Source organism: Pseudoliparis swirei, chromosome 9 (assembly GCF_029220125.1).
Source record: "Pseudoliparis swirei isolate HS2019 ecotype Mariana Trench chromosome 9, NWPU_hadal_v1, whole genome shotgun sequence".
Taxonomy (NCBI): domain Eukaryota; kingdom Metazoa; phylum Chordata; class Actinopteri; order Perciformes; family Liparidae; genus Pseudoliparis; species Pseudoliparis swirei.
In genome coordinates, this window is record NC_079396.1 from 23766384 (window position 1) to 23889153 (window position 122770).

At 45.2% G+C, this 122770-nt stretch overlaps 8 protein-coding genes and 1 long non-coding RNA gene across 12 annotated transcripts in view; 4 read left to right on the forward strand and 5 right to left on the reverse strand.

Moving 5' to 3' along the window:
• LOC130200032 (dysbindin-like) overlaps window positions 1-6360 on the reverse strand; it is a 14918-nt gene extending 8558 nt beyond the window's left edge. Inside the window, exon 1 of the mRNA XM_056423978.1 lies at window positions 5911-6360. Within this exon, the coding sequence (XP_056279953.1) occupies window positions 5911-5956 (46 nt within the window). The 5' untranslated portion in view covers window positions 5957-6360. The remainder of the gene's footprint in view (window positions 1-5910) is intronic.
• A 13976-nt stretch (window positions 6361-20336) lies between these two features.
• zmp:0000000926 (ataxin-1-like) lies at window positions 20337-36988 on the forward strand. Its single transcript, XM_056424147.1, has 3 exons — window positions 20337-20466; window positions 33240-34947; window positions 35235-36988. The coding sequence occupies exons 2-3, from the start codon at window positions 33379-33381 to the stop codon at window positions 35745-35747; spliced, it is 2082 nt and encodes a 693-aa protein (XP_056280122.1). The 5' UTR covers window positions 20337-20466; window positions 33240-33378; the 3' UTR covers window positions 35748-36988.
• Window positions 36989-38381: 1393 nt separating this feature from the next.
• Window positions 38382-46094, reverse strand: irf10 (interferon regulatory factor 10). The gene is made up of 8 exons (XM_056423274.1): window positions 45751-46094; window positions 44098-44281; window positions 43916-43992; window positions 42354-42411; window positions 40109-40213; window positions 39624-40019; window positions 39351-39469; window positions 38382-38697 (listed from the first exon to the last, which is right to left on the reverse strand). The coding sequence occupies exons 1-8, from the start codon at window positions 45913-45915 to the stop codon at window positions 38608-38610; spliced, it is 1194 nt and encodes a 397-aa protein (XP_056279249.1). The 5' UTR covers window positions 45916-46094; the 3' UTR covers window positions 38382-38607.
• Window positions 46095-49195: 3101 nt separating this feature from the next.
• On the reverse strand, window positions 49196-75370 carry bmp7b (bone morphogenetic protein 7b). Its single transcript, XM_056423662.1, has 7 exons — window positions 74674-75370; window positions 59887-60079; window positions 58728-58876; window positions 53060-53263; window positions 51962-52038; window positions 50770-50880; window positions 49196-49736 (listed from the first exon to the last, which is right to left on the reverse strand). The coding sequence occupies exons 1-7, from the start codon at window positions 75071-75073 to the stop codon at window positions 49587-49589; spliced, it is 1284 nt and encodes a 427-aa protein (XP_056279637.1). The 5' UTR covers window positions 75074-75370; the 3' UTR covers window positions 49196-49586.
• Window positions 75371-82386: 7016 nt separating this feature from the next.
• Window positions 82387-89619, forward strand: spo11 (SPO11 initiator of meiotic double stranded breaks). Of its 2 annotated transcripts, none has more exons than XM_056423043.1 (13): window positions 82387-82658; window positions 83083-83196; window positions 84550-84638; window positions 84999-85065; window positions 85197-85305; window positions 85700-85786; window positions 85924-85960; window positions 86073-86182; window positions 86301-86400; window positions 87360-87397; window positions 87736-87812; window positions 88237-88348; window positions 89251-89619. In XM_056423043.1, the coding sequence occupies exons 1-13, from the start codon at window positions 82546-82548 to the stop codon at window positions 89368-89370; spliced, it is 1173 nt and encodes a 390-aa protein (XP_056279018.1). In that variant the 5' UTR covers window positions 82387-82545; the 3' UTR covers window positions 89371-89619. The 2 variants fall into 2 exon arrangements, with proteins under 2 accessions (XP_056279018.1, XP_056279019.1); XM_056423044.1 differs by having other exon boundaries at window positions 83086-83196.
• A 5347-nt stretch (window positions 89620-94966) lies between these two features.
• On the reverse strand, window positions 94967-98590 carry LOC130199050 (uncharacterized). 2 transcript variants are annotated; one of them, XM_056422235.1, is made up of 6 exons: window positions 98344-98590; window positions 96933-97059; window positions 96661-96853; window positions 95987-96134; window positions 95590-95794; window positions 94967-95427 (listed from the first exon to the last, which is right to left on the reverse strand). In XM_056422235.1, exons 2-6 carry the CDS (start codon window positions 97033-97035, stop codon window positions 95195-95197), a joined length of 882 nt encoding a protein of 293 aa, XP_056278210.1. In that variant the 5' UTR covers window positions 97036-97059; window positions 98344-98590; the 3' UTR covers window positions 94967-95194. The 2 variants fall into 2 exon arrangements, with proteins under 2 accessions (XP_056278210.1, XP_056278209.1); XM_056422234.1 differs by lacking the exon at window positions 98344-98590 and having other exon boundaries at window positions 96933-97487.
• Window positions 98591-100842: 2252 nt separating this feature from the next.
• LOC130199046 (5-aminolevulinate synthase, non-specific, mitochondrial-like) lies at window positions 100843-106300 on the forward strand. Of its 2 annotated transcripts, none has more exons than XM_056422229.1 (11): window positions 100843-100927; window positions 101930-102096; window positions 102184-102339; window positions 102449-102559; window positions 103017-103236; window positions 103575-103759; window positions 103909-104088; window positions 104625-104789; window positions 104870-105138; window positions 105216-105378; window positions 105906-106300. In XM_056422229.1, exons 2-11 carry the CDS (start codon window positions 101946-101948, stop codon window positions 106193-106195), a joined length of 1890 nt encoding a protein of 629 aa, XP_056278204.1. In that variant the 5' UTR covers window positions 100843-100927; window positions 101930-101945; the 3' UTR covers window positions 106196-106300. The 2 variants fall into 2 exon arrangements, with proteins under 2 accessions (XP_056278204.1, XP_056278205.1); XM_056422230.1 differs by having other exon boundaries at window positions 105940-106174.
• Window positions 106301-110532: 4232 nt separating this feature from the next.
• Window positions 110533-114083, reverse strand: LOC130199057 (uncharacterized). The gene is made up of 3 exons (XR_008832736.1): window positions 112093-114083; window positions 111791-111886; window positions 110533-111367 (listed from the first exon to the last, which is right to left on the reverse strand). It is a non-coding gene; the product is annotated as an uncharacterized LOC130199057 (long non-coding RNA).
• A 1983-nt stretch (window positions 114084-116066) lies between these two features.
• On the forward strand, window positions 116067-121542 carry LOC130199049 (dual specificity protein phosphatase 7-like). Its single transcript, XM_056422233.1, has 3 exons — window positions 116067-116941; window positions 117621-118049; window positions 120183-121542. The coding sequence occupies exons 1-3, from the start codon at window positions 116566-116568 to the stop codon at window positions 120491-120493; spliced, it is 1116 nt and encodes a 371-aa protein (XP_056278208.1). The 5' UTR covers window positions 116067-116565; the 3' UTR covers window positions 120494-121542.
• The last annotated feature ends 1228 nt before the right edge of the window (window positions 121543-122770 follow it).

A 122770-nucleotide genomic window follows, 5' to 3' on the forward strand; every position in this document is an offset into this window, starting at 1 on the left:
ATATGAGTGCAGAGGATTTTTTTTTTTTACAGCGTGGACTTTCACGGTGCTTTTGGCTGACTCGGCTATTCGTGCGGTGGGGTGATGCCGACAGAAACCGAATCAAAGTCTGCGTCGGCGGTTTTGTGTTGAGCGCTGTCCTGAGAGGGGGGTGCGTTACTACGCATGTCATTCCTCCACAATCTGACACCTTCTTCAGGAGCCCAGAGAGGAACTAGGAAAGATAACCAAGGCCAGCAGGGCTATTTTCTCTCAAAGGATTTCCAAAAGAAAAAAACTGATCATGAGAATAAAAAAAGCAATTGTTGCATAATGAATAACTGAAGGTTTGAACTATGATTGTACAAAACATGTTTGTGCAAGAGTTGGTGAGCACAACAAGGCCGCCCATTCATCTTCTAGAAAGCTGATAAGCTGAAATGCCCGGCTGACTGTCGCTTTGTGAGGCGAGTGTCGAACCTCAGAAGGCGAGACAGAGTTTATGGAAGAGGAAGATAAACAAGGCAAAGGAGACGAGAGGTACGGGGCTTTAAATCTGCTGATTTGCCAGATAGAAACAACATTAAATACACACCGTAGAAACAAGATGAGAAATCATAAAGTTCAGTAAGCATGAGCCCATTAAGTGTCCCTGGTGTCATGTTGCTGCCGATTACTCTGGTGACACACAGTTGAAATGTTGTTACTGTTAGGTTGTAATAGTTTATTTTGATAACATCTGCAGAAGTCTTATGTTTTAAATTAAAACATATAGAAAAATATTATAATAGAAAATATTAGGGAGAATATTGATATTGTTATTAATGTATTATGAAGCATAGGGGTAATGTTTACTCTATGCAAATGTAAATGTCAAGAATTAATGTGTATTGCATGAGTGACTGTATGTTCGTATTATAGATTGACGAGGCCGGTTGAATTCCGTCAAGTGACTTACAATAACAAGGGACTTTTATTGTGAAAGTGACTTTAATGCGGACAATAACAAGACGGGACTCTTATTGTGAAAATACTTGTTTAGGGACTTGACCGGAAGTGTCGTTTTGACCGGGGCCAGGGTATAAAACTCCGTGGATTAGAGAAATCGGGTCTCTTCCACAGGTATTCCCGACGCCGGAAGGAGGGCGGAGGAGCCGATGAAGATCACGATCGTGAGCCTTGAATGTTTGTTTTACCCTTCCTGCCATTAAATGTTGATAACTTAATTCACGCGCGTCCGGAAGCCTGTTTTCCATCATTTACGAAGTGCCCAGTTTCAGAATTACTTTACATTACCTTGTTACGCATAACACCATCAGGAACAATGTCAGCTCAGCTTCTACAACTACTTAAAATAAAACAAAGGCGTAGCCTGGGTTTCTGGCCGTACAACACACACAGAATTAAATTGAATAGAATAGTCTGAGCACTTAAGACATTTAAGTGCTGAGATTAGAGTGAAGTTGTACTATTATAATGAGAAGGTTATGATATGTGACAACTGGTTGGTAGTCAGCTAGTGTTTCGAGCTGTTATGTTCGCTACTTCGAAAACCATTATGAAAGCTGAGACTCCACATTCCAGTACGTCTGAATTCACCCAATTAGCAGCAGCCAAAGAAGAGAAGAACTACACTTCACTACATGCAGCAACTTGTGTCTTAGCGTTGCGGTTTCGTGATCAAAAGTTCCCTCCGAGGGCATATCAGCACTGCTAATGATCCCTCAGATGTCATCTTTGAGCACATTCCAGCCGCCTATATACATTTGCATATTGGATTTTCAGCCTACCAGGTGAATGTATACTTTATTTGCCTCCATCTGGTGGATGAATCATGGTACTGCACTCATCTTAAAGGCATTACGTTTCAATACAGACATGAGCTGGTCAAATAGACCAATGGTTTATGTATAGAGGTCTTTACCTTTGCAGAATGCGGAAGGTTATGTTTTGATCCCTGTGTATTTATTTATTTATTTATTGGTATGTGTGTTATTCGCATAACTCAAAAAGTATAAACCGAATCGCATGAAATTTGGTGGGATGATTGGTTATTATCCGGGGGCCATTTGATTAGATATTGCGATCGATCGGGTCAAAGGTCAAGGTCATGAAAAGGTACCAAAAAAGTGGCTGCGGCGAAGGTACGCGCTCTACCGAGTGCCCGTTCTAGTTAATTGATGTTTTAAAACGAACAATATAATGATATAATACCTACACTACGGTTCAAAAGTTTGGGGTCATCCAGACAATTTCGTGTCTTCCATGAAAACTCACTTTTATTTATCAAATGAATTGAAAATTGTATAGAAAATATAGTCAAGACATTGACAAGGTTAGAAATAATGATTCATATTTGAAGTATTAATTTTGTTCTTCAAACTTCAAGCTCAAAGGAAGGCCAGTTGTATAGCTTATATCACCAGCATAACTGTTTTCAGCTGTGCTAACATAATTGCACAAGGGTTTTCTAATCAGATATTAGTCTTCTAAGGCGATTAGCAAACACAATATACCATTAGAACACTGGAGTGATAGTTGATGGAAATGGGCCTCTATACACCTCTGGAGATATTTCATTAGAAACCAGACGTTTCCACCTAGAATAGTCATTTACCACATTAACAATGTATAGTGTGTATTTTTGATTAATGTTATCTTTCTTGAAAAAACTGTGCTTTTCTTTGAAAAATAAAGACATTTCTAAGTGACCCCAAACTTTTGAACGGTAGTGTATATAAACACCTAAGTGACATGTGAATGACATTAAATAGGTTTTACAGTTCCCTGAAAAAATGTGAAATGGCACAGATGGAAGCCAAATGTACCCAAATGGCCAATTTGAAGTTTCTGCCTTAACACACGTCCACCAACAACCTCTCAAACGTTCCTCTGCTTCCCGCTTACAAGCATCAGTCTGTGCACAGGTAATGTTCAGATGTTGTGGGTTGCAAGAGGTGTTCATTTAAACCTCCCACGTGTTACCTTTATTACGATCCCAAAGTTATTTCAATAGACCATGCAGTTGGAGAGGTATTCTGTATTGATTTTAATCGTGTCAGCCTGGAGCAAAGGCCTGAGCCAGAGGCCTCGGGTTGAGCAGAGAACTTTATGTCCAGAAGGCTTAATGGACCTTAAGCCTCAGAGAGACCAACGCTTAGAGAGGGTTTACTTAACTTAAGTTGGTAAATATGAGTGACGCAGTTCTGAAAAGAAATTCCACATGCTCATTGCTCTTTGCTCAGTGCTGACGTGCCATTGGAGGAGCAGAGGAGGCACACGAGACGTGTCGACCTGCTTCACATGATTGTTTTTTGAGATGCAATGTCACACAGCTGTCGGCGTCGAGGCTCTTGTTTGTTCGTCTCTAAAATACCTCCCCTCTGGACTGAGAAAAGAAAGACACATCTTTGTTGAGCTTAAGGCTCGACAGTGAACATGTTTGGTCTGTCACAAGACCAACAGCCGCCATACCCAGAAATCCCTGCTCCACCACCACCTACAATGGGCCATATTTACCTGGGGCTTAGGGTTACATAATGCCGGTGCAATCCTTGAGCTGCACACCCGAACAACACTACGCCGGCTGGATTTGTGCAAACTGCACGATTACGCAGTTTATTGCCTCGGCGGCGTTCACACGCAGCTCTGGGTTGGCTGAGTATGTAGAAAAGGAAGGAAGGTAGCAAGGAAGAAAAGGAAAGGAAAAAGGTGAGTGTCAAAGGAAGGAGAATGGGGTGTTATGCAACCTGAGCGTGCTGTCATTGTTCCCGGAATGAAGTCTCTGTGGTGTCAGTGATGTGAGGCAGAGAGCATTACAGCCGAGTCTCACACCGACACACACACACGAGGGTGCAGTTTGTTACGTGAGAAGGCAAACACGCGAAGAATCTGATTTATCTAATTCCTTCTCCTTCATGCATGTTCACTCTTGCATTGCTGTCTATCAGATCAGAAGCACTTCTATATATACTTGGGACTGGTGGCGGGAGGGAGGGAGGGGTGGGGTTGGGTGGGGTGGGGTGAGGACGTGATCCAGGGCCACGGGTGACAGCTGAGCTAAAGCACATGATTTTTTTTCTTCTCAATCCTTCTGATTATTACCCCCCCCCCTCCCCCCGGTCTGATCCTTCAGGCTCTTCCACTGCTCCGCCTACATTCCGATATCACAAAATACCAAATCACACAGCGGCCTTTCTCGCGTCGTTTCATTTGTGTCTCTCTCTGTGTGTGTGTGCGTGTTTGTGTGTGTGTGTGTGTGTGTGTGTCGTCTTTTCCTCGGCTCTGTGTCATTCTAATGCTGCAGTCACAGAGCAGGAGGCCTGGGAACGGCAAAGGACTCGGGGGGACGGGGGGGACACACACACAAATGTTCCCATTGAAGCAAGGGAGTCACATGGGGGAAGCATTCAGGCCCCTTGTGGCGAGAGGAAAAGAAGTCCCATGGTCATCTTTCTGTTTTGAGAGAGCTAAGAGAATGGGGGAGAGAGGGAGAGAGAGAGAGAGAGAGAGAGAGAGAGAGATAGAGAGAAAGAGAGAGAGCTCTAAGGTGGTAAGCCAGATTCATTTGACAGCCCATCCATCTCAAACTCCACCCCCTCCACTCTCCTGCAGCTCCTAATCTCCCCCCCCCCCCCCCCCCCCACCGGTGATGGTTTCAACCGAGTCTCCCAGCGGCATATGACATCCGCATAATTTTTTTTTTTTTTAAGGTACATTACTACTATTATTTACCGAGCCAATCGCACTCCTCCGCCGGCCTCGTGGTCCATCATCGAGCATGCATTATGTCTGAGTGAGATCACTGCACCACAACAGCCACCCCCCCCCCACACACACACACACACACACAGCGTGAAAGTGGAAAGTGAATCCAGACAGCTCGTTTATGACGCCGCGGCACCCACCCGTCCCACGACAACCCAGCTCTCATCTTCAGTTCGCTCCGATCCCCAGAGCTGCGACTGTGTCTCCAGCCTCGTCTGTGAGTGTGTGATCGGATGGTGTAATCCCAGAGCTATTCCCAGAGCAATTCCCAGAGCTATTCCCAGAGCCATTCCCAGAGCCATTCCCAGAGCCATTAAGGCACTTCGCTCAGGGCTAACTGCAAAGATGACCTCCAGCCGTGTACCACTGCTCCTGATGTAGGTCAGTCCTAGCAGGGCTTTCAGGAGAACTCTCAAGTCTGTACACACAAACACACACGAAACTCCATTGCAGCAGCAAGCAGATTATTCTCTCCCCCGCTTAAAAAACACAGCTCTTGGCGAGTTGTGTATTCAATTAGAAAGAAAAGGCAATCGCTCCTCTGGCAAGCAGCTGTTAGCCCGTCTTCACCCGTCTCTCTATATGAAAACCTTCTTCCTGCAGCTCAGACTCTTAAGTGGTGGTTATCTCTCCCGCTGTGATTAAACCACATCTGCAGCAGCAGTGTCGCACCGCCGTCGATGCTATAATTTAGTGAAGAAGGGATGAGACGATTACAATAACGACATAATGACAATTGTTACACGAGTCGCTAATGAGGTTTCGGTCGAAGGCGAACGGGCAAAACTGAACATGTGTAAATCAGCTTTTCGTGTGTGTGTGTATGTGTGAGTAATAATGTGATGCATCCTTTGAGAATATGATGTAACAGTTCATAAAGTCGATCCGTCATCCTGCAACGCTGAACTCCACTGCTTGCGTAATGAGCCGAGTTGTGTTGCATGCAGAGCTGGATCTGTGCATCAACTAGTAACCCAGGATACAACTTCCCCTCACTGGCCATATGCAGATCAAACAATACATATCCTGAAGGGCTGTCCCTTGTGTGGAAAGTGAATCCAGACAGCTCGTTTATGACGCTCAGAATGAAGAAAAAAAGAGCACATTGAGGACACTGAGTTATTTGACTCTGCTCACTACTCGTTCACTCGGTCGGTTACTCACACGCCAGGCGCTTGTTGTGGTTGGTTGACCCCGGAGACGACATCATCCCGTGGACGTGGGACCCCGTTGGTGGTTTTTTGCCTTTGAGAGTGTGTGTGTGTGGATTTTTTTCTTTCTCGTCCCCTCCTGTCAAGGCTCCAGGACAGGATGCTGGTGTGCGTTTAGTGGCTGTTCATCTATCGTCTTTACATCTTTCTGGCACCCGGACTACCAAAGGACACTTTATCTCCCTCCCCTCTTCTTCTTCTTCTTCTTCTTCTTCTTCTTCTTCTTCTTCTTCTTCTTCTTCTTCTTGTGTGTGTTGTTGTTGCTATGTTCGCTGCCTCCCTCCTCCCCCTTTTCCCAGATCGCCTTTGCTGTTCTTTCGAGGTTTCCCCTCTCGCCGCTTCACACTCTCATCTCGGCTGCCTCTCTGTGTGTCTCACACACACACACACACGCACATGCACAAACACGCACACACACGCTCTTGTTCTCCCTGTCAGGCTCTGTAAGGTTGTAGGGAACTGTGCAGCTTAGGAAGGGGAGGGGTGGGGAGGGGGCGGGGGGTGATGGTGGGCTACCATTGTGGCCTGTACCAACTGGGGACAACGAGGGGGTCAGCAGGATGAGGAAGCGTAGATGCAATTTTTCTTCTTCACATTAACCCTACATTACCCCCTCCGCTTTATATAATTTCATTTATTAATTCACTTTGAACCGTGACATGAGGGGGGGGGGGGGGCTGCATATTATTATATATAAATTAGAAAAATACAGGGAGGAATACATGTAAGAAAAGAAGACGATTGGCTCTTTCACCGTGCTTTATGTTGTATGTGATAACAACGATGTGATGCATATGTTATCATGTTATCTCATATGAAGTTAATTGTTTGTTTAATGCGTTAATTCTATTATTTATTTCCCTTTTCTCTTCATAGACCCACACAACTGCCCCTCTTAGGCACACACACACACACACACACACACACACACACTTACTGTAAATATTGTGTTGTTTTTTATTTGTAAATAGTGTGTACTTGTTGCCCTTGCACATTCCTGCTGAGCATTGCCACTTTCATTTCACTGCACACCCTGTGTGTGTATGTGACAAATAAAACATCTTGAATCTTGAATCTTGAATTTTCTTATTAGGTGATACAGTGTTAAATTATGAAAAGACTATTCGAGGAATTTATTATTGCACTTGAGGACCTCCCGTCAGATGTGCATACGTGTGTATGCACGTACATGCATTATTAATCTACGACTAGATTAAGTGAAACAAGATTATATTTTTACGTGTTTATGTTCACTTAGTTGTACTATTACGCTACTATTACCTAATTATACTATTATATTCAGTACACTTGAGGCTGATTTCATTTATTGGGCAGATTGCTTTGGCCTGGTTGTAATCAAAGATAAACCGTCAGGTTAACCACCAAGGTTTTTATAATTTTTGCTCTCGGGACATTGAATAGCAACATTTTACAGCCATCTGTTTAATATTAATAGGATGACAAAGTCAGTGTGATTCATCCTGAGGGGGAAATCTGGATGCAGCCCATAATTCAGCTTCTCCAGAGCCACAAAAGACATGTTACGACTCATTTATAGAGAAGCCGTTGAAAACGTAATGTGCTGGTGTAGATTATCCTCTTTCTATATCACGTTTTAATTCCACGGCGGGACCTGTCTAATAAAAAGAGCAACATGAGCATCCGCACAACTTGTTAACGTTTACGTCTGCAGACTTGTCAGATCATTAAAAGGTGAGGAAGCATTGCCCTCTTCTAATGACACGATAACCTTTGGACGTTGCATGTTGTGAGATAGTACGTCACTAACGATGTATTAATAGCGGCAAAAAGGTCGCGCCGATCTTTTGAGCTACTTGAGTACGCTCTCTGATGTTTGTGCTCGCGTATCTTTCGGAAAAATATACATTATTTGCCGCATGCGGATACAAAACTCTATTCTTCTTGTTGCTTTTGTTAAAGAGGCTTCTTAACGCAAGCGCAAACAACTGCCTGCATATGCATGTACGACTAACATGCAATTAAGCGCACACTCTCACACTCTCACACACACCTTGTTCCAAGAGAAATAAACACACATGCTGCACACGCACACATGGGGAGGGGGGAGGGGTGTGTGTGTGTGGGGGGGGGGGGGTAATAGGCACTTAGCAGCAGACTCCCCCCTTTCCGTAATAAGAGGCTTCAAACAAGCCAGCATGCATCCCATGTTGGGTTGGAGGAAGCCGCTAATGTGATGGAAAACTCGTCAAGGAGACGGACACACACAACACGGAATGATGCATGGCCTGGTCCCGCCTCCCTCTCTCAGACGATGATTGGCATTTGATGTGAGAGAAGAGGTTCGGCTGGATAGAGTCCGAAACGAGCGCATCTCAACCCTCATTGGTGAGTCCACGTCGCCATCTGCTGGAGGAGGAGGTGTATTACACCGTAGCGAAACTCAAGAAGCGCCTGCTGTGTGCTCTGTGAACCAGAATCGTGATTAACTCAACAAGTTGCAATACAAAAAAAAGAACTTTTTACCAGCTCAAGACATTTTCTTTTTCAGACGTATTGGAAGTCATCTCGACCAACAGCAGATCAAGCTTTTGATGAGCTGTGTCAACGAGAAAGAGAGAGTTATGTCAGGATTCAGACACTCCCAGGTTAAACTCATTCAAGTGAACAACAGGGGGTTTCCACAGTGTTATTGTGTGTGTGTGTGTGTGTGTGTGTGTGTGTGTGTGTGTGTGTGTTGTGCTTGTTGCTCTTTCAGCACTATCACTGCTAGCTTCCTCTTTGAAACTGTGTTGTCTCAATCTCCTGCAGCACAGTCTCTGTTGTGGCTTGTGAGTCATTCGGTGGTAAATATACACATTTGGCGCATGCACTCACACACTCACACACTCACACACACAGAAATGTGTATTCACATCTACGCACACACACTGTTCACAGGGCACCACAGTCAGTATTCCCTTTTGCCTTCACGCTACGCGTCGGTTGAGCAACACACACAGCGAGCGAGCTGCTGCTGACATAAGCTGCAGGATTCTCTCATGTTCTCTCAGCCTGCAGTGGCTGACCAGAAGAAGAAGAAGAAGAAGAAGTTCAAATCTTCACTTCTCATCTCTTCACAGTCGCACCAGACTGGTGAAGTCAAAAGAGCTCAAAAACTTCATTAAAAATATCACATTGTGTGTGTGTGTGTGTGTGTGCGTGCGGGGGTATGAAGGGTGGATATTCTGTCGGTCACCATGGCAACAGACATCCAGGTGCCAAACGCACGGGGAGAAAAGTGCACACCTCGCCTCCGCCAGCGTATATGCCTCTGAGCCGCAGCGTGGCGGACGGAGAGCCGCCGGTCCCAGAGAGAAGGGGGAGGACCTCCGTCAAGGTGTTAGTGAGCCAGCGAGGAACCGTGTCAGGAGTGAAGCTTCGCCTCAGACGCCCAGGTGCACACGACCTCCGCGTGTGAGACATGAGCTTCGCCTTTGAAGCGCTGCGAGTGGCATCGTCTTCGAAAAGTGTACAGCAAATATAACCAGGGAGTTCAATGCAGTCAACCTACCTGTTATGATAGGGAAAGTTTTCTGGCACCTCCCTCCCTCTCTCTGTCTCTCTCTAAGTCTCCCTCTCTCTCTCTCCCCCTCTCTCTGTCTCCCTCTCTGTCTCCCTCTCTCTCTCTCTCTCTGCTGTAGTTCACTCAGCAAGGCCTGGAATTTGAAATTGTCACAGCTTCTTCTTATTGTGTGTTACACGAGCCGTGAAAAGCGTGCACTCGGATTTGGGTTAACGTGATTGGTTTGTGATGTCAGTTTTTTATTTGTTTGCAAGTGTGTGTGTGTGTGTGTGTGTGTGTGTGTGTGTGTGTGTGTGTGTGTGTGTGTGTGTGTTTTCAGAGCATAAATGAGATCCAAGTGACTCATGTGGAGAAATAAAAACCGTCTGCTCGACAGTATCGGTTTGACTCGTCATGCTGAGCCGTGCCACTGACACGCGGCAGTGAACCCAGTGTTTACTTCTGGATAGTAGTCATTGTCAGATAAAAAGAAGAAAGACATGCAACAACAACAACAACAACAACAACAACAACAACAAACCGCACATGTGAATATAAAGGCCAGCTTTAATTTTGGTTTCTCATCCGTGAAGATGTATTCTCATGTGTGTGTGATATTATATGTTGTGAGTCAAATCAACAACAACAACAACAACAACAACAACAACAAAAACACAGCACAGTCCGATGTAGAAAGGCGTTTACGTTGCGCTTATGTAACGGGGACGCTAAACGCTGCCATGAGGCAATATCCTGAAAATAATGGAATCAATTCATCAGCGTACCCACGAGGACAGTAAGGGAGAGATTGTCAGGTGGGGCGGTAATAAAAAGATGAAAAGAAAAACATGTCTCTATTATTAATGTTTCCCTGTGGTGTGTGTGTGTGTGTGTGTGTGTGTGCGTCTTAGAGTTAATGATCTGAAAAAATGTAGTATTTGAATGTTGTTGTGTGTGCGAGTGTGTGTGTGTGTGTGTGTGTGTGTGTGTGTGTGTGTGTGTGTGTGTGTGTGTGTGTGTGAGTGAATATATGCATGACTATGTGAGTCACGCACCACTATCCAGCCCCCTGGGCTCGGAGTTCTGATGCCCATCTTTCAGCTCCTCTGCTGCACACTGAACCCAGCGAACCTTCTGCTGTTTACACCCCCCCTCCTCCTCTTCCTCCTCCTCCTCCTCCTGCTCGCTCCGTCTCTATTTATCACTCTCACGCACACTCTCATACTCATCTATTCTCCCTCCGTCTCTCACTTACTTTCTCCCCGCAGCTCCCTACAGTACGTCTCTCTCTCTCTCTCTCTCTCTCTCTGTTTCGTCTCTTTTATTCTCTCCCCCGCCTCCCTTTATAACTGTCAGCGTCTACCTCTGCAGATCAAGACTTAATCAGACTCAGACAGTCTCTAACTCTGCCACCCGGTTCAGACTCAGACACTCAGGCTCTCTCTCTCTCTCTCTCCGCGTTAAGAGGGGTTGTCTCTCTCTCTCTCTCTCTTGTCGTGTGGATGTGCGTGGCCGGAGAGAAAGAGACAGACGGCGGAGCGGAGGTGGAAAAAAGTAAAAAGGATGCCGGTGCCTTTCAGACGTTTAAGAGCGTTCACTTGCGTCGCAGCCGAGGACCGAGTCGCCGTATATATACCGGCCTCCTCCTCCTCCTCCTCCTCCTCACATGCCGTCTCCCTCCTCCTACATCCTCATCAACTCAGACGCCATTAACGGCCTTCCAGACAGACACAGAAAGTCGAGCTGCCCTCTTCAACTTTCTGCTAAACAATGTGGAGCTTTTCATCTGTTTGCGTGCACGTGTGTGTGTGTCTGCAAATCTCCTCTTCCATGAATGAGTGTGTGTCCCGAAGATAGTAGGAGAGGAAGGTATACATGGGGGGGGGGGGGCATGCCAGCTCTTCCAGGAAGTGTCGAGAGTTGTTTGGAGTCACAGGTGGATGTAACTTTACCTCCACACCCCCCGAGAAAAAGAAAAACACAAAAGAACAAAATCACCTTTGGCCCCAGAGCTCTGAATATTGCTTGGCTTGCACTTCTTTCATCATAATCCTGGTTACGTGTGAGTTGAGTGTGAATGAGTGAGTGCTGGACGCAGCCTGCAAAGTCCATTGAGCTGCGGTGAGCGGAATGTGCATCAATGTGTGTGTGTGTGTGTGTGTGTGTGTGTGTGAAGATGCTCACGGGAGTGCGAGATTGCTACGATGGGAATTCGGCACTCACCGTAGGCGTCGGGATTCATTTCCATGCGAACATCCCTCTCGTTGCTTGGGCACGCTGGTGAATTACGCTCGTCTTCGGTGGTCCTTGATGACGTCACTCATGAGTGGGATCGTCGTCGTCGTCGCCCCCCCCCCCCCCCCTCCAAAAAAAAAGAAGAAGAGCGGCCTCTTTTCTTCCCTCGGTGGAGCACGCCTTTTTGGGAACCACCGGATTCCCCGGTATACACTGTAAAAAAAAAAAATCTAATCGGGGGGGGGGTGTATCAAACCAGCGGAGGAGGAGAGATCGCCTCCGCCCCGTGTCTCGTTCATTATTCACAGGCCGCAAATGAAGTCGGTACAGTGGGAGCAATCAATTATAGATGAGGGGAGAGAGAGAGAGAGAGAGAGATGGAGGTGTATGTGTGGGGGGGGGGAGGGGGGTAGAGCGAGGCCTCTAGAAGCCTTTTGGTCGTCATGGCGTCCCAGGAGACAGAAGAAGAAGTCCAGAAAAGCAGCCTTGTTGACGAGCGTCTCCACATCTCTTCTGTGTTTGAGTCACATGACTTCAACGTAAACATACGATGCGCGTATCGGACCCGAACAGATATAGAAGCGATTCTAGGAATCGGGGAAACGACATCGAGCGTCGACAGGATACGCGGCGCCGGAGCTTTTCCGCTGCGATTTCATTTCATTACATCACACGTCGTTCAGCGGAGGCTTTTATCCCATGAGTACAAACAGAACTACAAGAATCCAGAGAGTCGCATTTCTTCAAGAAAGCCAAACTACATAAACACGATAAGTAAAAGTGCCATTAAGTGCTAATCTGTTTTTATTCAAGGTGTAGTCAGAATGATGGAATCCGCTCTTTTTGGAACTAAAAACGTTCCCCGACTGTATAGGCATTTACAAAAAAATCATTTAAATAACCTAATGACTGTTAATTCATCAGGTTTATGGGATTTCCATCATTCATCTTGGTTTTAAGATGAGAAAAGATGATTCTGTATCGGAGCCACGGCGGGGACTTCTGCAGTAACGCAGCAGCAGTCGTGCAACAACAAGAGGGATCATTAAAAATATCTAAAAAACTAATCAAGTATAATAAATACTAAGTAAGGGGAACAGCAAAGGTATATTGAATAACATTTAAACGTGTCTGTACTTTTGTATGATAAATAAACCTCCCCTTTTCCTCAATTTGATTGTTATTATTTCACTCTCCTTTTACCGAGCAAATGTTAAAACATGTCAAACAGAAAACAGTTTTTTCCTTTTTTGTGTTTCTAAAATAATTGAATGATGCAACCCTGGATGTTATTTAGATGTTCAACTTTAACCTTTCCAGAAAATAGAATTTCTCATTCAAGCCGGATGTTCATCTTCTGCTGTGCCAGTGAGACGTTCACATCTCCAACTCACTGTCTCTTTTACAGCCATTGACAGTCGTCCCATGCAATGCACCCCCCCAACCCCCACACACACACACACACACACACACACACACACACACACACACACTGCTGTGACTGGAAACTATGAAGATGTAAACTGTCGGTTGGAAAATTCATATCAGTCTCTCTGTCCCCTCACTATTCATTAAATGTCAGATTTTGACACCTGGAAACTGCTCTATTTGTGCCGTCTGTATTGGGTGTTAGCGTGTGTGTGTGTGTGTGTGTGTGTGTGTGTGTGTGTGTGTGTGTGTGTGTGTGTGTGTGTGTGTGGGCAGAGAGGCTGTTTGATGTGAGTCAGATACGAACCCAGGCTGGTTTCTCGCACATGTGTGTGGGACGCATCCAGATGGCTGCGCGGGACGGCACAAATGTCACTCTGATAATGAGACAACAGGTTCTGTTGCAACACAGGTATAGTGAGGCCGTGGCGCATGCTTTCACACACACACATGCACACACACACACACATGCACACACACACGCGCACACAGATTTAGAGCTGGGGAAAATAAGTACTTTATGTCCCGGGAGGCCGATTATCGACCTCGGCGAGGGTGACCTGCAGGAACTGATGAATGCAATAATATTCGCCCGCTGGCCTCGGCCTCCCGGGGGTCATCGCAGGTCGCCGCTCAGTAACCACGGCAACAGGAGACACGAAAAGGAAAATTCTCCTGAGCGCTAAACAGTGACACCTTTACGCCGTCTCCGCTTGAGTTGCACATCGAAGTGTGAAAGCGGGAGTGAGAAGTTGTTGTTTATTTAATTTTTTCTTTTCTTACGAGTGGCCTGTCAACCCCGCTCTGTTTTCACACTCTCTCTCTCTCTCTCTCTCTCTTTCTCTTTCCTTCTCCTGCATGAAAAGCCTCGTGGACATCGGGCTCGCACATATTTTTTTCCCGTTGTCTGCACCACTCCGCTCGGTATACACTTCTCTCACACAATATATTACTGTAAGAATTTCTTTGAAACAGTAGAGCACAGGTGTGTGTGTGTGTGTGTGTGTGTGTGTGTGTGTGTGTGTGTGTGTGTGTGAGTGAGATCTCCTAATGTAACTATTGCAGCTGCACGTGGTCGGCCTCACTGGGCTGCTGCACCTGTCGGTCCCACGCGCACGCAAACACACTTTATATATCGCAAAATACTAATCCACTGACACCATTATGGCATGTGTGTTTTCAGTGTGTGTTCCTGTGTGTGTGTGTGTGTGTGTGTGTGTGTGTGTGTGTGTGTGTGTGTGTGTGTTGTGTTTCAAACACTGTCCACTGCAAATTCCCTCCGAGGTGATCCGTTATATAGTGTCAGGGCGGCATGTATTTTTAGCCAGTGAGAAAGGACAAATAATGAAGCAGGAGAGACAGAGGGAGACAACAAGGGGACCGGGAGAGAGAGAGAGAGAGAGAGAAGAGAGGGAGAGAGAGAGAGAGATGGAGGGGGTGAATTCTGAGGTCAAACCAAAACCAGCTGGATGTTGCTGACTTGCTGCTCTTGTGTTTAGAGCACAGTCCATATACATCGTATTACACACCTCGTGGTCACACACACACACACACACACACTTAACTACAGGCACACACTGATGTCGGCAGTTCAGAAGGCTGCCAAAAATAGTCAGAGTGATTCCAGTTCATTAGCTGGCGTCATTTCGATAAAGAACGAGCTCCTCAACCAGAGTAATTGCCGAACGCCGAGAACGTAGAAAATTAAGCGTACCGAAAATAATCCCGCGTCGCACAGAACAAAAAGGGCGTCCAAGAGCGCTGGAGGTAAAACTAAAAAAACATGTCCGTGTTTCTCCAGCGCGAGAGCTTTTCCTTGGTCATTCGTGAGAGTATGCAGAGATTCAGTTCACTGAGTTTTGGACTGTTGGACACAGTCAGACATCTGAAGACGTCACTCTGGACTTCAGGGAGCTGTGCTTTCCCTAAACGTTGTATTTCATGCACGAAAATGATAAATCAAATCAAAGCCCTTTTTTATTTTAATTATTTTTTACAACTGAGAGTAGCTGGTGATTCAAATGTGTTTTCAAGGTGTGTTTGATGCCGTCGTCCGACTTGCTCGTGTCTCCTGTGACTTCTGTGAAGTCCCAGCACCGACGAAGCGTTTACTCAAAAGAGCAAATGAGGAGTGAAAGAATACAACTGACACAGAAAAGAGAGACTTCTTCTTTTTCTACTTCTCCTTTTTTCTCAATGGAATTCTCATAAGAGTGAGTTTCTTCTTCTTTTTTTTCATCACGCCAGCCGCGGCCTTGAATCGTGGTCGGGACACCTCGGGTTTGCACACGCGGGCCGAGAGGCCCGTGTGTAGCACAATGTCCTCTCTCTCTCTCTCTCTCTCTCTCGCTCTCTACCGCTCTCTCTCTCTCACTGGTTGTTCCCTGAGTCAGCACTCTGCCTCAGCTCCAGTTTCTCTACCCCTGCCACCACTATTAGGACATCACTGCGTGCGTGTGTGAGTGTGAGTGTGTGTGTGTGTGTGTGACTTTGTGGGAGCGAGCTACTGTTGCATTTACGTGGTCAGGTCCTTTCACCATCTTATGCAATCTGATATTTTTCACTTTGCGAGTAACCCTGGATATTTCTGTCTGCTCCATCGAATCAGCTATTGTACCAGTGCACAATGAAAGATGCACGTCTCTCTCTCTCTCTCCCAAAGGGCTTTGAGTGAGTGTGTGTGTGTGTGTGTGTGTGTGTGTGTGTGTGTGTGTGTGTGTGTGTGTGCTGGATACTACTAGTTCTGCTAAAATAGCCTGAAAATAGCAAACCGTAGAAGTGTGAAGTAAAAATGGAAAGGACACTTTAGTAGAGGAGTAACTGACACGGGGTGAGTCACTTTCACACACACAAACACACACACACACACAAACACACATACAGTGTATACAAAGGCACCGGGCTCCTGATTTAAGGGTCAGCGGGGTCAAGTGTCACTGTGAAAGCCCCTGACATCCTTCTCTGTGCATTACAAGCTTATGAGGCTGTGCTTGACTGCGTGACACACCCCGAACCGTGGACTGACATCACTTCCTGTTTACGTCGTCGCGAGTCCCTGATTGGTCGCTTTCGCGTCACGCCAGCCACACGTACACGCATGCTGTCATCGTTCAATGTGAATTGTTTCTGTTGATTTACTTCATATAAACATTGTGTTGTGTATTTTATTCAGTCAAATACAATACAATATTATTCTATATAATATACAAAAGAGAAAGACTGAAAAGGTAGAGGTAGAAGCAAAAAAATGCTTATATATTCCTATTCTAAATTAATATCAAATAAATCAGAAAATGAATATAAAATAAAGAAAAAATAACAAAGAAATTAAAAATAAAAACATTCTGCTCATAGATGTTACATCCTCTAGGGAAGAGAGTGAGGGAGGGAGAGGGGGGGGGGGGGGGGTCGTGTGCCTTTATCGTCCAAATTCGTTTGTCATAATGAGACACAGTCCTCCGTCCGGTGTCTTCCATCGGACCTTATTTGGTCCAAAAAATCATAAAAAGCACACAGACACACAACAATCGGTAACGAATACAAAGAAATTACGGTCCCGTTCCATTCAGGTGGGCCGGGTGTATTGTGCATGCTGGCTCTAACCCTGGCATGACTGAGTCATATTAAATAGCACGGGGGCCATAATTAATGTGATCATGAACACCTATTTTTACTCTGCTACGACGCGGCTGCTGGGAATCGGGCCTTTCGGGTGTGTCGTTTCTTCTATTTAAGTATTTCACCAGCCTTACACTTCCGACTTCGTACGACACGTGACTCCCTTGACGTGTAAAGTTATGTTTTTGAGCTGATTAACGTCGCATAATAATTCAATCGTGATCAAAAACACGTTGTCTAAGCGTACGTATTGTTTTTTCTGGAATAAGGTCCCGCGGTGGTCCTTCAGACTTTCTCCTTTTCCGCCTCACTGACTCAAACTTTTGGACACTTTTTTTTTTTTTTTTTTACTCAGCGAGCAGAGTAATGATTTTTTTTTTTAATTCTTCCCAGTTCTATTTACATCGGTGTTTATAGGATGTTGTAGTGTGAATGCAGAAGTGAGAAAGGGAGAGAGAGAGGAGAGAGGAAATGATACCGAGACATTCAGCCTGCACAGTGCCTAATGATCACAAGAGCAAAACACACACACACACACACACACACACACACACCATGTGATCTCTTGATTAGTGCCGTAGTCACACCCTCCCACTCTTTCTGGTTGTTTGATCACTATCTCCCGCCTACTCCTGGGCTCCAGTCAACAAGAAACTTTCAGAGAGATAATGCATGCATGCTTGACAAGAAATCCAGCGATGACCTTTGTGGAAATATAAAAATGAGAAGATATTCATGTGCGTACATTCATGTACTTCGGCTGACGGAACAAAAATGAATCTCTCGAAGCATAGCAAAAAGTATATATCGGTTGACGAGAGTCTAAAGATCAAATAGCTTACAATAGCTGTGACTATTACGAGGCTGATTAGAAGAGAACATGATCCATGCAGGTTATGAGGCCTTCATGAAGCGGCTATCTCTCTATCCATCCATCTTTATTTTAAGAGTTACCCCACTGAGCCCGATGATGCCTATCATAGCACAACACATCGTCGAATTCAGAAATAGAAAGATGTTTTAACCCATATTAGTGGATGGAACTTTTAAGTATTTACATTGTAGCACTTTTACCATCTAATCAATCTTTTTTTGCCTTTTTCGTAATAAAATAAAAAGTGTTTTTATTGTTTTTTTCGTGGTGCCTTCACTACATTCGGGTGAGTGTCGTAAACCAGTTTTAAAAGGCTTCAGTATCCACGCTTGTTATTGATTTATGGTCGAGTGTTAACTTAAAAGCGACCACGAGGAACTCTCATGTTGCGTTCGCTTTGGCGCCCCCTGAGGACAACAGTGGTATTGTTCCCCTTTAGAAAACCTCTAATTATTACCTTCGCATTCTGAGAATGCAGAAGGTTATGTTTTGATCGCTGTGTATTTATTACCTTCGCATTCTGAGAATGCGGAAGGTTATGTTTTGATCGCTGTGTATTCATTTATTTATTTATTTGTATGCGTGTTATTCGCATAACTCAAAAAGTATTAAACCGAATCGCATGACATTTGGTGGGATGATTGGTTATTATCCGGGGGCCATTTGATTAGATTTTGGGATCGATCGAGTCAAAGGTCAAGGTCATGAAAAGGTACCAAAAAAGTGCCTGCGGCGAAGGTATGCGCTTTACCAAGTGCCTGTTCTAGTTTTTACTGCAGCAGCCTCCAACAGTCTGACTAAATAGGTTAAAAAATACACCGATCTTTACTTATATTGGTCATATGGAGGCATGTGTATTACATTGAGGCTGTTTGATAACCAGCTAACTTTAAAATGTAGAAATATACAAAATAGTGAACCACTTGTATATGAGCTTGTGGGTCCAGCTGCTGCTTCATATGCCTATAAAGAAAAGCCACATTTTTAGGATAAAGTAATTATATATTTTAAATGCCCGGGGAACATTAAATATAAAGAGGATAATTGCTCACTCCAGCCGAGAGGCGCACATTCACAAGCAAACAGAGAGTCACACTTAATAACTAAGGTCATAGCTTCAAACTCCTTTCTTTAAATGCTTAACTGTATTATAAATCCCAACCATGCAAGCTCCAGTCTTGACTCTTCCGGCTCCTGGAGTCAGAACGGAAGTGAGAGCACTGGTGTGGCGTCAAAGTAAATATAATATCTGTCACGGCGCTATTAGAGTGGACCCAAAAGCACGACTCAGACAGGAGTAACAAAGAATACTGTCTTTGGTTGGAAACAGGCTGGGTCAAAACCGGGAGATCAGTCGAAGAAGCAAACAAGTCCAAAAAGGGGCGGGGCAGAGAATCAGAGGTCAGGGCAGGCAGGCAGGGTCAGAACAGGCAGGTCAGGAATATACTCTCATAACGCTGGAGAACTTGGCATGAAAACACAAGACAATCTGGCAGAGGACAAGTGGAAGTGAGGGAGCTAAATAGTGAGGGACTAATGAGGGGATGGGCTGCAGGTGAGAAGGGCGTGAGGACCAGGTGAAGGGAATGAGGGACTAACGAGGTGATCAGAGGCAGGTGAGGGGAGTTGGACTGACGAGATGGTGCGACAGGATGAAAACAACTATTACAAAAAGAAAGGCGTGGAGCTAAACTGTTACAATATCTGTGACACATATCAATAAAATGACAGCGCAGGTGAGTTCAAATGAGTTCAAATAATTGTTCCACAGGTAATGCTGGGTCACTTGTGATGCAAAGTGAGGATAGTACAGTGAAGAGAGCATATGACTTATTGCCACAAACACACACACACACACACACACACACACACGCATAGGGCAATCCCATAGCTCACTGTGGTTTCACAATAAAATGTGTGAGTGGTCTTTTGTGGTTTCAAGCACATGATGCCACCGCACGCAGATCACGACCGAGCGATTGACGCTAAAAGAGAAGCGACTCCTCGCGACTGACGCCGACTCGTCCACATGTCGACGCTCAGCGACGATGTTTAACTCCCTCACCGATACGACACCTGGCGCCCCCGGCCTCGGCGCACCTCGACCCCCCGACGCCCCGGCCCTGGGGCGTCCACGTGGACTGCGATTGGCCGCCGGGCTACGAAGAGGCTGAGGTTGTCGCAGCGAATGGCACGAGCCCCGCGGGCCGGCCCGCTCTGCAGCTCGGAGGGAGGTTAATGAGTGAAGCCGCCGGGCTATCAGCCAAACACGAGCGGCGATGCTAAGGCTCCCACAATGAGCCTGACTGTATTACCACCGAGCTCTGTCTAATTATACACTCCCAGAGAGGGGGGAGGGACGGAGGGAGGGAGGGAGGGAGCATATTAGGCAGGGGAGAAGGAAAAAAGTTATCAAGTGTCACCGTGTGTCAGAGAGACTTACTCAGAGGGATGAGTGTAGATTGAAGTTGTAAGGGGTGAGATAGAAGGTGCGTGTGTGAGTGTGTGTGTGTGTGTGCTTGTAAGTTAGAGCGGCGGCGAGAGAGGAGGGAGGGAGGGAGGGAGGGGGTTGGAGAGATCAAGCGAGCTGGGGAGAGAGAGAGAAAGAGAGAGAGTGCACTCGCGGGGGGGAGAGAGAGAGAGAGAGAGCAAAGAGGCGTTTAGAGAGTGAGAAGGAGGAGAGAGGCAGGAATAGGATGAAGGAAGGGGAGGCTGAGCGGTAGAGAGGAAGAAGAAGAGGCTCGCGGGCTCAAAACTGGATATTTCTACGTGCCATGCATGCTCGCTGGTCCAATGAGTAAACTCTCTGCTACGCGAAGGCACCCGGCGAGGTATGTGACCACACCGCTTCCTCCTGTGTGTGTGTGTGTGTGTGTGTGTGTGTGTGTGTGTGTGTGTAGATGAGAGGGAGTGCAGGTGTGTTGCCAACTTTGAATGAAGGGATAAACACACTGAGCTGTGTGTGTGTTTAAATGCTCTGAGGAAACAGGTTCAGGAGTGTCTGTGATCGGGTCATCTTAAGAGCGAGCCGGGTTAATTACAGACGGCAAAAACATATCTGTGTGTGTGTGTGTGTGTGTGTGCGTGAATGAGCGTATACCCTCATGTAAATCGGCACCTGTGAGTGGGAGTGTTTGTGCGTGTGTGGAAGGGCATAACAGAGAGTGTGTGAACGAGAGGGAGAGTGTGACAGATCCACAGCCGAGGAGTGTGTGTGAGGAGGACGAAGACAGGCAGAGAGAGAGAGAGAGAGAGAGAGAGAGGGGTGGAGGTTCATCACTCAGCATGACGGCAGATCAGGACTTTCAGAATTAGAGCAGTGGGTTTAAATAGCCCTGGTCCAGAGATAGCCAGGGGCCCTGGAGGAGCCCCCACACACTGGGGGGAACAGATATGAGATTGGTGAGGGTGGGGTTCGTCCAGCAGTCGAGGGTGTGTGTGGGTGTGTGTGTGTGTGTGTGGCGGGAGGCTGTGGATTCGGAAAGAGGTGGGAAATGAGGGAGGAGGAGGAGGAGGATGAGAGAGAAAATAGGAGGTGCCGATGTTGGGGGCGGGTCAAAAGAGAGGATGCGCCAGGTGTGCATCGGGCATCTGGAACGGACCGTGACTTCTCATCCCAGAGACTTCTCGCCGCAACTTTTTACGCCACACGGCCTCAAGGCGACATGTGTGCGTACCCTCTGCGGGGGGGGGGGGCGCCGCCGCCGCGTCTGAGGTTTCCGTTACCACGACCCCCTCCTCGTTTTCTCGCCATTCTCGCAAAAAAAACAGGAGAGACACAACGGCGACACGATTGCGATTTCCGCGTGTCTATTTCTGCCACAGCACGCCGCATGTCCTTCTGCTGCAGTGATATGCTGCACGTACAGGAACACCTCCTCGCAGGGTTCAAAGAGTCCCCCCAAAAGCCAGAAGATGACATTCGTCCCCGCCGACTTCATTCACTCGTCACAATCACAGAGGGCGGTCTGCGGCGGGGCGAGTGTGTGGCGAGGTGGTCGAGTTTTAATATGCGAGTCATAGTAACTCACTTAGATGAACCTGGAGCTTTTGTTTTATGACCCTGGTATTGTACCAGAGAGGTGTCCTCATGAATGGTGATGATTAAGAGAAACTGAATGTGTTTCTTTTTTTTTTTTACATCTCGTGGGAAAACAGTCCAACTGGTCTCTGTGGGCTGAATGGGAACAACAGCACGTCCTCCCATCCCGTGTTTCTTATACTGTCACCCTGAAGAGCAGAACGGGCTCGTGGGAGAAGGTTGAGTGGCCGCTGGCCCTTTAAGAGGTCTATTTTTACAGGGGCACACTCATGCATGGAGCGAGGAGGCAGCGGCACACACGGAGACTCTCCGCCTCACTTCTGTGACTCCACACAACGCATCCTGTAGGACCAGAACCTCGTGATGATGTCACCCCAAATGTACATCTCACTGGGTTTTTCTTTTCTTTTTTTCTTGCTTTGCAGTGACAGTATTATATCACGGTATATTTTTTAAATGACTCTTTTTGGTAATGTGAGGAAACATCTGTGGAAACAGATGTGTTTATCGGGTATAAATTAGAAGAAGAAAAAACGAGGCTACGTCCTACATGTGCTTTTGGAGTAGCGCGGTCCCGTTATATAAATGTATGATTCATTCAGATTTAAAAGCTAAAGTTGTTTTGATTTGTGAGTGTATCGTTGATAGGATTTTTTGTTTTCTTTTAATCTCTTTTCAACACAGCCAAAATGGAAATATTACATTAAAAAATCTATGAAGAAACCAAAACCAACATAATAAAAAATATATATGAAAAGCGGTAGAGGCCGTGACACGGCACAGATGTACACAGACAGCATGACCTGCGAGGGAGGGACTAGTTTATGACAAGTATGGAGCGTACCGGTTTCGGCAATGCGTGACACGGAACCGGTATGCTCCATACTCCCGATGGAGATTCTTAAAAGTTCTTCAGCCCATAGAGGAGCATATAAATACAATGTCAACATTTTTACATATTTTTAACACACTCCAAAATGGAAATATGACATTTAAAAAATCTATGAGCAAACTGAAACCAACATAACATTTAACGTATTTCATCGACAGATTTGCCGCGTATCGTCTATTTTTTTGTCAGCAAAAAAAAAACAGGGATCCAAAAATGAAAACCAGGAAGACTCTCTCATTAGATTCATAAACCGTTTCTGTGGCCCTTGACGTTTCTTTTTTCTTTTCTTTTTCTTTAGAAAAAAAAAGTTGTAGGAATTAGCAATAACTTACGATTTCTAAAACTCACTACTGGTTTCTGTTTGACTGTATTACCCTCCGACACCATTTTCACTTTTGTGTATACTTGAACTATGAATACTGTAATGTGCTTTTTGACAATTGAAGCAGTGAGATTTGTTTTGTTTGGGGGGGGGAATGAAAAATGACAAGTGCAATGTATAACTGCAGAGTACACAGTTACACATTGCACTTGTCATTTTTCATTTTCTCCCTGCTTTTGTACTCTGCTTTTGAGAATAAACACAATAAAAAAATGTTTTTAAAGCAGTAGAGGCCGTGACACGGCACATATGTACACAGACAGCATAACCTGCGAGGGAGGATCTAGTTTATTACAAGTATGGAGCATACCGGTTTTTATGTGTTATAAAAGTTCTTCAGCCCATAGAGGTGCATGTTTAAAGGAATAAATACAATTTCAGCATGTTCTCAAACACGGAAGAAAAAACCCACTAAATCTGAAAGTTACAAGCCGGAGGAGAGTCATCCCCTTTAAGTCTAAAAGTGATAATGAGTGGGAGCTCGCAATAAAGACACACTTGTGCACACTACGCACAAATGTGCCAACATTCCCACATACTTGTTTTGATATGCAGAAAGCTATGAAAGAAATCTGAAAACATTCATGCCCGCCCCACCTTACAAACACATAATACACTTAGTTTACGTACGCCCACACACTCCTTCCAGACACTGAAAGAACAACAAAAAAAGAGCACATTGCAGAACATTTTCACACAAACACACATCCTTGCACTTAGAGGTGCGCATAGTGCTGGACACACCCACGTGGAAAAAATATATAAGTTATACATCCTCAATATCTGGACCTAAAATAATCTCCTTCTTATGCAATCTGCATGTTATATAATGCATGGCCTGTCATTATCACAGTGCTCCTTTACACCCTGCTGTGCCTCGCTCTACCTACAGCACCACACACACACACACACACACACACACCTTGTGTCGACAGTCATATACTCCGGCACTCTCACCCACGTAGAGTGTGTGCTCTCAAACAGCCAGTTGAGTGAAAGGAAAAGACGGAGAGAGTGTGTGGGGGGGGGGGGGGGGCAGACAGAGAAGGAACACTTAGAGTGTACATTCACACAGACACTACACATTTGCGTGATCACACGGATTCGTGCACAGGTTTTTCAGGGTCGTATGATGTAATGTTTGCTCTGAGAAGATTGTCGTCTTTTCGCCCCTTTGAATCTATTTGAGACCCCCCCCATGTGACCTTTTCATTTATTCATCGTATTCTATATCGCCCTCTTCCTCTTCTCGCTCGCTGGGCCATCGGAGGATGTGTGATGGATGATGCCTCTCGCTGTCACTCGAAGTCGAGTTCGGCGACATTTTCTCGAAACTGCGCCGCCCTAACGAGCTCGTACTGTACTTCATTTAATTAATTTATAAGTGCAGCTAGCGACATGTTTGAATTATTAAGATAAACTGACAAACCAAGCAATATGTAATACAGCTGCTGTGTGTCAACAGAGTTGTATACGTGGCTCCGTATCCACAATTAACTTGGCTTCCCATTTAGGGAACAGTAGAGCAGCTCGGTGGTATCGCCAGAAGTCTATGTTTCATGTGTTAAAGCTGCATTATCTCTTCTGACCACCAGGGGGCGACTCCTCTGGTCGTATAGAAGTCTATGTTTCATGTGTTAAAGCTGCATTCTCTCTACTAACCACCAGGGGGCGACTCCTCTGGTTGTATAGAAGTCTATGTTTCATGTGTTAAAGTTGCATTCTCTCTACTAACCACCAGGGGGCGACTCCTCTGATCGTATAGAAGTCTATGTTTCATGTGTTAAAGCTGCATTCTCTCTACTAACCACCAGGGGGCGACTCCTGATCGTATAGAAGTCTATGTTTCATGTGTTAAAGCTGCATTCTCTCTTCTGACCACCAGGGGGTGACTCCTCTGGTCGTATAGAAGTCTATGTTTCATGTGTTAAAGCTGCATTCTCTCTACTAACCACCAGGGGGCGACTCCTCTGATCGTATAGAAGTCTATGTTTCACGTGTTAAAGCTGCATTCTCTCTACTAACCACCAGGGGGCGACTCCTCTGGTCGTATAGAAGTCTATGTTTCATGTGTTAAAGCTGCATTCTCTCTACTGACCACCAGGGAGCGACTCCTTTGGTTGTATAGAAGTCAATGCTGAATGTTTTAAAGCAGCATTCTCTCTCCTGACCACCAGGGGGTTGTATAGAAGTCTATAATGCATATGTTAAAGCTGCATTCTCTCTCCTGACCACCAGGGGGCCACTCCTCAGGTTGTATAGAAGTCTATGCTTCATGTGTTAAAGCTGCATTCTCTCTCCTGACCACCAGGGAGCGACTCCTTTGGTTGTATAGAAGTCAATCCTGAATGTTTTAAAGCAGCATTCTCTCTCCTGACCACCAGGGGGTTGTAAAGAAGTCTATGATGTATGTGTTAAAGCTGCATTCTCTCTCCTGACCACCAGGGGGCAACTCCTCTACTTCTCTCTTGATGTATGTCCCACGAGAGGGAGGTGCAAGAAAGTGGCATTTCACGGGGATGCATTTACGTTCAGACCCACACACACACGTGTGAAGTACTTTGCGGGCACGCAATGTAAACGTGCGATCCGTCAGTTAACAAACGTTGTCCTTCGCTATTTGTATTTGCTCACGGATTGTTTTTCTTCGGCCCCGACCCGCTCGCACTTGTGTGCGATGGAGCGGTATCTTCTCCTCCTCCTCCTACACTTCATCTTCAATAGGGGTCAACGACCTTTAAACGCCCCCACAGTATATATATATATATATATATATACGGAATATGTTTTCTTTTCAAACCAGGCCTGCCCAGCGGATCGGGAAATCTGCTCCCTGCGTACAGACAAAACGCAACAAATGGCCCGGTATCGGTTTTGGTATCACTGTACAGAAAGTGTATCATATGAGACATCCTGTGGCCTATAGCATCAATAGTGTCCTGGGAGACGGTCCGGAAGTTGCGTATTACCTTCCCTGCCCTTGCTTCTCGAGTACATTTTTTATTTTTTTAATCCTCTGCGACAAAAAAAATCAGTCAGCAAAAACATATTTTTCTAATTTAATTAGACTTTTTTTATTATCATTATTATTATTAAATATCTGCGTCTCCCTATTTTAATTTCCGAAAAAAGAAAAAAAAACGAGCATTAAACCCACTCAATCCTATTTAAATAGAATTTGCAGCAACCGTCCAGCACCAACAGCACAAGCCGTGTGTTGAGTGTGTTTGTTTGCGTGTGTGCGTGTGTGTGTGTGTGTGTGTGTTTGTTTGTGTGTGTCGGATCTGATGTGGGAGTGCGCAGCGATAATGGGCGAGTGTATAGCGATGTTGCCTTGAATACAGTTAATCCAGACGGCATCTTTGAAGCCGGTCTAGACGGTCTCTCTCAAAGTGAATGGCGGCCCTTGAGCCCCCCGCGCTCCTCTCGGGCTGGAGGCGGCGTGCAGAACTCGCTGACATTTTGCTGCTAAACAAGAGAAACAAACAGAGCAACGCACAGTTCCACTGTCAGTCGCCATGGGGACCGAGCCAAAAACAACCACATCTTTTTTGGAATGAAAAGTAATCCGGCCCCTTCTTCCACGCACACACACACACACACACACACACACACACACACACAAACAAACACTTTGTTCTCTCTCTTTTTCAAACTGTTTCTACACCCCATCAGACTTTGTCTCGCTCTCTCCGAGTCTCTCTCTCTTTCTCTCTCTCTCTCTCTCTAGCGTGTTGAGAAAGTAGGAAAAACTCATTTAGACGAAAACTCGTGAGAGCTGCGAGGATGGAAGCGTGACGGCGTCGGCGCACTGTGACATCACTGCTCGCCGACTGTTGCGTAAGAATGGCTGAGGCCTAACTTCACGGTGGCACGCTGGAAGACGTTTGTGTCAGGTTTGTTTGTTTTTTTAACTTTGTGATCCATACAGATTCATCTCTCTCTCTCTCTCTGCGGTTGAAGATGCTGCAAATGCAGCAGAGAGACAGTGAGTGGGAAAAGTGCAAAAATGAAACTCCCATCAGCAGACACTTAAATGTCAATGAATGACATCATGCGCCCGCCTGAGTCAATCACACCCACGAGGTTTGCATAATACCTGTTGGCTGTAGACACTGCAGCAGTCAGAGGAAGAGCGCTTTTCTTTTTTTGCTCCTGCTGACTGGCTGACCTGCATGTAATTAGTCGAGTCATATTTTTAACTGATATTGCGTAAAAGCCGGCTTAAGGAGCCGTAGCTGCCCTATTTATACCCAAAGGGCTGATGGTCTGTACCACTACACAGGGGAGGGGGCGGGGATTTCCTCCCAGAACTATACTAAGCCTTCCTTAGGCCGCACCAGTTGGGATTCACGTGGGATTAACCCAGTAACACATTACGGCCGTCGTCCTCTCGTCCCGCATCAGTCAGCTGGCTCCTTGCAATGTTTTGTTTTTTACGGGCGGTGAACGCATGTTTAAGGGGGTGGGGGGGGGCGCACACTTTGTCCTCCATCAGAACCCCCCCCCCCCCCCCCCCGGGCAAAGGGGTGTTCGTCTTTTCATGACTGAGCAGATTTTCCAGAAAAGGAGTCACTCCTAAATGGGGTCTTTGAGTTGCAGAGTTGCTGGCTCATCCAGTCGAAGGAGGAGCCGCCCCCCCCCCCCCCCCCCACACACACACACACACCGAGGGCCGACCTCGCCCTTCGCCCAATAAGCCATCGCCCCGTATCACCCTGTCCCTTTCATCAGCTTAGCCCTGCTCCTTGTGGAGTAAGCCACCACACACGGCCTAGTAGTACTCCCCTCCTCCCCTCCCCACGCCGACTCTCTCTCTCTCTCTCTCTCTGTCTCTCTCTCTCTCTGTCTGCGTCCTCTACCCACCGCCCCCCATCCCCCTCCCCTCTTTTCAGATCTGTTACATTCAGCAACAAATTTCTGCTGCATCAGACGTCCATCATAGATCCTCCGCTGGGCCTGAAACGTGAGCAGACACCCCATACCGGGCCATACGCACCAGAGGAAGGGGATGCAAAATGCGGTTTTTAAATGCAAAGAAAGGAGACGTGTTCAATACCGATCTGCGGAGGGGAGGATGTCACGGCCGACCTGTTGGAGACAACGTTGACCCCTTTGGTTACTCGACACGTCCACCGCCTTCGGTTTGCTGGGTGACTCGTCTGACCTCTCCTGTCTAGACCTGACCCTGTGTGTGTGTGTGTGTGTGTGTGTGTGTGTGTGTGTGTGTGTGTGTGTGTGTGTGTGTGTCAGTGGTGCACATAAAGGATTGACAGCACAGTGTGACTCCACTGTATTTGCTGGTGTTTTTTTGGCTGTGTTGATCTGTGTGTGTGTGTGTGTGTGTGTTGAATATGCTCCAGATCAAAGTGTGCATGCGTAAGTAGAACACAACAGTCATTTATATATCTCTATATCCATATCTCTATATCGTAGTAAACAATCTTTGATGAACACGGTGCTCTATTTTCTCCTCTTTCACTCTGACTGGACTATTTCGTCGAAATCTATTTCAAATGCTGGCATGATTTATGTTGAATTATTTTATTTGCTTTATGACACTGTATTATTTCCTATTTAATTACCGTTATATATTTTAATATATAAAGTATGATTATCATGAGTTTTAATATGTTGGTTCATTATATATATATCATGTGATGGACACTTTATTTTGAAAATCCCACTCCGTCACCTGAGTTATTGGTTTAATATACTCAGAGAAGAAATATTTGAGCGGCAACTTTATTTTTAGATGCTGTCAGCATTCAAATCAGCGAAGGTTTTTTAAATCTTTAAAATAAATTACAGTGAACATCAATTAGTTTGTAAACCAACTTTTAAGAAACCGTTAATTATTGGCCTTTTTGTTCCTTTATTTATTGCATGAACAGATTCTTTTCATTTAAATATATTTAAGATTTATAGACTAACAATACATATTGTGGTAACTTTTGTTGAGACATAATTCAAATTAAATTGCCATTTGGCATAACTTAACCCTGAACTATTAGAAACCCCAAAACACTCCAAAACAAACTCCCCAAAAATTAAAAAATCTCTCTACCCTTCTAATTTTGTAATAAACTTGTAATAAACCCACACGGAGACAGCAAATGCCAGAGCAGACGGCGCCGTGTGCCCACACAACCTCCGTGCACATCATTTCATTCTCTCCAAATGAAAGGAATCTCCTAAATGTCAGAGGAGACGTGCTCCTCGTCCCCTTCCACGTGTCGAACCCGATGAGCTTTATTGTTTCTCTCTCCGCTCTATCGAGGTTGAGAAGTTCGACGAGGTCGACCTCCATATCCAGAACGCTGTTGGATCCGAGTCTGCCCGAGTAAACATCGCTCCTCACAATCCGGCACCGGTAATCGCTTCATTAAATCCTATTTATCCCCCTTTTTTTTTAAATGGCATTTTTCTGCACCGATATTTAACGCGAGCATGTCTGAACTGAGGTTTTGGCCTCGTTCCTCTACCAGCGGGGGGGGGGGTAATAGACGTCAACCTTTCGCCCGTTTACCATTTTGTCGGTTTCTATACCGAAAGGATTTTTGATTTCTTGCCGTCGAATGAGCTCCAGCCCTGACACGAGCCATACCGACACACTTCACCTGCCCCTGAATCACGGAGGCAAATCATTCAGAGCCCTCCCGCTGCGCTCCTGTGTGTGCGTGTGTGTGCGTGTGTGTGTGTGTGTGCGTGTGTGTTTGTGAATATGAAGTGAAATCTAATGTATTCATAAAAAAAAGCTCTTTTAACAACAGGGTTGTCACAAAAGTGCTTTGGTGAGAACAAAGGACGCAAATTCAGAGGAAAACTACAGATAGACAAAAAAAGGAACGCGTGTGACGTGCGTGTGCATGTGTGCGTGTGCGTATGTGTGAGTGTGTGAGTGTGCGTGTTGATGGACGTGAGGTTTGGTTTTGAGTCAGAGGCAGCCGAAGAGTCTGAGAGAGTGTGTGTGTGTGTGTGTGTGTAGGATGATGAGCCTCCCCGTCTCTCATCAACTGTCTCTCTGCCCCCCCCCCCTCTCTTTTATGTGCCAACACGTCTTCACAAACATAGATGAACGATTACGCGATTGACTGAATTGATTACTGAGCGACTCTTTTTTTGTTGTTTTTGGTGTTCAAGGTTTGAAAAGGTTCATCTAACCCGGTGGAACTTGAGTGGAATGCGTACATTGCCTTTGAAGACGACACAAAGGAGGCTTAGAATCAACATATACCGTCCCTGTATATAATCTCCGTGTGTGCGTGTGTGTGTGTGTGTGTGTGTAGCCCTCACAGTGATTAAAGCAAGTGGGCGGCAGCAGCAACTGGTCTGCCTGTGTGGCTCTGCATAGCAGACATGTTTCTCGCTGCTCGATATTACTCATTTCCTCAGCCCTTTGCACACACACACACACACACACACACACAGACCGAGCGACGGATAGCAGGCTCTCAGTTCTTCCCCTCAGTTCGGTGGGCTCGCTGGTGTTATTTCGTGCACGTGGAGATCAGAGGCGGCGTGCAGCTGGAGGCGGCAGATATCTGAGGGTGTTGTAACTCGCGGCGGCGCCGTCGAGGAGCTCGAGGAGGAGCGGCTTGACCCCTCCGGGGGGAGGAACTGAAATATGAACGACGTCCGACGCCGGGACGTCTGCTCAGCCAGCGCTCAGGTCAGTCTCGCGGTCCCATCGCGACAACCCGGCTTGGAGAGAACTCCATGAACCCGCTCCCACGTCCTCCAGCTGCTCCGGTTCAGCACCTCGAAGCCATCAGTCGATGTTCTGTTTGATGGCAAACAAATGTGAAAACAAATATTCTCTGGTTCGGCTTTCTTTATTCTTTTGTGTGTGTGTGTGTGTGAGGTTGCAGAGTATACGGTGCATTTGACAAATGAGAAAAGGCGGGATGAGGTGGAGCGGCGCAGACGGATATGTCGAAATCGACAATTACTTGAGAGAAAGTTGAGGAATGTGAGCGTCTCACACAGGAAATACAAATGTTAGGAGCATTTAAGATGCATCGCATTTATATTATTTCTACTATGTTGCATGGCAATTCAAAAGGTTTTTTTCTTGGAAGGAGGGCGTAGCATGATTATGCCTGAGCTCTGTCTGAGTTGATATATTTAAATGTAGCTCCAGCTAAACTCCAGTGTAGGAGTTCATTCTGCAAACTCCTCCACATGCACAATTGTCTTCTTTGTTTTCTTCACTTTTCTTTTTTTTTTGGACAAGTTTATATGAGGTCTTTTCTTTCTCACAAGGGCTGTTGGGGGAAAAAATTGACGAGGGGTGTCGGCGCCGAAACTAGATTGTTGTCGTCAGAAATCTGGATTCTAGACAAAAAAACTAGATTCTGACCTTTTGATTCCTCTCTGGCACTTGAATGAAAAAACATATATTTTAAGATCTCAATTAAATGTGTTTTAAGCATCGTTACAGATTCTTCCTTTTTTAATTGGCTGAATTTAATTTGAATATGATTATCACGTTTTTTTTCTCCTTTTTATATAACCGAGCGGGTACTGATGTTATCCTTTTTATTATATAAAACATTTAATAGATTAATAAAATCATCATAATACTGATTATTCTGGGATTAAAGGATGGAGAGAGAGAGAGAAAGAAAAAAAGATGATGTGTGGGTATGTGAGGTGATGATTTCCAATTATTCAAATGCATTTCATCTCAAGCGTAGCAATAATTCATGAACCGCGGAGGTCAAGGGTCATCTCCAGCCCGCGTGAGGCCGTGTTGTCTTTCGGCTGAAGAAATACCAGCTAATTTGAATTTGACGCGGTTTAACATCATAAACATTCCCCGAGTTCGACTCCATCATGTGAGCAAGTGTCTGGGACAATTAATCCCCCCCCCACCCACACCCCCCTCTCTCGCCACCCAGTTTGCAGTTTTCCACTCAGATGCACAAACAGCTTGCTTCACTCCGACACTTATTCTGTTTTTGGACCGAGTCACTTGATGAGCAACAGTTTAATCTGCCTCTCCATGGAGTATCCCCATCTAACCTCTCTCTGGGCTGTGTGTGTGTGTGTGTGTGCGTGCGTGCGCGTGTGGGTATGTGGACGCAGTTGCCATGGTGACAGTGTGGCGGATGGTGAGACGGCAGGGAGTTGGTATAGGCTGTTGAGACAGACTTGCAGGGTGAGTGCGGGGCTGAGTGGCAGCACGGAGCGGTGGTGTTGTGGCGGGAGCGGCGGAGGAGGAGGAGGAGGAGGAGGGAGCAGCTGGGCTACCGGAGCTCATTTAAAACGTTTGTCGGAGAATAAGTCGAGCTCCCCCGCACTTCTCGCTGAATGAAACAAGACTGCGAAATCTCTGACACATTCGAGGACTCGAACACAAACACAAAACACACACACACACACACACACATGCACACACACACACACGCACACACACACATGGGGACCCAAACAAATAAACACATTCACACATTTCTCACGGGAAAACAACAAAAAGAAAAATGGAAAAAGAAACACGGCACACACAGAGACAATCACACACATTTCCACCCCCTTCTCACACACACACACACACACAACCTGCTGTGACACATAATTAATATGCAAAGACACATATCCTGTATCCACAAACAACTGGTGGTAATATCAACAGTGGCTCTGTCAGCTTTCGGGTGGGCGGTGACCAGCTTTGCCGTTCACTGGGGGAGTAAGTACAGCCGCCCGAGGGGAGTAGTTGTGTGTGTGTGTGTGTCTGCTGCGGTGGGGGGGGGGGGGGGGGCTGGTAGTAGTATACGCTTGTATGGAATACAGAGAACACCCGGGGGTGTCGTGGGGGTGGTTCATGAAAAAAAATCCTATCTACATATTCCAATCATCCCCCTGAGAGTCAGCGATGAAAACTCTCCTGCTGTGAGCGCTCTGTGAGTGTGTGTGTGTGTGTGTGTGTGTGTGACTCTGAACTTCATTGGCTGCAGAATGTATTTTTACTCCACATGTGGGAGTAATGTGTTTGAATGAAACGAGTAAAATGGGTAGTTTGAGTCCCGCCGCGGTGCACAGGAGGAAATGACTAATTAGCGGCAGCCGTCAGAATGCCTCTCTGACCTTTTCCACGTCGTTCATACATTCGAGAGTCGCCGGCTGATTTCTCGCCATCCGTCTGACGCAGACGGATGTTTGATTGCACGTCTTAACGACGCCGCTGGGTGCCGGCACCTTTTCCCGCGTTCACGCTAAATCTCTCCTTCTTCTGTCCCCGCCCCCCCCCCCCCCCCCCCCCCCGGTTTACCTCCCGGTCCTCCAGGTGAGCGGCGCTTCAGCGAGACGGACTCAACGGTGATGCTGCCGAGCGGCCGTCCCCTCTGTCTGCGGCCCGCGTTCTCCCGTGAGGCCCATGTGACCTAGCCTGGGCCCCCCGGGGGTGCCCGCTGCGTGATCCACCCATGAATCCCAGCCACGACCGCGGCAAAGAGTGCCTCCCTCCCAAGAAGAGGGAGTCTCGGCAAGGATCGGCGGAGCGCCGCGTCCCTCTGGACGAGTTCAAACCCCCGGTGCCGCTCCGGAGTCGGTCCTGCGGAGGAGGAGGAGGAGAAGGAGGAGGAGGGGACGGAGGCAGGGAGGCCGGTGAACGGGCTCTGCTTCACCCAAACCCCCATCTCCTCCATACTCCTCCACCCCTTCCGGCTCCAGGCCTCCCCCTGCCCCTGCCATGGCACGTCAGCTATTCTCCCTCCGTCTCCCTCCCCCTTTTCCCGGGGCAGGTCGCCGAGCGGAGGGTCTCCGGGTCTCCCGCCGCCTGGAGAGACGATCCCCTCCCCTCGCCCCTGCCCCACCACTCCAGGTGGCTCCGAGGGGAAGGGCCCCTCTCCTTGCCACCTTCCTCCTCCTGCGCCCCGTCCTCCTCCTTCAAGACTCCCTTCCCGGCCGATTCCCGAGAGATATGGTCCTACATTAACAGCGGCCGGCGGGACAACAGCTCCTCCCTCTTCTCCCCGTCGTACTTGTTCGGCCACCACTCCCTCTACGCTCAAGATCCGAGCTTTGCCGAAGCACACAGACACAGATACCTGGGCAAGAGGCCCAACGGCCTGGAGGGGCCCGGCAGCAGGACTGCCTCCGCCTCCAGGCCCCTGCTCACAGGAGAATATGGGAACGACAGGACCAGGCTGGACATCGGTCCACACAGCTCCCACACCAACGGTGGGCGGAGGCAGCAGGACGATCTAATATCCCGCGTCCACGCCGGAGGGCCATTTTTGCCAGACTCTCAAGCTCAGGAAGGCCCCGAGCCACATTCCTCACTGCAGGACAGACATTTGCATGGGATAGTTAAGGCCAGTCCCCATCCTCTGGGACCGGTCCCCAGGGCAGGCCGAGGGGGACTGTTGGACCCCCTCGGCGTCACACCAGCCGAAGCCCAGATCTACTACACCTTGGGATCGGTGTGCCAACCGTGCCCTCAGGTCCAGGCCTACCCGCTCTACAGCCCCTCAGGAACCGCTCTGTACAACCTGCACAGGGAGCCCGGACCCAGGCAGCACACTCTGAGGAACTTGCCGCACTCCCCCCTGGGTCTAGCCAACAGCCACGACAGGTCGCAAAGAGACCGGGACCGAGACCACGAGAGAGACAGAGAGAAACTCAGGGGGAAAGACAAAGAGAAGCCCCCGCAACAGGACAAAGACCCAGTGAGGGACGGCGAGCGCGAGAGACGACGGGAGAGAGACGGAGACGGAGGGAGGGAGCCGTCGCCGCCTCGTCTTCACGCCTCGCCGCCGGGCCTTCAGCCGCCTCCCCCCGAGCTCCTACCTCACTTCAGCAAGGGTTCTCTGATCGAGTTGGCCAGCGGTCGGTTGAAGCGGGTGGAGGAGCTGCGGACCGAGGACTTCCTGAGGAGCGCCGACACCTCCCCGGAGTTCCACCTCAGCACCTGCACCGTGCTGCTGATTTCCCCCGGCGGCGCGCAAGGCTTCAGCCACCTGCAGGTCCACCTCAAGGACCGCAACACTCAGGTCAGCTTTCTCTCTCTCGATATGCGCTCCAGCTTGCAGCTCGAGTGGCAGACATCTGCATTCGAGCATATGTCAGATGTAATTTAATGACTAAGTGCATGAGTGTGTGAATGGAAATGGGTCACACTTCAGGCCCGCTGTAGATGTTCTCAGGTGGAAGCGTCCGTTTGAATTCCTTTACACATGCTATTACACACCGAAGTCAAGGTTGTGGCGACGATGAGGGGAAAGCATGAGAGACCCCCCCCCCTCGGTTGAGTGTGTAACTGTGTTGTGGTTTTGTGCAGGAGCTCCTGAAGGTCTTGGTGGAGTACCCGTTCTTCGTGCAGGACCGAGGCTGGTCTTCTTGCTGCCCCCAGAGAACCACGCAGCTGTACGGCCTGCAATGCCGCCAGCTCATGGAGGGGGACGTCTGCCTGGCTCTCACCCCCGCCCCCACCCCCACCCCCGCCCAAACCCACCGGACACAAACGCGCGTCGGCCCCAGGGCCCAACGCACGCAACTCCTCCCCTCGCGGGCTGCGGGAGAGACCGGCAACTCGCACAGGGAGGAGATGCCGCCTCCTCCTCCTCCGCCCCCTCTTCCTCACCACCCACCTCCTGCCGCGCCGGCCCCTCCTCCTCTTCCTCCTCCTCCTCCTCCTCCTCCGCGTGCTCCGGCCGTCAAGCCTCCCGCCCCGGAGGAGCGGCCGCGTCCACGCAAACGGCGCTGGTCTGCCCCGGATACCCTCCCCTCAACTGGAACTGATGACAGCCTCCGGGATTTACCTCACGGCTGCAAGCTAATGAAGTGGCAGTAGAAATCTTTTGCAAATGCATACGTGTACATGCATATTTACACACACACACACACACACACACACACACACACACACCCTCCTTGTCTCTGATGCACCCACCAAGACAAACAATGGAGAGACCTCAAGGTAGGGTTGCAGGGAAGGATTTTTTTTTTAAACAATAGAAAAACGCAATTTACGGGTGTCCGCAAAATATGATTCTAGTCTGGCCCTAGTTGTATCCTCCTTTCCTTTCCTTCCTTCTCCTTTCCTTCCCTCAACCTTACTCAGAACAGCCCTGCGAGGAGCAGCCGCTGAAGGACCTCCGGACGGCTCCTCACAGACACACTGAAGACGTTTAGTGAGACAATCAAGCACCTGTCTGTGGTCACTCTGGGTTTTTTGTAACGTCGTCCCGCCCACTGACTGACGGTGTTTTCTGCAGGGTATCGAATTTCAATCAGTGTTATGAAAGTAAACGCTGTTGAAGAAGTGCAGATATATATGAACAAAAGTCAACTATATATATATATTACATTACAGATGTTATCTACAGTAAATATGCTAAACAGATCTAATGCAATCTCTCTGTCGATTCTTTCGCAAATGCATTTCTTTCTCTTTTTTTTATTGGATTTTTCTCTTGCTTCTGAGCCCAAGGTGAATGTATGAGCAACTCGTCGCCTTTTAAACAAGCGGATCGTTGGTCAAGGCATTACCCTCCAATGTGTTCTTAACATTATCTCGGAGAAAAGTGAGAACACTAATGAAAACTGAGCCGCGGCGCCTCGACACTTGCGGCGTTTTCTCCATTAAAAACTGAATGATGGAAAGAGTGGAAAAAAAAGAAGAAAAAGTGCAGCACGGCTGAGGAGTGATGGTGCTAATGACACGTTGGAACATGATGCTTTGTGAATACTCTTGACTTGACCCCCCCCCCCCCCCCTCGTGTACCGCACGCTTCTGTTCCCATATCGTTTATTTTTACGTACTGTATTTGTTTTGAAGGTGGGAAAAATGATGAAAGTATTTTAAACTCAGATACGGGTATCTCCTCTGATTCAGCACACAATCTCACTTTAGTTCTATGTGTTTATTTTGTTGTATTTTATTTTCAAAAAGACATGTACCTTTTACCTGTTGATTTTTTTTCTTTCTTTTTTTTAAAATGTTATAGCTAAAAAAAAATTATATTTTTAAAAAATTGTGAATCTGTTGATGTTCGCTAGAATTAAAAAGGAAAAAAAGCTTTATAGATTTAATTAGAGGTGTGAATTTCTCCTCGGGCATGTGTTGTAATGTACTATACTCCTCAAATATCATCCAATACAGGAGCTCCCAACAGCTTTATTATGACGTTTAGATATTAAAAACATATTTTAATATTCTAACTCACTATATACTCAAAAATAAAACTAATCAACTATACCCAACCACTTACTGTATACTTCTACTTTAAAAGTATACAGTGAGTTGGAAGATTAATGTGACCAGTCAGATTCATATATGACTCACAAAATATTTTTTTTAAATAGGATGCATTACTATTAATTTAAATAACTAATTATATTGGAAATGAACGCTCCCCCCTTAAACAGAAGTTGTCCCCTTTCACTCTTATTAGTTCATAGTTTTACTCCATTAAAAACAACCATTTCCGGTTGGAGAAAAGGTGAAAGGTGAATCCCCATATCACTTAATACGACCCCGGAGAGCCACACCCAAATCTGGAATTACAAATCGTCCTTCACGTCACTTAAACAGTGCTCTGTAAGAAAAGTAGAGCACTACTTTAAGCGGCGGAGGTATTTTGCAGGGCGGTAAAATTTGCGTTTTGTTATCAATTTCCAGTTGAGGAAATATAATCGTACACGGGAAGAAAGAACACAAGTAGCAGTTTACTCACGGCCACGCCGGTGAAATCCACTCGGGTCCGATGCTCCAGTTTACCCACCAGCCGTGTGAAGTATCCTGCAGCAGAGGGGAACTACGTTGTCAAGGTGCGGCGCAGGTGACACACTGAAAAACAGAAGAAGAAAAAAAACGGGGAAAAAACCTGCCAGTCCACTTGTAAAACCAGTCCATCAGAAACGTCTAGAAAGCTTCATATCTGCATCAAATTACCAAATATAAAAGGTTAAATAAATAGAAAGCAACCCGCAGAGTGCAGACGACTTCACAAACTCCCCGGTCGACGATGAGGAAGATGTCAAATTAAGCAGGTTTTTCATTTATTTCTCATGGTCTCCTGTCCATCAAGCACTTCTTCAATTAAATAAGAACACGAGGGAATGGACGCGAGGTTCACTGCGTTCTGTTTGGTATTATTAATTGAACCATTTTTTTTAAAGAAACCAGCCCAAAGTCAAAAGTATAGCCGATTAGGAAGGAACACTGTCCAGAAGCCAAGAGCCCACAAGCCCCGCCCCGCCCCCCACCTGAGCCCAGAAGCCCCGCCCCCCTGCTGCTAAACCAGATCGCTGTTGGCTTTGTTTATTATTCTAAGTTTATTCATTTTGAACGGCGTCCAAATTGCACCAAATCCGTCGAGGCCCGCCCTCGTGGGGGGGTCCCCGGCGACACACCACGAGGACCACCCTGCACACACACACACACACACACACACACGTTTTGGCCTGCACGCATACACAGACGAGACGTTTTCAGCATGTTTTATTGTTTTTTGGGAGTTATTTGCTTCCACAACAGATGATTGCCATTCTCGTTGCACGGTGGACGGAGGAAAAGCAATATGAGGGACAAGTAAATCCCATCATGCATTGCAATCAGGTCTAGGATGCGTTGCAGTCTTTCATGCCGATGGCACGGGGGAAGGGAGAAAGGCGTCAGTAATCCACTCGTGCATTGTTCCCCGTCCTCGCTACATCTTCTCTCCGCCTGTGTCGGTGGTGAGAACCGGCCGCTTCTCCTCGAGCCTCTGCAGCAGCTCCACCGCGAACAAGGGCACCACCTGGACACACGATCAAGCGTGATGACGAGGACCTCTGCTGGCGATTAAAGGCATTACAGTCACACGCACAGGGACAGAAAAACAGTGTGAAAAGGTCGGGATGCACCGGTACCGATACTTTGGGTATCCGCCGATACGAAGAACCGATCCGATACCAGAATTAAATGAATAAACTGGGATCACACTTTAAGTACGTGGAGTCATATGTATCTCAGATCAGCATCGGTGCGTCTCCAATTTAAAGAGTTTCGACACGCGGTGGAAATTCACATCGTGAATTTTTGTGAGTCCAAGGGAGTGAAGTCCATCAACCGTCAGACACATCACAACCCGAGAGCAGTTAGAATTCAGATGCAGGCATGAGCGAGCATGAAGGGAGGATATTAGGTTCATTATGTTCAAACACTGTCTGAATTTCATCAATTTGACTTCAGAATTTTGGAAATAGTTTGATGTGATGAGACAGAATTTCTTACAATTAGTCTACAGATTATTTCGAAGAAATGAAACTGAAAAAAATATTATTAATTTAACCAAAATCTGCACATATGGGTTTGAACCAAAATCTGCACATATGGGTTCGGGGTAAATAGAGGGGCGCCCCTCTGCAGATTTTGGTTAAATTAATAATATTTTTTAATATGGCGGGATACCTTTGCCATGATGAGCTTCCTGGTTTGAGGCACGTTGGGGTCCGGGTACTCCTCTCCGAAGCAGAGCTCAATCTCGTACGAAGGCGTCGGCGCCGTCCCCTGTAAACATCTCTGGAGCTCTGTACACAAACATTTCATATTGGAATATTCTGATTCCATCACCAGACATATTCCCTCTCTGCGTGGAGCAATAATGTGAGCAATAAAAGCTTCCCGAACAATAACCGGCCTCTCTTTGAAACCGATTTTTTTTTCTTTTCTTCGTCGCCTCACCGCTGAGAAACGTGGGCGCGTCGAGCAGTTTGACGGTCTTGTCTCGCTCCAGCTTGTTGGGCCGGTCGGCGTGCCGGGCCCCGGGGCCGCTCCAGTACACCCTGCCCCGGCAGAAGCGCTTGATGAACACCCCGTCCGGCGCCACCCACAGCAGCACGCCCCTCTCCAGGTGGCGCAGGAGGCGGTTCATCGCTTCGGCCATCCACGGCGGCAGGGACGCCGCGGGGGCGGAGCCCGGCGGCGGGAAGGAGAACCGCTGGGCGGAGCAGGGCCCGTAGATCCGCTCGCTCCCCAGGGGGACGCGGCCCTGCAGGATGAAGCACCCCTCGGGGCTCCGGGTGGTCGCCTTCATCACCCTCTGGCCCCGGTACAGCAAGACCACCTGCATACGGAAGTCTGCAAACAGCACACAAATAAAAGGTCGACTTCAAGGTCACGCAGAGCGAAGGCCGGCGGCATGTCGAGTTTTATTTTCTGAAGCTCACCTGATATCGTCAGAGTCGGGCTGAGGAAGAGGAGAGGAGCGCGGCTCTGATCCCGACTCGTGTTCCCCGTGAGCTCACAGTACATGTGCTCCCTCATCAGGACCTCTGAAGCAGAAGAGAGGCGTTGATGGAGCTATGTATTTTGTTGCTGTTGTTGTTGTTGTTGTTGTTGTTGTTGTGTATTGTATTCAGTCAATCATTGTAATACAATACAATATTATTCTATATAATATACAAAACAGAAAGACTGAAAAGGTATAGGTAGAAGTAAAACGTGGTTATATATTCCTATCCTAAATTATTATTATTATCAAATAAATCAGACTATTAATATAAAATAAAGAAAAAGAATAAAGAAAATAAAAACATGATATACATATATATATATATATATACTGTATATATATATACATCTTCCATATACATGTTTCAATCACACTTATATATATATATATGTAAATATATATATATATATATATACACATATATTTAAATACATCTTCCATAGACATACGTTTCAATCCTACTTATAACACTCAAAAATAGTTTTATAAATAATCATTTTGAAAACCAAAAACGAGTTGACCATTCTTACATCCTCTTTAACATTGTTCCATAATTGGACTCCGACAATAGAAACACGTCTTCTTTTAATCCCCATTTTTAGCTTTTTGTACAGTAAACTTACAAACATCTCTCAACTCATATTTACACTCATGTATTAAAAAACAACCTTTGCACACAGTCTGCAGTGACTTTGCTTTATTTTGCATTTTTGTAACACTTGTGAAATTATAAAGTAAAAAATAAATAAATTTGATATTAATTTGATATTAATTTAGGATAGGAATTTATAAGCATGTTTTGCTTCTACCTTTACCTTTTCAGTCTTTCTGTTTTGTATATTATATAGAATAATATTGTATTGTATTTGATTGATTGAATAAAAATACACAACAACAACCATAAAGGTTGTCTTGGTCGACCCCCACACTTCCACACAATAAGATAGTGTGACATCTGTATTTAGTTTTATTGTCAAGTAATATTGTTTAATCATTGCCTATTTAGGTTATATATTTTGATATGTTAGAGCTCATGTATTATGATAGTTTTAGTTTAGTTTAATACATTGCGATTGTTGTTTAAATATATTTAGTTAGTTAGTAGGTTATATGTTTTTGATATGTGAGAAGAGCTTTTTTCTTATGATAGTTTTAGTTGAATAGTTTGTTTGAATATATTTAGTTTTAGGATTGGTTCACTGATTGGGTATCACTGGGCACCTGTGGTTATAAGTAGGTGTGGGTAGCTTCAGGACCAGCATGCACTGGGGTGGCCCATGTTTTTTACCAGCACACGAGAGGCAGTGTCAACATTTTGTTTGTTCTTTTTGTTTGTTTAGGATATAAATTATAAGAACAATGGATTATGGGCGTTACTTTCTTTTGGCTGCGTCAACTCCTAAACCCCCACGGTGCGTCAGCGGCAACTAGATTTATAGTTTTATTTGATTTATTGGACAAACGGCCACTACAGGCGATGTTCAGTCAGAGCGAAGGCTGGATGGACACGGTCTGTTTCTAGGTCTCACGTGACCACCAAGGCATTTTAAGTGCTCTGGAGTTTTCTTCTCAAGAGCACCTTAATCCTCCTGTTACCTTCGGGTCAATTTGACCCCATTCAATGTTTAACCCTCCTGTTACCTTTATATTTACTGACATATTTTACCCTTGGGGTCAATTTGACCCCAGCAATTAAAACCTCCAGAAAATTATTAGAATTAATATTGTTTTCCAAGTTTAAGTGTGAGGTACTTTATGTTTGTTTGTTGACTACCTAAATAGCCCTTTAAATATATAAAAAAGTTGATATTTCTGATATGTTTGACTCAGTGAAAAACAGCCTGGGGTCAAATTGACCCCAAAGAACACCGACATTAAACATTGAATGGGGTCAAATTGACCCTAAGGTAACAGGAGGGTTAAACAAACTCCGTGGAGTCCGGGAGGTGCTCCGTCCCAAACCCTTTTTAAGCAGGGGATCATTGATGGAGGAGCGTGACTTTATCTGGGGGACAAGATGCGTGTCGGACTCGAACCCGCGGACGCTCTGAAATCCATCCGACCGGCATGGTGACCCTTTGAGGACTCGATGGTTTGGGGTTTCTTGATTCTTTGCTTCTTATTCTCTATATACATTCATCAGGATGTGTGTGTGTGTGTGTGTGTGTGTACACACTAACCAGGCAGCGGCTTTACTTCTTCTTTACTTCTGTGAAAAGATTCCTTTTGGCAACTGAGCTGCAAACGCACACACACAAAAAACACAGCATGGAGTTCGTAAAAGTGATCTTGGCTTTTCTTTTTTTACAAGATTAGACTTAGTGCAGGGGTGTCCAACTCATTTCCCCCGTGGGCCACATCAGCATCATGGCTGCCCTCTTAAAGCAACACTATGTAACTTTTCACTTTTGGCGCCCCCTTCAGGTTTTTAGGTATTTAGGTATCGATTTCAGTGTCGTAAATACCCAGTGACGATAGATGCAGCCTCGCATACACTTGTATTGAGTTGGGATCATGTGTTGTCCTGTATTATAATTAGAATTATTATTATTTGTACGTGTCACGGGTTATAAAAGGTGACGAGGGGGAGGTGACGCGAGGGTTTTTTTGTTTGGAGCGTGCTGACAGGCGGCGGACTCAGAACGGCAGCAACCGGCGACTTTCTATTTTGGATTCATACCAACGGGCGGGATCACTAATAGAAGACTGCGCAGGAACACTGTGAACTGGCCCAGCACCTACCGGACTAGGGTGAAGTAGCGCGGGGATTGAACGCGGCGCCTCGCCACGTCTCTGCCTGGTCGATCAGCTGTTTGCCGGCTTTTTTTGGGGGGGGGGGGGTGTGCGCGCATGCAGTCATTTCCTTTTGTTTTGGGGGACTGCAAATGTGGAGTACGTGTGATCGAATACAATATTGTTGACGACACCAAAAGCTACATAAAAGCTACCCTTATACTGTAGCTGCGAGCGTGGAGTGGCACTATATGACATTGCGTAATCACTGCCAGAAAGCAGGTCGAGTACATCCGCCGGATATACCGGGCGGCTCCAGAATCTTACATAGCGGAGTTATTTCCCCACAGACCCCCGATGGCAATAGCGGAGACGCAAATCGTCATATTAAAAGTCATTGTAGCGGCACAATTTTTTTCAAGCTGTTATTTTAAGGTCCAAAAGTTACATAGTGTTGCTTTAAAGGGCCGGTTGTATAAACTCCAGCCGAACATGTTGTTAAATAACTCTCTTTACATTTGATTATTGTTTATTTGAGTGTAGAAATATTGTACATAAGAACATTTCTCTCATATTATGACATAAATCCATTTAATTTGAAACCTTCAAAATAAAAGCACAGGATATTTTTCTCAAATTTCTAAGAAAAGGCGATCATGTGTCTTTGAAGCCGCCAGGGGGCCACATAAAATGACGTGGCGGGCCGCATTTGGCCCGCGGGCCTTGTGTTTGACACCTGTGACTTAGTGGTCAATCTTGATTTTCCTGCCACATCCCAAGTCTGAAGTCCTTTTCCCGATGTTGACGGATTGACCATCTAAACCTAATTATCCTTCCTGATTTCCACCTATTTCTAATCACTGATAATAATAAAAAAGACACAGAAATAATGAGCCTTATTTCTAAGAAACTGGAAGCCGTGTTTCTTATGTTACATCACTGTCGATGTTCAAGTATTCAGCAAGTTTGACGTCAGAGCATATTTTCCGGCTTTATGTTTTGAACTCACCTGCTGGACCGGAAAAGCAGGGTTCCTTGGAGACCCCAGAGTCTGGGTCACATGGTCCCCTTTTGTCAGGGGAGACTCTGAGGAGAGCAACAAGTGAGACCACAGATGAAAGCAAATAAAATAAACCCAAAAGATGGCATTTAATAGATAAAATAAGGCGTGTTTGTCTTCTTTTTTGTTACCTGCTGGCCTGTTGTGCTGGATAAGGTAGACTTTATATGGCTCAGCGATGTCCAGCTGGTTGCGTTCAGGGACCTCCTGGAAGTCTGTGCTCTTGTTGAGTGCACAGCGGAGGCGGGTCTTCCACATGGTGGGGTCGGCCCGATCCCTCCCCTCCTTGTGCTTGCCCTTGTATACGGCCCAGGCCTGAAATATCGACATAGTAGACAGAAAATATGATTTGTGGTTACACGCATATATTTCAACAAGTGCACACAATTTTGTTGCAGCAAATTGATTATTGAGTCATTTTCTTTATAGGGAATACATCCCAGAAATATATATTGCTCTGTTATTAGTTTTTTTTAAGTAAATCTCCATTCAGAGCAGCGTGGAAGCAGCTAACTGAATGTGCACTGTAATCAAATATAACATTTTAAATTAATCTAAATGAGTTTAGGGAACGATATGTTGTAAATGTATAGTCATTTTTACTTGATATAACTTTAAATAACGCTATTAAGTTCTGAAATAGATGTGATTCGGATGACCTCAAATGTGAGATATCATTTACTTTACTTGTATAAGATATAAAAGTGTATTCTACAGCACGGAATACCTTTAAGTGAATTAAACCAGCAGAATCATAAGTTATTTGACCACATTTGTCTTCATTATTTTATTCCTATGACTCATTATTACTAATTTTAAAGCTTCCGTAAACAGAAAAGTGCCAGTAAGTTTTCTTTTGACAGTGTTTCTTCCAACATGATTCTTGGACCATGTTTTCAAACGATTACGCAACACAGCCTTGGAAAAAAAACAGCATTGCAAGAAAGAGGTAACTCCCTTAAAAATAAAAAATATAAAAGACACTTTTCGTATAATAAGAACTTATTGTGAAATTTGATGTTCTCCAATTTTCAAGCCAACTGACTTCTCCAGTCAACCCACACAGTTCAACTGTAGCCTTTTGGAAAAAGAGCGAAATAATACATAATAACATGAATAATAATAAATAGATGCATCCATAAAACGAGTATGGATGGATGGCGAATACATTTTTGGTGGGGCACCGATTAAAAATAGTATAGCATTAAAAAAATTACTTGAAAAATAATAACTAAAGAAATAAAAGCACAAACAATTATTTATTTTTACGTTTTTAAGTTTAAGAAAAAATTAGAACATCTTAACAAGCCAACAGGCCAGAGTGTATACTTATTTATGTGCTATTATCCTAAACACCTGTTTCCAAAGTAAGTAGCTCAACTGGTATGATTTTTTTTATTTTATTTTTATTTTGTATCAGTCAATTTATGGACTTAAATAAATTAATATATTCATTCTTAATTATTATTATAATTTGTTATTTTGTTTTGCTTTTGTTATTTTTATTTATTTATCCTGTTTTCTTCTTTATAATTGTAATCTGATTGAAACATACACAAATACAAATTAATTGATAACTGTATATCATATTGTGCATTATCAATAAAGTATATATATATATATATATATATTTAAAAATAATAATAATAAAATAAATAAAAATAACTGCACCAAAAAAAAAGTTTAGTTTTATCCAACTGGGTACATTATCTTTCTCATAAAACATCAAATAAAAAACAAGCCTCACAAGTTGTATGTGACCCATAACCTGCCCGTTGTCCGACCTTAAAGAGAGCCGCGTCCTCGGTCTGCTTGTAGTCCTTCTTGGCGGCGTGCTTCCACGGGATCCGGAACATGCTCCGGCTGTCATCCTCCCAGCACAGACCCTCGTAGCCCCCGCTCTCTATCTGAGCCACCAGCCACTCTTTCATGTGCATTTTAGCTTCCATCCTAGTACATAAATCCAAAATCCCCCAAAAAAGGGTGCACGTGCAAAGTGTTTGTGAGAAGAAAAAAATACAAAAATCTATAGGCTATTCTATTCTGATGCTCAGCGGGGGATCGTCACAATTCCTGCAGAGTATAATAACGTAAAGCAGTTTAACACAAACTAAATATATAAATATAAGCCCACGACCCTCAGGCTACTGCGCATGGAGTCGGAACGAAAAGTGAAACGCGCGCGTGGAAGCGAAAGCGAAAGCGCGTGCATTATACTTTCAGTTTCCTTCTGCGAACTGGGTGGCCGCGAAAGTGTGTGCGTGTCTGTGTGTGTGTGTGTGTGTGTGTGTGCGCGTGTGTGTGCGTGTGTGTGAGGGAGACGCACAGGGTCGCGGAAGCACCGTAGTAACTAGTTATGTGTTTAAATCATTCATAACCAGGCTGCAGATGTTTGTCCCATAGAGGCTTGTGTTACTTCCCCAGAAGCAGGGATGGATTAACCAACGGGCCTACCGGGCCCAGGCCCAGGGGCCCATGAGCTCAGGGGGCCCCTGGGCCTGAGCCTCCGCGCGTGACGTCGCTGTGATTAACATTGTATTGATATGAATATGATGATATGACACGATGCGCCGTAGCCGGTATATGCTGGGCTTAAGTCCTTCATGTCAGTAACAGGGCCCCAATAGTCCTACTGAGGGATGGATTACCGAACGAGCCTACCGGCACCAGGGGCCCGTGAGCTCAGGGGGCCCATGAGCTCAGGGGGCCCATGAGCTCAGGGGCCCCGTGAGTTCAGGGGGCCCGTGAGTTCAGGGGGCCCGTGAGCTCAGGGGGCCCATGAGCTCGGGCCCGTGAGCTCAGGGGGCCCATGAGCTCAGGGGCCCGTGAGCCTGAGCCTCCTCGCGTGACGTCGCTGTGATTAACATTGTATTGATATGAATATGATGATATGACACGATGCGCCGTAGCCGGTATATGCGAGGCTTAAGTCATTCATGTCAGTAACAGGGCCCCAATAGTCCTACTGAGGGATGGATTTCCGAACGAGCCTACCGGCACCAGGGGCCCATGAGCTCAGGGGGCCCCTAATCCAGAGCCTCTGCGTGAAGTAGCTGTTATTAACTTTGTATTGATATGATGATATGACACGATGCGCCATAGCCGGTATATGCTAGGCTTAAGTCATTCATGTCATGGTCATATAATTCGCGTTATGTTGTCTGCTCAGCTCCGGTATCGTTGTTCCATACGGACTGTTTTGTTAGCGATGTAAAAAAAAAAAATTCTATTTTTGTTGTTGACTTTTTTTTTTTTTTTTTTTTTTGCGGGTGGGGGGGGGGCCCTTGACACGTCCAGGCCCAGGGGCCAGTGGTTTCTTAATCCGTCCATGCCCAGAAGGCACACTTTAAAGCATCATGCCTTTATAAGCTGCTGTTATATAACTCACTAACTAAATATGTCTTATAATAAAGGAAATACAATAGAAAGTTGACCTTCATAGCCCCACGACCTGCTAAATAAAAGGAAGTTGTGTTTTCTTATCGTTTGAAAAAAGTCTCTTTTAATTCCCCAGCATGAGAGCAACAGTCATCACCAGAGCATTCATCTCTCACACACCCACGCACACACACACACACACACACGCACACACGTGAGGCTGAGAGTGAGGCTACAGTCATATATACTCTCATACCGAAAATGAATGTGGGATTGTGGGTGTAAGGGATTTTTTTCCTTTTCCATAAAGTCCTCTTCAACCTTCCTCACATGTTCCGACTGAAGACTTCTTAAGACACTGAGCACGCGGACTATAAACAACTCCAAAGTTCAGATCGATAGAAATATCTTCTTCTTTTTTAAAGAAGGTTTTCGTCATGTGACATGTTGTGTAAGTACAGTTCCCGCCACCAGGGGGCAGTGTACACGAGTGTTGCTGGAGTGCTTTATAGGAGAGAGGAAACCCACATCCACATGCACACACATGAACACACGTGCACACACATGCACGTCTTTTAGCGAGACACTTAACCCCTAAAATTGCTGATGGGCTCCATTGTCATAGCTCCTCCCATCAGTGGGTGTGAATGATGTAATGTCGTGTTCAAGCAATTTGAGTTGTCAAAAGATGAGAAAGGTGCTATACAAGTACAGGTCCAGTTACACACACACACACACACACACACACACACAAAAGGTGTTCAGCCTTTGCCCAATGAAGCATGTTCTCAGACAGTTCTCAGGTCAGCGAGGTTAAACGAAGAAGCTGTAATAATCCAAACAAATATTTAAAAGTGCACGACCGGCATGTCAAATAGATTCTGCGTTCCATCAAACACCTCGAGGTGGCTCCGCTGCTTTTCTCCCACTTTATTGTTGCACCAGTTCAGCAGTAAAACACGGCAGAACACCGGAGCTCTCAATAAATACACCGTATTAAATATGACAGGTTGTTACAGCAGAGGAATATAACCTGAACATGTGGAGCACACTGCAGAACAAGAGTCTCTCTCTCTCTCTATCCATCTCTCTCTCCGTCTCCCCTCTGTCTTCTTCTCTCCCTCCCTCCCTCCATCTCCCTCTCTCTCTCCCTCCAACTCCCTCTCCCCTCTCTTAATCTCTCCCTCCCTCTCCCCTCTCTCTTCCTCTCTCCCTCCCTCTCTATCTATCTCTCCCTCCCTCTCCAACTCCCTCTCCCCTCTCTTCCTCTCTCCCTCACTCTCTCTTCCTCTCTCCCTCCCTCTCCCCTCTCTTCCTCTCTCCCTCCCTCTCCCCTCTCTCTTCCTCTCTCCCTCCCTCTCTATCCCTCTCTCCTCTCTCCCTCCCTCCCTCCCTCTCTAGCCCTCTCTCCCTCCCTCTCCCCTCTCTCTTCCTCTCTCCCTCTCTCTCCCTCCCTCTCTCTCCCTCCCTCCCTCTCCACTCTCTCTTCCTCTCTCCCTCCCTCTCTATCTATCTCTCTCTCCCCCTCTCCCTCCCTCTCTCTCCCACAGTTCAGCTGATTGTCGCCTGATGCAGCGTGCAGACATCAGATCGGGGTTGTGGTGAAGTTGCGAGGCAGAAGGAGGAGCGTCGTGTCAGGAGTTTTTCTTTCCTCCAGCTCTGCTCGCTCAGAGTCGTTTGAGCCGTTCTGTCGTGTGACAGACGACGGGGCGGCGCTACAAACGGGAGAGAACACGACCCCGAGGGACATCCTGGGAAATAAATACAGCAACCAAAAACAAAACAAAAGAAAGACAAAATATTTACACAGTATTGTACATGGAAGAAATTCAGAACATCCATCTGGGTCTCTCTCGGTCGTAAAAAATATATTTATATATATAATAAAATCTACAGTAAAAAGAATCAACTACAATAACAATTATTGAAATAAACAAAAAGATTGTTGACTGTGAATGAATATACAGTACAATCACTGCTTTTAATGTCTTGTATACACAGTAGAAAGCACAAACGTGAGTGTGTGTGTGTGTGCTTGTGTATGTGTGTATGTGTGTGTGTGTGTCCACTTGTGGTGGGGAGTTTTAAAACGATTTGAAATCCCTGTTCAGCCACACATGAGACATCGTGTTTACTTCAGGATTCCCGAGTAAACACGTACGAGAGCCTCTCCCACAGCAGGCTGAGCGTCCATTAGAATACATGCTACTACTCGTGTGTGTGTGTGTGTGTGTGTGTCAGTCTAGTGGCAGCCACATGCTCTGACCACCATGTTGCGGTATTTCTTGAGGATGACGTTGGAGCTGTCGTCGAAGTAGAGCACCGAGATGGCGTGGAGCTGCGTGGGCGCGCAGCAGGGCTTCGGCACCGTCTCCGGGTTGATAAAATGAACCTGGGAAGAGCGGGAAGATGGGGGGGTTAAACGTTAAAATCATCGTTACACCACGAACCAATGATGACAAACTAAGCAACGGCTGCCTCACACACACACTGACTAAGTACTGTGGGAATAAACCGCTTCAAACGGTCCTCCTGTCTCACATCGCCGATGACGGGTTACTCTCAAATACAATTTGCATCGGCTTAAATACAGTCGCTAAATACAGTCGTTGAATACAGTCGTTAAATACAGACGTTGAATACGGTCGTTGAATACAGTCGTTAAATACAGACGTTAAATACAGACGTTGAATACAGTTGTTGAATACAGTCGTTAAATACAGTCGTTAAATACGGTCGTTGAATACGGTCGTTGAATACGGTCGTTGAATACGGTCGTTAAATACAGTCGTTGAATACAGTCGTTGAATACAATCGTTAAATACAGTCGTTAAATACAGTCGTTGAATACAGTCGTTAAATACAGTCGTTGAATACAATCGTTAAATACAGTCGTTAAATACAGTCGTTGAATACAGTCGTTAAATACAGTCGTTGAATACAGTCGTTAAATACAGTCGTTAAATACAGTCGTTGAATACAGTCGTTGAATACAATCGTTAAATACAGTCGTTAAATACAGTCGTTGAAAACAGTCGTTAAATACAGTCGTTGAATACGGTCGTTGAAAACAGTCGTTAAATACAGTCGTTAAAAACAGTCGTTGAATACAATCGTTGAATACAGTCGTTAAATACAGTCGTTAAATACAGTCGTTGAATACAGTCGTTGAATACAATCGTTAAATACAGTCGTTAAATACAGTCGTTGAAAACAGTCGTTAAATACAGTCATTGAATACAGTCGTTGAATACGGTCGTTGAAAACAGTCGTTAAATACAGTCGTTAAAAACAGTCGTTGAATACAATCGTTGAATACAGTCGTTAAATACAGTCGTTGAATACAGTCGTTAAATAAAGTCGTTGAATACAGTCGTTGAATACAGTCGTTGAATACAGTCGCTCCGACTGGTCACATGACTCACTAGGGTTTGCACGATGGCGTGGTTTGTGGCGTTCATGTAGGAGTTCAGCGGGAAGGCGCACTCTCCCTCGCAGTAGTACGCCGCGTAACCTTCTGGAGCGATGATCCAGTCCTGAGAGGAAGAGGAGAAGAAGAAGAGGAATTCAGTTTGGAGAAGTGGTACTTTGTTTTTCATCCCTTGAGGTTTTTTATGTTGTAATTGCACCTTTACTATAAATTTATAAAACCAGCCCACATTGACAGCCGGTAATCAAATTATGAATTTACAACTACCACATACTTTCATCATTATTATTATTATTTTTAAATCTGCCCATTATTTTCATGATTAATAGTCGAAAGGAATGTCAGGAGATTGTGGACAAATTCTGAGGCTCAAGTTGAAATATTTCAGTTGCTTTTTCTGGCTGACCGAAAAATGTCTAAAAACATAAAGGTTTAGACCCTCAGAAGACAAAGAAACCGTTTGAGAAGATGGAACAAGAGGCATCTTTAAAGACTAATAGATCGTCATCATCGTTTATATTCGGCCCTGAGATGGGTTGACTGTTGTTTTCAATGCCGACTGGCCTCCATCTGCCTGATGGATCACGGAGGTCTGGACCGTGGTCCATGCCTACTGCCAACTATTCATACACGCTGTCATATTCATTGAATGTGTTTTTAACTCTAATGACTCCTTCTGGTCACATGACATCTATTGTTCTGTCCATCCTGGAGAGGGATCCTCCTCTGTTGCTCTCCTGAAGGTTTCTTCCCTTTTTTTCCCTGTGAAAGGATTTTTTGGGAGTTTTTCCTGATCCGATGTGAGGTCAAAGGTCAGGGATGTCTATGTGTACAGATTGTAAATCCCTCTGAGGCAAATTTGTAATTTGTGAGAATGGGCTGTACAAAATAAACTGAACTGAATTTCTTTCTTTTGGGTGAGAGCAGCCCGTATGGAGCTGTAAATACAAAAGAAAACTCCGGAGCGTATTGCTCTGAGAGAACAGTTATCCAACCAGCCGGACGGTCGGAGGACAAAGTTCAGAGAGACTTCAGTGAGCGCGTCCACACTTGGATTCGAGTATCGTGTGGACTGATTCCAGTCCAGACATTTCTCAGGATTCTCGGATACAGACTCGCAACCAGAAGTGTCCGATTGAGGTTTCCCGTTGCGTGGGCCCAGCTCACTCGAGGAGCGCTTTCCGTACCTGCCACCCCAAGTCTCTGAAGCTGACGTAGAGCTCGTGCTTCTTGCAGGCCTGCTTCTGGTCCGTACTGCTGTTCTCTGAGGACGAGGACAGAGGGAGACAGGTTTTGACTTCAACACGTGCGCTATTATTCCGTTCAGCTGCGAGAGTGATTATTCTGCGGTCAGAGCCCCAATTAGAGATGAGAAGGAACAGACCGGAAGGCGGCCAATATCCACACACTGAACATTAACATTTAAACAATGGCTGACGGAAACCACCTCCAGATACAGCAGCAGTTTGGTAATTGTTTCAAAGGAGCGGGCCACCCTGCGGAGAGGTCGCTCTGCTCTTGCTTTGAGTTTCCACGGGATGAAACAGATGTGCAGAGTGTGGACTCACCCTCTTTTTAAAAAAAAATGTGTTTTTGTTGTTGTCCTGAACTCAAGTCTTTACGTATTCTCCCTCCCTTCTCTTCTCCCGTTTCCACATTTCCTTTTCCCCCCTCTTCACCATATCCACGTGTCGGAAAAAAAAAGAACTAAAAAGAATCGTCTGTTTTCTATCTCCTGGTATCTCTCTCTCTCTCGCTCGCTCGCTTCCTCTGGTGACCTCTGGGGCTCTGCGCTACATTAGGTTCCCTGAGAGCGGCTCGCATTGGAAATGATCACGAGCAACTGGTTCTGATCATCCAGTTAAAAGACCGCTGGTATTCCGAGTTCCAAACACAGGCCCGTCTGGCCCATGTGCCGTGGCCCCGGTTGCCCTACAGCGCAACGCAGATGTGTTCTCGCCGTATAAAAAGGCCTGCGCTGCCTCACCCCCGCGCCGGGAACTTGGCCCCGACGGCTCGTGCAAATAAACAAGAGACGGCGGAGGGACTTTAGAAAAAAAGAAAAGAAAAAAGTAAGCTCAGGCATTAACGGTCTAATGTTTCAGCGCTTCACGTAAACACAGAACCTCTCACACCTCCAGAACAAAGCACGCATCACGTGTTTCACACCGGTTCCAAATGGCGTGCTTTCTTCGTGGATGCACGGTAAGTTCTCATCCTCACGTAGCCAAGAAAAGACGGCTGTAAATTTAACACACACACACACACACTTTGCGCGTGTTTACCTGCGACATTGGCCACCCTCAGTGCCTCCTGGTTCTTGGTCCCTTTGGAGCGGTTGGGGTTGCGCTGCTTGGACCCGCCCTGCGCCGAGCGGATGCTTCGCAGGTGCACCTCGGTGGCTTTGAAGAAGGCCACCATGAAGGGCTGCTTGTTCTGAGGCCCGTTGTGACCGATCAGGCCCGCCACGCGGGGATTGATGATATCTCCTGCAGGGGGAGACGGAGAGGGAAGTTCAACAGGTGCCGGCATCACGGACATCTTGATTGAAGTCACGCGTGGCGACGTGTGAGGAGAATTGCAGAATGCGCTTGAAATCGAATAAATGTGTGCCCGCTGTGTACTTTTTTGCATGTGTGTGATCTTTTTTACTCTTTTCTCCACCGAAACCACTTGTGTCTGTTTTACAAATGAGATTTTCCCTTTGACATTTTTTTCCTCATCCCTTCTCCTACCTCTGAAATGCCAAGGACGAAACGTAACAGCGAACATCAAAGCCTCTCTACTTTGTTGTTAGAGTGTGTGCGTGTTGTGCGGGTGTGCTTGTGCACGCTTGTGCACGCTCGTGCACGTGCTCTCCAGCCGTGTGTATCTACTCTTAAGAATGTGTGCCTGATTGCCCGTTATGTGTTAAATCAAGGCTTCTGGTCGCTGCCGGCGACGGGATGTCCCGTGTGCCTGTCTGTGCATGCTCACCCATAACCCTTCCTACACACACACACACACACTCGTGGATACAGCCTCTCAAGCACTCCAGTGTCTGTTTTCCTCACCTGACATGTAACATCCTGCCATCCAGCGAGAGATACTATTCTCAAACAGGCTCTCGTGCCTCACACGTCTGTTGATGAAGTTTTCCACTGACTTTATAAACCCTGTGATGACCAACTCCAGCTGAGATGTGATCCTCAGGATAACAGTGTGTGTTTTCTGAAAGCCTGCTAATGATGCTGAGGGTATGACGGATGAAGACGGGGGTGGGGGGGTGGGGGGGGGGGGTGAATGACGATGAGCAGGTTTTGATTTATCTCTGCCGAGTGCACACAAGGAGCGAATCAACGGATTCTTGCACTGATGTCAGTGCATGTTGTTTTGTAATGCGGACCTTCTGGTTTTGTTCAGACGTCAAACAACATCAACTCCACATTGAAGTGGTACATGTCGTTCTTTTTCATCTGTTTTATCCAAGTGACCATATTTGGACTCTACGGAGGAGGGACACTGTGGAAGAGATGCTGTAACATACAATCAGTCCGCCCCCTGGTGGTCATAAGCCCAAAAGGCTCATAGACTTCTATTCAATGCCCCCTGGTGGTCATAAGCCCAAAAGGCTCATAGACTTCTATTCAATGACCCTGGTGGTCATAAGAAAGACCAAAAGTCCCATAGACTTCTATTCAATGACCCCTGGTGGTCATAAGAAAGACCAAAAGTCCCATAGACTTCTATTCAATGCCCCCTGGTGGTCATTAGAAAGACCAAAAGTCCCATAGACTTCTATTCAATGCCCCCTGGTGGTCATAAGAAAGACCAAAAGTCCCATAGACTTCTATTCAATGCCCCCTGGTGGTCATTAGAAAGACCAAAAGTCCCATAGACTTCTATTCAATGCCCCCTGGTGGTCATAAGAAAGACCAAAAGTCCCATAGACTTCTATTCAATGACCCTGGTGGTCATAAGAAAGACCAAAAGTCCCATAGACTTCTATTCAATGCCCCCTGGTGGTCATAAGAAAGACCAAAAGTCCCATAGACTTCTATTCAATGCCCCCTGGTGGTCATAAGAAAGACCAAAAGTCCCATAGACTTCTATGCAATGCCCCCTGGTGGTCACAAGAAAGACCAAAAGTCCCATAGACTTCTATTCAATGCCCCCTGGGGGTCATTAGAAAGACCAAAAGTCCCATAGACTTCTATTCAATGCCCCCTGGTGGTCACAAGAAAGACCAAAAGTCCCATAGACTTCTATTCAATGCCCCCTGGTGGTCATTAGAAAGACCAAAAGTCCCATAGACTTCTATTCAATGCCCCCTGGTGGTCATAAGAAAGACCAAAAGTCCCATAGACTTCTATTCAATGCCCCCTGGTGGTCATTAGAAAGACCAAAAGTCCCATAGACTTCTATTCAATGCCCCCTGGTGGTCATTAGAAAGACCAAAAGTCCCATAGATTTCTATTCAATGCCCCCTGGTGGTCATAAGAAAGACCAAAAGTCCCATAGACTTCTATTCAATGCCCCCTGGTGGTCATTAGAAAGACCAAAAGTCCCATAGACTTCTATTCAATGCCCCCTGGTGGCCATAAGAAAGACCAAAAGTCCCATAGACTTCTATTCAATGCCCCCTGGTGGTCACAAGAAAGACCAAAACGACCATAGACTTCTATTCAATGCCCCCTGGTGGTCACAAGAAAGACCAAAAGTCCCATAGACTTCTATTCAATGACCCTGGTGGTCATAAGAAAGACCAAAAGGCCCATAGACTTCTATTCACTGCCCCCTGGTGGTCACAAGAAAGACCAAAAGTCCCATAGACTTCTATTCAATGACCCTGGTGGTCATAAGAAAGACCAAAAGACCCATAGACTTCTATTCAATGCCCCCTGGTGGTCATTAGAAAGACCAAAAGTCCCATAGACTTCTATTCAATGCCCCCTGGTGGTCACAAGAAAGACCAAAAGTCCCATAGACTTCTATTCAATGCCCCCTGGTGGTCATAAGAAAGACCAAAAGTCCCATAGACTTCTATTCAATGCCCCCTGGTGGTCATTAGAAAGACAAAAAGTCCCATAGACTTCTATTCAATGCCCCCTGGTGGTCATAAGAAAGACCAAAAGTCCCATAGACTTCTATTCAATGCCCCCTGGTGGTCACAAGAAAGACCAAAAGTCCCATAGACTTCTATTCAATGACCCTGGTGGTCATAAGAAAGACCAAAAGTCCCATAGACTTCTATTCAATGCCCCCTGGTGGTCATAAGAAAGACCAAAAGTCCCATAGACTTCTATTCAATGCCCCCTGGTGGTCACAAGAAAGACCAAAAGTCCCATAGACTTCTATTCAATGCCCCCTGGTGGTCATTAGAAAGACCAAAAGTCCCATAGACTTCTATTCAATGCCCCCTGGTGGTCACAAGAAAGACCAAAAGTCCCATAGACTTCTATTCAATGCCCCCTGGTGGTCATTAGAAAGACCAAAAGTCCCATAGACTTCTATTCAATGCCCCCTGGTGGTCACAAGAAAGACCAAAAGTCCCATAGACTTCTATTCAATGACCCTGGTGGTCATAAGAAAGACCAAAAGTCCCATAGACTTCTATTCAATGCCCCCTGGTGGTCACAAGAAAGACCCATAGACTTCTATTCAATGCCCCTGGTGGTCATTAAGACCAAAAGTCCCATAGACTTCTATTCAATGCCCCCTGGTGGTCATTAGAAAGACCAAAAGTCCCATAGACTTCTATTCAATGCCCCCTGGTGGTCATAAGAAAGACCAAAAGTCCCATAGACTTCTATTCAATGCCCCTGGTGGTCATAAGAAAGACCAAAAGTCCCATAGACTTCTATTCAATGCCCCCTGGTGGTCATTAGAAAGACCAAAAGTCCCATAGACTTCTATTCAATGCCCCCTGGTGGTCATAAGAAAGACCAAAAGTCCCATAGACTTCTATTCAATGCCCCCTGGTGGTCATTAGAAAGACAAAAAGTCCCATAGACTTCTATTCAATGCCCCCTGGTGGTCATAAGAAAGACCAAAAGTCCCATAGACTTCTATTCAATGCCCCCTGGTGGTCACAAGAAAGACCAAAAGTCCCATAGACTTCTATTCAATGCCCCCTGGTGGTCATAAGAAAGACCAAAAGTCCCATAGACTTCTATTCAATGCCCCCTGGTGGTCACAAGAAAGACCAAAAGTCCCATAGACTTCTATTCAATGCCCCCTGGTGGTCATAAGAAAGACCAAAAGTCCCATAGACTTCTATTCAATGCCCCCTGGTGGTCATTAGAAAGACCAAAAGTCCCATAGACTTCTATTCAATGCCCCCTGGTGGTCACAAGAAAGACCAAAGTCCCATAGACTTCTATTCAATGCCCCCTGGTGGTCATAAGAAAGACCAAAGTCCCCATAGACTTCTATTCAATGCCCCCTGGTGGTCATTAGAAAGACAAAAAGTCCCATAGACTTCTATTCAATGCCCCCTGGTGGTCATAAGAAAGACCAAAAGTCCCATAGACTTCTATTCAATGCCCCCTGGTGGTCACAAGAAAGACCAAAAGTCCCATAGACTTCTATTCAATGACCCTGGTGGTCATAAGAAAGACCAAAAGTCCCATAGACTTCTATTCAATGCCCCCTGGTGGTCATAAGAAAGACCAAAAGTCCCATAGACTTCTATTCAATGCCCCTGGTGGTCACAAGAAAGACCAAAGTCCCATAGACTTCTATTCAATGCCCCCTGGTGGTCATTAGAAAGACCAAAAGTCCCATAGACTTCTATTCAATGCCCCCTGGTGGTCACAAGAAAGACCAAAAGTCCCATAGACTTCTATTCAATGCCCCCTGGTGGTCATTAGAAAGACCAAAAGTCCCATAGACTTCTATTCAATGCCCCCTGGTGGTCACAAGAAAGACCAAAAGTCCCATAGACTTCTATTCAATGCCCCCTGGTGGTCATTAGAAAGACAAAAAGTCCCATAGACTTCTATTCAATGCCCCCTGGTGGTCATTAGAAAGACCAAAAGTCCCATAGACTTCTATTCAATGCCCCCTGGTGGTCATAAGAAAGACCAAAAGTCCCATAGACTTCTATTCAATGCCCCCTGGTGGTCATAACAAAGACCAAAAGTCCCATAGACTTCTATTCAATGCCCCCTGGTGGTCATAAGAAAGACAAAAAGTCCCATAGACTTCTATTCAATGCCCCCTGGTGGTCACAAGAAAGACCAAAAGTCCCATAGACTTCTATTCAATGCCCCCTGGTGGTCATAAGAAAGACCAAAAGTCCCATAGACTTCTATGCAATCGGACTTCTTTTTGAGACCGGAGGAGTCGCCCCCTGATGGCCATGAGAGAGAATGCAGGTCTAAGACACTTCAGCGTTGTCTTCACTTTTCTGAACCGGAGGTTGCTGCCTGGGCATAACTGGCCACTACTTTAACTACTTCGATTCACACCTACCATCCTCGAATTCTACCAAATACAACAACAGTGCAATAAACCATATCTTTATGAATCATATCATTCTTGTTTACACCATCAGAAGGGTGTAAATTCATCTTAATGATTGTTTCTTATCACCCGAGGAGGGTTAAAAGAGGAGATGTCACAGCTTCTTATCGCGGCATATCATCGCGGATCGACACACACTCACTAAGATCTGGTCCGGCGCACAATCCTTAACCTTAAGGATGATCCATGAGTAACACTGAGCTGGAAAAGTGTCACAGCAGCCTACTTTATAATTCAATCCTGCTTCCTATTTGAAAAACCTTTATTGCATATAAGCCACCAGCCATTCCAGCCTAAGTCCCGTCACGCCGACGCACCCAAAGGGCACCAGAGTGGACGCCATCTCTTCATTTCTAGCGCCATCTGCTGTAACGCCCCAACGTCGATCTCTGTGAGGAACAAGCCCCAAACAGACTTCTGCTGTTCTCTGATGGGACTGACACTCACCACGTGTGCTATCCAGGGTGAGCTGTAGACCCAGGTTCCTGCCAGGGTCCAGGACCCAGTGGTTACTGGTGGCCGTCACGTCGAACACCAACCAGCCCTCCTCTGCTGCCCAGATCACCCGAGAGTCCAGCAGAAGCAGGTCGGACTCCCTTGAGAAGGACACAGAAGAGGAGTTCGCTGTTAAAGTCGGGGACGAACAGAAAGCCAACGGGGATTATGTGCACGGTTACGAAAGATAAGGTCGGAGCCGTGTGGCGGAGCGTAAAGCTGTAAGTGACCGGAGCGAAAAAGAGCAAAGTAATGAGAGTGGAGAGAGGGAGTCGGAGGAGTGTGACGGAGTGAAACAAAGAGAGCGAGAGATGGAGTAAGAAAGAGACTAAGGGAGGACGAAGGGAGGGAGGGAGGGCTCCAGATGGTGAGGCCCAGGGGAACACTTCATTTTCTTAATTGACAATAATGGCTTTATAAACGACCGGTCCTTTCATACACACAGTCCATCATTGGCTGGAATTTTGCGGACGAGCTACAAAGCCAAAGAGAGAGAGAGAGAAGAAAAAAAACACAGCTGCGAAAGAACTGTGTGAAAAGTAGCGAGTGAAATAGTGCGTATCCAATTCAGTCCCATTGTCCGACACTGAACTCTGGATTTTCTACTCTTTTACCACCGGAGACTAAAATCCCTTGTTCTTTCATGTGGCCATTCATGTATCCCGACCTATTTTTTGCCGGGGGGCAGATAGTGTGTCACAGAGCTCCGGTTCATTCGTGGACCCAGGCCCGTCTCTCTGGCAAAAAAGGAATAAATGCCCGTGTTGTTCCCTCTGGACAACGGAGACCTTGAGGAGGCGTCGCGGAGAGGAGGACACGGGCCATTCCTGAGTCACCTACACCTCTCCTGCACGGCCCGGATTACTGACACGTGGAGATGGCGGAGGCTGAGACCTCCTTTCGGTTGGAGAAGCGTCCAGATAAGGGCTTAATTTTAAGTATTGATGAAAAAGTGTCGATTTTTTTTTTTTTAAACAAAAGTTTTAATTGTCTATAAATGATGTGAGGGGAAAAAAAAGAATCACAAATTCACAGATCCCAGGGGGATGTAGTTAAAACCCAAAGATTATCAATAGGCCTTTTTCACTAAGAAGTTTCGAGCCACGCTCACCTGTGAGAGTGTTCCTCCAACACCTGGTAGATGCTGATGCGGAAGGTCTCGTTGTCGAAGCGCTCGTGGATGAAGTCTTTGTACATACGGAACTCGGCGGCGGTGACCGCCTCGCCCTCCGGGATCCGCGATAGGTCGAACCTGAACTCTCTGTGATGTCGCCGCACGGGCAGGAACTCCTTTTCGTGCTCGACTGCAAAAAAAAAAAGGGAAAATAAAACCACATCAAAAATGAGACAAATTTGCATGTATGCAGAATAACTTCTCTCCACATGAGTGTTTTGCATCCCCCTCTTCACCAGAAGACATTCTAAATGTGCGCAGGGAGACCCAGAGGGGGTAAGGTTACCCCAAAAGAAGGGTTTCTGTGTAGCATCGAGCTGCATCTCTATTTGCAACACACACAAATGGACAATAACACATTTCCCTCTCACATTTTCTACACTTTATCCTCCCCGGTCTGTCAGCGCGGAGCGGACATAGCCCCAGATTAAAAACATCCATTAGATGTGCGGGACACATGTTGGCTTACGATTGAAACGTTCACGAGTACGGGCTCTCGCGGCTACGCATGTGGCGCACACTGAGCCCCGATAGAGATGCCGGCGGACTCTGACGGCTTTACGAGCCCCTTTCTTCTCGCTCTCTTCCTCTCGTTTGGCCCCAGAGAGTCATCCAGTCTGCCCTTCATCTGGTTCTCATGAGTTGAGGGGGCTCCGTGTTTTTTGGTGCACCCCATCCCCGTTCCACTCCTCTCTCTCTCTCTCTCTCTCTCTCTCCCCCCCCCCCCCCCCCCCTCTTGACGTGGCCTCCTTGACCCTGCTCCTCTCATGTCCCAGCAGGACATCCCAGGGGTCAGCGCCTTGTCTCTCAACATCACCTGGCTGTCCCTTCACCTCCCTCTTTATCAACTGTCAGACGGACTGCCCACAAATACACACAAATAAATCATTTATAAGCTCGTGAGAAACACAACACATAAAAACACGTCATCATCTTCCCAGACCATCAGTAGCATGCTGAGCTGTTTTTTCTCTTCCTCTTTTCTCGACTTCTATATGCTGTAAATTAGACTAGAAATTCCCTTCTTTCCTTATTTTTTGAGCAACAATCAAAACTAGATATCATAAAGTACGATGAAAAAGTACAGCGATCTAAATTGCATTATATAGAGTTTGGGGTATGGGCTGGTCATCTGATATTTTTTTATCTGACATCTATATATCCAAATGATCCACACTGGAAAAATGTAATGTCAGAATATATTTCAATGGAAAAACTCATCTCATCTATCATTTACAACACAACACCACTACATCTGGTCATCATTCACTATATTTTTACAAACATGACACCACTCATCTTATTGATTAGTTAATTCATCTTAATTTTTATTTATTTTCCTTGCCTGTGAACCAATTCAATTCCACGTACATGCATACGCTCATACATATACATCTGCCTTCATCTATGCATTTAGTTTCTTTAAATAAAAAATAAATTTAAAAAGCTTACACACACGCACACATGCATTTATTTTTATTTATTTTTCTCAATACTCTGACTTTATGATGTTTTGTCCACTTTTTTCTTATCATAAAAAAATCAATCATTTGGATATATATTTATTTTATTTTATATATTTTATTTTTTTATTATAAGAAAAAAGTGGACAAAACATCATAAAGTCTTATAAAGTCTTATAATAAAAATAAAAAATATATAAAAAATAAAATATATATATATATCCAAATGATTGATTACAAATATTTTTTTTCTTATAAGAAAAAAGTGGACAAAACATCATAAAGTCTTATAAAGTCTTATAATAAAAATTAAAAATATATAAAAAATAAAATATATATATATATCCAAATGATTGATTACATGATACAAGAAAATGAGTCTCCAGCCACAGTCTCTCTGTAGGCTGTAGACTGAGTGGTGAAATGAGCTAAAGGCTCAAAATACCAACACGCTGATGTTCAGAAGGAATATTGTTCAATAATGTTCAAGTAATTAACGCTGAGAGACTCGTCCGATGGGAATGTCTTTAGGTTTGCAGGTATTTAGTCATAAAGTAAAGACTAGCAGATTGAGGGATAGCCAAAACGTTTATTCATTTCCAATTATTGTGAACTACTGGAAAAAGAAAAGTCCAAAATTATTAGGATTAATCTGATGGAGACCACGAATGTTTGCACAATATTTCATAGCTGTTGCGAAGACTTCTGTCTGACAGCCGTCCCTAGAGCCGTGAGAATAATAGTTTACGGTCCTAATACAGTTAAGACGTTGACCTTGTGACCCTGCAGGGCTGAGTAGCTGGTGACAGAGGACATCGTTTTTATATCTGTCTATGTATCTGAACTTGGCAAGATCTTTGCCACGGACACACACACATTACACTTCCAAAGAATGCCTCACCACAGCAGCTGTTAGCAATAGAAGTGCGCAGTGATGTAGAAGTGATGCGTTGTCATTTCTTTCACTGCACACCACCTGCCTCTTTGTCTTCCTCGGACCCGTTTCCCCTCTTTACTCTTGTGTAGTTTTTCCCAGTCGGACCTCCTCCCCCCCCCCCCCCCATCATCCTTCCTACAAATATTTTTAGTGCAGCAAAAGAATGATATCGCTTATTTCTCTTGCCAAAAAGAGTATATAATAAATATATACAAAAAACTAAAATGAAACTTTATAGAACTTACAGAAATATAACCAGCCTCCTCCTGTAACTCCCTGTTCCCTCTCCCTCTCCCCCCCCCCCCCCCCTTTCATTTACCTCTCGATTAAACCCAGTTGCTGACGGACATTGTACATTACGAGATGATTGGCCGGAGCAGAAGTAAAGAAAGGATCTAATTACTCGTCAATGAGAGACAGCTCTTCGCTCTGTTGGCCATTCGTTTTGGGCTCAGTGCGTACTTCATCTGCCACGGGGGCACGTTGGACTGGTTTGAAAAGCTGAAAAACAGTCTGAAAGTCTGAAAACAATGGAGTCATACTTGTATTAATCTCTCTGTCAACACTGTGGACCAAATTGTATGCCCCGGACCACTTTCCACAAGCCCCGCCTCCCTGCGAAGGTCGCCCTTATTAACCACATCACCGAAGGCTACTCCACTACCCGGTCACAGAAAAATAAGATGGATGAAATATGACTTTTTGTAACAGTTTAGCTCCACACCTTCCTTTTTTATTAGTTGTTTTGATCCTGTCTCTAACTATCACGTCATTCCAGATCCTGCGTCCCATCTCGTCAGTCCAGCTCCCTTCACCTGCCTCTGATCACTCCCTCGTTAGTCCCTCATTACCTTCACCTGGTCTTCATGCCCATCTCACCTGTTGCCCATTCCCTCGTTAGTCCCCGTCTACTTAAGTTCCCTCTCTTGCCCTTGTCCTCTGCCAGATTGTCTTGTGTTCTTCTTGACCAAGCCCTCCAGCGTTACAAAGTGTATTTATCTGTTCCAGTCTGTTTTTTTCCTGCCGGTATTTGGAGTAACTGAGTCGTGCATTTGGGTCCACCCTAATACTCCCGTGACACTTTTAGGCGAACCTTTAGGGAGGTTGGTGACGGGTGAGTCAACATCGTTACAGAGACCGGATCGTGATCCCGGATCCAGCCGCCATGGCGGGGGTGGACCCCAGGACAGAGGAGGCGGACTCCGTGATGCTCAATGATGCTCGGGACTCAGACGCAGTCAAAGTTGACGGAAAATGTTTTCCTGACGCAGAATGTTCAATGTCATAATGTCGGCCATGTTATGTTTTCTGTGCTGCAAATAATTTTTTTTTTTTGTAATGTTTCGTTGTGTTTTTATTGCATTTTGTTGCACATCCAGCTCTCGCATAATGACAATAAATGATCCGATTATATCGATATACCAGTCCACTGGTTTGCAACCTTTTGGGACAAAATGTTCTCCATTCAAAAAGAAGAATATAACTATCTCATCCTCTGTCCAATTACTTCTCTGCTCCAGGGCCTGTGTCTTCTTCCACCGCCACACCAGGGAGCCCTCCCTCCTCCCGCAGCTGAGCGCAGGTGCACTCCCTCTGGGGAGAAAGCCAGACCTGCCGCCGCCCCTTCGCTGTAAAAGCTCTTTATTTGTTCCTTTGCGAGCCCACGGCTGGAGGCCGCGGTGCAACTCCCACAACAACTATTTCCCTCGCATCGCTTTTCCATTTCCACTCCTCGTCGTGTGAAGTTCATCTGTACAGTTTGAGAGAAAAGGAGAGCGTAGCCCACAGAGTGTGTATAGCCTCTCTCTCTTCTACAGGTCATTACAGCAGTGTGGCAGTCATTAGATGAGGAGGCACAGTCGAAGCCGAGCGGGCGCATTTATGACTTCCTCTGGGAGGAAGTGAGCAGCCATCGCCCCACCTGTGTCGCAAACATACGCACACCACAAACATGGTAAACACACCCTACTCGTGGCTTATGAACCCTTCATTCTGAGGAGGCGCCGTCCGGATCGGTTGCTGCTGCTCCACACACACACACACACACACTCCAATACACACAAGCATCTATCACAAAATGTTTCCTGTGAAGCGAGCGGCCCTGTGCGTCACAGCACACGGTAAGTCAATCATTATGGGTTTCTGTATTCCATAATTAAAGATGCAACACACACATGCAAAAGAGACAAACACACACACACACACGACCTCTGTGTCCTTTAAACCTCCAGTGCACCTGGTGACCAGAGGGCGATGCGGTGTGAACACTGCGTGAGCATCTTTCATGATTGATGCTCCACTCTCTGCCTGCTAACAACCAAAAGCTCCGATCTTTTTCCAGACACAAAACTATTTGAGGTTGCCATGATTTCTGAATTTTCTTTTGTTTAACTGTATATTATATACATTAAGTAGCATGTCTGTACTCTGTTTTGTGTTCATATATCATCCTTCCTACAAATATTTTTAGTGCAGCAAAAGAATGATATCGCTTATTTCTCTTGCCAAAAAGAGTATATATAAATATATAGAGTGAGTGACGTATTCCTTCGTTCCCATGATTATAGGCGCCGCAGAGCCATCCTAGTCTGAAGCTGAAAAGTCAAAATTACACTATTTAATTCTCATTTGTGGAGTGAAATCATCGAGCCTTTTACAAAAAAACTAAAATGAAACTTTATAGAACTTATAGAAATATAACCAGCCTCCTCCTGTAACTCCCTGTTCCCTCTCCACTTGTATCTCCTCCTCCTCCTCCTCCTCCCCCCCCATCTGCCGGGCCAGCAGACCCAAGACACTTCTCCGACACCTCGAGCTCCGGAGCTGCAGCGGCCAAATCTGACGGCTCGCATGAGCCCGAGCGTCTGTTGGCCACCCTCACACCTCTCAGTCCCGCCTCGCACGCTTCCGCTGCTCCGCGGGAGGGGGGTCTCACCCCTGGCACCACTCTCACTTCTCTCAGCCGACAGCTTAAGCTCCCCATCCCTCCCTCCCCTCATCCCACCTTCAGTTCTCTTGAGACAAATGTGCACCCATTATCTGCAGCTCATTCTGCGTCCCCGGAGAGCCCGTTAACTCTTAACGGCACACCTGATTCACAAACCAGAAACTAGAAAAAGGGCAATGAGTCAAACCGGGGGGGGGGGGGGCAGATTTCATACGGAAGTATATGAAGCGGAGCGTAACAGTCCTTAAAGTCATGCTGGATTGATTGATGCGCCGCAATGATCCGTCTTCCCTTTCGACGATGTTTTAAGCACTGCGTTGGGAACGAGTAAGTCATAGTTTCCAGAAGCTAAATGGAGAGAGGGGAAGAAAAACAGAGTGCAGGGAGAGGGCAGAGTGCTCGAGATGTTTATGCTTCAAAAAGAGTGCAGCGGGTTTTGATCTCCCGGGTACCGGGGCGACGACCCGCGGTCCTGCCCGACTGGCGACTGCTGATGACATCATGCCTGTGTGATGTATCTGTGCTGCTGCAGGGCCTCGACAGCGCTGGCTCCCTGGGAAAGGGTCAGCAGAGTTCCATGCTATAACTTACTGACACTCAACGATCATTAAACACACCGCAGTGTGCGTGTGTGTGTGTGTGTGTGTGTGTGTGTGTGTGTGTGTGCACGACCACGCGCCCGTGTGCAAGTAGAAGCAGTAACCACAGGAAGAAGAGTCTTTACATTTAAGACTTGCGGTCCGACCTTTCCGAGTTCGGAGATTAAACTCGGAGCAGCTTTCGGTGACCTCTCCCTCAGCCTCTCACAGCGGCCATCAAACACGCTTGCCCTCTGTCGTGCTGGGTTCCACCTCACGCTTCGCTGGGCATCACGGACCGGAGATTTATCCTGGATATGCAACAGCCTGGAACTCACAGGAATGTGTCCCGACTGTAAAGCCTCTGGCTCGCTCCGTTGCAGAGCGAGCAGCTGAGCTAAAGGTCCGCCAGAACCCCGGAAATCACAAATGGCCTTCCCTCGACTGGGACTCGAGCCACGCAGATCGTTTTGGTTTGAAAGAAAAGTTACATTTTGGGTTTTTACGGTCATTCGTTTTGTGGGAGAGAGTTACTGTCGATGAGAGCGATACCTCTCCCGACTGGTTAGCGTAGCTTAGCATAGACACTGGAAACAGGGGGGAAGAGCTAGCCTGGCTCTGTCAAAATGCGACAAAATGCGACAAAATCCCACCTCTAAAGCTGACCAATAAACAAGTAATATCTTGTTTGTTTCATCCGAACACAACCGTGTAAAAACTACAATTTGCAGGGGTCTTTGCGCCGGAGTATTTCTTGTCTTTTAGAAGTTGCAACCAGCGGAGACTACAAGAAAATCCCCTACAACGTAAACCCCCCAAACATTTACACATTTACACTTCTTTTGTCTTATACACATTATAATGAATGAAACATAACGTGCTGGCAAGCTCATTTAGTTTCCTACAGATCCTCTTTTTCCTTTAGTTTTCAGTCTTTTAAGCTAAGTTAGCTGGATGCTAGCTTTAGCTTCACATTTCCCAAAGAGACAAAAGAGTTTTCTCGAGAACCAAAAGTTAAACTCGAAGCTTCTTTGATACCATCGGTGGTACGTTTCTTTTTATGAATGGGAAGAACCTCTTCTTCACTGGAAGCCAGAGCGGTGACTCTGGAGAGCTACGCTGATTGAAGGCCCTGCAGGACAAATTGAGTCATCCCCGAAATTATACACGTCATCGTGTTCCTTCAGAGTCGCTTTGGCGAAAGGCAACGGTGACAACAAAGAAAACCACATCCTAAATCTTCAGCGGCCATTGCTCTGTGGCGTGACGGCATGTGTCGAGAGACAGGGATGAAGAAGGGCGCGGAGAGATCTGCGCCAAGCAGTGAGGGAACGCCACGGTAACCGTTCCTCTTAACTTCCTCTTAACTAGAATAAAACAACTCGTAGGCGTGGAACCGCAGACGTTCAGTTTCCCCCCTCTCGCTCTTTCTTTCCCTCATCCCCTTGTTTTTTTTATGTTTGTGTTATAAGCCACACCCTCCTCCACCAGCTAAGCCGCCTCTTATTATAGACCCCAACCATTTTTGATTCACATACAATACGCACATAGAGACACTCAGACTTTCCCGGTGTCGACATAACACACAACAAATAATTTCCTCCTGCTATAAATATACATTTATAGATATATATATAATTAATATATTATATATATATAATATAATACATATATATATTATATATATTATACATTATTAATATATAATATATATATTATATATATAAATAAAATATATAAATAAAATACAGCTGCCAATATGCCCGTCATGTATGGCATTTCTTTTTTAGCAGCTAGTTGTTTATTTTGTTTTATTACATTCATTCATTATTGCGTTGTTTTTTTTCTTCCTTTCATTCAATAAACAAAATCGCCGTGGAGAAAACACAGCTGTACGCTTGACTAAATAAACAGAAAACTGCCAAACGCAGTTCACATTGCACGCTGCACAGACGCACAATTCCATCGCTTTTTTAAAAAGCACTTGCATTTAGTTGTGGCATGGCTTTTACACGCTTTGATGTGGCTGTTGGGACCTGTTGAGTAATCTGACCGGTGTTACGGGCTTCCGCTAACGCAATCTTCCGCGAGAGGACAGCTAACACACATCGTACAGTGCAGCTGGTCAGTGGCTCGAAAACAGTGCTCTAGCATGCACGAGCGCACACATCAGGAACGCTCTGAAGCACATCACTTCCCCAATAAACTCAGAAATGCACTCGGTTTAATAGAAATGCACGCCACCCATTCCCGATCCACCTTTCCTCATCTCATCTCCTTCCCCCTCTCCCCTATACGCCCTTTCGGTGCCCCAATACCAAGCGAAAAGTTGGGTATTTGTTTTCGCAGCGGCGGAGCCGTTGGTCCCAGGATCTCTGGCTGCGCTCTGGCCCACATCTGGTCCTCTCGGCTTCACCGCTTGGTACCCGGCCGTCGGGGAAGTGCAGGGGAGTCTCGTGTGCTGCCGGTCACTGATAAGGCAAAGCCAAAGTAACCCAGATGAAAGAGAAGTGGCTAAACGGGTCGGAATATCATTCATTCTGTTACCCGCCGCACTTTTTTTTAATATCTCACAGCTCACTTTAATGTCTGACTTCTTCTCCTTCTTCCTATATGCGTGTTGCAGTGGTTCGCCTGTTGTCTAGCTACGTTTGGACGGAAACAAAATTTAAAAAAGTAACAGCAGGAGAGTGAATTCATTAGAAAAACTAAAGCCCAACATTCCTGGCAACGAAGGAGCGCCGTCCATCACGGAGCGAGAACGCCCACTGCTCAGTACATCTGGGCCCTTGGACCACTTGCCACATTGTCGAGTCCCACCCGCAGAGTGTTTCATCATCCCTCCCAGCAAGTGCCTCAGCCTGGCCAAGAGCACAGAGGCTCTGCTAGGTGCATCCAGATGTCACTCTGGACTCCCGGGTTCAACAGGTGAATTTGAAAGTCAATAAACGGGAGGGTTGGGGGGAGGAGGGGAGGAGGGGGGGGGGCAGCGTTTCCCCGGATCTGCCGGCAGCCCCGGAGCTTAATACAGTCTGCATCTGTCTCCATTTGTGTTATTTATTTCCACGCCAGACCTCAGCGTAATACATCAAACCGCGGAGAGCATTAAGAGAAACTACCTGACAGGAAGGCGATCTGTACCGACGGCTACATTCCTCTGCTTCTGCTCACTGCATGTCCAGCACAAGGCAACACAACATGCGCTCAAGAACACTAATTAGCTCCAGAAACATTCCTGTTGGGCCAAACAACAACAAAAAAAGAGTAAAGTGCGCCCGCTTCTCCCCCAACCCCCCCCCCCCCCCCCAAAAAAAACATATTTCGGGGAAGCAGCTCCGAGTGTGAGGACGAGTCCATCAGCTCAGCGATGGACAAAAAGAGTGTGCGAGTGGGTTTATTGGAGAGGGAAGGAGTGAGGAATGAAGTATAGAGAGGAAGGGAACGTTGTGTTTTTGGAGGGGTTCAGAGAAAGTGTGTGTGTGTGTGTGTGTGTGTGTGTGTGAGTGTGTATGTGTGAGAGAGGTGGGGAGTGGAAAAACACACAAAAGAACTTGAGAAAGTGTTGAAATGTTTTATGTCTGGAAGCACGGGAGGTTTAAACCCCTGGAGGCGGAGGGCCGGAGCGGGAGGTCGGAGACTAAACACCACACGACACCGCCGGGACCGCGCGGTAACCAACTCATTAAAACCGGGAGGCCGGCGCTGATAATCAATACTGTTTGTTCAGGAGGGCAGGGGAGAGACGTTTGGTATCGGGTGGTGCTGCGTGTCGGACGGAGTGGAGGCGGGGCCGGCCTGGGGATGGCGGAGGTCGAGACGAGGGGACTCGTTGGACTCTTTAGAAGATAGAGTTTCCCCCCTGCTCTGGCCTGCAGACAGAGGGAAACATCTGCATCAACCTCAGCACCGCGTGAAGAGGGAATGTGGGGGGGGGCTCTAATGCATCCCAACTGATCCACCAATCGGGGACATTTCGGGCTCAGGTCTCCGTCTCCGTCTCCCGTGCGGAGGAGGGCCGCGAATGGTGGAGGGGCCAGGTGGTGCGCTGTCCGGTCACCACGGTAACGCAGAGGATAATTACCCGCTAATTGCACTGACTCACTCGGCCAAGTCTGCTCTCCCATTACATTACATCACGTGCCGTTTAGCTGACGCTTTTATCCAAAGCGACTTACCGCCATGTTACATTCACACGCTGTAAAGACACAGGGAGCAAGTCAGAGTTAAGTGCCTTGCTCAAGGACACATCAACTAGGGCAGGGATTGAACCACCAACTCCTGATGGAAAGATGGACCTGTTAACCACTGACCCCGCAGTCATCCTCCGAGCTTTGTTTGCGTCCTGCTCCTCAACTCTGTTTAGTTAAAAGTATCACATCTGGTGGAGATTAACAGCAGCAACACAAGAGCAATTAAACGCGGCCGGGTTAGCGCTCTTTTTTTCACCGTTGTGATATTTTCTAATAATCCAATTGCACACTGTACGACACAGTTTAGAATCTTTAAAAAAAAGTAGAAGCCTGATGATATTATATGCTTTCTTTTAGTCAACAAACATTTTAAAACGAATTATTCAGGATCACAAACGTTGATGTTTGCACATAAAACTCATTTTGGTGCATTTTGACCAAATTTTAAAACAGAAATAGTGAAAATCCCACCAGAATATGATGAAAGGACATATCTATAAGAGTATGTTAAAATATGATATAATTATATTAGGGCTGTCAGCGTTAACGCGTTAATCTATGCGATTAATTTGGCCGCGTTAACGCACTAAAATATTTTTACGCAATTAACGCAACTTTGTTTACTTCCGGTGTTCGTTGAAGTTTTTACACTCAAACCGAGCGTCAAACCGCGGCAGTACGGTTTGACACTGTTTCCGTTTTTAAAACAATTATTTTTCCGCGAAAATAAGAAGCGGAAATCAGTTTAAACTCGTGGATGAATCAGTCGGGTTTCCTCCTCCGCTCCTTCCTCCCGTCTCCCCCTCTGATACACAGAGGAACGAAAGGGCGACGTGTCGGGTGACGCGGCGCGGAAAGAACTCGTCACACGAAACCTTCAACGTGATTGGTCAATCCGTTTGTCTGTCAACATTTTGGGAAAAAAACAACCAATGAACACTCAGTAAATCATAAAGGACCTCCCACCTCACGGCGAGGCTCTATAGCAGCCTGTCAGTCAGAGAGCAGAGAACACGGCACCAGGACAACTGAGCCTCATTGAATAGAGCTGAGATTGTTCTGGAATGGTTGATGTAGAACACGTGGGGGTATGTGTCATATGCAAACGCCTTTAAAAGGTGAATTTAAATTTTTTTGTAAAATGGAGAAAATGCCCCCAGCCTCCAGAGGGTGAACAGGACATATTTGAATGTCAGTCAGTTTACCAAGGCCACTGGTTCTGCTGTTGTTCAGCGTTAAAGATGACAGGACCAATGGGGTCTCAATATAGGCCTACTTCTTTTTTTTTACTAATCTGATGTTTCACTGAAGAAACAATTTATCATCCACAATATTAAATACCTCGCTGGCACTTTATAGGTAGGAGCCTCTTTGAAACACAGCTCTGTGTGAAGTTTGGTCTTTAAAAAGAATGAACTTTTAACTTTTAACTTTTAATTGCGATTAATCGCAATTAATCGCGATTAATCGCAATTTCAAAATGTGCGATTAATTAGTTAATTTTTTTTAATCGATTGACAGCCCTAAATTATATACATAATGTACGCGCAATATGTGCATCGTTGCTTTCTTAATCTTTAACTTATAACAATATCATGATAAGATCGTTGAAGATGAATAAACCATTACACCGAATTAATTGCCAGCCCAAAAAGGTACACACACACACACACACACAAACACACACACAAACCTTTCCTCACCCTCACCTCGGGCTACGTTAATCTTTGCCAGACGGCATGAGTGCAGACAAAATAAGGAAGCGGTGACTAACACATCTCATGCGAACATTTTACAGTAAAAGACGTCAAACCCCTCCACCCACGCAAACACAGGTGGTGATGCTGCTACCGTTTCAGTCCTCCAGGATGCAAATAGCGGACCAACAAGTCACAGAGCCCTTTTTCCTGTGGTCTGGGGGGGGGGGGGGGAATGGGAATTTCAGGTGTGGGACGCTGTGATTGTTTTCGCGGCCTGAGTGAGAGTTTGACTTGAACTGGACTGACCTGCAGTGCAGCACAGGCAACAAAAAAAGTAGCGGCCCAAAAACAAAAACAAAAAAACTTGGAAGCTGTGGTTTGTTAAAGAGGAAATGCCTTAATTCACAGTGGCTGAGGGTGAATGCTGCCAGACACCACTGGGACGACATTAAACAACAGTTACAAGAAGTGTGTGTGTGTGTGTGTGTGTGTGTGTGTGTGTGTGTGTGTGTGTGTGTGTGTGTGTGTGTGTGTGTGTGATTATGGATGTGCGTGTGTACACAGACTGAAGATATTATAATGGGCCCATTATAATTCGATTTACGCACCTTTCTGTGTGTGTCCCCTCCCCTTGAGAAACGGGTTCATGACGTGCGTGTTGCGTTCACTTGCTGGCGCGTCGTCGCGGCACACGCCCAGTGCCGCGGGTGACCTGTATTTCGTGTCGTACATTCTGAACGAATGCCGTAAGCCATTTACACAGCTGGGCTTTTAAAACCCCGGGGGTGACTCAGCGAGAGGACGTCGCTGGTCTGGGGTCTGTCCCAAAGTCTGCGGCGCTCGACGCGAGCCGACGGCAAAGTGCAGCAGTGGCGCTCGGGGGGGAAGCAAGTCAAATCTTTCCAAAGATATTCATAATAAGTGCGGTACTGATATATTCACAACGTGAAGCATCCTGCAGAGAAATCAGATGCATTCGTGTCATAGTATTCAACCGTGTATATATATATATATACAATTACAAGCCAGTGCATGAACGCGGGCCTCTCAGGAAGCATACGAAGTCTGACTAATGCACCTTGGCGCGCAAGTTATGGAGACGTGCAGAGCTTTGAGGGACAGCTTTTAAATAAAAGCCACACTCCTTTTGCTCACAGGCGACCTAAAGAAGAAAACAAAGCCGCAGGGAGCAAATGCGAATATGGAAGGAATTTTGGAGAGGAAATAGTCAATCCATTCGATAGCCATCGCTTACTTATCCGTCTCTCTCTCTCTCTCTCTGAAACAGAATATGATCTGCTGTTGCCTGGACACACATTTGATGGGACTCTGGGAGAAACCTCACAATGAACCCGACTCTGACTTGATGCAACACGTGGCAGATAGCACACACAATGCAACGAGAGGTGCCCACGTTGTCTCCAAATGAGTGACGCAGTCGGAAACACTGAGCATGTGCCACGGTGAGGAGGACTCATCCTGGACGAGTGCCAACCCGTCATTACATTATCGCACAAGAATCGACAGGTAAAAGCCGTGTGACTTTCTTTTCGTGATCCTCCAATATATTAAATTAAATGTCCTCTCCAGCTGACTCTCCGTCTGCTTTAAGCATCATCCCTTCAAAAAGAAATGGACCGAGTCCCGACCATCTGCCGTCTGTCTCTCTCTCTCTCTAAAGCTCCCTTCTTCCTTGTCGGCCCCTTGACTTTGCGAGTCTCTGTGGTCAAATCCATCTGTGTGTCGCAGCCTGTCAAAAATAGTCACAATGCAGCGGCTCCCACAGTAATTACACAGTGGAGTGGAGGAACCAGTGTCACCTCCCCTCCCTCCTGCCAAGAACTGCATTTGCCGTTTTTTTTCTCTGCCAAAATACAATTAAGATTAATTCACAAAAAAGAAAATAACAAAATAATCGCAGCTACTTATCTGGAACACGAGTGGGGCAACGATGTGTTTATCCGATCAGAAAATCGGACACCGCCTGCTAATGCTGGGATGATTTGCTCTTAACAACCTCTGATTGTTGATGACGGCAATAAAGTTAGATTTCAATAAGCATTCTGATGAGAGAAGCACATTGGTTTCTAGGAGAGAAAAAAACATTTAACAGCCAATAACGACACAGAAATACTCCATGTGAGTGACGCGCCTCCAACGACGCGACAGTGAGAACAACTGAAACCAACAGCAGTCGTTGACTTGCATTATTTTGGTGTTCCGAGTGTCTAAACTTTGGGACGTCTCCAGATTAGAGTGCAGGGAGGACCCAGTGCACTTTGAACCCACACCCGCTGTTGACTTACTCATTCTTTAGATAACACATGGCTGACATATTAGCTGCTGGCTGGCCGTCTGCAGCACCTGGACATTCACTGGTTGCACAGCTGTTTACCAGAGAGACGGACACTGGAATGTGATACTTCTGGTATTATTATTATTATTATGATGTCGTGAAGGTGGTGGTTGCGCTGGTCTCCTGTGTGTGCAAGTGGAAGTAACAAGATAACATCCACAACCGTCACCTTTGACTCACAGATAGCCTATTGGCAGAGCGATGGGTCCTAAAAAAACAGCAAGTGGGGAGCAATGCTTGCAGTAAACGGTGAATATATGGCCCGGACACAGATGTAGCAGATCATTTCACGACAGCTAGAGAATCCCTCAAACCAACCATGTGTAAAAACGGCGCGTGTCCATTCGAGAAGTATTCATATTTCTATTTTAGGGACCTCTGATATCAAAAATATTCACCTAATTCCACTGTATGGTATTTCTTTTTACAAGGCAAATATTATGATCAAAATGTTGTGATTGAGACCGAGTGTTGCATCATCGTGACTTTGGTCTATAAATCCTCTAAAGTCGTCTGTTCAACAGTGTTTTTTCTGAGAGAATAAGAAGCCTACCCAAGTTGACAAAGCTCATGACCATGTCTGCGTCGTTCAAGAAGTTGTTGTCCTGCACGCTGGCTATCGGCGGCCCGTGGGTGGTGAAGACGGGCTTGTAGGGGTAGGAGTATCTGTCCTCGTCCCTCTCCGTGGACATGGCGTTGTACAAGTCCAACATGAACATCGGGGCGGCGTTGTGCTTCCCGTGGAGGTGGGGTCGCGGCCGGTGCGGCAGCCCCAGGATCGACAGGATCTCCCGCTGCATCTCCCTGCGCTCCTGGCTCTTCAGCCGCCGGTGGATGAAACTGGAGTGGAACTCGTTGTCCAGCGTGAAGTTCGTGAACGCGGTGTCCGCCAGTACGCAGTAGCTCCAAACCAACAGCAAAGCGGGCGCACGTCGGTCCAAAACCGGCGCCATGGTATCACACTCGCCGTGCGTAATTGCGCTCAGTTCAGTTCGCCGAGAGAGAGAAGGAGAAAAGTGGATATTGGAACGTGCGGCTTGTGTTCGGTATCCAACGTCAGGTACGGACCCTCATGTTGAGGGCAGTGCTCCCAAAACGAAACATCGACTTCACTTTTTAAACCAGTCCCGTTTGTTGATCGGTTATCTGGGCCAGGAGAATGTGCTCGCGCGGACCTCTGTCCTCATCCAGCAGCCAACAGCGACCAACCGGAGAGCAGCGTGCAACTGCGGAGCGGAGGCTGCGGTGCAGACGCGCGCTTCACCGGGAGAGACACAAGGACGAGTCCTGAGGAGGCGGCTGTGAGCTGGGAGGAGCAGGGGAGAGGGGGTGGAGGAGGGGAGGGGGGGGGCGAGCGAGAGAGAGACAGAGTGTGAGAAAGAGAGAGAGTGAGAGAGAGAGTGTGAGAAAGAGAGAGAGAGAGAGTGAGAGTGTGTGTGTGTGTGTGTGTGTGTGTTGTGGTTGCTAATGGGGATAGCGCGAAGTTGGCTCGTGGCTGTGCAAATTTTTTTTTTTTTTAAAGAATTAGTATCCGATATGCTTCGGTTTACGATAAAGCACATTTGTTCATTCCTTTCTCGCAAACTCCCAGGTGCCCGATGCGTGTGTTGTGTCGGTTTCAAGAACAAAAGATGTGACAATGGACCTTTCGTGGCTACACGGAAAATAACAGACTTCATCACGAGAGAGTCGTTATTCGAGCCCGTGTGGGTGAATACTTCCACGCTGAGGGAGAGAGGTTGCGTCATGTGCGTTGTGCAGGTGCACTCTGCGGACGCCTCGGCTCGCAGTCAGGCGTCGGTCGTCTTCTGATGTCGTGGAGAGGCAGCATTACGGCCAGTTTTTATTTTGTTGCAGATATCAAAGCTTCCTATACTGCCGGAGCAGGAAGTTTGTGACAAAAGGTGGCGGTGCACAGACAGAGAGACAGAGAGACAGAGAGAGAGAAGAGAGAGAGAGAGAGCAGCGTGCAGATGTTTGGCAGCTGCTCCATCCCTCCATCCCTCCATCTGCCCCTCCTGGCCCCAGCACCTCTTAAACACCACACTTTAATGGAACGCTCCTGACCCCGTCGGGCGCTCTCTCTCTCTCTCTCTCTCTGTTTTTCAGATGCACTGCTTCATCGAGACAGACCTCCTAAAAGATTATTTTGTTTCACTGCACAGAGAGTGGAGTTTTAAAGGCTCAGCAGTTGAGATGTTTTAGGGCTGTACGGCCTGCCAGGTGATTTTTTACGACAGTCAAATTAGACTTCAATGGCACAGCGAGAGAGGCCTGCCAGACGACTCGAGCTGTGATTGCAAACAGGGGAAGGGAAAGGAGGCAGAGCGCGTCTCGGGGTCTTCTACACTCGGCCCACCTTCCTGAACATTTTAATGTGGTCGGTTCTCGTCTTCAAAGGCCTCGCACTCCTCTCTTCTTTTTTGTTCTTTCTTTTCCAATGACAATCCGACATTAAAGCCTGAGAGCTTACATAGCCCGCCACGTCTCGTTCTGTATATCTAATCCTCTATTTGCTTTTAAATGGCCTTTCAGTAGTAGCCTGTAACATATAAACATTTCTATCCGGTGCCTCAGATAGAATCAGCTAATGGCCGCAGGTGTTTACATTACAGCAGTTTCCAACGGAGGACTTGAAAAGGTCCTGGTTCCAGTTAGAACTATACATCTTCCCCTCTTTCTCTCTCTCTAACTCCCATTGTTTTACACTCATTCTCTTGCTCTCTTGCCCTTGCTGTAAGGTTGGTGAGGTCAAACCCCCACCACCACACACACACACACACACACACACTGGTGCTCCTGCAACAAGCCCTTGGCTCCATTTGTGCCCAGAGAGGGGCTGACGATCCCGGGCCAGAATAATAGGAACAGACCCTTCCTTTGTTTGGGCCTCCATGGGCCCGATGACAGTCACAGTAAACAGTGGGCACGGGCGGAGGAGGCCGGGCTGGGTCAGCTGCACCGAGGGGCCTTCGACAAGGAAAACTAAAAAGCAAAAGAATCTGAACAAATGCACCCGAAAGAACGGACACGATTTATCTGAAGTATTTCACGCTAAACTCAATATTTTTGTCTGAGATACAGACAACCACTGAGATATTTAGACATGCAGCGATACTCACTGTCCAGGCGATTAAGTACTCAAAGAAAAACACGATCAAACACAATAAAAGCAAATAAAGAGGGGTGGAACACACTTCTGCTTGCGGAGCCAGTCGAGTAAATCACTCGAGGGCAGAAACTGTGATGAAGTGAGACAGCTTTCCAACCATACGACTGAAGTTTTTACGTGTCATATTTACGACCGGCTGCTTCTTCCTGTCCTCTGTAGGCCTTTTTTTTATCTCAAATGTTTCTCAAATTCGACATTTTGCCCCCGGGGAAATTTTTAAGTGCACACAAACACTCTTCCCACAATGATCTAAGACAACCTGCACAAACACACACACACACACAGACACACACACACACACACCTCCCCACTCCGACAGGTCGGGGCACGACACTGAGCTCCACAGGAGACCACACAGCCGAGCGTGAAACGCCCTCTTCTAGTCCCCCGACGAGAGCGCGAGATGATACTTTTTCAAGAGTCGGTTCCTCCCCCCCCCCCCCCCCATCTGCCTGCTTATCTCTATTTAGGAGCTCAAAGCATGCGGTCAGAGGTCAGATTAATATTTATTTCATGTGTTGCCTCAGAGAGCAGCGGGCAGCAGTCCTTTGAAGGCCCGTGTACGCAGAAGGAGGGGGGGGGGATGAGGTTCGGGTGGAAGATACTGTAAAGCTCTTTTTTCAGGGTAAACTGACCCTCAAATGAAGCAGTGTGGGGTCGGGGTGCAGGGATAAGAGAGGAGGATGGAAGCACATTTTTTCCTCCCCCACCACCACCACCCTGTCTGCCTGTCCTGTCCGCCCTCGTCTACATTTTTGGTGCAGCCCCACCGTGGGCACCGCACAAAACCAGCGGCCTGTTAAAACAGCCGAACCAGGTGGAGCTGAGCCTTTGCAAAAGCCCCCCCCCCCCTCTCTCTGGTGTCTCACACTTCCAGAGGCCTCATGAACATATGAGACCCAGCTGTATGACCGGCAGAAGAAAGAGAGAGGGAGGGGGAGTGTGTGTGTGTGTGTGTGTGTGTGTGGGCGGGGGGGGGGGGGATATGAAACAGCTTCAAAATAGTGCACTTTGCGAATCCCATTTAGGCTTTGGAGTTTGAAAGCATTTTTTTCTTCTTCGCAACGTGGATCCATTATTGAATAATTGAATCCAAGTGCTCTCCCATGATCACATCTATTCAGTTTTGCCTTTATTCAAGTTACACATCACTTTATTTTCAAGAACTCAGAACTCTGCCAGATAGATTACATATTTTGAGCTTTCTGGCTGTTTGATCATGCTCAGTGCTCATAAAACAAAATATATATGTATACGTGTTACAATCTCAGCAATTACTAAGATTCAGAGCCAAATTGGAACCGGCAAATGCAACCCAATCCCTACTTTCTGCATCTTTATGTCAAACAGAGTCCACGGCATGCAGCGCCAAAATGACAAGCGGATATTTCCCACCGAGGAACACACGATGCTCTTATTTTAAATGTGGCACCTTGTAATCCTCCCCGCCATCACTCAGCGCCTACTTCCGCCCGCATCCGCTCCGTCCCGTCACACCTGCGTCTGTCTGCGGTCGGACGGGGCGCGATAGAGGAACACCGGAGGAGCTGGGATCTGATTCATAGCGCTCAGCAGTCCAGCCAGACCCATCGGTCAGAGCTGGTGTGACTGACAGTCAGAGATACCGTTTGAGCTAAGCCTACCAAAACGCCTGGCTTAGTCGAGCAGGATGTCATCACTCAAGGCGCTCTGTCACTTGTGTCATCGGCACAGAAATCCGGGCTTGACGCTGAGCCGGCGTCTTCGCCGAGCCACGCGCCTTATCAGCATCCATTACCGAGGTGTGAGGGCCTGATAAAGGTCCACGCGGCTCGAGGCAGAGGTCCCATTTAGATTTCCGTCTCTGCAGAGAGGGGGCCTGGCACCCTTTGGCTCTCGCCGCGCTGGCCCGTCAATCAGGGAGGGCCCTGGGTGATCAGTCAGCTCCTCTTTAGTGGATGCAGGTCTGAGGAGCCATTAGAGAGGAGACGGAATAGCCAGACGGGCCCAGGCCAAGAGCTGATGAGAAACAGAGGAGCAGGAGAGCCCGAGGAAGAAAGTGGACAGGGTGGGGAGGGGGGGTACTGGGGGGGGAGGTGCAGAGGAGCAGGAGGTGGATGTGCTGAACTATGTGGATTGTGAAGGGAGGGCAGCTCTGTTTTCTATTTGTGAGGATTAGGTTGACAGATCTGTATTTAGTTTCTTTGGGCCTCTAGCCGCAGCTAATCCCCCTCACCTGCAACGAGTGCCCCCGCTCTCCTTTCCTCTGACCCTGCAGCCCCCTCCTCCCCCCCCCCATGCCCCCCCCCGGCCCCCCCTCCGTCCCAGCACAAACACTCGTCCCGAGACAAGCACATGACTCGTTGCACTCTGTCTCCTCGGGTTAGGGCCTCACACTCGACACAAATCTCTCCCGGGCCAAAGGAACAGCGGGGGTCTCAGGCTTTTTCGGAACAGAAGAAGAATAAAAAAAAGGACCCCCACAACTTGTGGACTTCCACATGTTATGATTTTTTGTTCCTTTTTTTCAGCCTGGGTGAGGGGGTCATCCCTCATCGCTTAGAGATAGCAATTACTCAGAAATTAAGAGCCATTACTACGGAAGCAGCTTGTCAAAGTCACTCAGGGGAAAGGGGAACCTTTGGTAAAGCTGCACATTAGGAAATATTCCGGGTCAGGTCGGGGGCACGGACCTCTTCTCTTGAGATCCTGGCTCCCACACACTCCGACCAGGCCTTCACACTGCGAAAGAAAGACCGCGGTGCCTCCGCAGAACACACGCAGCATGCCTGCCAGCAATTCCTTGAAGGTGGAGACTCGGGATGACCTAATAGTTTTAGAATCTGAGAACGGTTCTCGGGTCTTAACAATAGATTTGACGTGACTGCAGCTCCCAATGCAACAAAGAGACTGGAACAGTTTTTTTTTTTTTAAAGGTTGTCGATGAAGCAACATGTGGGATTCCCTCAAGGCGTCGTATTCGTGTAATGTCAGTTTTATGTCTGGAGCTTAAAACCTCTGTCATTCGTAAATTACCGTCTGATAGAGTGAACTTAACTGCCACAGAATGAGCAACACGTACAACGTCTAGCGGACGCAGACGGACTCTTTACACGCAATCATCAAAAATAGATCGAAAAATTACTTCCACGTGGCCGACGGATACATTTTGTGTAACAGTTTAGCTCCACACCTTCCTTTTTGTATTAGTTGTTTTCATCCTGTCTCTAACTATCATGTCATTCCAGATCCTGCTTCCCATCTCGTCAGTCCAACTCCCTTCACCTGCCTCTGATCACTCCCTCGTTAGTCCTTCATTACCTTCACCTGGTCTTCATGCCCATCTCACCTGTTGCCCATTCCCTAATTAGTCTTTGTCTACTTAGGTTCCCTCACTTGCATTTGTCCTCTGCCAGATTGTCTTGTGTTTTTCCGACCGAGCCCTCGAGCGTTCCACAGTTTGATTATTCTGTCTGTTCCGTTCCTGACGACGCTCGCGGTAAAGAATCTTTATTTGAATTATCTGTCTCCTGAGTCGTGCATTTGGGTCCACCCTAATCCCACCGTGACAATTTTGTGCCTCTGAGACTCAAATCACTGTCAATTAACACACACACAAAGTAGCAGCAAGGTCACAAGGGTCTCAGTATTAAGTTCTTGAGAGGGTGCTAATGGGGATTGTTCTTCCACACCAATGAGGTACTAATCGGCCCACACACACACACACACGTGTGTCCTCTCAGTAATGGACGAAGGTTACACGTATGGCTGACCTTAAGCTGGAGGAGGAAGGCTGGCGGCTGCTTGCGGTCCTTTCCAGGTCGCCGTGTGCCTGTGACGTCATCAGTCGACCTAGAACCTCAACACACGTAAAGAAAACAACAAGCAAACTGCTTTAATTTAGAAATGGCAGAATTACGCGGATCACAATTGCAGAAAGTGCACATTTGCACCAATACCACCAGGTGAAAATGCTTTACTGCAAGTGTTGCATTCAATGTATACCGTATATAAGCCTATAGTATTTCATATACTGCTGCGTAGTATACAAGGAATTATCTATTTTTTAACTACCAGGTGGTGTAAGTGGTGTATATATATAAGCCCTGTACTTTGAGCCTTTCATGGAAGAAGTACTCGGATCCCTTCAGGCCCAGACTGGCCTGAAGGGCAGGGGAACGAGAGAAAGAGAGAGAAGGTGAAGCAGAGCACAATACAAGGAGAAAAGGCCTGAAGGAAAGTGCAGCTAACAGCTGCAACTTTACAGATTTGTTTGAGGTGTTTGAAGAAAATAAACATTACAAATGGTGAATATCACAACTAGAGTACCTGAGCTATTTCAATGTTTTAAAGATATGCCATCAACACTTCATTTGGCTATGAAAGCAACGTGTGCACGCGGCAATAAAATTGAAAATAAGGATCTGTGTAATCTTCTCTGCCAGGTGGAACGACCTGCAGTTACTCGGCTTCATGAGGATGCAGGACAAGGGCAGTCAAAGCTGAGGAAATACCAGGTGCAGAAGAAAAGACATTTCAAAAGAGAAAATAGTTATTTCTGTAGCCTAAATTGTGGAGGAACCCTTGAAACTGAAAACACAAAAGTCGAATTTTAACTATTTCTTTTGTGTTTTTTTAAGCTCCTTTGGGGTGGGATACAACTAAAAGACGTGTTGGTGGTATAACCAGTAAACAGCTAAATATAACTAAATGGTTATAATGTGGTCTCTTTTTTAATGTGTGGAGATTAGTTACCACTGGTTCTTACTTAGGGCCAAATAGATGTAAGTTAGTAATAACCAAATGCAAAAAAAATTCTGGTGTGCAAGTTTATTTTTTAAAGTGCATTTTCTCTGCAATTTAAGCTAGTTTAATAGATACTCAAGTAAAGTACGAGTACGTTAAAGCTATAGATAAGTACAGTTATTAAGCATTAACGTCACTTTCATCAGAGGTAGGCTACAAACAACTTGATATCTTCCTTTGAAACCCACTCAGAAATACAAAAATAAACTACATGTATGCATGTCATGTTGTGAATATCGTCTTACCATGTCTGATAAATATGGTGGAAGTGAAGTTATCATATTCTTTGTTCAGTTTCTTTCTCGTGTCCAAAACCATTTAACGACGTGAATCTTTCAAACTAATGAGTCAGCTGCGTGTACCGCAAGTCTCGCGAGATCTCCACAATATTCTTACGCGGGAATCCATACGAATATGATTTATGTACGTTCACTCGGCTCGTCTTCGGTAAAGTAAAAACATATAATCATGGCATCCCGTGTAGCGGAGACGTTTGCAGAAGTTGACAAGCTTCGTACTGAACTGCTGAACAATGTCGAACTCATGACAGATTGCCTGCGCGTTGAAGAAGAAATCAGCAAGTAAGTCCCGGTTGTTAGCTAACGCGACTCTAAACTAGCTAAGCTAACGTTAGCTAACTAGTTAGCGGTACATCCGGGTTCCCGGCAAGCTATCCGTAGTGTTATAATTTGCATAATGACGGATTCAACAGACACTAATTCCTCCAAAATTAAGATTGGAGTAATTTTGAATAATTAGTTAAAAATGAAGAAGAACGGAGAGCAAACGTTCCCCATCATATTCAGTAAATCCAACATATAAACAGTTTTTCAAAATAAAATACTTGACGCGTGATTGCTTGAACAGGTGGTTTCTCAGATTTTCCAGAAAATAAACTATACAGTATCACAATATTATCAAATATATATAATCAAAAACCGAAACTCCATCTGCTAGGTGGTTGCCAGCCTATCTTTAAAGCCTTGTATTTTTTTTTTTTTCCAGCAGGGAAATTTTGACCCGTATAGAAAACGTAATCCTCGGAATAGTGACGAGTCTTTCCAAAGACGAGGCCCCCGTCCTGGCACTGCCCAACAGATCCAGCTGGGCCAACATCAGGTAACTATTTACACAAGCTGTTGCGTGATAAAATAAATGTTGTACTCGCCCTGACGACTACACATCTGTCTAATAATTAGCCTTGTGACCTTTTAAAAGCGTAAACACATGCAGTCATGTTGTGTAAAGAAATAAACAAACATTTACCTGGAGGGTTTTCTGTTTTATTTGGGAAGGTCAGGCCACACAAGATGATCCGATTGCCGTTTAATACACACTTCAGCTTTGTGTAACGGGGTGTTGTAAGCAGACTGCACTGGGCAAAGCAGGCGGTAGACAAAAAAACAAATTAAACTTTGGATCAGAGAGATTGAAGTTGAAATAACCTCCTGCTGCTTTACAAAGATGACAGCGTGATAAGGGAGTGAAAAGCTCCGGCCTACACAAACACAGCATTTACAAAGGGCTTTAATGCGACTGGGCTGCGGAGGACCTGATGCTCAGAACAAAGCGGACTGTCTGGTCTTGTTTGGATCAAACCTCGCCGCAGCTTAAAGCACATTCTCAGCCCTTTTCAAATGCTCGGAAATCCCAGAGGTTTCCACAGAGGCCTCAGGACGGCGAGGTACGGGGGAGGCCTTCCCACAGGTAGCCCTCGGGGCTTCAGATGGCTCGCAGGTGGGGGAGCTGGTTTTCAAAGCTCTAAAAGTAAACATGGCAAACACAATTTTGTGTATAGTTCTTTGATGGCTTCTTTCAGGGTTCGTACGGTCATGGAAAACCTGGAAAAGTCATGGAATTTTAAAATGGTCATTTCCAGGCCTGGAGGAGTCATGGAAAAAACTTAAATCATAAAAGTTTTGGAAAAGTCATGGAAATTTGTTATAATTACATGTTCATTTACGCCGAGTTTGAAATAAGCTATTTTTTTTAAAAGAAAGACGCTCAAAATATAAGCCAGCGATAGCTCTCAATACGCAACATGTTCTACAGTTTTCATGTTTGGTCATGGAAATTTGGTTTAACCCTCCTGTTACCTTTATATTTACTAACATATTTTACCCTCGGGGTCAATTTGACCCCAGCAATTAAAACCTCCAGAAAATTATTAGAATTAATATTGTTTTCCAAGTTTAAGTGTGAGGTACTTTATGTTTGTTTGTTGACGACCTAAATAGCCCTTTAAATATATTTAAAAGTTGATATTTCTTATATGTTTGACACAGTGAAAAACAGCCTGGGGTCAATTTGACCCTAAAGGTAACAGGAGGGTTAAAGTCATGGAAAAGTCATGGAAATCCATTGGTCAAAATGTGTAAGAACCCTGTTCTTTTCTTCCCTTCTTTACCCCCCCCCCTTTCCACACATTTTCTTTCTTTCTATTTTTCTTCTGTCACGACTTTCCCACTTGAGCTTTGACAGCGCCGTCGGGCTTCAAATGAGCCCGGAGAGTTCCGTCACCACCGTTCGGAGCGACTGTCCGTCGTCCGCAACTAAATTTGGTGAGAAGCCACACGCACACCTCTCGTCGTTATGGTTACCTCTCGTCGTCTCTTTGGAACAACCGACATTCCTTTTTAGTCAAACCCGGCTTTACAGTTGTACGGTGCTTCACGTGGCTTTGATTTCTTTTCACTGTGAACACATTCCCAAGCCGCACCAACGGCAGTAAAAGTCAGACTTATAGTTTTCGGTGACAAATTGGCAGACGGGATATGTTGAAAGAGGCTTTTAGGGATCGGTTGACCACGTGGACGTCCTAATTAGGAACAGAATGTGTCCTTTTAAAAAAAAAGATGTGATAAGTGAATAATAAGTGTTCTTAGAGTCACTGATTTTGTTTGGTTTCTCTTGTTTTGAAGCGCAAATTCTCAAGATCTTCCAGGTCATCTACAAACTCGTGCAGAGCGACTCGTTTGCAACGAAAAGGTCTCATCGGTTTATTTGTCGTCCGCTCGCATTTTTTATACGATCGTCAAAGCGTGATTCAAATTCATGTTCTGCGCATGTGTTTTTTATATGCCTGAATTTTAAAGATTTCCATTTTCTTGTTTCCACAGAGACATCTATTACAACAACACACAGCTGTTTGGCTCTCAAAGGGCCGTCGATAGCATCGTGGATGATATTTCCTGCATGCTAAAGGTTACACGCAGATCGCTACATGTGGTAAGCGCGTGTGTGTCCGTGCGTGTGCGTGCGTGTGTGTGTGTGTTCTCGGTAATGTGAGAGACAGTGCGCCGTGTGAATGCATGGGAGGAGAAAAAAGAAGAAGAAAAAAAAACACACACACACACGCCTCAGACGTTAAGACCGTGTAACAAAATTCCTTTGGATATGCTTTTGGTTTTATTAGTTCAAGTCCCGCAGATGAAATCTGTTTAGCTCTTTGCTTTTTAAAAGCATTTTCTTCTGCTTCATATCTTGGGAAGCACCTGTGGAGGGGAAGAAAAAGAAAAAAAAGTCCATCTGATTAAACCGAGATGGAATTGAAGGGGGGCAGTGTTAATAACAGCATGCTTTAACTTTAGTGTGTGTGTGTGTGTGTGTTTTACGTCACCAGTTGGCCACGTCGAAGGGATTAATATCCGGTGACCTGTGTTACATGGAGGAGGACGGCACGAGGGTCGACTGCCGCTCCAGCTCGGCCGTAAGTCGCGCAGCTGAAACGCTCTTTGCATTGCGACGCTAAGGGGGGGGGGGCCTTCTGTTTCCTGCCAGAGCGATTAACGATATAATACCACGAGGCTCCCGACTGATGATTCTCATTGCGTCGTTTGGTTGCAGGCTGTTGCCGTTTCATCCAACATTCGTGGGATTAGAAGTATCCTTTTCACCTCCTGACAGCCTCACATTTATTCGGATCATGCGTCATAAGTACGTTTCGTAGCTGCCGGGGTCCCGGGTTGTTTTTCTTTCCTTCATCGTTTTTGCAGATATTGTGTCGTCCGCTAAATTCGTCCTGATCGTTGAGAAGGACGCGACGTTTCAGAGACTACTGGACGACGACTTCTGCACAAAGATGTCTCCTTGCATCATGATCACAGTGAGTTTCCTTTTCCAAAACTTGATTCACGGTTAACGTTTCTCACGCAGGCCATTATTCCTTATGTGTGTGTGTGTGTGTGTGTTGTATGCTCAACGGGTGCGTTTGTGTGCATCAGGGTAAAGGCATGCCGGACCTGAACAGCAGGCTGATGGTGAGAAAGCTCTGGGACGCGCTGCACGTCCCCGTCTTCGCCCTGGTGGACGCCGACCCTCACGGTACTCGCCGTCCCGTCTTCGAGTGCATTCCTGTTTCACCTCTCTCTCTCGCACATACACTACCGTTCAAAAGTTTGGGGTCACTTAGAAATGTCTTTATTTTTCAAAGAAAAGCACTGTTTTTTCAATAAAGATAACATTAATAAAAAATACACACTATACATTGTTAATGTGGTAAATGACTCTTCTAGGTGGAAACGTCTGGTTTCTAATGAAATATCTCCATAGATGTATAGAGGCCCATTTCCATCAACTATCACTCCAGTGTTCTAATGGTACATTGTGTTTGCTAATCGCCTTAGAAGACTAATGTCTGATTAGAAAACCCTTGTGCAATTATGTTAGCACAGCTGAAAACAGTTATGCTGGTGATATAAGCTATACAACTGGCCTTCCTTTGAGCTTGAAGTTTGAAGAACAAAATTAATACTTCAAATATTAATCATTATTTCTAACCTTGTCAATGTCTTGACTATATTTTCTATTCAATTTTCAATTAATTTGATAAATAAAAGTGAGTTTTCATGGAAGACACGAAATTGTCTGGATGACCCCAAACTTTTGAACGGTAGTGTACCTCGCGTATTTCCCCACGTTTAACAACACTGGGACTGCCCTTTCATCTTCGCACACACACACACACATACACACATACACACATGCACGCCCAGTGATGTGGAAGCGTCCCGCCGGGTCAGCTGATGTTGGCACCTGTCCGCTTCGTCACGGTGCTTCGTCTCACTGTTCTTCCCGTTGGCGTGCGCTCGTCCTGGCTGGACGGCTCTCTTCCCGTCGGTCTCTCCATACCTCCAACCCTTTCCCCATGGCATGGCGAGACACACATGTAATGCTTCGCTTTGTTCGAAGCTCTGTTACACATTTTCGGTGGATAATTGCCCTGGTATGCTGGTGATTGCAGCGTCTCTCTCTCTCTCTCTCTCTCTCTCTGGTTCTCCCAGGGATTGAGATCATGTGCATCTACAAGTACGGATCAGTGGTGAGTCCCGCCACGCCACTTATTCCTACACTGTGTATTATCCAACGCGGCCTGTTTACTGTCTCACTGTGAGCAATATGTAATTATGCCCGTCTTTTAAGTTTTTAAGTCAGAGAAAAGGCCCAATCATCCATCCCAGAATATTTAAACGGACATCGCACGGAGTGAAAACGTTGACTGATTGTGTGGCGATGTCTCTGTTGATCATCCTCGTGTTCATCGACTTCATTGTGAACATGTGTTGGGCGTGACCACGCGGTAGGTACAGTGCCGAGTAGTGTGTTTATGTGAGATGCATTGTGTGTGTGTGTGTGTGTGTGTGTGTGTGTGCTCCACAGTCCATGTCGTTTGAGGCCCGCAGTCTGACTGTCCCCAGCCTTATGTGGCTTGGCCTCCTCCCCACTGACCTCAAGAGGTTTGGACTCCACTTTCGCTACTTCCTACTTCCTCCTCCTGCCTCTAATTGGGATTATATTCTGGGGACATTTGGATTGTTTGTTTTGGTTTCTGTTGCCGTCGCCCTCACTTTTTTTCTCCTTTTCCTCTCGGAACTGCATCCGAGAGCGTATCGAGTTTTAAGTATACGTCCCCGTAAACAAATTTAGGCCAAAATTGCCTTTTTTTTCTTCTTTTTACATACATTTAATTATAGTCTGCATTTTTTTGTCTTCCCCTCCTATGTTTCTCCCTAAACATACACATAATAACTCAAAAGCGAGTCTGTCGAGAATGGGAGGATGTGTACCGAAAAAGGGCAAATGCCATTTTCACGACCTCAATTTGATTATTTATGTGTCGTAAAAATGAGAAATATATCCAATCTACGTCTCGTTCTTTAGGCTGCGGGTCCCAGAGGATTCCCTGATCCCCCTCACCCGGACAGACGAGAGCAAACTCTGCAGCCTCCTCAAAAGGCCGTACGTCACCGGCAAACCCGACTGGCAGAGAGAGGTGAGAGAGGAAACCGCTTCGGAGTTGACTTGAGTGCAATGTTTTCATCTAATTTGATCAAAACGGTATTTGAGTGTTATCTTATTACCTTCGCATTGAAAATGCGGAAGGTAATGTTTTGATCGCCGTGTATTTGTATGCGTGCGTGTTACTCGCATAAGTCAAAAAGTATTTAACCGAATCGCATAAAAGTTGGTGGCATGATTGGTTATCCGGGACCATTTGATTAGACAAAGGTCAAGGTCATGAAAGGTCAAAGAATCGCATAAAAGTTGGTGGCATGATTGGTTATTATCCGGGGACCATTTGATTAGATTTTGGGATTGATCGGGTCAAAGGTCAAGGTCATGAAAAGGTCAAAATCTTATTTTTACCATAGCACGATCAATTTTTATGTTTATAATTCAATGCCCAATCTTGTAATATGCGAAGGTATGCGCTCTACCGAGTGCCCATTCTAGTTTAGATATTATTCGCTTAGTTCTCATGTCTATATAAGTTAAATCTGACCAAAATCGTGACTTTTTATTCTTTAAGTTATCCTAAAAGACATGGTTGAGTGTGAACCTCTGCCACGTGATTCTGAATTCTCAATCATAATTTTTCCATTTCACACGACTTTCACCTCCCGCACACGAGTGTGAACCACGCTGCGTCTTTTCTTTTCTTTCTTCTTTTCAAGAGGAAACTTACGTGTTCTTTCCCAGAGGTTTACAGCGGCGGTAACGCGTGACACACGGCGCAGGAATGAGCCCGAGAGGACCGTCGGCCCGCTGGTACCGACGATGCGGAGGAGCCGCTCTGTGGCCGTTGGAGATAAACGCCTGATGATGATGATGATGATTTATGCGCCTCCTCCCTTTGCGCTCCTTTATATAAGCGCCCGTTCGCTCTCGCCCTAGATGGAGCTGATGCAGCAGAGTAAGGTGAAGGCGGAGATCCAGTCCCTCGCAGCCATAGCGCCAGATTTCCTCACCAGCGTCTACCTGCCCAACAAGCTGCGGTACGGGGGCTGGGTGTGAGCACTCTGCCGCCCCCTAGTGGCGTCGCAGGTGAACTGCTAAAATAAAAAGACGGGCGCTAAACTGAAGACGGATCTTTCCGTTTGACTTGTCGTGCCTCGCCCTGGTCGGACGGATTAAAACATATGAAGTTGGTTTGTAATGTTTGCTCTATTTAAATTTTTTTTCACGATTAACTGTTCTAATTGTGATTGATGATTGTCTCATCCTATCATTAAAAACCCTGTCTCCCCTTTTGACAAGTCGGAACTCGTTTGTGTTTTTCTCGGTTTTTTTTGCAATGCTCCCAAACACACACACACACACACACACACACACTATGTGGATCGGGTTCATACATGGAGTTAATTATTGTACACTTGTTTCAGCATTGTGTTGCGTGATTTACAGCCTCCGAACATCGCTGTGCGTGTCGGTGCAAAGATGACGTGATGCGAGGAGAAGGATGATTTACATTACATTACATGCCATTTAGCAGATGCTTTTATCCAAAGCGACTTACAATAAGTGGATGTGTGATTTAGTGAGTCAGGCGAGTTGTTTCATTGTTGGTGCACAACAGTCAAAAGCTCCCGCTACTGTTCTCTCCATGAAATCTGTCCTCCAGCAGGTGGAGGCAGTCTTCATTTAATCTATTATTTTTTCCTCTTAACATGTCTGATTTAACTATAACTGTTGCAGTGTATATATCCACATAAGGCTGAATCACAGTTATTAGTGATTAAAAATGGGTGCTGACATTTCTTTGCAGTTTGTTATGACGGCAAACGTTTTATTTTTGTGTACGAAACCTGAAACTTGCATCGTTAATCGCACGCGTCCTGAACTCAGCTAACAGCAACCGTCGTGGACTTACACATACCTGCAAACTTGTCACCTTTCGGTGAAATTCACTGTTTTGAACTAGAAATAGGTCATCCACGTGAATCGTGGAGATCCGAAGAGTTTTTGTTTTTGGAGGGGGGGGTCACCTGGCCCGCTGCCGTTGAGATTGCAGTGAGACGCGGAGAAAAGTGTGAAGTGGTGCTCTTCGCAATAAAACATCTTTGATGGGACGTGTCGAGTCTCGGCCAATCAGCGTTCAGATGTCGACATCGTTTGGGGGTTTAGGTTAGCTTGAATGTCAGCCCGCCACATCTGCTGCTGTCACGCTGCACGGTGTAGCGATCCTAACAAACCCCGTACGTAAAACACGATGTGATTTAGCATATTTTTAGTATCGATGCTTCATTAAGAGAGCGATCAGAGCGCACGCGCTGCTCCGTGTCGAGCTGTCTGCGCACACTGCGCTGCGCAGCTCACAGCGAGAGAAGTGGCGCAGCTTTAGAGACCGACTTCGGCTTAAAAAATAAAAAGATGCCAGAAGTGAAATGTTTCAGTCTGTAAAGTTGTGTAACTCTACAGCTGCTCATCCTGATGAATTGTGTATCATCTGGTCAGAGACTAAAGGCATCATAGTGTATAATCAATGCTATGATGGAACCATGTAGTTTCATTCATATCTGGCTGTATTAATACTAATATTACTGTCATTTGTTAAGTGTTGAAAAAGTTGGTAAAAAGTGAACCATACAGATGTTTTATTTATTACTATTATAGATAAATATACCATATTGTTTTTATGGTATTGTATTGAATTCTGGTATCGGGTATCATGATATTTATGGCAGGTATGTAATATGTAGAGAAGTTAAAATATGAGTATCGTGACAAACAGGTAGAGACAGAACAGATTCAGGGAGAAGTCCATGAGGACTGTTCAGGCAACAACAAAAAAGGAAGTTGGTTCATGAATGACTTTAACCATATTATATATAATGACAATGTATATTTGTTATTACTATCATTATAGGGCTGAGTCAGAGCGGAGGACCTTTTGTTCTTAAACTGTTTATTATCATTATTTAGATTTGTGGTCAGAACAATAAAATGACTAGTTGCGGACTTGCGGTTCTAAAAGCTTTGAGGCTTCAAACAACGTGGATGTGGTGTGGTGACAAAAAAAGAAAGAAAGTCACCTGCACCCCCCCCCCCCCCCCCCCCGTTGTCACCTTTCACCCCTCATGAGTTTGCAGGTATACTTACAAGAATGCATAGGCAACGGGGTCACTATACAGTTATTATGTTATTGCTGCACTTGATCTGTACTTTGATTAGTTGGTCTAAGCTGAGCTCATTTTAACTGATCTATGCATGTTTGGTTGGTTTAATATACATTGTGTTACATTTAATGTTTTAACTTGTGTTTTTAATTTATTTTTACACAAAGTCCTAATCTAGTTATAAGCAAAATAATAATTCAAGTAAAATGTTTGACGCTTTAATGTAATAAGGGAAGTACCTAGGTGGAAATATAATTACCATGGAAATACTTAATACATAACTGTACTTAAAAGTCCAGTAGCCTACTTGATTGAGTACATGTGGGCAAATATTCAACATTGTTAAAGAGGGGCGCAACACTGATCATATTGAAGAAGTGACGTTTTCAATCAGACAAAACATTTCACTTAAAAAACAACTAAACTTTTAAAAGTATTTCCTGTGTCCAGTTCAATGGACGTAGAGTGCTCTTTGTAATGGACGATCTTTGGCAGCATTACCTGACGGCCGGTAGATTGCAGTGAGACGCGGAGAAAAGTGTGAAGTGGTGCTCTTCGCAATAAAACATCTTTGATGGGACGTGTCGAGTCTCGGCCAATCAGCGTTCAGATGTCGACATCGTTTGGGGGTTTAGGTTAGCTTGAATGTCAGCCCGCCACATCTGCTGCTGTCACGCTGCACGGTGTAGCGATCCTAACAAAGTACCCGTACGTTAAACACGATGTGATTTAGCATATTTGTAGTATCGATGCTTCATTAAGGGAGCGATCAGAGCGCACGCGCTGCTCCGTGTCGAGCTGTCTGGTCCGTGTACGTAATGTTATTTCGTTTTTTCGTTTCATTCCAAATACGGAATACGGAAATCACGTGGTTTTTTCGTTTTCCGTTTGAAAACCAAAAACGGAAAGACGGAATACCACCCCCGTATTTCGTTTCTGTTGTCTGAAACCAAAAACCACAGAACGGAAGTGCTTAAAATGAAGTCAAAATAAAAGCCAGTGATACATATTCGTATTGACCTTAGAAGAATATTAATTAATCAATATAAAGAATAAATAATTAAACCGGGATATTTTAACGATGCAAACACATAGCAGGGTAACGTTAGAAGAATATAATTTAGTCAATATAAAGAATAAAGAATTAAACCTGGATATGTTAGCAACAGTGGTGACGACGGGAAGTTTAATATTCATGTACACAGCAAGAATCACCTTCTCACTTAATCGTTGCATTGTTTGATGCAACACAGTTCCTAATATAGATTAATCAAAGTAATGTTTCTGTGCAGAGACGATACGCAGAGTAAACGGTTCACCTTTATACCGCTAGATGGCAGTATACCTGTTATTGATACATATGTATTTAATGCCGTTTATTTCCTCTGATATTTATGTTCATGGTTAATTTCCAGCATAGTTGTATACATCATGTATTTACTTGTTTTATTTGGGTCATTTTGGAACTAAACATTCCCACATGGAAGAGTGAGGATATGATGACCACGAGGCAATACATATTGACAATTGAAAAATAAAGAGACAGTTGAGTTTTTCTTATTAAGCAGCGTTCAGTTAGCACCCAGTCACAGCACCACCTGTGCTTCACCTGTAACCTTCATTACTACATCATCATTACATCAACGGTTAATGGGGACACGTTTTTTGTTTTGTTTTTCGTTTTATGTTTATATGCATGTGTGTGTATGTATAGTGTGTGTGTTTATATGTATATATGTGTGTGTATATGTATGTATATGTATACGTATGTATGTGTGTATATATATATATATATATATATATGATTCTTTGAAATAAGTTTTTTCGAGAAATCATAGGTTAGGGCACTTATAAGCTCGTTAGCTTCAGCCTCGACCCTTTCGGTCAGCCACTTTCTTCTTTTGTTGAATTATGATTGTTGTATATTTTGCTGATCGAAATAAACTAAATCATCATAAACATGTAACCTGTTCTGTTGTGACTCTGCTGTCAGTGTCTTTACTCCTCTGACTACATCACATCATCATCATGTAGTCCTCTGGTCTCCAGAAGGATGGAGCTCTGTGTTGTGTGAACATGTTCTGAGGAGTTGACTCCATGAGTTATTGTATCAGACTGAAACATGGAGAGCACAGCTCCTCACATCTCTAAGATGTCTCACATAGTTTACAGTAGTGATTGGCGTTGTTGCCTGTGTTTAGCCGTAGGCCCCTATGGCTATATCTCTGCATGTACATTTAGATAAGCCATATTCAGCTCAGAGCCTTGTTTAGCTTATAGAGCAACAGGTCATGACCTTGTTTAGCTAATAGCAACAGGTTTAGCTCAGAGCAACAGGTCGTGGCCTTGTTTAGCTAAGAGCAACAGGTTTAGCTCAGAGCAACAGGTCGTGGCCTTGTTTAGCTCAGAGCAGCAAGTCATGACCTTGTTTAGCTAATAGTAGGCTAACAGGTTTAGCTCAGAGCAACAGGTCGTGGCCTTGTTTAGCTCAGAGCAACAGGTCGTGGCCTTGTTTAGCTCAGAGCAGCAAGTCATGACCTTGTTTAGCTAATAGTAGGCTAACAGGTTTAGCTCAGAGCAACAGGTCGTGGCCTTGTTTAGCTCAGAGCAGCAGCTCACATGTACTTATATCTGATCCAATGACATCTGCACACTTCTAGATTCGTAAAGAAAGACAATCTTTGGTATTTTCTAATTCTTTATGTCAAGCACAAGTTAACTACTCCCCTAAAAGAGGGAGCCTTCAGAATTAGTGGTAGCATTGCATTAGGATTACATTCTTATATTTGAATTGTATTGCTGGATCTCAATTCCTCTGATTCTTCCATCTGCAGCTAATCTGCTCTCATGATTTACATCATCAAAGTTTTGCCTTCCAAGAGCTGTTCCAAATGAAAAGTGAATGTCAGATGTATGAACCGTCCTGACTGAGCTTCCACTGAAGCTTTATACCTGCTACAAGCTCAGGTCAAAATGGTGTTTAGTATTATGTGATTTACTAGGTTGGCTCAGATTGTTTATCATTGATGTTTGTTCCTGCTGTTTGATTGTAGTGCTCAGACATCAGCTGTGTTCTTTGTGAAGCAATAGGTGTCAGATTGACATCCAAACTGAGGGTGTCAGGGTCCTTAAGCTGCCCTTCATAAACAAGCGAGGTTCCCAACCACATAGGGGTCCTCCTCCAGTGGGAAATCTTCACACTGGGTCCAAATCTGTGACATCCGGCTGTCGGGGAGACCGACTTATGAGCCTGAAACAAGTGATACAATGGCATGACTAATGTATGAAGTTATCATGGCTTCACCGCCCTAAACCGGCTGCAACCGTCTTGTGTGTGTATATTTTGGGGTGTAAGTTTGTTACCTAGGTCAGAGGTCACTGAACAAGCTATCTTCCAGTGCCTTACTCACACTGGCAGGGGGTCAACACACCGTGTCACTATCAATAGTTGGTGTTACAGGTCCAGACTTTCCCATTACAGATTAAAAATGAAATTCGTGCCAGACTTTGAAGACAACAGAAGTGTTTATTCAAAAAGAACATATTTCTCCCTTTAGACCCCCAACATTTGAAGAAAAGAAAAAAACATTCCGTCAGTTGAACCAATTAAAAAGCACAGACAAGAACAACTTAGACACACATAAAACATCAGCGTTGACAATTTCTCCTTGAGATGTCGATGAGGCCTTTGAGTCCATCTTTGAACGGTTGTGGCAGATTATTCACTGCATTGTCCAGCAGTACACTTGTATCAGGGCACTGCAGAGCAAATCCCTCACTGCAGCTTCCTGGTCCTGTAAACTTGGAAATGGGTTGGTGCCAAAGTCTGACACTCGTGTCAGTGAGCCCACTTCCTGGTCGTACCAGTCTGCAGCCACAGATGCATTTGGCAAAAGGTCTGTCGACAGCTTATTTGGGCATCCATCTCTGGCCAAGTAATTTGGGATCCCCCTCCCTGTAATAATAATTCAATGTGGCTGTCACAACCATGCCATGTATTGCAACATGCTCCTTCTAGTATTTGATTAAACATGTTTAAGAAACATTCAATAGTAAAACATTTTGAAAATAATTATTCACATTAAAAAAGGCTTGAAAGACCAACCCGAAGACATACCAGGAATCCTGTGTGCATTCCATGCTTGCACAGTTCGGTTAACACCGATCTGGGCCAACTGGCATGTCAAAGATGACACACAGAACCGAGTCATCTGGTCCTCCATGTCCAGCTCCTCCTGATCCACCAGTTGGACCAATGCAGCTTTCAACGGGTAGTTAACCCGGTTGTTGATTTCTGGCCAGATTCTCTCGATTCTGTGATTCTGTCATTGCAAAATAGACATTTTCAGATTCTTGATAAACAAATATTTTCCCCGCCCCCCCAGACTAACTTACTTTCACACATTTCAATATCTTCAGTTAACCATTCTGAATAATTAATGAAAGTGTGAAATAGTTATTTAATTACATGTTGATTAACTTTATAATCAGCAAAACCATTGTATGTTGATCACCTTTGTCGATGGTGTTTGGAGATATGGTGGCCTTTCAGTGTTGTGGAGGTGGCTGGCCAACTTCTCCTGCATGAAAAGAGTGAGGTAGAACTCCTTTCCATGATCCACTCTGACCTGGTCCCACATCCCATATTCCATTACTGCACTCCTGCAAGAAAACATAACATTGGCAGACAGCAGTATGGAGGGTAAGGCTAATGGTGTCAGATACATTTACAAAATGTGTAGTAGGTCTTGTGTTATCAGGTACTGATGAGGTGAGATGAGTTTTAACTTGCTGCTTAAAAAGGGTTTCTGTAGTTTTCAATAAGTTTAATTTAAGTCCTTTTTTAGACCAATATGAATGCAATTTAATACGTTGATTCAAATCCAAACTAAAAAAAATTATATTATGAAGGTTTTCACATGCGACTAATCCCACTTAAGTTGAGCATTTTCTTTTAATACATTAACAAGCCATATTGAATTTAAATCCACTTTTGAAAATGTGCGTCTCTTCCTAATCAAGTGCATTTTTCAGAGCTGACAAAATGGTCTTCAAGAAATTGTAAGATATTTAATTTTAAATGCATTTTTTTGTTTTTAAGGACCCACAGACACCTTGTTAAAACACCTCATAAAATGGGGATGATTTGTAATGTTTAGGGTACAAGGACAACAGTCTTTTCAATTACCTGTAAACGTCATTGTAGATGGTGAGGTTGTTCTTTACAGGCATCGTAGCTTGTCCAACAATTTTGCTGGAGAAGCCATCTATTGCCAGCACATGAGTCACGCCAAACATGACAATCTTCTCATTTTGGTCCATGTGGATTTTGTGACCCACATAGGCTGCATGGTAAGGAAGAGGGTTGAGGTTCCTTGCTCCTTTAAACACAGACAAAAAAGAACATCATGACCTTATTGAATAGCACAACATATTCTAATTTGAGAAAAAAAAACCAACCTGGCATCGTGCCTTGGTAAGGTGGGTGAATGTTGCGCAAAACAGCTCCAACACGACTCTCTGATGCGAAGACACCTGCAGCTGCAAGACTCCCAGTCATCATTTTCCTGCCATAGGTAGGACCACCCTGAAGATAAAGAAAGGAATACATGTTGCATTGTAATGTTAAGCCATGAAATGTCAACTTCAACTCCAATTAAATTACTATTAATTGTTAAGTGTTTTGAATTATAGATGATTATGAAAACTAGTTGCAGTTTAAACATGTTTTACTCGTTACATTTTCATAGTTGTAAGAGACAAATTTAATTAGCAGTAGGCTACATTATTTAGTTGGATTCAGATGTTGACCTTTAATCAGATCTGTGTCTAACTTTAATGTTAAAAGATGTCGTTATCATTTGTTATTGTAATAAATACAAGCAAGTTACAGAATGACGTCACATGGATCACACTTTACGGCAGGTATTTGCGGCTGGAGCTGCGTGGAGCTGCACAGTTTTCGGACCGTGTTACAATAACTATATAACTACTAAATACAATAGCTATTATGGAGTCCCCCCCCCCTCTTTGTAAATGTGGGACAGTCTTTCTTACCATCTGTTTGTATGAACCATCTATATCCTGCCTGTGTGCCCGGCCATCACCCCACGAGAACCACACTTTACAAATGTTTCTCATTTCCCGCCTAAATACACCTTTATTGGACATGGGACACTAAGGTAAGGCTTTCTTTCATGTCTCTCCTAATAAATATGGTGCTCTAGTACTTCTAATAGACTGGGTGACTGAGAGTGACACACACCCTGTTCAGGGCTCTCAAGTTTTGAAGACAGGCAAGAGTGACATTTCCATCAGCACCCATCAGCATAATTTATGAATATCAACACTATAAATGAACATAACTAAAGTTTACTTTCAATACAAATCCTTTATGACTCATTTGGCTTGATTTTTAGTGGGCGGGTCATTATGACACTGAACACAGGTGTCTCATCTCTATTTATCTACATCACCCCATGACATTTTTTGACTAAATGCTAATAAAATTTAGGAGAATATACATGTTATAGTAAACTAATGCAATTTAATTTAGATTTAGATTTTTTCAATGTACCTAAAAAATTGTTTGAACATGTATTTTTCATTAAATCTATGGAGGGGTGAATAACTCAATTCCACTAAAAACTGATTGGATTGTTCGTAATGGTGTTGGTGATGAGGTACAAACTATAGTTATTAGGATTTTTTTGTTTCTGACCACTTTTGGGTCAAACTGACCCGGGAGCATGACGGCTGTATGTAAGAAACGAACATAACAGGAGGGTTAAAGTATAACATACTAACCTTACACACACTTATAGTTTCGTTGTATGCATTATTTCGCGCAAATAAATTAACTGCACCCTACCTGTGTTATTGCATTGGAGACTGCAGCTTCAAGTTGTTGGTCCGTCACTCGCTGTCTTTTTAACCCGTGGTCTTTACAAAACTTCCGAATATTATTACGGACGCTCCTCTACGCAAGCCACATTCAAATATCAAGTGGTTTTTTATGTCCACATCACTACAGCCACTATGCATCATTTGTTGTACAATATCTAAGTAAGGTAACAGGCTGGAGTCCATCTTGCGTGCTTCAGTGCAAAAGAGTGTATATAGCAGTGGCAAACCTAAACACGTCTACTGCGGGAGATAAACACAGAATAAACTCAGTTACCCAAAATGCAACCCTTTGTAGTGTCAACTACATTTAACCCTCCTGTTATGTTGCGGGTCAAATTGACCATTTGTTTCTTTGTAAATGTGGGACAGTCTTTCTTGCTCCATCCAACCATATGTTTCAAAAAAACACACACACACACACACACACACACACACACACACACACACACACACACACACACACACACACACACACACACACACACACACACACACACACACACACACACACACATCTTCTCACTTTCCCCCTACTTTATAAGTATTGCTTATTAACCAACCAGGCAGTGTTGCCAGGTCCGCGGTTTTCCCGCGGAATTGGACTACTGAGTTTTGAAGCGGGTTGAATTTTTGTCCGCTGGTTCGGGTAGACCTATTTTGCATGCAAATTACATGAATATCTTGAAATAAAAATCCATATTTTAAATTAAATAATTTATTAATACCCTGCTATGTGTTTGCATCGTGAAAATATCCCCGTTTAATTCTTTATTCTTTATATTGATTAATTAATATTCTTCTAAGGTTAATACGAATATGTATCACTGGCTTTTATTTTGACTTCATTTTAAGCACTTCCGTTCTGTCGTTTTTGGTCTCAGACAGCAGAAACGAAATACGGAGGTGGTATTCCGTTTTTCCATTTTTGGTTTTCAAACGGAAAACGAAAAAACCACGTGATTTCCGTATTCCGTATTTGGAATGAAACGAAAAAACGAAATAACATTACGTACACGGACCCTGTCTGCGCACACTGCGCTGCGCAGCGCCCACAGAGAGAAGTGGCGCAGCTTTAGAGACCGACTTCGGCTTAAAAAATAAAAAGATGCCAGAAGTGAAATGTTTCAGTCTGTAAAGTTGTGTAACTCTACAGCTGCTCATCCTGATGAACTGTGTATCATCTGGTCAGAGACTAACGGCCTCATAGTGTATAATCAATGCTATGATGGAACCATGTAGTTTCATTCATATCTGGCTGTATTAATACTAATATTACTGTCATTTGTTAAGTGTTGAAAAAGTTGGTAAAAAGTGAACCATACAGATGTTTTATTTATTACTATTATAGATAAATATACCATATTGTTTTTATGGTATTGTATTGAATTCTGGTATCGGGTATCATGATATTTATGGCAGGTATGTAATATGTAGAGAAGTTAAAATATGAGTATCGTGACAAACAGGTAGAGACAGAACAGATTCAGGGAAAAGTCCATGAGGACTGTTCAGGCAACAACAAAAGGAAGTTGGTTCATGAATGACTTTAACCATATTATATATAATGACAATGTATATTTGTTATTACTATCATTATAGGGCTGAGTCAGAGCGGAGGACCATTTGTTCTTAAACTGTTTATTATCATTATTTAGATTTGTGGTCAGAACAATAAAATGACTAGTTGCGGACTTGCGGTTCTAAAAGCTTTGAGGCTTCAAACAACGTGGATGTGGTGTGGTGACAAAAAAAGAAAGAAAGTCACCTGCACCCCCCCCCCCCCCCCCCCCGTTGTCACCTTTCACCCCTCATGAGTTTGCAGGTATACTTACAAGAATGCATAGGCAACGGGGTCACTATACAGTTATTATGTTATTGCTGCACTTGATCTGTACTTTGATTAGTTGGTCTAAGCTGAGCTCATTTTAACTGATCTATGCATGTTTGGTTGGTTTAATATGCGACATTGTGTTACATTTAATGTTTTTAACTTGTGTTTTTTTAATTTATTTTTACACAAAGTCCTAATCTAGTTATAAGCAAAATAATAATTCAAGTAAAATGTTTGACGCTTTAATGTAATAAGGGAAGTACCTAGGTGGAAATATAATTACCATGGAAATACTTAATACATAACTGTACTTAAAAGTCCAGTAGCCTACTTGATTGAGTACATGTAAAAGTACAGTGGGCAAATATTCAACATTGTTAAAGAGGGGCGCAACACTGATCATATTGAAGAAGTGACGTTTTCAATCAGACAAAACATTTCACTTAAAAAAACAACTAAACTTTTAAAAGTATTTCCTGTGTCCAGTTCAATGGACGTAGAGTGCTTCCTCTTTGTAATGGACGATCTTTGGCAGCATTACCTGACGGCCGGTGGGCGTGGCTACACCCTTGCGCAACAGACTACAGCTACGTCACCGCAGTGACCGAAGTGTTATATTATCTGCAGAGTTTTCTCAAGGTAAAAAGAAGAAGATTCGTCTTTGGGAAAACTGCCAAGGAAGACGAGAGCTGCATTTAAATTGTAAAGAATAAGCCAGGTGGGTTATTTTAATAACTGCACGAGGGATGTCATGTGGTCCAGTCTGAAGATAGTGACTGCTTGCTCTGCCATCAATAAACTGATCAGCTTTTATTGATCGAAACAGATTCTTTTTTTAAAATCATTTAATTCCTCAATCTTTTTTTTCCTTCTTTTTTTTTGCGGCTGAGTGCCAATATTGACCAATTTGCCTCTGGAGAAAAGTATTTCACTTTTTTATTTTTAATAAAGCACCTGGATACTGTGAGATCACTTGGTAACTGTGATTCATTTATATTATATATCTCTGGCAAGGGCAGTTTTTACATGCTGTTTTCATTTAACAGATTGTAGATAATGCTAAATAATGATGAATATATAACTTGTTTGCAGTAAATTGTAAAAAATCTAGTTGCCCTTCCAGTGTTTAAAAAAAAAAAGTTCAGTCAAGGTCAGTTCCCTCCATTTCTAGAAATATTTATATCATTTTTAATGAAACAGAAAAAGAGACTGTGATGCAGATCTTCATGGGATCCAGCCTCGTGTTTTTGACACACGCAGGATAGCGGGAGGGGGGAGGGGGGGGCGGGGTGCTCGGTCTGGTCCGGTTCACGTGCGTTTTCATCGTCTCCTTCGTTGCCAGCCGGGTCCTCGAGAGGCCTTCCATTCTCCACTTGTCAAGGACAGCTGACTGCGGAGCGCAGAGAGAATGAAAGTAGTCTCCTGGGCTTTAAAAAAAAGCGCAGCGCTTTCCCAGTCTCACTGCTCATAGATTAGTGAGGAGCCGGTCATGTTTCTCAAGACATTCTTCATCCGTCACGTCAGGGTGCACTGGGATGTGTTCAGGTAAAGAAAAACATATTATAATAACTGCGTGGGAGAATTTTTAAATTTTTTTTAAACTAAAGATATTTAAATCCCACTACCTGTCTCTTTAAAGCATGTCAGCATACTGTATGTAATGGATGTCTTTTTTAATGCTTCTCCCTTCTTTTCTTTTGTTCCTCTCCCTCTCTTTCAGGTCCGGAGGGCCTCCCATGGACGCGATGATCCACCGGTGCCCTTTCCTCACCGTCGGGAAGTCCTCTCTGCTGAGCTATGCCCAGAAGTGCCCCGTGATGATGGACCTGGCCTCCATGCCTCTGGTCAGAACTCTGACCTCCTCCTCCTCGGCTTCTGCGTCCAAAGGTTGACTTAACTGTAGTTCATTTGAAGGGATTTTTATTTTTTATTGACAGATTGTAGAAAAAAAAATGTATTCCCCGTCTTCTGTAGATCCAAAGCCTGAAGACCAGTTTTCCCCGGGTCTTGTCACGCCACCTGCTGGCTCCAAGTGCCCGTTCCTGGCTGCGGAAATGGAGCAGAGGAACTACCGGGAGGTGAGAGAGGCCGGCGTGGAGCTGCAGGAGGACGTCCAGGAAATGCACTCAGGTGAGCCACGGGTGACTCGTCTAGATCAGGTGTGAAAAGGTCGAGTGACATGTCATGCTCACGGGAAACGGATGTCATGCATTGATATTGAGCATCTTCTTTTTAATAGGGAAGAAAGCCGTGGGTGTATCCGTCGAGGGCCCGATCGGGGCCCACGCGGGGGCACCAGAGGGCCGTTTCAGACCCGTGTCTCACCTGCTCAAGGACCATCTGCCCGAGGGTACGAAAGACGGCTTCTTCACAATGCACACTTGTTTCCTCGTAGTCTATTCGATTTTATTACCTTCGCATTGAAAATGCGGAAGGTAATGTTTTGAACGCTGTGTATTTGTATGCGTGCGTGCGTGTTATTCGCATAAGTCAAAAAGTATTAAACCGAATCGCATGAAATTTGGTGGGGTGATTGGTTATTACCCGGGGACCATTTGATTATATTTTGGGATCGATCGGGTCAAAGGTCAAGGTCAAGGTCATGAAAAGGTCAACATCTTATTTTTATCATAGTGCGGTCAATTTGTATCCAATTGGCATGAAATTAATGGCAAAATATTCATGATTCAATGCCCAATCTTGTGATATGCGAAGGTATGCGCTCTACCGTGTGCCCATTCTAGTTTAAATTAGTTTAAACCCCTTTTTTTTTTAAAAATCCTCCTCCTCGCGTTCCCTCCCTCCAGTCGTCACCTTCCAGTACGACGAGTACTTTGAGAAGAGGATCGAGAGCAAGAAGGCGGATCACACGTACCGGGTCTTCAAGACGGTGAACCGCCGCGCCTCCTCGTTCCCCATGGCCGACGACTACTCGCAGTCGCTCCGCTCGAAGCGCGACGTGTCCGTGTGGTGCAGCAACGACTACCTCGGCATGAGCCGCCACCCCAGGGTCACCCAGACCATCATGTGAGTGGGCTCGCCGAGCCGGGGTCACATGATCCCGTTTTAACCAGAAATACCACGAGAGTGGCGACGAGTGCAGATATAAGGCCTGAGGATGGTGACAAGTGCAGATTTAAGGCCAGAGGAAGGAGACGAGTGCAGATTTAAGGCCAGAGGAAGGAGACGAGTGCAGATTTAAGGCCTGAGGATGGTGACGAGTGCAGATTTAAGACCCGAGGAAGGAGACGAGTGCAGATTTAAGGCCTGAGGAAGGAGACAAGTGCAGATTTAAAGCCAGAGGATGGAGAGGAAAGAGACTATAGTTGTTGTTTTTTTAAACCTCTTTGTTGCTTTTCTCCAAGGGAGACTTTGCAAAAGCACGGTGCCGGCGCCGGAGGCACACGGAATATTTCAGGGACGAGCAAATTCCACGTGGAACTTGAGCACGAGCTCGCGGACCTGCACGACAAGGACGCCGCGCTGCTGTTCACTTCCTGCTTCGTAGCCAACGACTCCACGTTGTTCACTCTGGCGAAGATACTGCCAGGTACTCCAGACCAAGCTGGGGGAAATAATACAATATTACAAGTTCCATGCCTATGCTATGATGCAATTTCTTTATTTGATCACATACATATTACACCCCCCCCGCCTCCTCCTCCTCCTCGACCCCTTCACATTTGCTTATTCCTCCAGGTTGTGAAATCTACTCTGACGCCGGCAACCACGCCTCAATGATCCAGGGAATAAGAAACAGCGGGGTCAAGAAGTTTGTCTTCCGTCACAATGACGTCGACCACCTGCGTCAGCTGCTCGAGAGGTCGGAGCCCTCCGCTCCGAAGATCGTTGCCTTTGAGACGGTGCATTCAATGGACGGTGAGTACGCGGCCCTCCACGCCACGTCGGATCAACGGGACCTTTTAAAAAGATTTTGTTTATTCCTATTTTAAGTTAAGATATTTTTAAAAGGTGGATTTATGTTACTGTCGTATACAAAAAACTAAAAAAAATTGAGTCACATTTCTCAAAATTTACCCTCCTGTTACCTTTAGGGTCAATTTGACCCCATTCAATGTTTAATGTCGGTGTTCTTTGGGGTCAAATTGACCCCAGGCTGTTTTTCACTGTGTCAAACATATCAGAAATATCAACTTTTTTATATATTTAAAAGGCTATTTAGGTAGTCAACAAACAAACATAAAGTACCTCACACTTAAACTTGGGAAACAATATTAATTCTAATAATGTTCTGGAGGTTTTAATTGCTGGCGTCAAATTGACCCCGAGGGTAAAATATGTCAGTAAATGTGAAGGTAACAGGAGGGTTAAGGAATAAATCCCACAACATTTGATATGACGAGACCAAACGAGTGCTCTTAAATAGTCTGATGAAAGCGAGGGGTCTCCTTCAGGGGCCGTGTGCCCGCTGGAGGAGATGTGCGACGTCGCCCACGAGTTCGGCGCCATCACCTTCGTGGACGAGGTCCACGCCGTGGGCTTGTACGGGCCCAGAGGAGGAGGCATCGGGGACCGAGACCGAGTCATGCACAAGATGGACATCATCTCTGGAACCCTCGGTGTGTAGGACTAACGGGGGGGGGGGGGGGTTAAAACCCGGTCGCGCCGCCCTCACACGGGTCGTTGTGGCGTTTCCCAGGCAAGGCGTTTGGCTGCATGGGCGGCTACATCGCCAGCACCGCCGCCCTGGTGGACACGGTGCGCTCCGACGCCGCCGGCTTCATCTTCACCACCTCCCTGCCCCCCATGCTGCTGGCGGGGGCCACGGAGTCCGTCAAGGTCCTGAAGAGCGAGGAGGGCCGAGTGCTCAGGAGGACCCACCAGAGGAGCGTCAAGCTCCTCCGGCGGATGCTGATGGACGCCGGCCTTCCGGTGGTCCACTGCCCGAGCCACATCATCCCCGTCCGGGTAATGGAGGAGAGGATCGTTCCTCCATTTCGTCTCGTTGATTAACGGTGAATCTGACGTGCGTCTGCTCCGCCCAGGTGGCGGACGCGGAGAAGAACACGGAGATCTGCGACATCATGATGTCTCGTTACAACATCTACGTCCAGGCAATCAACTACCCCACCGTGGCGAAGGGGGAGGAGCTGCTGCGCATCGCGCCCACGCCGCACCACACTCCCCAGATGATGTTCTTCTTCGTTGGTATGCCCACCATCTTACCCGGTGTTCTATTGCTTCTGTCCGTCCGGGGAGAGGGGTCCTCCTCTGTTGCTCTTCTGAAGGTTTATTCACTTTTTTCCCCATGAAAGGGTTTTTAAAATATGTTATGGTTTTTTTCCTGATTCGATGTGAGGTCAAAGGTCAGGGATGTCGTATAAAGCCCTCTGAGGCAAATTCATAATTTGTGATATTGGGCTGCATAAAATAAACTGTGATGAGTCAGAATATAAATCGAGGGCGTTTTGTGTCGTAGGTGCATTTAAATTGCGCGGCGAACGTAAAAAACTCTATGGGAAAAAGAACAAAATGTCATTAATATACTCGGGAATAACCGTATTTGTAGCCAAGATGATGAAATGCATACAGTTGCAGCCTCTGGCGCGGTGAAACGAAAAGGGTTTTGGTGAATATTGCAACTCCTGAAGAGCCGAGTAGCTAATTAGGAGGTTATAAAAACCGACTTGAAAAAACCTTTGTATGTGTACCTGTATCTCCATAATGTACGGCAGAGATTGTTGGACCCTCTCTGCTCCGCCTCCGCAGACCGGCTGGTGAAGACGTGGAAGGAGGTGGGGATGGAGCTGAGGCCGCGCTCCTCGGCGGAGTGCGACTTGTGCCGGCAGCCCCTCCACCTGGAGCTGATGAGCGAGAGGGAGAGGTCGTACTTCACCGGCCTCAGTCACGTGATCTCCGCCGTGGCCTGAACACCGAGATCCCAGCCGGGCCTCCACCTCAAGCTCTATTTATTGTCATCACATTAAAAAAAAGTCCTGTGGCACCAAATATATGTGTGGGGTAAGTGTTGATTGAGGTGTGTGTGTGTGTGTGTGTGTGTGTGTGTGTGTGTGTGTGTGTGTGTGTGTGTGTGTGTGTGTGTGTGTGTGTGTGTGTGTGTGTGTGTGTGTGTGTATTCACTTTTGAATATATATATATATGGTTTGTCCCATGTGTATTTTATATATTGTAAATTAATTCCTCTATTAAATTGCAAATGTGTGATCAAGCCTCGCATAGAGTTTTCTCATTTAACATTCATTATTTAACACACACACACACACATGTAGGGATGCAGCTGTACTGATATTTGGATATCAGATTATACATAATATGCTGAATTATACTGTTAGTTTTGAAGATTTTTGCAAAGTTGCTGGGGCGCGATTTATTATTTCAATAATAAATACAGATTCATACCCCTTTTATACCCTTGTATTTATTTGTATATTACAATATTATTATTATTTGTTAACATTTTATGAAAGCAATGTTAACGTTAAGGCCGATGACGCCTTAAAAATGTAATAATTAACCCATTCATTTCCATACCGCTAAGCATACAGTTTAATAATGTAACACTTGTATATCTTTACATGCGAACGTTTCCGTTACATGCAGAACATATGGGCCCAGAGGAGAAACGATTATCGAGAAGCATGTGACTTGCTCTATATGGTGGTGTACAATACATATCCATCCATCCATCCATTCTCATCCGCTTATTCCGGGGTCGGGTCGCGGGGGCAGCAGACCCAGCAGGTTGACCCAGACTTCCCTCTCGCCCGCGACACTTTCCAGCTCAATCTGGGGGATCCCGAGGCGTTCCCAGGCCAGCCGGGAGATATAATCTCTCCAGCGTGTCCTGGGTCTTCCCCGGGGCCTCCTCCCAGTAGGACGTGCCTGGAAAACCTCTAACGGGAGGCGTCCAGGAGGCATCCGAATCAGATGCCCGAACCACCTCAGCTGACTCCTTTCGATGACACTCGGCAGCAAAACGCCCCAGTGAGTGCCGGAGGTCATGGTCTGAGGATGCTAACAGGACCACATCATCTGCAAACAGAAGAGAGGCGATCCCAAGACCCCCAAACCTGACCTGCTCCACCCCCAGGCTGCGCCTAGATATCCTGTCCATGAAAATCACAAACAGGACCGGTGATAAAGGGCAGCCCTGGCGGAGACCAACACCCACTGACTTACTGCCGAGGATGCGAACACAGCTCCTACTGCAGGCGTACAGAGACCGGATAGCCCGTAGCAACGGGTCCGGAACCCCATACCCCCGCAGCACCCCCCACAACAATTCCCGAGGGACCCGGTCGAAAGCCTTCTCCAAGTCCACAAAACACATGAAGACTGGTTGGGCAAACTCCCAGGACCCCTCGAGGACCCTTGCGAGGGTGAAGAGCTGGTCCACAGTTCCACGACCGGGACGGAATCCGCACTGCTGGTCTTGAATCTGAGGTTCGACCAGCGGTCGGAGCCTCCTTTCCAGTACCCTGGCATAAACTTTCCCAGGGAGGCTGAGAAGTGTGATTCCACGATAGTTCGAGCACACTCTCCGGTCCCCCTTTTTGAAAATGGGAACCACCACCCCGGTCTGCCAGTCCAAGGGCACTGTTCCTGACCCCCATGCGACATTGAAGAGGCGTGTCAGCCAAGAGAGCCCAACAATGTCCAGCGCCTTCAGCATCTCAGGGCGGATCTCATCCACCCCCGGCGCCTTGCCACCAAGGAGCTTTTTAACAACCTTAGCAGCCTCTGCCAGGGATATTGGTGCGACCCCCCCCAAGTCTACAGGCACTGCCCCCTCTAGAGGGGACATGTTGGCCGGATTTAGGAGTTCCTCAAAGTATTCTTTCCACCGTCCGACAATGTCCCCTGTCCGGGTCAGCAGCTCCCCCCCCACGCTGAGAACAGCCTGGGTAGACCCTGCTTTCCTTCCTGAGCCGTCGGACGGTTTGCCAGAATCTCTTTGAGGCCGACCGAAAGTCCTTCTCCATGGCCTCCCCGAACTCCTCCCATGCCCGAGTTTTTGCTTCCGCAACCACCGCAGCTGCAGCCCTTCTGGCCTGCCGGTACCGTCAGCTGCTTCAGGAGACCCCTGGGCCAACCAGGCCCGGTAGGCCACCTTCTTCAGCTTGACGGCTTCCCTGACCCCCGGTGTCCACCACCGGGTTCTTGGATTGCCGCGCGACAGGCACCGATGACCTTCCGACCACAGCTCCTGTCGGCCGCTTCCACAATAGAGGCTTTGAACATGGTCCACTCGGATTGCATGTCCCCAACCTCCCTCGGGATGTGTGAGAAGTTCATCCGGAGGTGGGAGTTGAAGACCTCCCGGACAGGGTCCTCGACCAGACGTTCCCAGTTCACCCGCACTACACGTTTGGGCTTGCCAGGTCTCTCTGGCCGACTCCCTGCCATCTGATCCAACTCACCACCAGGTGGTGATCAGTTGACAGCTCTGCTCCTCTCTTCACCCGAGTGTCCAAGACATACGGCCGCAGATCAGATGATACGATTATAAAGTCGATCATCGATCTCCGACCTAAGGTGTTCTGGTACCAAGTACACTTATGAACCACCTTATGTTCGAACATGGTGTTCGTTATAGACAAGCAGTGGCTAGCACAGAAGTCCAATAACAGAACACCACTCGGGTTCAGATCGGGCAAGCCGTTCCTCCCAATCACTCCCCGCCAGGTTTCTCTGTCATTGCCCACGTGAGCGTTGAAGTCTCCCAGGAGAACTATGGAGTCGGCAGGCGGTGCCCTCTCCAGGACCCCTCCCACCGACTCCAAGAAGGCCGGATACTCTGAACTGCGGTTTGGTGCATAAGCACAAACCACAGTCAGAGCTTTACTCCCCGCAACCCGTAGGCGCAGGGAGGCGACCCTCTCGTTCTCCGGGGCAAACTCCAACACGGCAGCGCTCAGCCGGGGGCTTGTGAGTATCCCCACTCCCGCCCGGCGCCTCTCACCCTGGGCAACTCCAGAAAAGAAGAGAGTCCAACCCTTCTCCAGGAGCTTGGTTCCAGAGCCAACGCTGTGCGTGGAGGTGAGCCCAACTAGATCTAGTTGGTACTGCTCCACCTCCCGCACCAGCTCCGGCTCCTTCCCCGCTAGCGAGGTGACGTTCCACGTCCCTAGAGCTAGTCTATGTCGCCGGCGATCGGCCCGCCCAGGTCCCCTGCCCAGCCTGCCGCCCGGTCTACATAGCACCCGACCCCGATGATTTACCCTTATACTTAAATAAATGACTGATTATATTAAGTAGTTCTGCCATTCAAAAAAACATTTAAAAACCTTGTGGTCTCCAAGTATAATCAGCTCAAGGGGAGATTTGTTTTCATTCATGAAAAATGCAATTTCATGGCATTTCCTGTGTTTCGCCACAAGAGGGCGCCACGGCTCTCCCGTTCGGAGCTGCGCGGTGACGCCGGCCACCTCCTCCCCCATGAAGATGACTCATAGCCGGTGCAGCAGCTTTCACGGAGAACCACTAGATGGTATCAATGGAGAACAGGATATTGTGTTTCCCTTCTCTGCAGCAGATCATTATTTTGTGTCATAAACATGTAATAAATGCAGAAAATACACTTCCGCGTGCTTCACAGCAGCGGCTACAGAGCGGTTTTAATCAGGGGTCGGATGTATCTCTCAATAATGTTGCAGTCTGGTTATTTTATATCGCTTATCATACAATATAGAATTTGTATTTGTTATTGATGTTAAGACCGATCTGAATGTTTTGGTAAAAGTATATAGTCTATATATATATATATATGTGTGTGCACTGTAAACCCGAATAAGTTAGTAGAACTCAAAAAATTTGAGGCAATATATTGCCTCAAATTTTTTGAGTTAATGAACTTTTTAATTTGATTTTGCAGAACTTAAAAAGTTTGATGACTTGTTACTTGTACCTTTTGATTACAGCTTAAATTAAAGTGTTAATTTAGCTCAACTCAATTATTTTCAGTTATTAGTACTTAAAATGTTCAAGTTTTCAAACCACTGGAATAAGTTCAGAGAACTTAAAAAAATAAAGTACACAACCACACCATTTCATGTTAACCAAACTCAATGTTTTCGAGTTCACATTAGTCAAATGTTTTGAATTTGTTTACTTAAAAAGATAACTCGAAACTTAATTTTTTTGTGGCAATTTATTGCCTCAATTACATTGAGTTTAACAAACTCAAAATGTAAGTCATGAACATCTATCTATTGAACAGTATTTTCTTGCACTCACATTTAGCACACTGCAATATTAAAATAAATAATTTGAAAATATACTTTAATAAATTGTAGAGCTTAAATTTAGAGCTGGTGACATAAAATAATACCAACATTTTTTGTTATAGCGAAAAAACACTGCTCTTGGCTTCCTGAGTATATAGTGCAGCATTTTGGATTAAATACAACAGAACTGTTTCAGAACATTTTCAGGAAAAAAAGAAAAACTTCCATCTTTATAGTGGCTGATCATTTTAATTATTTGAATGAATATGGGCACAACAAATGAAACATTTCAACTTTGCAACCAAAGTTAAACTTCCAAAATAAATTGTATCTTTACGTTTAAAAGATAATGATGATCTTTACCGCTATAGTGGGTTAAATATTGTTGATAAATTGACATTAACAGGAAACACGTACATGAGGCATAAAAGAATTTAAAAAAAATGTATCTGCACAAAGATAACAAACCGAGAACCATGACCTCTGCCTTTTTTTCCTCCATAATACACAACACAATAACATACATGAACAGATCACATGATGGCGCTGCATTGCAAAGCTGCAAGACGTGATCATAGACCTTTTAACTTGAACATGTTGAAACTTTTATAATGGTATAGCGCTGCAGCCTTCCGTTTCTAGGTCATCAAAACATTCTTGAGGGTCTGCAACTTCGGTGACAGTTTGCCACTTTCTAGGCCAAGCAAGATCTTTTGAATGAACTCAAAAGTCTTGGTAAGTGCTTTGGGGTAGCTGAGGTGTAGTGCATACATGAATCCAAAGACTACCAGGAAGGCATCGCCAAGTCTGGGGAGACTAACCATGACATCACTTTCAATAATCACAGAGATTTTCACAGGGTGGTAGTGAACTGCACTTGTGTTATTGTCACTGGTGACAGTAAGGAGGCCCACTGCAACCCCATCAAGCTCTGGCTCATCAGACTCGTCCTGAATGAATGAAAAGAGATACCAATCACAAACTAACACATGGAACAGCACAGATGACATAATGTATATTTCCTTAACCAAGTCCCAATGAAAACAAAGGCCTCTTTTACAAGGGAGACCTGTGTCTCATTGTAAGAGGGGAACAACATAAGATCCATGTTCTGCACACACAAATCAACCAAATTACCAGAGAATCCAAGTGGTGAGAGACTGAAACCAAGCTAAAGGACATTTACAGGAACATGTTTTACTGAACATCTTCTCACTTGCCAATACAGTTCCTTTGTAGTGAGGCGAAACAGACTATACCCGAAAAGTGTATGGGTAGACTAAACAAAGGTAAGTCCTAAAAGATATTAGTATTTTGATGAACTGTTTACATCATGCACACGTAGAATCTGTTAGTGACTTAAGAAGACTCACTGTGCAGGTTCTGAAGAATCCAGATACATCCTCGCACAGATAGACAGGAAGGCCGTGGAGAACAGTCGTACGTTTGGTGTGTATGTCCTGGTTTTCCTATTCAGATAAAAACACATTTGTACATTTAAAATAATCCATTCAGAACATATGGCCACAAATAACCTGTTCACATCTTTAATGCAATCAAACAAATGTCAAACACAGAGTGGACTAATTGCAAAATTCACAAAGCTCATTTGTGTTATTGAACCTGTTCGAAGTTCCACCGGTTCAACCTATGAAGTGTGTAATAATCTATTTACCTGTTCATCGTGGATTTTTAAAATTTCAGCCAGAGCATCTGCTGTCTTTCCAGTTCTTGATGCCTTCTGCCTAAATAAAGTCATTAGTCGTGGAAGATGGCGGTCAAGCTCAGCATAGAATCAGTTGGGCAGGTTCTGATTGGTTATCCTCTGGAACTCTGCATACAACTACATTGAAATAACAGCAACAAATAAAAAAACATTCAATTTGAAGAATCTAGCACATTTATTAAGCCGACAATAGCGGTCAAATGAATAAGAATCACAATTTTCACTTAAAGAGAGATGATCCATATTACCTCAGAAGATCTGATTCAAGTGGTCTACTATTTCCTGAATAGCTGTGTTCGAGACATGAAGGATAGCCTGCATCTTTAGAAATAAAGAAGCTAAATTTGTAAATTTGTTTTAAGTTGATTTCTTAGACTGCCAGTGTCACACTGATCACCGTTCCCCACTTCTCTGCTCTGGTCTGGGCATTCTTCATGCGAATCACTAGTTTCCTCAGAAATACTGGCTTGAAGAATATGGGGATCCTCACTGACAATATCAGTTTGAAAGTCAGATGCAAGACCTGCTTGGTGTTCTCTACTTTTATGAGAATTGAACGAGGAGTACACATTTGTGATATAGCTACAATCCTTATATGGGCATGTCACCGTTTCATGATTTTTCAAATGCTTTCTGAGATGACTGAAAACGGCTGAATTAGAAAAGGGTTGCTGAAATGTGCATAAGGGGCATTTGAATAACACAGGCCCCTGACTCTGCTCTGTACAAATGCTAGGTTGTGCTGTATGATATATTGATAAATGAGTACTCAGTGAATTAAGTGTCTGAAACGTGCAAATGCAATCGGTGTAGAGGCATGGAAGAGGGCTGATTCTGGAAAAGTGGCTGTGCTGCAGCCTACAGTGTCTAAATAACTGTATTCTGGAGGTGCAAGAAGCTGCGCACAATTTACACTTCCAGATTATTTTGGAACCAGCAACCTAAAAGGCAAAGAAAAAAATGACAAAGTTTAGACCAACATCTAAAACTTTAAAGACAGAATTACTATTACTTACTAATTAATATAACAAGTTAATTACTATTAGCTGACCAAAACATGATCATGGACTACAGCTAACACTGCTTTAAAATTGCATGTTTTCCATTTTTGTATGCGATGTAAAACTAAAAGTAAATATTTGATTTGAAAGAACACTGACTAAAAAAGGACCGGTAACTATTTCCCTATTCATCAGAGAAGAGAAGAAAATGAAAGACTGAGTTTTGAATGCTATTACAAACACATTCTTTGCACAATTTTTCTCATTCTAAAAATATATAATGTGTGGTTCTTAACCTTTAAATGAGTCCAAAAATATGTTACTGGTTGGCCACCTTTTCAGAAATACTTTTTTTTAGTGGAGATAGGTTGATGCAAATGCTATGCCATAGTACAATTACTGTCAATTATTTCATTTTATTTCTTCAAACAAGATTTTTCTGTGCTGTTCTTTGATATTTCTTACTTAAGGACTCTTCCCACAACACGTTGTGATTCCCATGCAACAGCCTGTGAGGTCCTGACACCCAGGTTAGGAACCGCTGGTATAATGCACTGACAAACATAGTTGACAATACATAATTTGTTGGTGGCATATCTAAACATTTCATTTATGCAGCTTACATGCAAGTCTCAATAACACCACCGTAAAACACTATCTATCTAGGATTTTCCATACAGGGTCTAACAATAACGTGGTTTTTATTTGACGTGCACAAAAACAAAAGAAATGCCAGAGATGCGAGTGACGTGAATAGTCAAGCATAAACACCGGGCGCTGCCCGTGAACCAACAGAGAAGCACCGGAGATCACTGTCAAGTTACGTTAGCTAGCGTACGTTCGTTAGCCGCGATGTTCTCAGTCGAACAAGGTAGTTTAGTGGAACACCTCGTGCTCCTCCGCTGGTACGTCAAGTTACGTTAGCTTGCGCGAACCGACGAGCGTTAGCTATAGTACCTTAGTACACGAGGAGCGTACGTTAGCCAACGTTAGCCGCCACTTGTGTCTCTGAGCTCAAACCAGCCACTGCTGAAGTTGAGAGACAGACTCCGGGAGAGGACTGGAGTCTCGGCGAGTGAAGCAGACGTAATGTCTCTCGCAAAGTCTAGGAAATTATTTAAAGTTTTAGTTTTTCGAGGTTTGGCAACTGGCTGATTGTAACATCATGTAACTAAACACGTTACACATATCAACGTATATATAAAAACACTTAAGATCTCACTCACCTTGAAAACAGTCCGAGTCGACGATGACACCACAGCCTCGTGCGAAAGGGTGCAGGACGAAAGTAAAGTAACGACTCGCGAAATCCCCATAATGCACTTTGATAACGGCCAAAACACGTGATGACTCCAAGTTGATTTACACTACAAGTTGAATGTGAATTTTCAGCGTAACGTTTTATTTGTCGTTGATATGTAACTAGTTATTTTGTATTATCATGACAACTTCAATAGTCTTTTATGATACCGACTAAAAAACAACTAAAAGGACATTTTACTGTGTATTTTACACTTTTATTGTATTTTAGCATGTGATTTAGGTTTCTTTTTAAATCATCCATATTTAAAACAATAGAAATAACAGGACTTTATCATTAGCAGCATATAATTACTAAATTCTATTACGTTGGGCGTACGTTATGTTTTACAAAATAGTTCCATTTAATAAAAAAATATTAGTTAAAATTACTCAAAAAGAAGAACATGTTACACCAACTTGACATATTTAAGTTAGTAGAACTTTCTCTAAAACTTTGAGTATACACTACTTAATCTATTTGATTAATTTGGACGTTCGGGTTTACAGTGTATGCGTTGTCCGCCTTCATTAGTTCCTCCATCCATCACCTGTCTGTCTTCATGTCGATGCAGGCGGCTCAGTTCCTTATTGCAAAATACCTGTGAGGGCAGGGCAGCAGTGTGCTCGTGCGTGTGTGTGTGTGTGTGTGTGTGTGTGTGTGCGCGCGCGTGCGTTTGGGGGTGGAAATGGTGGCGTGGTGCCCGTTATTGTGTGTGATCGGTGCATGGCGCAGAGCATCTGTGCGCCATGCAGGTTTAGCTCTATTCCTCCTTAATCCCGATACTCCGCACATCTGCGTCTATCACCCCCCCCCCTCCCCCCGTACAGATTCCCATGTGCACGCCCCCCCCCCCTCGTCTCATTCCTCCACGTTCACACCCGGTGGCTCGCATCGAGACGCGCATCGGGAGGGAACCATGGGAATGTTGTTGGTGGCGTTGAGAGGGAAGAGCGCGCGTGCACATGCAGTGAAGTGACACCATAATAAACGCGCGTGGGAAATCAAGAGGAAAAACCAAGGTTCCCCCTTCACCTCGTAAACATCGTGAGAACATTGAGGAAGTGAGCGATTTCGAGGGCGTGTCTGATCTTTATCTGATCGTAAATATTATCAGCGGGGAAAGATGACGTCACATAATATGCTGCTCTCCTGCAGGAACACGCACGTGCATGGTGCGTGAAACAGATAAAGAATGAATAGTGATTACATAGTAAATGCTGCATTTCATTTATAACCACGTGCTGGAATACACCAACAGTCCAATGGTTATGATGTGTTATATAGCCAGATGATTTATAGGGTGTCATGAGAGCGTTTGAGAAAATCCCACCTGTAGGTGAGGATAATTTGGGTTTAATTACGCAATATTAACGCATGTGATGTGCAATAATGCAGCTCCACCTCGTTTGATTCAACATATCCTCCTGTAGTGGCAAATTGTGCAAATGTTATCCAAGATTTTTGTCACATCTATACTTTTTTTTTTTTAAATAAAGGAAAAGTTACACAGGGTCACGTGGTTGCAATGAGGTCCTCTGATAAATAAAGCCTGGCTATTTAGTGAAAGTCAGTATAAACGTGTCATAACGACACAATCCCTGGTTTATAAACACGACGATTCACAAAACTGCTTCCATTGATGCCAAACTTCTTTTTTTTAAAGATATTTCTGCTATGAACTTAAATCATAAGGAATAAACTCCTCCCTCTCGAGTTGCTCTTCTGTCAAGTAAAAAAAAAAAAAAAGGAGAAGAAACGTGCACGGAGAGGAGGACCCTGCTTCCGATGTGGAGTCGTGGAAGTTGACGATGGGATTACCGGCTCTTAAACATTCACGTTTACACTCGCAAAACAAATGAAAGTGCAACGAGGTCTCCGTGAGCAGGTCCGACTCACTGACTGATGGAAATAGAGAAGAGGAAGAAAGAAAGAAGAAAAGCTCAAGCAGAAAGCGCCATGCACTGGCGGAGCAGCGCGTAACGCTTCTTTTTATTGTTTTGTTTCACTTCTTTTTATTTCTTGGGTGAAATGTAGTTTATCGCCCGCTTTTTTGTTTGTTTTGTTTGGACCATGTAGGAAGTGTTCGTGCTTTGCGTGTAGTATGTGATCGAGTCCGATATGTCTAATGTGACGCCGAGTAAAAGCGTGGAATGGCTGCAGCTCCAGTTGGAGTCCGGCGGCGCTTCTCCTTCGCCGCTGCTGCTGGACTGCCGCCCGCACGAGCTCTACGAGTCGTCGCACATCGAGAGCGCCATGAACCTGGCCATACCGGGGCTGATGCTCCGCCGGTTCAAGAAGGGCAACATACCGATACGGACCATCATCCCCAACCACGAGGACAAGGAGAAGTTCATCCGGCGGTGCAAGTCGGACACGGTGCTGCTGTACGACGAGTGCACGGCGGACTGGCAGGACAGCGGCGCTCCGGCGTCCGTCTTGGGTCTACTTCTTCAAAAGCTGTGGGAGGACGGCTGCCGGGCGTATTACCTGGAAGGTAAAACAAAACAAAAAACGGCTTTTAAAATGTCTAATTAACGCGTTATATTAAAGCGGTGTAGAGGCGCTCGTCGCATCGGTAGTGGAGTGTAGTTTTCAAAACGTTTTTTAAAATAAACGTCTTAAATTAACTCACGCCGCGTCACAAATCTAAACGGTTCGCGCATTAATCCGCGTCCTCGCGCGCCGTTTCTAACGGCTGACAAGCGGAGCTGAGGTCGGTTTCTTTTTTCTTTCTCTTGGAGGTTTCGAACTTTCTTCCTTTTTTTACGATTCTTTAACGACCGCGACAGTAACGTGTTTTTATTTATTATTTAAAGTCGCTCATGGCCGCTTTGTGACTTTACGGCCGTTGACGTTACTTCGGCGTCAACGTCCTCCCGGTGTTGCGGTCCGAAGGCTTGTTCTTAAAAGTTTGTGTGTGACTGAGATTCTCAATTAAAATTCCAAAATGGCGGCGCCATGTTTTGCTCTCGCAGGAACAGGCATGCATTTCATGAATGGTCTCTATTTTTTTCGGGAGGGGAGGGGCTCGTGCTCCTTCTCTGCCTCCATTTGTTTGTTTAAAAAAAAACAATGCGCCATTGAAAATACGAGTAATTCATAATAATAATAATTAAACTCTATTATTGTGACTTTGTTAACTTGTGTTTCTGTCTCTTGTTTTTGTTGTCCAGGTGGATTTGTAAAGTTTCACACAGAGTACCCGGAGCACTGTGAGACCCTCCTGGACAGCTCCTGTCCCAGCTCCTCTCCTCCGCTGTCGGTCCTGGGTTTTGGAAATCTCCGGATCAGCTCGGATTGTTCCGACGGGGAGTCCGATCGAGAGCCGAGCAGCGCCACGGAGTCCGAGGAGAGCCCCGTGCCCAGCAACCAGCCGGCCTTCCCCGTCCAGATCCTACCCTACCTTTACCTGGGCTGCGCCAAAGACTCCACCAACCTGGACGTGCTGGGCCAGTACAACATCAAGTACATCCTGAACGTCACACCCAATCTCCCCAACATGTTTGAGCACGACGGACACTTCAGGTACAAACAGATCCCCATTTCGGACCACTGGAGCCAGAACTTGTCCCAGTTCTTCCCAGAGGCCATATCATTTATAGGTGAGTAGATCAATAGCCTTGTTAAACGGGTTTTTAGGTGTGTCAGTATTAGTTAAGTAATGGCTTTCTAATTATGTTTAATAAGAAGGTCAAGAAACCACGCTTCCTAAGCATCTATCCACAATAATTCTTTGGTCGACTGGTTTGTGAATGGATCGGTGAGACAGGTGGGTATGGAGGACTCAAAATGACTTAAGTATAAATAAATAAATGCATGAATAAATATAGGAATAAATAAATAAATGCTTAAATAAATGTATAAATAAACAAATAAATGCTTAAATAAATGTATAAATAAATAAATGCTTAAGTAAATGTATAAATAAATGTATAAATGCTTAAATAAATGTAGAAATAAATGCTAAAATAAATGTATAAATAAATACAGAAATGAATAAATATAAGTTATAAATCAACAGGACATCATTAAATAAATACATTTCTGTATTTCTTGATTTATTTATTTCTCTATTTATGTGTCCACACGTATTTCTTCATTTATTTATGTGTGACATTTACGTGTCCGTATATTCAAATGAGCTGGGGCGGTCCGAACCTCTGTCTAAAGCATGATTTAGCTGTATTTATTTCTGTATTTATACATTTATTCTTGTATTTATTTATTTATACATTTATTTAAGCATTTATTCCTTTATTTATATATTTATACATTTATTTAAGCATTTATATATTTATTCTTGTATTTATTCATGCATTTATTTATTTATTTATACTTAAGTCATTTTACGTCCTCCATACGTGGGAGCTTTTTTTATTATTATCTGCGAATAGGGATTTACCCCCGCGAGACGCGTTAAACATTCCCTCTTTGTTATCGGCTGTCGTACGGCAATACAGAGTCTTCCTTCGATGCGGAGAAACGTCACTTTAATCCCGAGTTGGCTCGGCACCGTCGTGTTTTTCAATTTCACTTTTGGTTCGGCGTCACTTGCAACGACTTCACCCTGAAAAACCACCGCGCGTCTGTGACTTTGTTTGTTTTTCGGCGGTTGTGTCACGAGCTAGTTTCCGCAAGGTTGAGCGGATATGCATGAGGAAGGACATGTCCTCTTCCTTCTCTCTCTCTCTCTCTCTCAATCTCTCTCTCTCTCTCTCTCTTTCATTGCGGCGCTTCTGTCACCCGAGATAATCACATTGACCGCGACAGAATTGCCTGAATTTATTTAAATGGTATTAAAAATTAATTTATTTGTGTGTTTTTTTGTTAATTTAAATACAGCACATACATTTAGGTCTGATGCAAATTAGCGACATTGGGCATAATAGTTATGTAGATTATGTTATTGACGCTGCTATTGCTGAAACGGGGCTTTGAATTTGAATAACAACATGTGTTTCTGTACAACCACAGCGTAAATGTAAGATGCGTAAATTATGCATCAACAGGTATTCAGGGTTCGTTCGGTCATGGAAAACTCGGAAAAGTCATGGAATTTTAACCCTCCTGTTACCTTTCGGGTCAATTTGACCCCATTCAATGTTTAATGTCGCTGTTCCTTGGGGTCAATTTGACCCCAGGCTGTTTTTCACTGTGTCAAACATATAAGAAATATCAACTTTTTTATATATTTAAAGAGCTATTTAGGTAGTCAACAAACAAACATAAAGTACCTCACACTTAAACTTGGGAAACAATATTAATTCTAATAATTTTCTGGAGGTTTTAATTGCTGGTGTCAAATTGACCCCGAGGGTAAAATATGTTTGTAAAGGTAACAGGAGGTCATTTCCAGGCCTGGAAAAGTCATGGAAAAAACTCAAATCATAAAAGTTTTGGAAAAGTCATGGAAATGTTGTTATAGTCACATGTTCATTTACGCCGAGTTTGAAATAATTGATGTGTTTTTTTAAAGAAAGACGCTCAAAAACGCACAACATTTTCTAAATTGTTCATGTTTATACCGAGATTTCAGTTTGGTCGTGAAAATTTGGTTGAACGTCATTGAAAAGTCATGGAAATTTATGGTCAAAATGTGTAAGAACCCTGGGTATTGGCGTACCTACGCCACCTCGGCTGCATTAAAATCGTCAAAAAGGGGGATTAACGTCGCGGAGAAAATATATTTTTGACCGCCGACTCTCGACTGACTGAGATTTCCCTCCGTCCTCCAGATGAAGCTCGGTCCAAGCAGTGCGGCATCCTGGTCCACTGCCTGGCCGGCATCAGCCGCTCCGTCACGGTCACCGTGGCCTACCTGATGCAGAGGCTCAACCTCTCGCTCAACGACGCCTACGACTTCGTCAAGAGGAAGAAGTCCAACATTTCCCCGAACTTCAACTTCATGGGTCAGCTCCTGGACTTCGAGCGGACGCTGGGGCTGCACAGCCCCTGCGACAACCGCTCCACCGGCGAGGAGCAGCTCTTCTTCACCACGCCGACCAATCACAACGTCTTCCAGCTCGACACGCTGGAGTCGACATGAGCGGCGATCGGATTTGGCTTTTGTCGTCTCCTGAGGGGGGTTTTTTTCCCGAAGAAGCAGCTCGGTCGCGGTATTCCTGAACCAAAATGAGCGATGATCCGTCGAAGGAACGGAGGACGCGATCCTTTCCACCCAGCCGGCCTTAATTTCTAACGCGGCGGTGACATGGCATTAATCAAGAGCAGAACATTTCATAACCTTTCTATTCAATCTAGGATTGTTTGACTGTTATTCGTTGTTCACCAGCTGTAAAAGCGGATCTTGATGTTTCCATTTATTGCCTTTGATGCTCTAGGCCAATCGGGAGTGGGGTTTTCTTCTGGGGGACCGATCGGATTGTTTGAGAGAATTAAGCTACGACGGCGATCCGGCCTTGAAATATCGTCCAGTTTTTCTTCGGATGACTGGTTGCAGCAGAATGGCGTTGCCACGGAGAGCGTTTCCTCTGTTGTCGTGTAAGCGGCGTGACGTTGAGACGGTTCGGGGAGATCCCGCGGCCGCTCGCCGTTCAAAATATCAAAGTTAGAAAACATTAATCTCCAGAAACGCCCCCTGTATACATTCGATCTCTTACAAATGCATTATTTGCATGTGCTTACGTTCCACCGAGAACCTTGTTTTGTAACCTCTGGGTCATATTTCCTGTTGTTGTTGTTGTTGTTGAGGCTGTCAGCCGTCCTCCGGTCTCTGAAACGAGCGAGCGCGCGAAACGAAAGAGGGAACGAAAGAAGACGAGTTTGACAAAATGTGTTCTTACCTCACAGAGACATTTTCAGGGATTATCATTATTATTATTATTTGGTTTTTTATACCGGTCATCTGCGTCTCGTCACGGGCTCTCAAAGTGACCCGGGGGCCGTTTCGGTCTGTTTGTAAAGATGTGCATAAAATGCGGTCGCTGCGGGGGACATTTTTTTCTTCTTTTTAAAATCATGAAGGATGTGAAAGTGTTCTGACCCGTTTGTAAAGTGTTTGTAAAGCTAAAGATGTCCAAGACATTCTGTACAAGTTCATACAACAAATATATTGTATATTTTTACTTGAAAATGCTTTTTGTTTGCGTGAAGATTCTTTATTTTTTTGTGTCCACTTTCTTAAAACGTAACAAAAAGGGTCCGGGTTGACTCTCGAGGCTCTCGTCTGTCCGCGCCGACGCCTGACTTCCTGTTTCCTGCCGGCTCTCTTGACGCAAAGACGAGTGACGGGGCCGTATCTTTCAAAACCACAGAGCCGACACGCCCACCGCCGGGCGCTTTGAGGAAGAGGACTCGGCGTGCGCTCCACCGCAGATACTTCCGACAGCTCTTGTCACTCTTTGAAGGTCGACAAGCTGATATGTGATATATGACACTCAGTGGATTCATACATTAGAACGTAGCGCAAGAGGCAATGTCACATATTCACAGAATATATGATTTGTTATATAGTATGGGATATGAGACGGTATTAGGTCGTATACAGTACAATATAGTACATATAGAGTAGTGTAAGCATAGTACAGCAATATATAATATAATAGTGTATCATATGAATATATTAACAGTAAAGAGAGGTATTTACAGTCCAGCTGACAAAACATGTGTGAGGTGGTTATATGATATGATATTCCTTTATTCGTCCCAACAGTGGGGAAATTCCCAAAAATATTATTATTATTATATATATATATATTAATTATAGTCTCATTTTTAAAGGCAGGTTTTGTTAATCTTAAAAATATATATATATAAATGTTTATATATATTTATGTATGTATATATACATATATTAATATTTGCATTGAAACCCCTCATTACATCCTGACATGAACTAATAAATAAAATGCTCTTATAAAAATATTCTGGTGGGTGAGGCCCAAATGTAAAGAATAAAGTATTAAATATGATATTAATGTATCATAATCTATGGGCAACACTCGAGCCGGGGGGTGGCAACACATCGGTTACCGCCAGTGCTCGACATGAGGACGGTTACGCAACGTACGGACATTTTCTTTTCAAGGTGCTGGAAGAAATATTCTCCTTCCTGAGCGTCACGTCAGATTTATGCGCTCAGTGGAGTTCCCTTTCCCCGAAGATCTGACTTTATGAACTGCAGCCAAAGAAACGGGGGGGAAATATATAAATAATAGGTGGAGGGAAAAGTTCAGTCGCTGTGCAGCAGTTCATGCATGGTGCGATAATAAAATAAGATTTAATGGCTTAAATACGGCAATAAAACACTTTTGAGTTGCAGCCTCAGGGGCCCGAGATGATTGAGGATATCGCGGCGGGGCCG

Coding starts and splice junctions, on each gene's coding strand:
- zmp:0000000926 (XM_056424147.1), top strand. CDS start 33,379: ATGAATCCCAGCCACGACCGCGGCAAAGAGTGCCTCCCTCCCAAGAAG. Junction 34,948..35,234: donor TCAAGGACCGCAACACTCAG/GTCAGCTTTCTC, acceptor GGTTTTGTGCAG/GAGCTCCTGAAGGTCTTGGT.
- irf10 (XM_056423274.1), bottom strand. CDS start 45,915: ATGGAAGCTAAAATGCACATGAAAGAGTGGCTGGTGGCTCAGATAGAG. Junction 40,020..40,108: donor CCCGACTCTGACGATATCAG/GTGAGCTTCAGA, acceptor TGCTGTTTGCAG/ACTTCCGTATGCAGGTGGTC. Junction 39,470..39,623: donor CGCGCCCACGTTTCTCAGCG/GTGAGGCGACGA, acceptor GTTTGTGTACAG/AGCTCCAGAGATGTTTACAG.
- bmp7b (XM_056423662.1), bottom strand. CDS start 75,073: ATGGCGCCGGTTTTGGACCGACGTGCGCCCGCTTTGCTGTTGGTTTGG. Junction 60,080..74,673: donor CATGAGCTTTGTCAACTTGG/GTAGGCTTCTTA, acceptor TTTTTTTTGCAG/TCGAGCACGAAAAGGAGTTC. Junction 49,737..50,769: donor ACGCCATCGTGCAAACCCTA/GTGAGTCATGTG, acceptor CGCTCTTCCCAG/GTTCATTTTATCAACCCGGA.
- spo11 (XM_056423043.1), top strand. CDS start 82,546: ATGGCATCCCGTGTAGCGGAGACGTTTGCAGAAGTTGACAAGCTTCGT. Junction 82,659..83,082: donor GTTGAAGAAGAAATCAGCAA/GTAAGTCCCGGT, acceptor TTTTTTTTCCAG/CAGGGAAATTTTGACCCGTA. Junction 83,197..84,549: donor TCCAGCTGGGCCAACATCAG/GTAACTATTTAC, acceptor TTCCCACTTGAG/CTTTGACAGCGCCGTCGGGC.
- LOC130199050 (XM_056422234.1), bottom strand. CDS start 97,083: ATGTATTCCTTTCTTTATCTTCAGGGTGGTCCTACCTATGGCAGGAAA. Junction 96,854..96,932: donor TTACCAAGGCACGATGCCAG/GTTGGTTTTTTT, acceptor CTGTGTTTAAAG/GAGCAAGGAACCTCAACCCT. Junction 95,428..95,589: donor GAATGCACACAGGATTCCTG/GTATGTCTTCGG, acceptor TTATTATTACAG/GGAGGGGGATCCCAAATTAC.
- LOC130199046 (XM_056422229.1), top strand. CDS start 101,946: ATGGACGCGATGATCCACCGGTGCCCTTTCCTCACCGTCGGGAAGTCC. Junction 103,760..103,908: donor TCTGGCGAAGATACTGCCAG/GTACTCCAGACC, acceptor TTATTCCTCCAG/GTTGTGAAATCTACTCTGAC. Junction 104,089..104,624: donor GACGGTGCATTCAATGGACG/GTGAGTACGCGG, acceptor GGTCTCCTTCAG/GGGCCGTGTGCCCGCTGGAG.
- LOC130199049 (XM_056422233.1), top strand. CDS start 116,566: ATGTCTAATGTGACGCCGAGTAAAAGCGTGGAATGGCTGCAGCTCCAG. Junction 116,942..117,620: donor CCGGGCGTATTACCTGGAAG/GTAAAACAAAAC, acceptor TTTGTTGTCCAG/GTGGATTTGTAAAGTTTCAC. Junction 118,050..120,182: donor AGAGGCCATATCATTTATAG/GTGAGTAGATCA, acceptor TCCGTCCTCCAG/ATGAAGCTCGGTCCAAGCAG.